Source organism: Symsagittifera roscoffensis, chromosome 7 (genome assembly GCF_963678635.1).
Source record: "Symsagittifera roscoffensis chromosome 7, txSymRosc1.1, whole genome shotgun sequence".
Classification (NCBI taxonomy): domain Eukaryota; kingdom Metazoa; phylum Xenacoelomorpha; order Acoela; family Convolutidae; genus Symsagittifera; species Symsagittifera roscoffensis.
Genome location: NC_087068.1, coordinates 57,054,413 through 57,167,339, shown reverse-complemented (window position 1 = coordinate 57,167,339; position 112,927 = coordinate 57,054,413). Strand labels below are relative to the sequence as shown.

At 39.0% G+C, this 112,927-nt stretch overlaps 3 protein-coding genes and 1 non-coding gene across 5 annotated transcripts; 2 read left to right on the top strand and 2 right to left on the bottom strand.

Moving 5' to 3' along the window:
- Positions 1-38,335: 38,335 nt before the first annotated feature.
- LOC134851829 (meiotic nuclear division protein 1 homolog) lies at positions 38,336-39,171 on the top strand. The gene has a single exon (XM_063868082.1). It carries the CDS (start codon positions 38,545-38,547, stop codon positions 39,169-39,171), a length of 627 nt encoding a protein of 208 aa, XP_063724152.1. The 5' UTR covers positions 38,336-38,544.
- A 6,058-nt stretch (positions 39,172-45,229) lies between these two features.
- Positions 45,230-74,591, top strand: LOC134851244 (uncharacterized). 2 transcript variants are annotated; one of them, XM_063867242.1, is made up of 3 exons: positions 45,230-45,300; positions 54,082-54,617; positions 69,966-74,591. In XM_063867242.1, the coding sequence occupies exons 2-3, from the start codon at positions 54,260-54,262 to the stop codon at positions 74,360-74,362; spliced, it is 4,755 nt and encodes a 1,584-aa protein (XP_063723312.1). In that variant the 5' UTR covers positions 45,230-45,300; positions 54,082-54,259; the 3' UTR covers positions 74,363-74,591. The 2 variants fall into 2 exon arrangements, with proteins under 2 accessions (XP_063723312.1, XP_063723313.1); XM_063867243.1 differs by lacking the exon at positions 54,082-54,617 and having other exon boundaries at positions 45,231-45,300.
- Trnap-agg (transfer RNA proline (anticodon AGG)) lies at positions 53,949-54,020 on the bottom strand. The gene has a single exon. It is a non-coding gene; the product is annotated as a tRNA-Pro (tRNA).
- A 1,774-nt stretch (positions 74,592-76,365) lies between the features above and the next one.
- Positions 76,366-92,420, bottom strand: LOC134851505 (uncharacterized). Its single transcript, XM_063867627.1, has 3 exons — positions 92,125-92,420; positions 91,639-91,791; positions 76,366-76,736 (listed from the first exon to the last, which is right to left on the bottom strand). Exons 1-3 carry the CDS (start codon positions 92,300-92,302, stop codon positions 76,558-76,560), a joined length of 510 nt encoding a protein of 169 aa, XP_063723697.1. The 5' UTR covers positions 92,303-92,420; the 3' UTR covers positions 76,366-76,557.
- Between the last annotated feature and the right edge of the window lie 20,507 nt (positions 92,421-112,927).

Below are 112,927 nucleotides of genomic sequence, written 5' to 3'. Positions count from 1 at the left end.
AATAAAACTGGAGTAATGTTGACAAATGTTATACTCGTGACCTCTTTTCTAGATGCTGATTGATCATTTAATTTTTCATCAGATTTCAATTGTGCAAACTGATAATCAAACCGAATCTAACGAAATGGATAACTTCGACTTGAAAAAATTGATGGACCTAGCGGAGGCGTATGTAGGACCGGTGATAGATGCGATCTATTGCCAGCTGATGAATTGAGACTTCGCTCTGGAGGACCCAGAGGTGGTCATGTTGCTGGTCGCCTTGACAAACATCTTAGGGCATGACAACCGTGGGAACCGCCCCACGGAAGTCTTATTGATGGCCGTATATGGACAACAGGGAGTACTAAACCGCCCAAACATGAGGGTAATGAGGTGGAGAATCCGGACGCTCTCAGGAAGTGACTTGGCGAGCGAGCCTTGATTGGTAAGTTTCAAGACCTACCAACCAGGTGAGATGCCTCTCCCAACCAAGCCTTGACCTGGATTGAGAGCAGCTGTGCCACCAAAGAGGGCGAACGTATAAGAGGAAGTCCAAACAAATGAAACGATGCAAGATCTAAGTGAAACGAAGAAAGAACTGAATCGAGTGACCAAGAATTTGCTCAGTGTTGAAGAAGACAGAGGTATGTGGAAAAGATTGTTTGAGGATTGCAATAAAAAGCAGGACGAGGAAATAGAGCGTTTGAGGCGAGAATATAAGGAGCGATCGGAGGGGCTGGCAATGACTACAGCACTGGAAAGATCAACACCCGAGTAACAACCTAGGTGATCCAGTAGTGGAGCAGACGGTGCAGAAGCTGATAGAAACAACTGGACGTTTTGTAGCCAACGGGAGTGCGCCAGGTTCCGGAGTGACTGCACCCTACAAAACGATAGACGTTACAGGCAGGGTGGAGCTTTCTCATGAAACGACGAAGAGAACGGGAGCTGACACCACAAAGAGACCGACAATGACCTCAAAAGTCCCAGACAGGAAGATAAGGGAAATGCCAATAAAAAAGTGTCCCGAGTGTTTGACGTACAGACGAACAACCAGGTGAAGAACAACTTTACAGGAGTTCCGGACACGGACATGCGAGCATGTTCCAATCGATCGACTTGGAGTTCAGCAGTAAACATGCAGCAACCGCCGCTCGGGATACTGGGTGATAGTCTGGTGAGGGTTCTGCAGAACTTGAGGACCTCATGGATCACTACGGTGATGGCCTATGGAGGCTCCACGATAGCCCAGCTAAATTGAATGGTGGAACTGATGAACCCAGGAAGAATCCCAGATGTAATAATCTTAACAGACACGAATAATGTGTCCAGGAGCTCGGACGAGGAAGAAGCTCAATGGGAATCAAGGATGGTATGACTATTTACCACTATTGGGCAAAAGTTCAAGTGCGCGGTACTGACCGTCTGCAACGTTCCGATGAGCAAGAGAACGTTAACACCGACGGGAAAGAAGCACAACAAAAAGGTCATCAGATGGAGTAACATAGTGAGAAATCTGGCGATTCGCAATGCTGGGCGGATGATCCTGATGAATTTAGAACATGAGCTGAGAGCCATGGATCAGGCCAGATTCACTACAGATGGTGTCTATTTCGACAGTATCGAGAGACAAGGCTGGATGAACCGTGTCATCCAGGAGCAACTAGACGAACTAGAGGTCGAATTCTTTGACACAAGAGTGCTGAAAAGGGAAGAAACCACGAATGAGCCGGCAATTTCGACCTTTGTGCCTCCTAATCTAGAGACATGTCGGGGATCAGTCCCAGCAGTGCCCCAGGTGCTACAGAGCTCCAGCGAGCCGGGGCAACGAACGGACGTAATGGATCGACTGGGCGAAGCGCCAGTGAGAAGGACTATTCATCCGCGAAGAAGATTAGGACCTGTTAACTCAAGAACGGATACGACGTCAGGCACCTCGAGGTCGGAAACAACGAGTACAAGCCGAGCAGAGAAACGACCAGACAGAAGTTCTCTAATGTGTTCGAGACCCATACCTTCCCCCTGGCATGTCTACAAGCAAGACCTGATGAAATTGAATCTTCAAATGATGAAGTTTGCAGCCGACGCGATGAGGATGCTGAATGGAGCTAGGCTCTCTGTGAACGGGCTATACTCGATCGTGGGTTAGCAGCTGGCATCTGGTTGATAGCAGCTGGCATCAGCTTTAGCTCCACGGCGGCCTTACGATTCGCTTATCTTGAGGGAATGCCCTCAAATAACGCCATAGGTCCAGTGAATGCCAGACCTTTGCAGGACGTAAGAATGAACTACAGCAAAAGAAATCGAGAAGAAATGCCAGGAAGGTTTCTGACGACTACAGCACCAATAGGACATCATGTGAAGATGTTCAAACAAGTGCGAGCACCTCCATCTTACGTGAAAAAGGTTTATCCAAAGCAAGTGGCCCAAGAAGGCGATGTTGAGAGATATGAAGAACTGAAGATTCGAAAGGACGAGATAAACTTTGCGGCGTAGGATAAAGTAGAGATCAGGAAGGCCAAGATTTTTGTGGTGGCAAACTCGGACTTTGTGCATACTTCCAAGCCCTTATTTTGGCCTGACGTGATAATGCTGGCGGCAATCGACTTGGACCTGATGCAGTGTGTATCAATGGCAATCGGGGTCCAACGACAAACTGAAATGAACCCGATCACGATCGTGTTTGCCGGCATAAACGACGACTTGCATAGTAGGGATTTTCTGAGCAGACTCAATGCGCGAGATAATGGATACATTAAAAAAAGGAATTTCGTGTACGCAATGGTGGCACTACTCTCAGAAGGGAAGTATGATGTGATCATATCTGCTCCTAACTGCAAAGTGGAAGCGAAAAACTTGAGACCACCTAGGGCAGAATTACCGGCAGTATGGTGGGACATCTCAAAGGCCATGAGAGGGTTCAAAGACCATTCGCTAAACATGCTAGTACTGGATGAGGTGTTGGGGTTCGAACTATCCAACTGCAACAGGCAGCTCAAATTAAAGCCAGGAATCATCGATGATCATCATCGAGTGGCGATGTCCAATGACTTGTGGTTTAGACGAATGGAGATAAAAGAAGAAGGAGAGAAGAGGCAGAACTCCAAAGAGACAAAAACTCACTTGGCTGCACTTGACTCCTCGGTTAGCAGCATTGGGAGCGGACGCTTTCGAGCGAGGCACGGTGATGATTAAGAAGATTCATGCCTACCTGGTGGAACAGTTGAAGAGAATGCAGAGGAAAAGTCATTGGAATTCGTGAATAGGATGTGCTGAGTAACTCTTGAAACTTTCTGGACGCAGAATCTATGGAGAGAAGAAGGCTACGATAGAACTGACAGCATGTTAGAAGGGTTAGGAGCAGGATGGACCGCGTCCGTCCTGGCGAAAGTCTACCCTGGACTCTCTCGATACTTGATAGAAAAGTTCGTCAAAGCAGTAACAGAATTATCGATGGTGATGATCCTAGCGTTGTTCGTGACGTTCGGAGCGGAGAATTTCGTGAAAAGATCAGAGCTACTGATCGCAGACGAAACGATTGAAAAAGAAGAAGTTGTGCGACGTCATGCAGGAGGCATGCCCCTATTGACTGATTTGAGTCTAGCTATGAGGGCCGATCCCTTAGCAATAATCAGAGGAACAACGGAATTTGTGACGGTAATATACGGTCCTGCAGTAACATTCGCATTCCCTGACGTTAAGGTGGAAGCGTATAGAAGGTCGGTGTTTCACGTGAACCTTATTTCAGCAGTGGATGGGAGCGCACTCAATTGGTGTGAGCAAAGTGTATTACGAGAATTGATGAGCGAAGATTTGCTGTTCGCGAAGATATCAGAGCCAGAGATGACAGCAATAAAGTTTGATGATCGTTTCCGTGACCGAATGGGTGAAGTAGGCAGAGGACAAATTGAAGTGTTCCCGAAACTCTGCAACTTGAGGCCTTATAACATGACGAATTGAGAAATAACGAGAATTCCACGTTTGATGGCGTCGTACCACAAAGTGAGAGAGGAAACGAAGGGCTGGGGCGACTACAAGAAGCTGCCAGAAGCAATACCGGAATTCCAGACCTTCCTGGCATACCAAAGTTTCCAGACGGGACCGGGAGTGAAGAGTAAGGCCCTTCGAGTTCAGGGAAGAATCAGAAGCGAGACGACAAGGAGGGAGAAAACCACCGTCGATCGGAAGAACCTATGCAATAGGATACTGGTCAAGCAGGAAAGATGACGATAAGGCTTCGACAGGTGGGATGTCTAGCCTAGATTTCAATTTCTTAGAGGACTTTGAAGTCGAGACAGGAACGTTAGAAGGAAAAATTGAGCCATCAGAGGATGAAACTTCCACAGTGGAACCTCCGTGAGCCCTAATGGATGCAAACCAAAAAATGCCGGAGAGGAGCTCTCCGCGCAATTCCAGAACTATCGAAAAGAATCTTTTAATGGAGTCGCCAAGGAGTAGAAGAATAGAAGGCACTGTCAGAGTACCTTTCTTAGGAACATTACCTGAAGAGGAGTGGGAAATTCACCACAGAGAACACGAGAATAGAATGTAGTGTATTATGGACAACGTTGCCTTCATGGAAGAGGTCTGGAGGGTAGTTCACTGCTACGGACCCACTCAATCTTAAAAACAGGTCTCAACAGACCGTTGATGTGAGAGATTCTCGATAAGTTGGATGAATGCGAAGGGAGATTGAGCGAGTTGTTAATCGATTCGGCCACTGACGAGAGTGAAGTGAATTCTCCCATAAAGGCCGCGCTGCAAGAAGGCAGCAATTAAGTAGTATACCTGTCAAGAACCCGAAACGAAACGATGCGGTCAAAAATGGAAATTGACAAGATCAATGATCTGAAAATACCAAAAGCTAGTCATACCAAAATTTCCAGACGGGACCGGGAGTGAAGAGCAAGGCCCTTCGAGTTCAGGAAGAATCAGAAGCGAGACGACAAGGAGGGAGAAGACCAACGTCGATCGGAAGAACCTATGCAACAGGATCCTGATCAAGCAGGAAAAGATGACGATAAGTTTTCGACAGGTGGAATGTCTAGCCAAGCTTCTAACGTTCCCGTCAAGACGGGAACGTTAGAAGGAACAATTGAGCCATCAGAGGATATTATTAGAGATGAAACTTCCACAATGGTACCTCCGTGAGCCCTAATGGATGCAAACCAAAAAATGCCGGAGAGGAGCTCTCCGCGCAATTCCAGAACTATCGAAAAGAATCTTTTAATGGAGTCGCCAAGGAGTAGAAGAATAGAAGGCACTGTCAGAGTACCTTTCTTAGGAACATTACCTGAAGAGGAGTGGGAAATTCACCACAGAGAACACGAGAATAGAATGTAGTGTATTATGGACAACGTTGCCTTCATGGAAGAGGTCTGGAGGGTAGTTCACTGCTACGGACCCACTCAATCTTAAAAACAGGTCTCAACAGACCGTTGATGTGAGAGATTCTCGATAAGTTGGATGAATGCGAAGGGAGATTGAGCGAGTTGTTAATCGATTCGGCCACTGACGAGAGTGAAGTGAATTCTCCCATAAAGGCCGCGCTGCAAGAAGGCAGCAATTAAGTAGTATACCTGTCAAGAACCCGAAACGAAACGATGCGGTCAAAAATGGAAATTGACAAGATCAATGATCTGAAAATACCAAAAGCTAGTCATACCAAAATTTCCAGACGGGACCGGGAGTGAAGAGCAAGGCCCTTCGAGTTCAGGAAGAATCAGAAGCGAGACGACAAGGAGGGAGAAGACCAACGTCGATCGGAAGAACCTATGCAACAGGATCCTGATCAAGCAGGAAAAGATGACGATAAGTTTTCGACAGGTGGAATGTCTAGCCAAGCTTCTAACGTTCCCGTCAAGACGGGAACGTTAGAAGGAACAATTGAGCCATCAGAGGATATTATTAGAGATGAAACTTCCACAATGGTACCTCCGTGAGCCTTCATGGATGCAAACCGAAAAATGCAGGAGAGGAGCTCTCCTCGCAATTCCAGAACTATCGAAAAGAAACTTTTAATGGAGTTGCCAAGGAGAAGAAGAATAGAAGGCACTGCCAGAGTACCTTTCTTGGGAACATTACCTGAAGAGGAAAGAGAAGTACACCACAGAATAGGATGGGGTGTATTATGGACAGAGTTGCCTTCATGGAAGAGGTCCGGACGGTAGTTCACTTCTATGGACCCAGTCAATCTTTAAAACAGGTCTCAACATACCGTTGATGCGAGAGATTCTCGATAAGTTGGATGAATGCCAAGGGAGATTGAGCGAGTTATTTAACGATTCGGCCACTGACGAGAGTGAAGTGAATTCTCCCATAAAGGCCGCGCTGCAAGAAGGCAGCAATGAAGTAGTATACCTGTCAAGAACCCGAAACGGAACGATGCGGTCGAAAAGGGTAATTGACAAGATCAATGATATGAAAATGAAACTTGGCAGCTAAGTGACATTGAGGAAGGCTGGTAAAACGAAAGTGGACTCTGAAATTTCACTAAATGCTGTCACTTTGGCCAAGAGGAAGCGTGTCAAAGAAATCATGGATATGGGACAACGCGATGATCGATTGCCTGGCAAAGATAGTAAATTGAACGATGTAACGATGGTGCCACCCATCCTCATGGCAGGATTAAGATCAGCCAAATATAAAACCAAGAGGAGTGACCGCACTCTGACTAGAGCGATATTAGAAATGGAAATACTTAGCCAATGTGGAAAAAGTACCTTACGAGATCTTAGACCATCTTGCATGAACCATGGAAAGGGAAGCGTCGTAGGACAGCCAAACCCTGTAGAGTATAACCGATTGACAGTATCAGAAACCGTCTCGGTTGACCAACCCGCTGGTGGATACATGGAGATCGCGGAGTACAGAAACTCGGCTAGAAGACACCTGAATGCTCTGGAAAACAAAGGCGGCGTGGATTGTTACCTGGAGACGATGATACAAGGCACAAACATGAAGCAGAAGACGTCCGTAACATTAGTATCCTCTGAGATACATGCGGAAACGATAGACCAGCTGTTGAATCTATCATAAAGAGCGGTGGTGTTACGACACTTCGAAGAAGAAATGAGAACCACAAGAAAATACACGCTCTGATATCGATACCTTACGTGAGAAAGGAACTACAACCTAGGTTCGCTTGGTGCATCACTGGAGTGACGAGGGAAGAGTATGATTCAGAAGAAAGGAAAAGATCGAAAGAAGTGAAAGTGTTCTTGATGACTAGTGTGAGAGATCAAATGACCCAATAAGGAGCTGCAGTAGAGTGTGCGAAACGGAGTGACGCTCTCTGTTTCATTCGATTCATGTTAGAACAAATATCGGTACCAGCGTTGAACACTTGTGCCAAGATGCTGAGAGAAGGTAATGATCGGGCAAAAATTTTGCCCTTACAGGCACTTCTAGACGTACATCAAAGTAACCGATGCGAGTGAACATGAAGGAGCCCGTAGAACTGGAACCAATGACGAAGGTTGACGAAATACGGAGATTCTTAAACAAGGAGCTGAGGCTCACAAAAGAAACAATGGGAGCAAAGTCTAGTGAATATTGCGGACCGATCAGGAAAAAGTCGTACAGTTACGTATCCGGGATCGTAGGGATGGCATATAACCCTTTCATTCATGAAGACATACGCAACTATTTCCTCGACTACGAACAGGCGGTGTTGCTAAGATTCTGGACATCAAGAATTGCGACGATAAGGAGCGCTGCTAATCAGCAGGCTAAGCTTGAACTTGTGTTGGAAGAAAAAGTGACTGCACCTTCAGTGCCAAAATCTGACAACCGAGTAGAATTTGAATTGGGATTCTCGGACGAATTACTAAGGACGAGTCTAATGGGGGTGTGGGAGCTGATGAAACTATTATGGTGTCCGAGTCCTAATGCCGATTCGATAGTGCGTGCAACACGGGATGTAAAGAGGGAGCTGAATTCAGACTGTAACTAGCGTGACCTGAACATCATTTACAACTTGATGACAACGGCCTCCAAAAGCAACAAAGGAAACAATGTGTAGTTGCCTGGCTTGGGACCAGAGGATTGGGTTGAACCTGGTACCTGTCTGGCGAAAACCTGTAGACTGGAAGGTCACATGGGTGGAGGTCTTGACTGCGTGAATACTCTTGCGAAACAACATAAGCAATTGACGATTTTATTCGGAAACATAGTAATGAAAGCGAAAACGGAAAAGGAACTAATTGCAGATTGCCACGGAGCAACTGAGGTGAATCTAGTGACTGCACTAGGATTCTACAGCATGTTTGGTTCTTTAGAGTCACTATTGAACCTGGAACAAAAGCATGAGATGGTCATGGCCATCAGCGTAGAAGTTTTTCCGGGTGAACAAACTGAACAGAAGTACATTGGAAAGTGAAGAGAAGCAACAGAAGCAGAAATGAACATTAGACAGAGTGAAGCTTATCGCAGACCTTCGAGAGCGCGATACCTAGTGGGATGGACGTTGGCTCCGATGTACAAAAGCCGATACCCAGTGCACTTTGTGGCAGTGGATGTGAAGAGTACAAGGACGATTGTGGACCAAGCCTTCTCAGTGCCGAAATGTGTAAGACTGGCGAGAATGTAGGAGAATTCCTACGAGTTGCTATGTAAGATGTTTGCGGCAGTTTCAGAAAGAACCAAGGAAGAGTTATAACCGATACTGGGAAAGAAGTTCATAGGATACGCTAGTGGGAACTTTAGTGATTTTGAAAGACAGAAGCAGAAAGGATCAACAGCTACAGATTACAACGCAGTAGATGAAAACGATGAAACCCACGGAGTAATGATGGAAATGGAACCACTACTGGAAGCATCGGGGAAACGTAATTGGAAGAGCACCATGTTGAAACATGATGACTTCCTCTGCCATTGCTTGCTACAAACATGGTGGTATCCCGGGCGCAGTAATCTGGTGTTCATCTGGGACTCTGGAGAGCTGCTCTCCATGGGTTTAATAGATTCATCACAGCCCATAACTATTGTGATAGTTGGAGTTATGATGGCAGTTCGCTGGCTGAAAGCTCATGTGAAGGAGAACAATCGACAGGAGATGCCGACGAAAGAACAATTACAGGAACTGGATTGTCTAAAAGATTTAGATCTTTTTGAGACAGTCTGCAAAATCTTGAACATTCCGATGGAAGCGAAGAAGATATAGGCCAGGAGATGACTGATGCCATGGTTTAGAGTCAACATGACTGTATGGTTCTACGAGTATGCCAAGAAGCATAAGTCGAAGCACAGCAGGGTGTACAGTGCGTATCAGCTGGACATTGCAGCAAGAGCTTTCAAGCAAGCTTTTGTGACCCATCGCAATGCAGTGACCACCGCAGTGAAAAAGGCGTCTAGAACAATTGAGTGTGACGGGAGAGAAAGCGAAGAAAAGTTGAAGGAAGACCTAGAGAGAAACGTGACATTGTGCCTCCACAACAGCATCTGCAGAAACAGGGAGACGAGCGTAAATCCTCTACCTTGTTGCAAACAAAGGGTAGAAGAGCAGAAGTGTTGAAGGACTGCTGCCTTCAACAGCGTCAAAATAGCCACCGACATGTTGCAAGACATTGAAACTGAAAGTGCGTCGTCAATATCTCAGGAGGAGGAGATGAAGCATTGACAAATAGCCGTGAAACAAGATGCAAAAAAAAGAGGAAGGTTAGAAAAATTTTAAAGTTTTAGAACTTCTAAACGACGAAAACAAAGAAGAAAACAGAGAAGTGAGCAAAAAAGCAACGAAGGAGAAGATGTTAAAACTCAAAATTGTTTATGTGAGAAAAACTCAAATGAGAAGCTAAGCAACTAAGCTTGATATAGGAACTGAATGAAAGAAAATTTTAGTTAATTTTTGAGGTTAAGGAATTTGTTTTACTTATAAGTTTACCTTGTAATTTTAGTTAGCGGCTTTTGAGACACTTACTATTCATCTAGACAGGCTTGAGTGAAGACTATATCAAATATTCTGGCCTGCATTGTTGTTTTCATTCATTTAACACGACTGATCACTTTGTGGTGATATGAAGGGCTTGGGTAATCTCTTGAAGAGGAGACTATTTCATTGTTCCTTCTAGTCATCAAGTTACTCATTTACACCATTCAGGACCAATAACAACTAGATTTCCGAAGGGAAGAAGCATAGTAGTGTAACATTCGCCCGGAAGATACATATCGACGGAAAATAAAACTAAGTCCTAAGACGACTGGCTAACGTCTAAACAGAGTTTTACATGCTTTTCAACGTCTCTACCAAGCCAGTAATTTCAGTGGTCTTTCTAACATCGGGTCGACAAAAAACGTTACTGCTTTCGGCTTCGGTCAAAACACCCAAATTAACTTAATTACATCCAGAAATAGTGAGCTCATGGCTGGGTCTCAGTATACCCAGACCACGAGGTCACTCCTAAAAACAGGGCTACTACTACTTATTGAATTATTATTGTTTTTGTTCAGTAGATAAAATCATCATCTCCATCGAAGATGGATCAACCCTCTCCTCCAAATCCTAGCTTCTCATCTTAGTAGAATGAATTCAGATGTTAATTAATTTCAAATCAGGACATGACAGGGAAGCTAAAAGTTCATATAAGATGATAAAAGTTTCAGTCCCGAAACTCCTCCGGATTCTCGAATCCACTGAATCAAGCACGTTAAGCTTGATTTCTCTGTAACCCGGAAGGCTGGTATTCACCCCTCACTGTTGTTAGCAACTGCCTTGCAACTATTGTAGCGACACAATAGTTGCAACTTGGAGCGGTCTCTGCTACTTCTGCTTTTCTCTGATTCTGATTCTCAATTTTCTCGTTGTTGTCGTCGTCGCAACTATCGTTTTTGTGTCTTTCTTCAACTTCTTTCCCAAATGGCCGTTTCTGACGTTTCTCAGAAATATGACGTCATAATTCGAATTTTTAAAATTTCAAAATAACAGTATTTTCTAGCCCTCACCGTTTGGCCAATCGTTCCAATAACGCTCTTATTCCTTCAAAATCGCCAATTCGGAAGGTTCACTGCTAAAATTTCGAATATGCTGAATCTGCATTTTGATCCATTCTGGTCGAATGTCACATACTCCCCGGACAGTCCGGTCAATGTCCTCATTGAATCTCGCAATGTTTGTAAAATAATTAGTGTCATCGAACAGAATTTACAAAATGCACGAAATTACTTTTATCCACGTCATATCGACTCACTGCAGAATATAAATGGCATCATACTACATCACTATAGCCTTCAAATTCTTTCATTAATCTGCACATTGAGGATATGCCTTAAGATAAAACATATTTTCTGACTTCCAGTGTCAATGTCCCGATTGAAACTTTTTCTCCTAGATTTAAAAGGTGTTGGCTTGCAGGACAGTCCTGCCAACCAACAAGCTAAAATTATCCTACTATGCTCCTTCCCTTCGGAAATCTTGCTTGTTTATTGTCCTGAATATTAAAACCAAGAGACCTTGTGGTTAGAAAGAACAATGCAACAACCTCCCTCCTCAAGAAGTTACTCAAGTTTTTCATGTCACCACAAAGTGATCAGTCTTCCTAAGTGATTAAAAACAATCATGCAGGCTGGAATATTTAAATATACTCTTCCCTCAAGCCTTTCTAAATAAATAATAAGTGAGTGTCTCTAAAGCCACTTCAACTAAAACCAAAATGCAAATTTATAAATGCAACAATTTCAAAACTCAACTAAATGTTTCAGTTTTCAATTACAACTTGGTTGCTTGGTTTCTCAATTGAGTTTTTTCCCACACATAAAACAATTCTGAGTTTTAACTTTTTCTTCATCACTCCTTTGTTTTCTTCTTTTTTCATCGTTTAGAAGTTCTAAAACTTCTAATTTCTTCTAATTTCGTCTCTTTTTGCATCTCGTTTTTCGGCCATTCGTCAATGTTCCATCTCTTTCTCCTGTAATACTGACTCTGCACTTTCAGTTTCTCTGTCTTGCAACACGTCATTAGCTATCCTGACGCTGTTGGAAGCCGTCCTCCAACACTTCTGCTCTTCTACCCTCTGTTTGCAACAAGGTAGGGGATCCACGTTAGATTCTCTGTTCCTGCAGAAGCTGTTGTGGAGACACAACGTCACATTTCTCTCCAAATCTTCCTTTAACATCTCTGCCTTCTCCTTTCCACTACGTTCACTTGTCCTGGAAATTCTTTTCACAGCGGTAGTCACTGCATTCCGATGAGTCACGGGAGCTCGCTTGAAAGCTCCTGCTCCAATGTCCAGCTGATATTCACTGTACACTCTGCCGTGCTTCGACATATGCTTTTTAGCATATTCGTACAACCATGCAGTCATGTTAGCTCTGAACCATGGCATCAATCGTTTTCTTGCCCATATCTTCTTCACTTCCATCGGAATCTTTAGAATTTTGCTCATTGTCTCAAAAAGATCTAAATCATTTAGACAATCTAATTTCCGCAACTGCTCTCTCGTCGGTGCCTCCTGTCTATTATTTTCTCTCACATGAGCTTCCAGCCATCGTATCGCCATCATAACTCCCACTATCACTATTGTTATGGGCTGTGATGAGTCTGGTAAACCCATGGAGAGCAGCTCTCCAGAGTCCCAGATCAACATCAGATTACTACGCTTGAGATACCACCAGGTCTGCAGCAAGCAGTGGCAAGGAAACTCCTCATGTGTCAACATGATGCTCCTTCAATTACGTTTTCCCGAAGCTTCCAGTAATGGTTCCACTTCCATCATCACTCGGTGGACTTCTTCATTCTCGTCTACTGTATTGTAATCTGTGACAGTTGATCCTCTCTGTTTCTGTCTCTCAAAGTCACTGAAGTTTCCGCTCACGTATCCCATAATTTTCTTTCCTAGTATTGATTCCAACTCTTCCTTGGTTCTCTCTGGAACTGCTGAGAACATCTTACATAGCAACTCGTAAGATTTCTCGGACATTCTCGCCAGTCTCACACACTTCGGCACTGAGAAGGCTTGATCCACGATCGATCTCGTACTCTTTACGTCCACAACTACGAAATGTACCGGGTATCTGCTCTTGCACATTGGAGCCAATGTTGAACCCACCAATTATCGTGCTCCTGATGGTCTACAATATGTCTCACTGTGTCTGATGTTCATTTCCGTCTCGATCGCTTCCCTCCATTTTCCTATGTATTTCTGCTCGGTTTGCAGAACTCCTGGGAACACTTCTACACTGATGGCTGTGACCATCTCATGTTTCTGTTCTAGATTCAATAGTGACTCTAAAGAACCAAACATGCTGTAGAATCCTAGTGCAGTCACTAGATTCACCTCGGTTCCTCCATGGCAATCTGCTATCATTTCCGTTTCTGTTCTTGCTTTCATCACGACGTTTCCAAACAATACCGTCAATTGGTTGTGTTATTTCTCTAGGGTCTTCACACAGTCCAGACCTCCACAAACGTGACCCTCCAGTCCACAGACTTCCACCAGACAGCTACCAGGTTTGACCCAGTCTTCTGGTCCCCAGCCAGGCAACTCAACTTTATCTTCTCCGTTGCTCCTAGAGACCGTTATCATCACATTATATATGATGTTAAGGTCACGCAGGTTACAGTCTGCATTCAGTTCCCTCTGCACGTCTTGTGTCGCCCGTAATATCGAGTCAGCGTTGGGACTAGGACACCATGATGGCCTCATCAATTCCCACACTGCCATCAAGCTCGTTCTCAGTAATTCATCTGAGAATCCCAACCCAAACTCCACACTTTTGTCGGATTTTGGTACGGAAGGTGCAGTCACCTCTTCTTCCAAGACCAGTCCCAATTTGGCCTGTGGATTGTTAACGCTCTTAATCGTTACAATTCTGGACGTCCAGAATCTTAGTAACACCGCCTGCTCGTAATCGAAGAAGCAATCGCAATAGTCTTCACTCAGGAAAGGATTGTACGCTATCCCTATGATTCCGGATACGTAGCTATACGATTTCTTCTTGATCGGTCCACAGTATTCACTGGGTTCGGCAGTGCCCCCATAGACTCTTTAGTGAGTCTCAGCTCCTTGTTTGAAAATCTCCTGATTTCATCTATCTTTCTCATGGGCTCTAACTCCTCGGGCTCTTTCATATTCACCCTCATCGGTTTGCTTTGCTGCATATCTAGCAGTGCTAGCAAAAGTAAGGCTTTCGCTCGCTCATCGCCTTCCCTCAGCATCTTAACACAAGTGTTCAATGCAGGTACTGAAATCTGCTCTATCATGAATCGAATGAAACAGAGAGCGTCTCTCCGCTTCGCACACGCTACTGCTGCTCCCTCTTGGACTATCAGATCCCTCAGGTTCCTCATAAGGGAAACCTTCTCTTCTTTTGAACTCTTCCTTTCTTCTGAATCATACTCTTAGCGAGTTAGTCCCATCAAGCACCAGGCAAACCTCAGTTGTAACTCTGTTCTTATGTAAGGTACTGTCACGAGAGCGTGTATTCTTGGCGTAGTCCTCATCTCTTCTTCGAAGTACCTTAATACCACTGCTTTCCATGGAAGGCTCACCAACTGCTCCATCGTTTCTGCCTGTATCTCAGACGACGCTAAAGTCCCGTACGCCTTCTGCTTGAGGGTGGTGCCTTGCAACATTGTCTCCAGATAACCCTCCATGGCACTCTTGTCTTCCAGAGCCATCACGTACCCTCTAGCCGAGTTTCGGTACTCCAACATTTCCATGTATCCACCGGCCGGTTCATCTATTGACACAGCCTCCGATACCGTCAGTCGGTTGTATTCTACTGGTACTAGTTGTCCTGCGACATTTCCCTTTCCATGATTCATGGGAGATGGCTTAAAGTCTTTCATTTTGCTGTCTCCACATTGGCTGAGTATTTCCATTTCCAAGGTTGCTCCAGTCAGAGTGCGGTCACTCCTTTTGCATTTATAACCTGTTGACTTTATTTCCGCCATGAGAATGGGTGGCACCATCGCTACATCAGTCAACATTTTATCTGTGCCAGGCAATTGATAATCACTTTGTCCCAAATCCATGACCTCTTCGACTCGTTTCCTTTTCGCTGAATTAACAGCTTTCATCGATATCTCCGAATCCACCTTCGTCTTTCCGACTCTCCTCGGTATCACTCTGCTGCCTAACTTCATTTTTATTGCATTGATCTTATCAATCACCAATTTTGATCGCATCGTCCCTCTCCTGGTTCTTGACAGATACACCACCTCTCCTTTATCGTCCTGCGGTGTCGTCTTGATGGGAGAATTCGCTTCACTTTCATCAGTGGCCGAGTCGATCAGCAACTCACTCAGTCTCCCTTCACACTCATCAAGCTTGTCAAGGACTTCCCTCATCAAGGGTTGGTTGAGACCCGTTTTCAGAATGGACTGGGTCCCATAGCTCTGAACCACTGTCCAGACTTCTTCCATGAACGCCACTCTTTCCAATTTGCATCCCGTCCTACTCTCGTGGTCTCGATGATGTACTTCCCATTCTTCTTCGGGCAGCGTTCCCAAGAAAGGTACTCTGGCTGAGGCCTCTATTCTTCTCTCTCCTTCTAGGTGATTCCATGAGGATTCTTTGGTCGTTATTTCTTGAATGGCCAGGAGAGCTGCTCTCCGGCAAATTCCGTTTCATTTCCAAAAAGGCTGACGGAGGCTCCAGTGTCGAGATGCCTTCATCCGCTGGCTCAGTCGTCTCCAACGTATCTGCGTTGTTCTCAAGATCACTGAAGATATTGAAATCCAGGCTGGATGCTCCTCCTGTCGATGCCCTGTCGTCTTCCCCACCAGCTTGACTTGCATCTTGTTGTATGGGTTCTTCGGTTTGACGGCTTCCTCCCTGTCCACCATTTCCTTCTGACATATCCGTCTTTGAGCTCGAGGGTCCTTGCTTATCATTGTCGGTTCCTTCCGGAAACTTCGGTATTATCAATATACCGGCCGATCTATCTTCCTCTTCTCCATGGACCACTTTGATTTCTTCGCAGCCGAAGGGTGCTAGAAGGTTCTCGCCTGCAGTGTTCCTCCCACTTTCAACTCCGGTTTCACACTAGTCAGGATATCAAGGAGGCTTCAGGCAGTTCGGTCCTGCCTCTCATCTTCATCGGAGCTAAGCCTAATCCCGTCCATTCCTCGTCAAATCTTCCAAGCTTGGGAGTCGCGGCGTTGCTTATTCGCCTTCTCGTCGCTTGATCCGTATATGCAAATTGTGTGTATTGTAACACGGCGGCATTTCTCCCTACAAAGTATGGATCCATCGTTCCCACGAAATTCCCTACTCTCCTTTCATTGGCTTCGAATGCTCTCAACCTAGGAGTTTGTACCACGGAGACTGCTCCGAGCAACATCCTTCTTATCAGAGGGAATTCGGGGATTGCCTCCGGCAGCTTCTCGTAATCACCCCAGTCCTTCGTCTCTTCTCTCACTTTATGGTATGCTGCAGTGAGACGAGGCACTCTGGTTATTTCACCATTCGTTTTATCATAGGGTCTCAGATTCCAAAGCTTCGGAAACACTGCGATGTGTCCTCTTTCTGCTTCTCCCATGCGATCACGGAAGTGATCGTCAAAATTGATGACTGTCATCTCTGGCTCCGATATTTTCGCAAATAACAGATCTTCACTCATGAGCTCCCGCAAGGTGTGCTGCTCACACCAGTTCAGTGCACTACCGTCCACTGCTGATATGAGGTTCAGGTGCAGCACCGACCTCCTATACGCCTCCACTTTAACGTCAGGGAACGCAAACGTGACTGCTGGTCCATAGATCACTGTCACAAATTCCGTGACTCCTCCGATCAGCGCTAAGGGATCGGTTCTCATAGCCAAGCTCAGATCGGTTGACAGGGGCATGCCTCCAACATGTCGTCTAACATCTTCTTCTCTTTCAATAGTCTCGTCTTCTCCCGTTCCAAAGCGATTTTGTTGTAAGAGATATTGGATAAGAGTGTGTCTCAGGTCTCTTATCTTATTCCACGAGTCCGTGGATTTCTTCATGTCTAAGTTCCTCACTCTCTCTCTCTCTCTCATCTGCTCTGGACAACGTGTCAATTTCATTATTCCTCCCAAGTTTCCGTGGGTAATCGCAATCAATGTCAGAAGTCCATCTAACCGCCGGTTCTGGATTCCTTCGGTGAGCAGCATCGCCGGTCCTTTCACGAAACTCTCTGCTCCAAATGGCACAAACAAGGCTATTAGTTCCACTATTGACACTTCCACTACTGCTTGGAGGAATTCTTTTATCAAGTAATGCGAGACTTTCGGGTAGTCTTTTGCCAAGAAGGACGCGGTCCATCCGGCTCCCAACCCTTCCAGCATGCTGTCTGTCCGTTCAAAGCCCTCCTGTCCCTTCACTTCCTGGGTCCAGAAGGTTTCCAGAGTAATCAGACACATTCTGTTCACAAATTCAGCGGTCTTTTCTCTGGCATTTTCCGCCAGGTTCACCTCCTTCAACAAGTAGGCATAGATCTTTGTGACCCTAACCCAATGCCGCTACTCTAGGATTCAGGTGTAGCCACTGGTTGGTTTCCGGCTTGGTTCTCAAAACCATCGCCTCCAAATGAGCTCTCGTCTCTAGTGAAATTTTCCTTCTCGTGTTTTCACCTGTCACTTCCATTGCTCGGAACCATAAGTCGTTGGACATCGCCGCGATCACTCGATGGGCGTCGTCTATTCCCGGTTTCAGTTTGAGCTGTCGACTGAAATTGGACAGTTCTAACCCCAGCACCTCAACCAACACTAGCATGTGTAGCCCGTGGTCCTTGAATCCTCTCATCGCGTTTGAGATATCTGACCACACTGCAGGTAGTTCAGCCTTGAGTGGCCTCAGGTTCTCCATCTCTATCATGCGATTCGGGGCTGATATGATCACGTCATATTTTTTTCCGAAAGCAAGGTCACAATCGCATACACAAATTTCAGTCCATCCGGGAGATGTGCATACCCCGGAGACAACGCGAATACTATTCTCGGTGTCACTTTGGTGAACGACCCCTCCTTCGTCGCATCCACCACTTCACCCATCGACTCAAGGATATCTTTTATCGCTGGCCACACAGCATTCTCTGCCGTTGTAGGATCTCTGAGTCTGCTCAGAAAACCTCTACCGTGTAGATGGTCATTGATGCCAGCAAACACGATTGTAATTGGGTTCATGTCCGTCTGCCTTTGTACCCCTATAGCCAGAGATATCGATTGCAATAGGTCCAGGTTGACCGCTGCCAACATTATGACGTCCAGCCAAAACAGAGATTTGGAGGTGCACACGAACTCTGAATTCGCTACTATCATAATCTTGGCCTTCCTCATTTATGCTTTGTCATAGGCGGCGAAGATGGTCTCATCTTTTTTTATCGCTTTCAATCCACCGTATCTTTGGACATCACCATCTTGATTCACTAGTTTTGGGTATATTCTCTCCTTCACATGACCAGGGGGTGAGCTTACTTGCCTGAAAATCTTCACATGTTGTCCGATCGGCGCCCTTGTCACTAGAAATCTTCCAGGTCTCTCTTCTCGATTCCCTTCATCATGATTCAATCTCACGTCTTGCAATGGTCTCGCGTTCACTGGTCCCATTGTGTTGTTAGAGGGCAGTCCCTCTAGGTCAGCAAATCTCAAGACCTTCGTGGAGCTGAAATTTATACTAGCGGCTATCAACCAGTCTACGCCGGTTATCGAGTACAGTCTGCTGACGGATAGCGTCGCTCCATTCAGCATCCTCCTTGCATCTTCGATGAAGCTTACCCTCTGGAGATCCAGCTTCATTAGCTCGTCTTTGTATACATGCCAGGGAGATGGTATGGGTCTTGACCACATCAACGAGCCTCTGCCCGGGCGTCTCTCCTCTCGACTGGTACTTGTCGTCTCCGATCTCGTGTCCGATCTAGACGTGCTGGTTGTCTCTTCGATTGGGCTGACAGGTCCTATTCTTCTCCTAGGATGGATGGTCCTCCTCATCGGCGCTTCTCCCAATCGATCCTGTACGTCTGTCCTCTGACCTGGTTCGCTGGAGCTCTGTTGACTATAATTCGTGACGGCCGGGACCGTCCCCAAGCGTGTTTCCAGGCTAGGAGGCACAAAGGTAGTAATCACCGCGTCACTCGCTGTTCCTTCTTCCTGCAGCACTCCTGTGTCAAAGAGTTCCGCCTCTAGTTTGTCCAACCGCTCTTGGAAGACTCGATTCAACCAAGCCTGTCCTTCGATACTATCGAAGTGGATGCCGTACGTGGTCAGTCTGGCCTGATCCATAGCTCTCAACTCATGTTCGATGTCCATGAGGATCATTCTTCCGGCATTCCGACTTGCTAGATTCCTCAAGATGTTATTCCACCTGACGACTCCTTCGTTGTGCCTTCTCCCTGCTGCTGTCAAGCTCTTCGTGTTCATTGGCACAGTGCAAACAGTCAGTACCGCGCAATTGAATTTCTGCCAGAGGGTAGTAAACAAACACACCATCATTGATTCCCATAGTGCTTCCTGCTCATCTGAACCTCTGGAGATGTCATTCGTTCCAACCAGGATCATCACATTGGGGATCCTCCCTGGATTCATCAGTTGCACCATCCGATATAATTGGGCTATCGTCGCGCCTCCAAAGGCCATCACCGTGGTGACGCACGAGGTCCTCAAATTCGATAGTACTCTGACCAAGCTGTCTCCCAGTATCAGATGAGATGTCCCGAGTGGTGGTTGCTGCAGGTTTACAGCCGGGCTCCAAGTAGCTCGGTTGAAGCAGGCCCTCGGATCTGTCTCCGGAACTCCCGTTAAATTATTTTTCAATTGATTATTCTTTTGCACGTCTATTATGCGAGACACTTTCTTCGCTGGCATCTTCCGTACTTTCCTCTCTGGGATTCTCGAGCTCCCCATGAGTGGTGTCACGTCACTTATCCCCTGTCTGATCACGGTCTGGGAGAGTCGCACTCTGCCCGTGTCGTCAATCGTTCCATAGGGTGCAGTCACCCCGGAACCTGGCGCATTCTTGTTAGCGACCAGTCGTCCAGCTGTCCCTATCAGCTTCCTCACTATCTGTTCGACGACGGGGTCACCCAAGGTGTCACTAGGATCCGGGATTGTTACTCGATTTGTCTCTACTGGGAGTTGTGTTTCCGTTGTTTGACTCATTTCTCGAGGCGTCAAGAGCTCCATCGGGGACTGCCCACGAGGAATATCCCTTGCAGGTATCACTTTCTCCACGGCCGTTGTCAACGCCATCTGCTCCGATTGCTCTTTGTAATCCTGTCTTAAGCGCTCAATCTCTTGACCCTGCTTTTTGTTGCAGTCTTCAAATAACTTTCTCCACATGTCCCGATCTTCCTCCCTCTGGAGCATGCTTCTGGTCATCTCGTCCAGCTCCTTCTTTGTACTTTTCAGTTCATCGTTCATCTCATCTAGATCTTGCATGGTTTGGTTCGTCTGAACTACCTGTCCTACTTTCGCCCTTTTTGGTGGCACAGCTGCTCCCAGTGGTGAACCAGACGAGGTCGCCTCGCTGTTCATCTCCCGATGCATTCTCGTCAACCCAGGTTTGGGCTTGGAGGGCATAGGCATCTCACCTGATTGGTAGGTCCTAGAACTTCCCAATCCAGGCTCATTCGCCAAGTCACTCCCTGAGAGAGCCCCGTTTTTCCACCTCATCACTCTCATGTTCGGGCGGTCTAGTACTCCTCTTTCTCCATATGCTGCCATCAACAGGACTTCCGTGGGGCGGTCCCCACGGTTGTCGTGCCCCAAGATGTTGATCAGGGCGGTCAGCAACATGACTACCTCTGGGTCCTCCAGAGCGAAGTCTCGATCGATCAGCCGAAGATAGATCGCATCTATCATCGGTCCTACATATGCCTCTGCCAGGTCCATCAATTCATCCAAGTTGAAATTGTCCATACTGTTCTTCAGATTTGATTTGATTCGATTCGATTCCAACGTTTTGACTCCAGTGAGTAATTAAATGATCAATCAGGATCTAGAAAAGAAGTCACAAATATCACACTTGTCAGTCTCACCTTAACATATATCGTTAAAATTTGCTTAAAACAGTTCAAATAAAAAGATATTTATCCTAAAATTTATTAAAATCAATCGGTCTCTAAAATTTTGGAATTCGACCTAAGATTGGACAGTCCAAACTTTGGATCTATTCCTAAGATCGTCATTCAGTTGTTCATGGTCACTAACCCCTTCTTACCCACGATCTTAATAACATAACACATAATATAACATAGCACACATATCACACATTACATACAACTTAGTCTTTGGCCTAACACCCTCTCGCACGTCGCTCAGCCTATACTTAAGTAATATTTCTTATGTAAATATACTTGTATATTAGTATCAGAGAACATCACGAGTACAAGCGCGTACAATTCCCGTGGATGCAGTCTTCCTCTGTTTGGATCGTACACTGGAAGCGAGAGTTCCTTCACGTCCATTTCCACGAGGAAGTCCCTCAGCCTCGTCAAGGACAAGACTAGGTTCTCTGGGTCCACGTGCTGCTTCTCCGTCGCCCTCGTTACCAAGAAGCATAGATATTTTCCCGGTATCTGCGACGCCGCCGGAGGTAAGGCCGCTACGCCCCCTATCCCTGGTCTTTGCTTCCAAAGGAATTCCACGTAAAATGATCTATCATGACCAACACCTGACTTATAACCACTGTCTGTCATGCATATCTTCTGGTGATCTATCTGCACCACCTCATTGATTTCAGACGACTCGATCGATTGTAATGGAAATCGCAACTTCCTTGGATCCTTGACCTGTTGGCATGACAGACATGCTGTTACCCACTTCTCACATGCCTTTTTCATTCCAGGCCACTCAAAGCGCTTCAGGATCCTCTGATATACTTTATCGATCCCCTGATGGCTCATCTGATCATGCGACCTGAATAATAGTTCTGTCTGATAGAGTTGCGGTAACACTATTGCGTTATACTTGTACAGGACTCTGTCTTCCTCCCTTCTTTTGCAAGCCACAATCCCGTCCTTGTTCAAATATAACCTCCCTTCCTTCTGCATGAAGTATTGTCTCAGGATGCGATAACTATCTTCCTCGAGGTCCCCTTTATCCGGCGAACCATTCTCGATCCACCTTTTCAGGTTGCTTGTCATGCGATCATTTCTCTGCGCCCTTAGAAGATCCGAGAGTCGGTATCTCGCCTTTAAGTACGTCTTCATGACCATCATCTGACTATTCAGCTCGTTGGGCTGGTGTGTGTGTCTTCTTCCATCTTAACGCACCAAATCTTCGCCAACGGCTGTGTTTCTTGTTTAAACGGCTGAAGATCAGTCCTGACTACCTCTTTCTGCGGCAACAGGCTCATCGAACGTTTCGATACCGCTATCGTCTCCAAGTCATCCGCTGCGTTGTCAAAGACTCTTTCGCTTGGTATTAGGTAGCGATCACTGTCCGGATCCTGGTACACCTCTCTATCCAGAACCCTTGCCCGAGTTTCCACTAGTAGTGTGTGGATTGCTAGTTTGGACAGTTCTGATCCCGAGCTCGAGTTCCTGTCTGAATAGGTGTCCATTCCTGAGTTTCGGGAATTGTCATCCGTTGAAGAGGTTGTGCTGGAGACTGCACGCTCCTCCAGATCATGTCTGTGCCTTCTTCGCATCCATTTGAACTCCCCGGACAAAACCTTGTTCTCTAGGTCCTGTTTCTCATCAGGAATTTTCTCGTCTATCTCATACTCCCCGGACAAACTTTCTTGACCCGGGTGTTGATCTTGTGATCGCTGGTTCTTCTCATCATTCGTCTCCCCGGACAAATAGTCTTGCAGCAGATTTTGTTCTACCTTTTCACCTTCCTTATCCTGGTCCACAAAGGTGACGGTTTTCTTTCGCGTACTGCTTCCCTGTTCTTTCCGTCCGTAAGAAGTACTGGTTAAAATCTCGTGGGGTATTGAGGATACTAGTTGCTGAACTATTGTCCTACAATCCCTCTCGTTCTCTTCGTGTTGTCGTCTGGACGGCATGATCTTCACCTTCTCACTGACTGTTAGCGATGCCACTGCTGGTGTCCACTCGGGGTCATCTCTGGTCACTTCTCTTTCTAACAATCCAACCAGCATCCGCATCACTTGCGGTGTGACCTGCACCGTTTTATCCAATAATGAGAAGCTGTTTATGTTCATGCGAGATAGTTCTTGCTGGACCAGATTCGAGCGCAGCAACAGATCCAAGGGGACCGGGTCCTCCTTGAATAGGATCTTTATATCGGCTGCTTTCTCTACAGGTAACTCAGGATGCCCTGAAATTGGATGTCCAGACTTATCCAACCATCTCGTTAAGGGAAGCGCTTCATAAGTTTCTTTGTCCAGAAAAGAGAATCCCTGCTTTATTTCCGCCTGATTGGCCTGCTTCTGCTCCAATCTTTGATAGAACTCAGTTTTCTTGCTGAGGCTGTCAGCATTCTGGTGTTTATCACGCATCCTATGTTTGATTATCATATGGTAGCCATCCAATCTTACTATCCATCTACCAATATAACTCTGATCCATCGAGTAGGTCTTCAACCAGGATAACGCTCTGTTGTCCACGCGTAACTTGAAGGGAGCGCTCCCCAAGTATGCACGGTACTTTTCCACGAAAGTGACTACTGCAACCATTTCTGCTTTTGGTGCGCCATATTTCATCTCTGTTTCACTCAAGACCTTGCTGCCGTATGCAATGGGACGGAGAACCGTTCTTCCGTTCCATTCTTGCTCTTGATGCAATTTTCCTGAGATGGCCACTACCGATGCGTCTGTGTCAGGAACATACATGCCCTTTTCTGTAGGCATGCCTAGGACTGGCGCTTCGCACAGTTCCCGCTTTATGTTCTCGAAAGCAACCTGTGCCTCATCGTTCCATTCGAACTTTTTCCCCTTGTTGCGCATCAGCTTCTGCATCGGATATACCTTGTCCGCATATCCTTTTATGAATTCTCGGTAGTAATTGGCAAACCCAAGGAAGCTCAGGAGCTGTGTGTCCGTTCTGGGAGCTTTCCATGTCACTACTGCTTCCACTGCTTCCGGGTCCTGCCTCACACCATGCCTGTCCACCATTATTCCCAGGTACTTAATCGAATCCCTAAGGATTTCACATTTCGATGGTTTGCACTTCAATCCTGCTCTTTTCATGCATCCAAAGACCTCATCGAGCCTATCAATGTGGTCTTCCAGGTTCGGTGTCGCTATGACTACGTCATCCAGGTAACACATCACGAGATTCCCGTACTTCTTGGTCACTCTCGTCAAAGCCTGAGCCATCAGTCTTTGAAAAGTGGCCGTTGCATTGCACAAGCCGAAGGGCATCCTCTTCCACTGGTACACCCCCAATTCGCACGCGAATCCGGTTTTCTCTCTATCCTTCTTCCGCAGAGGGACCTGCCAGAAGGCAGAACCCAAGTCCAATGTGGTGAAGAACTTGGCATCACCAAGCTTAGATAGGCTCTCGTCTATTCGCGGTATCGGGTACGCATCTTTTATCGTTACCGCGTTCAAGTAACGAAAGTCACAACAAAATCTAAGCTGGCCCCCTTTCTTTTTCGCCATTACTACCCCGCAAGCCCATAGCGATTTCGAGGGTTCTATCATGTCGTATTCGAGCAACATTTCTATTTCCGCTCGGCACGCTTCCGATTTGTGTGGCGTCATTCGTCTTGCGTCTTCCCTATGGGGAACGGCGCCCTCTTCAAGTTCGATTTCGACGAAATTACAGCAACCGATATCCGCCTTATGTTTTGAATATACATCTGCGTTCCGATTTGAGAGGTCCCGCAATTTTTCGAAATCTCCCTAACCTATTTTCCTTTTTAAATGTTCTATCTCTGGCAAAACCGGTTTGTTAGATTCTAGTTCATATGACGAGGGGCGTTCCGGAAAATTCGAGCAGCTTGATAAGCCGTCGTCCGTTTCGGATTTCATTGAAAACAATTTATGAATAGATTTTAATTCATTAATCCTCTTTAAAATTTTATCCTTATTGGCATGATAAGGACAGTCTTTCACACTATGTTTCTTCAAGTTTTGTGTCTCCTCATAGTCGGTCCTCATCGGCAAAGCGTAGCCAAGCTTCTTTCCACGCTGGATTGAAACCGTGGTGTCCAGTGTGTTCAATAACACACTGACACACAGTCCGTTTCGCGTTACCGAGAAGCTCCGGCCTAAAATCACCGAACTCTGACTATTTGGATTCGGTACTAAGCAAACCTGCTTACTATCACTTAACGAATTCAAATTTTTCATTCTAAAAATTGCCACCACAGCTTGTCCTGGCTGTAGTTTTACTTTTCTATCTAAAAAAATTGGTACCTTGTTTTCGTCTGTTATTATCATATTAACTGGTTTCTTAACATACTTCCGGTCCGCGTTTCTAATCCGTATCAGACCGTTGTTCAAGTCAATCATCACGTCAAAATTCCTGACAAAATCTCTGCCCAAGATGAATTGGTCGGCGTCGTCCAAATTCTCTACTACCAGGAAGCTCATTCAAAGATCCCGTCCTCCCATGTGGAGGACCGTTATTGGTGTTCTTCCGGCTACGTAAATAGCTCCTCGATTGGCGGCGGCCAGTCGGAGATTCGTTGGAATTAGATCTTCCCTCGTGAAGCCCATTCTTTCCCAAGTTTTTATCGGCATCACACTCACTACCGCTCCTGTGTCCAGAAGACCTGTGACTCCGATTTTCGTTCCGTTGGTGTCGAGCAGATGTGCGGTCACATCTGCTGCATACCCAATGTGTACTGCATCTTGTTCCATCATGGCGTGGTGGCCTATCCTGCGGACCTTGAGTTCCTCCTCACCCAAATAGATCTGCCCCATTTGGTCATCATCTATTGTTACATATGTCCTGGTGTAGATACTGATTCCATCCACGTTCAGCATCACTTGATACGGCCCATAGACCTCTAGGTAGCGTCCATGAAGTTTCATCATGCGAGGGCCACCCGTTGTTAGTAGTGCTCGCACAGCTCTCGACTCGGTGCGTGGCTCCACCTGCCTCAGATAATCTGCATATGTGTCCAAATGCATCAAAGTGAACTCGGATGGTTCACTTAAATTTCTGATTACCTGATGTCCAGCCACTGAGATTATCGACTGTATCTTGCTTTCTTGCGGCACCATGCCGAACCTCTGACCGGAGATCACATTAAGTTTCATGCTCAAACTGCTTGGCGCTTTAGTCTCCTCGACCTCCGTTGCTTCGAAGGTATTCAGTTGCTCCTGTAGTTTCTCATTCTCCAGTTTGAGTTTCACTTTTTGTTCGATCTCTTTTGTCACCAGTTCCTGCTGCACTCTATTTAGAGCATCCCTCGCGGCTGCCCTATAATCAATCTTGAATTCATCGGCCGTAGTCACTGGTTCCGGTCCACATGTCTCTTCTGTTACCGCTTGCATTTTCTTTGCCGCCAGCTCTTGAGGTTTATCTTTTCTGTGTGCCTCCGCTTCACTCAACAGGCGAGCCTTGCTGGCTTTCACTACTGACAAAGCTTCTTCATGCCTTGGATGCTTGATGTCTGCCACTGCATCCCAGAATTGCGGACAATCTGATTTAAAATGACCTTCCAAGTTGCAAAAGAAACACCTCGGGCCGAATTTCGCAATTACTCCTCTCATGAAATCCTCATTGTCCAATTCTGACGCATCTTTGTCCTCGAGGCTAAAACCTATTGCTTTCATGCCTTGTTTGTAAGTTGGGCATGCTGACACATGATGGTCCGTTGAACTGAAATTGGCACAAGAGCGTCTCTTGTCCATATCATCCCTTGGTTTGTACCAATTGTTCCCTTGGTTTGCTGGCCCATTGTTAAAATTGCCATAATTGTTCTTAAAGTAACCAGATCTTGAAGGAGGTTTCAACAAAATATACTCTTTTGACTCGAGCCTCAACTCCTCTGGTGTTAACGCATTGGTTGATAGTGGTGTGTAATGCGTTGCTAGCATTGTTCGAAGTTCATCATTCTTCACACCATTGATGAATTTTGAGGCTACGGCCAGGTTCATTCTTCGGTTTGACTCATCCGGTTGGCTGCGTCTTCTCAGCATTTCCAAGTCATCGAGAGACTTGTCTATCGTTTCATCTTCTCGTTGCCTCCGTTTCTCGAAGCGCATCATCGCTTGGTGCCCCTGCACCCCTGATCCGAAACGGTTTAACAAGATTTTGAAGATTTTCTCAACTGTGTCACGCTGATATTGCTTCTTGGCCATGACACAGTTCAGGGATGTCCCTTCCAAGTTGCTGGTGAGCGCACTGCATTCCTGTCTCTCCGACAAGTCCTCTTCCTCGAAATGCAGCTTCATTACCTCTATCCAGGTATCAATACAGCCATCAGATTCATCTTTATTGCATCTTGGTTTCTTAAAGACTCTTCTGGACTTCTCACTGCGTTCATTGGTTCTGGATAGCCTTGTAAGGAATGTCTCCAAAGACCTGTTCAGGGGTTCAAAGGCTGTGGCCATTGCCGTAGCATCCCTTGATTGTCCCGCCTGAGTGTCCTCACACTTTGTCAAAGGCTCTGTATGCGGTGCATCCCTGCAATCCGAATCGCCGTGAGTGTTTCCCCCTTGGCCCACATGACTCCTCCCCGGGCTTGCATGCCCCCTGTTACCGGAATCACTTCTCCCAGTCGCATGTGTGCCTTGCGTTGGTCGTTCATTAGAGGTCTGTCTGTTCCCCGTTGAACTTGCTCTACTGTTCAGGCCCCATGTTCTATTATCCCTTGTGGCATAGCCTGATTAACTGCCCCTGCCTCTAGTGGATCCATACGTCTTCCTCTTTTGATGTTCATTGAAGTTCACCTTCGGCTCGCTGCTGGGACCTCCCGAGTTCGGTTCCCCTTCTTTTGGTCCCATCTTGCTGCTTAGTAGCCCGTCCAACCTATCCATGATAGCCTGAGTTCGCCTCTCCATCATCGCGTCTATCTTTGTGTCAAGAGTCCCAAGAGACTGCTCTTGCTGAATTCTTAACTTCTGCATGTCGTCTCTTAAGCGTAACTCTCGCTGTTCCGCTTCTCTTGTCATTCGCGACAAGTTCTTCGCAATATGCTCGTCCGTTCTTTCTTTCAAGCGTTTTTCGCTCCTACCAACTTCTTGTCTATTGCGGTTTATTTCTTCCCGCAGACTTTCTCTTTCAATGTGAACTGCCCTTTCTAGTTCACTCATTCTTATGGACATCTGTTCATTTTGTTCTCCTAAACTGTCCACTATGTTGTTCAAGGCTTCTTCTAAAGCTGCCCCGTTATCCACGAGTGGCGTCACTAGTGGCGGTGTAACCCTGTCGGTCCCAGGTAGCTTCGTGCTGGTCGAGATTCGGGCCTTGACTCTCTGCCTCGACGTCTTTTCATTATCCACCTCAGGATCCGCCAATGCGTTGCCTAGCCCTCTGTTTCTACTCTCCTCAGTTTGCAGCTCTGAATTTGTCGTAATCGCGAAGTCTCTTGACTGGCCCGGTGTGTTTGCCTCTTTGCTTATCGTTCTCACCACACCAAATTTGTCCATGGTTCCAGTCTCTCTTTCGACGTTTGCCTCATTCTCCTGGGTCGAACTATTGAGGCTGACTTGAGATCCAAAATCCACTTGTTCTTCTTCGTCCTCCTCCTCCTGGGATTCACCTTCATTTCCTGCGCCCCCTCCCATGGTGACTGGAAAGACGTTTTCTAACGTGTTCCTCGTCCTTTCTGAGAACGATGATGACGTTGTTTTTTTCTCAGTTCCGCCTGCCATCATAGTGTTGTCTGTTGGAGATCTTCTAGTTGCCGCTATTTCAGTCGAGATGTCGGACAGTTCCGACATCTCCTCTCGACCCAATGTCCCGGTGGAAGTGGCAAAATCATGGCCTTGTTCTACCGGAGTAGATTCACTCGCCAGCCTTCTTCCTCTCCCTTCCAGTCCATGCACTTCCTGGTTGTCATTCATGACTTGGTCTGTATTGACCTCCACTACCAACAGTTCTTTTCGCTCTTCTGAGGTCTTCTGACTCCTTGTTCCAACCATTCTGCCTGAAACCGTCTCCCCTTTGTCGGTCCGGGCTCGTTTGATCCAATCCACGAAAGGATCGGTCATCGTTTTTCTTTGCTTTTTAGGTATGAATTTCCTAGAGCTATTACCTCGTTTAGGTATCCTTGACTTGTCTAGACTCATACCCAATTTATCACTTGTTAATGCCTATACACTTAATTTGATTGCTAGTGACCTTATAGTTTGACTACCAAGAATAATGACACAACACAATAAATTTCACAAGATTCTTTTAAATAGTGACCACGAATCCCTGTATGTTATCAGAGTACAGTTTGCATATAATTTTTTCACACTAACCGATTATCGGTCGTAAGATTTGAGAACTAGCACAATATGATGTTATCAGTCAATTTAAAAGATAGTGTACTCACTACCCAATCAAACACAGTTTATGTTGATTTAAAATCAAAAACAAAAAAATATATAATGACAGAATATGAATATCTCTATAAAAAAAACGTATGTGAATTGTACTTTTAGTCGGTCGCAGTACAATAGTCGAACTTCTATTTCTAAGAAAAAGCTTTCAATGCTCGGTGCTGCAACAAACAGACAAAACTTTGAAGGCAGTAATTTTCTCAAGTGGGCGTCTATTGCACCCACCGAGTACTGTGTTACCTATCTACCTTTGGACTGCCCGAGCTAGACCTACTACAATCCTCAGGGCAGTCACTTTTCACAAAAACGTTTTGGGTTTCAATCCACACCAATGAATTACGCTCTTTTTAGTTTAGACTTAGTGTCGCGAATATCCGAGTTCGGATATGTTTTGTTTCGGTCTGGTCTTTATTGAAAGGCAAGTTACCAGTGCAGTCACTGATTCCTAGCCTGTCTGCTAATAACATTTTACCTCTCACTTTGGTCTTTCTTCCGTTTACCTAAGTCCTTTAATAAAATAATACCCCTCCGGATTGGCAAAAATAGGACCCTTCCGTACTAGCAAAATTTAGACCCCTCCCGATTGGGAAAAAATATGACCCTTCCGGACTAACAAAATTTAGACCCCTCCGGATTGGGAAAAAGTATGACCCTTCCGGACTAACAAAATTTAGACCCCTCTGGATTGGAACCCCTCCGAATTAGTAAATATAAGACCCTTCCGGATTGAAGTTAAGCCTCTTATTTGACAATTCACGCTAACGGTGAAGGGTCTTATCGCTCGCCAAACTTCGGCTCGATTAAGGTTTTTGTGTGCCTTTAGCCTTCCCTTTTCGTCTAGAACGGCCTAAAGTTACTTTATTCAACCGCTATTACCTTTTGGTAGGAATATAAGGGCTTTTCTGAAAGAAATTTATAAAACGTGAAGGGTCTACCCTCCCAAGTTGGTGAATTTGCTATAAACAATCTCAAAAAAATTTTCACGCTTACTTTTCCGAAAAACTTTTGTCCCTGTTAGTAAGCTCAGCTAATTTCTGATCTATTGGTACCAAGATCAACTGGATATGCCCAGTAGTTCCAAAGTTATTAACCAAAACGTCTTTTTTCTAAAGTCAAGAAATTTCTCTCTTATAGGTTCCGCCTAACTTTTTCCGCAATTCTGTTTTTTTTTCGACTTAAAAATTATTGATCCGAGCTCAAAAGGCCTATACTCTTCTAGTTCAATGCAAAAGACCCGATCTAAAACGCTTTAGTTGAAAAAATTTGCGAAAAACTATGCTACCTGTACCCCTCCGGATTGATGAATCCACCAAACCAAACACGTTAAGTTCGATTTCTCTGCAACCCGGAAGGCTTTCGGTAAGCGGGTTTCAAAACTTGTAGATTCACTAGTGGACGTTGTCCGGACAACTGTTTTTACTGTTCTAACTGAAAAATTTCAAAAAATTTCTGAATTTATAGTGTTTCGTTTTCTCAAAAATCACAAAAATTCGGTTTTTTGTTTCAAAATAGTTCCAACCACTTCCGAACTAAACTTAACCGGTTCTATCTATTATGGTAGTGCAGTTACGATGTAACACACTAATTTAGCGCTTTTTTCCGTTTCAAAAACTATCGATATCTCAAAAACCGCGACTTGTGGGGGGATCAAAATATCGCTATTTTGACCCTAAAAACCGGTCTGCTTTCTGTGTTTTTCACTGAAAAACGGTATAGGAGTATTAATATAGGCTATATAAGTAATAATATTAGTAATACTATACCCCTCCGGGTTTGTTCAATATCCGAATTAAGGTGCTTAACTCGGATATTCGCAGTTCGGTGAAGGGTCACTACAGTGCAGCACTGTCGAGCCCCCCACAGATTACTATCTTACTTTTTGTACCAAAAGGGATACAAAACTTGTTAACGATACCCAACAGTCGATTGTTGTTGTCCTTGAGCCCCTTCTTGTTGCTCCTTGTACTGCTTGCCGGATCAGTCTTCTCCCAAGACCCTTCCGAATTGAGCGCAAATCAGCTGACCCTTCCGGATTGAGCGCAATTTATCATTAACGTGCTTAAATGCTCAAATAACTCTACAGTACAAGCCTCACAAACAAGCTAAAAATTGATCGTAACAATCCTGATTGATATAAATGCCTGTAACAACAATATATCTATCAACAACAAACGGGAGGGTCGGATCACATCTTGTCTGGGGGGATGATTTCTACTGATTTTTTTTAACTTTTTTACTGTTTTTGGTTTTTTCGGTTATTTTTGGAGTTCTAAAATTTTGGAATTCGACCTAAGATTGGACAGTCCAAACTTTCTTGGGTACTATACTACTTTTTGTTTGGTTTTAAATATATATATTTTGAGACACTTACTATTCATCTAGACAGGCTTGAGTGAAGACTATATCAAATATTCTGGCCTGAATTGTTGTTTTCATTCATTTAACACGACTGATCACTTTGTGGTGATATGAAGGGCTTGGGTAATCTCTTGAAGAGGAGACTATTTCATTGTTCCTTCTAGTCATCAAGTTACTCATTTACACCATTCAGGACCAATAACAACTAGATTTCCGAAGGGAAGAAGCATAGTAGTGTAACATTCTCCCGGAAGATACATATCGACGGAAAATAAAACTAAGTCCTAAGACGACTGGCTAACGTCTAAACAGAGTTTTACATGCTTTTCACCGTCTCTACCAAGCCAGTACTTTCGGTGGTCTTTCTAACATCGGGTCGACAAAAAACGTTACTGCTTTCGGCTTCGGTCAAAACACTCAAATTAACTTAATTACATGCAGAAATAGTGAGCTCATGGCTGGGTCTCAGTATCCCCAGACCATGAGGTCACTCCTAAAAACAGGGCTACTACTACTTATTGAATTATTATTGTTTTTGTTCATTAGATAAAATCATCATCTCCATCGAAGATGGATCAACCCTCTCCCCCAACTCCTAGCTTCTCATCTTAGTAGAATGAATTCACATGTTAATTAAATTCAAATCAAGACATGACAGGGAAGCTAAAAGTTCATATAAGATGATAAAAATTTCAGTCCCGAAACCCCTCCGGATTCTCGAATCCACTGAATCAAGCACGTTAAGCTTGATTTCTCTGTAACCCGGAAGGCTGGTTTCCACCCCTCACTGTTGTTAGCAACTGCCTTGCAACTATTGTAGCGACACAATAGTTGCAACTTGGAGCGGTCTCTGCTGCTTCTGCTTTTCTCTGATTCTGATTCTCAATTTTCTCGTTGCTGTCGTCGTCGCAACTATCGTTGTTGTGTCTTTCTTCGACTTCTTTACCAAATTGCCGTTTCTGACGTTTCTCAGAAATATGACGTCATAACTCGAATTTTTAAAATTTCAAAATACCAGAAAATTTTAGCCCTCACCGTTTGGCCAATCGTTCCAATAACGCTCTTATTCCTTCAAAATCGCCAGTTCGGAAGGTTCACTGCTAAAATTTCGAATATGCTGAATCTGCATTTTGATCCATTCTGGTCGAATATCAGATAGGATACTTTTATTTTGTTGGTTGGAAGGACCTAGTTGAAAAAGTCTTAAATCGAGACATTGGCAATAGAAGTAAAAAAAAAGTTTTATCAAGTCGCAGATGAGTGAAAAATTTTGGAAGGCTATACCAGTGTGTAGTATGATGCCCTTTTTATTCTGCAGTGAGTCGACGTGATGTGGATAAAATTGATTTCATGCATTTTGTAAATCTGTTCGATGGCGCTGTATTATTTTGATGAATACTGTGAGACTGAATAAGGACATCGACCGGGCTGTCCGGGGAGTATAATAATAATAATAAAAAACAAGGATTTAGACATAAAGCCATGGGGCTAAAATGCCCCGCGTTGGGAGTTTAAAACTGAGTTTTATAGTTTCTTTGAGTTTACACAGCTATTGCAGCAGTTTATTCTCCATGTGCATGGGACACTTTCCTCATATTTACTGATGAAATATATCCAGAAAACGTTTTTGAGGCTTGATTTGAGTCTTTTGTATTTCATCGCAAACAGGTCTTCTTCTTCCTGAGTCTGTATAATTTTGTTTGCTAGTATAGGTGTTCTGTGCCAGAAATTGCTTTTCGATTTTTCATAATGATAATTTTTATGCGCTAAGTTATTTTTCGTTGATCTTCTTGTTGGGGCTGTAGATTCTTTGAACTGAGCAAATTGTCTCCAATGGAAGTTGTATTGGTCGTTTATTATTTTATGAAGCAAGAGAATGTCGTGCATTTCGTGGTAGAGAGACAGTGGAAGCAGGTTTAATCTAATTAGTCTGTCTTTATAGTTGATGTTGTTACATGACAGTATCCAACGTGTAGCTTTTCTTTGGACATCTTCAATAATTCTTAATTCACACTTATTTGCTTTCCAAATGGGTGAGCCATATGACACAATTGGGGTTACATATCCACAGTAGGAGTTCAGTTTCATTTTTAAGCTCGCTGATTTTGAAATATTTCTTTTAATTAAAAATAAGCAGCCTATTGATTTTTGGGCTCTTATTTTTGCGTGTGCTGACCAGTTTAGGTTGTTGGTTATTTGTATACCAAGGTCTTTTTCTGAATAGGTTTTTTCAAGTATATGGTCACCGAGATACATGGTTAGGTCAAGTTGGGGGTCTTTGAATATTATATTGTGACATTTTTTCAGATTAAGACTCATGGAATTATCTTTGCACCATAAGTTGATCGTGATTAGGTCATGTTGGAGCAGGGAAGGGTTCGTTGCAACAATTTTATAATTGTCTGCGTAACCATAGCACGAGTTGGTGAGTGATGACGGTAAATCGTTGATGAATGTAATGAAGAATACTGGCCCTAACAGTGAGCCTTGAGGTACGCCGCTACTAACTTCAAGATGGCTGGATACTGCCGCACCTATTCGCTGTTTTCTGTTGGTTAAGTAGTTTGCTAATAGTTTAAGAGCGTTTCCTGATATGCCAAATTTATTGAGTTTATATATGCACAAGTCGTGAGGAACTTTGTCGAAAGCCTTTTCGAAGTCTAAGTATATTGCCTGTAGAGACTTGATATTAGGGTTATCAAAGTCATCATAGATTTTGTCGAGGAATTGGAGAATTTGCAGAGTTGTCGATCGTTTAGGACAGAAGCCAAATTGGCTGTCATGGATTTGCGAGAAGATCTTTGGTGAGATTTTAAGGAAGATCAGTTTCTCTAAGACTTTGGATACTGCAGTTAGCAGGCTGATAGGCCTGTAGTTTGTGACCGATTGCTTGTCTCCATTTTTAAAAGTTGGGATGATTTGGCTAAGTTTCCAGATCGTTGGAAATGTTGCTTTGTTGGTGATGGTGTTATAAATCAGTTTTAGAGATGAAGTTATGCTATCTGCTAAATTGGTTAGGACTGTGTTACCGAGTCTATCTGGTCCTCTTGCTTTTTGGAGGTTTAATGTTTTAAGGATGTCGTATATCTCAATTTCAGAGAAATTGAAGCATTTGATTGAGCCAGGTAATTCAGCTATTGGTTAAATGTTTTCATTCTGTTTAATGTTAAAAACGCTTACGAAGTAATTGTTTAGAAGATTAGCTTTACCGTGCTCTGTTGATTCAGTTTTTTCATTCCAGTGCATTGTTTTTGGAGTACTTGAGTTTTTTCGTATGCTTTTAAAGTATTTTTGGACCTTTGAGAAATTTCTGCCCTTGAAAGTTGATTCTTCGAAATTTTTCTGATCTAATTCGGATAAATGATCTACAAGGTTTTCAAGTCTTTCAAGATTGCGGTTATTAGTATGAGTATTTTTAAAGGCTACTTTTTTTGATGCTGTGTTGAGTCTTTTGATAATATTGGAGGTTTCAGCTGTGATCCAAGATGCTAGGTTCATACGGTGTTTGGTCTGTTTTTTCATGTGTTTTTCTAGTGCTATATATAGCCAGAGGTACCATGAGTTGATTAAGTGGTCAATGTTAGAGTAGCAGTACGGTTGAAATGGGTGTTCCAAAATGTATTTGTTTGAAGTAATCCAATCGACGTTGTTTAATGAGAAGACACCAAAATCCAGAAAATTGGATCCGTGCTGTATGGGAGTGGCTTTTTCGTCATTGTGTGTAAGAGATGATATCGTGATTAGAAAAGGGTTGTGGTCTGATAATTCTCTTTCTTGGTGTGAGAAGTGTTTTTTCATATGGTTGTCTATCATGGTGTTTAAAATAATGTCGGGGTTGTTGCAAAGGACAATATCTAATTGGTCATGAGGGGGTTCGATAAACTGTTGAAAGTTCATATCAGTAAAAGTCTGCAGTACTAATTGTTCGTGTTTTTGGGTTGATTGCAAGGTTTGCCAATGCGTATTAGCGAAGTTGATGTCACCAACCAATAAAATATTTCGGCATTGAAATTCATTTGAGTAGTCAGTTAGCATATTCAATAGTTTGTTGAAGTCATCTGTGGATAGATTATATTTGCTTTCGTTCGGGGCACTGTAGATACAGCATAGGATGAGAGGTGTCGGAGTGTTAAGGAGGAGTCCAACGCAGTCCGTAGTGTGTATTTCAAGTTTTGTGAAAGCTAGGGATTGCTTAACAGCAATAAGCACGCCCCCGTGTTTCGATTTTGTTGAGTTGGTAGGTCTATCACATCTAGTTATTATGTGTGCAGGCAGAAAAAGCGCGTTGTCAGGGATATTTTTAGTTATCCAAGTTTCGCTTAAGCAAATGATGTCATAATCGTTCGATAGTATTATATTGCTAAGTTTCATACGTCTATTTATATCCAGTATACTTCGTGTATTGAATGACATAACATTCAGCGATTCTAGTCAGTTGTCATTTCTAGTCTGAATTGTGCTGTTTTCCTCCGGTTTAATTGTAACTTTTGTCCAGGTGTCGTCTACTTTTTCATGCAGTTCTAGGTTTCTGATTCGAAGATTTTTGGGGTTTTTACCACTGCTGATGAGATTTCTACGTTCTCTCAGGATGGCGTTTTCCAGTTTCATTTCTTCGACTGAGAGTTCCTTACTTAAAAAGACATTTTTGTCATAATTTTTGAGGGCCGGTGTTGATGATAGTATCAAGTCTATTTCTCTTGGACAGGTTACTCGTACCAGTATAGTTCTGTGGTTTGCTCGTTCTTCGCTGAACTTTCCCAAACGCTTGAGATCAGTGATATTGCATTCAAGGTTTAAGAATTTCATGATTTTATTTACCTCATCATAGTCATGGTCAAGTCTTTTTCTTCCATCTCTATTGTTGTTGTTGTTGTTGTTGTTGGGGATTCACAGCACTGCTGTTGGGATTCTTGGTCCCGGCGTCTTCTCTAAAACAATGTCCACTTGTTTCTGCACGTGATACAATCACAGAATAATTGCCACGTGAACGTTGTCATTTCTGAAAATCTCTCGTTTACAAATTTCCACATCGTGTTTAAAATTCTCGTCTTGAGGCCGATTCGTTTATCAAAATGAATATATGGTTCTAATCGATTTACAATCCTACTGGTTCTGAAAACAAATTCGTTTCTCGCTTTTTCCGTTCTCACTTTTCGCATCTCAAAAATTTCTGTATTTCTAGCCCGTGTGGTTCGCCTGTTTAACACTATTTCATTTCGTTCATTAGTTCTATCCTTGATCTCGGGGACCCCTCTTATTCTCAATCCTTTGCTCAGGGGTTTGATTGTGTTTTGCGCCGCTACTTGTGACCAGGTTTTACCCTGTTCTGCTATTGGCAGGCTTTGGATGGGATCTTTAATATTTTCCATTTTTGTCGAGACTTCGGCTACTACTTTAATTAATTTTGAAATTTCTTCTTCAATTTTTTTGATGTTTTCACTTTTGTCATGTGATGCTGTGCTTCTGATTACTTGATCTCTTTTTCCGTCGGACAAACAGGTATTGCATATCAGTAGTGCGTTGTTACCAAGTTCCAGTATTCCATTGAGTGCCACGGTCGAGAGGCCAGTGCAGACAACTTCAAGGTGCCTAGAGCAATTACAGGTGATGCAATTGTATATTGGGTCATTTTCGTTTATGGGTTTCTTGCATGTTTTGCAAGGTTTTTTGTCCTTTGACATTCTCAGTTTTATTTATGTTTACGTCCTCTTATCTCTGTGGAAACTGTGTTTGGGGGATGAAGGTTTAGGTAGTGTACTCGAGTCCTCAGGGTGGTACCTAAAGGGCGCCGATTGAGGACTGAAGTATCAGTGTTAGGGTTATGAAAACAGTTGTTTGGGACCTTAAGGGTACTTGATGACTAGCGGGAGAAAACGGTTTTATTTATAGATGTGAATTCACAAAGACATCAAATCGGTGACATTCGACCTGAACGCCGTCAATATGCATATCGGATTCGAAATTTTTTTGTTGCATCTGAGTGAGAAAATTGGCGGTTTTCGCGTATTAGTAGTGTTAATCTGACGATGTGATGATTCGGGAATGTTTATTTTGGCCTGACATGCTGAGTTTTAGAAATTCGATTTGAGCGTGAAAGACACGTAATAATTTGAGATTTAGCGACAACTGAAACTGCGAAAAACACAACAACAATATACGTTGAAAGGGACGAGACGAGAAATACGAATTTTATAGTGATTGACAACCAGTCCGAGTTGTAACGATTGTGCCGCTACAATCGTTACAAACCAACTTCCGAGAACCAGGAAGGGTGTTGGGACGACATGACCAGCCTTCCGGAAAGTAGACAAGACTGTTCTTCGTCCGGATTCAAGAATCCGGAAAGGACTCGGGAGAGAACTGTAACCCTTTATTTTTTTAACTTTTAGCTTCCTGAGTATGTCCTGAGTTGAATATAATTAACATCGAATTTATTTTCAGATAATGAGAAGCTAGGAGTTAAGGGAAAGGTTGATCCATCTCCAATGGGATTGATGATTTTCATCTACCGAATAAAAACAATAGTAATATAATAAATAAGTAGTAGCCCTGTTTTTAGGAGTGACCTCGTGGTCTGGGGATACTGAGACCCAGCCATGAGCTCACTCTTTTCGCATGTAATTAAGTTTATCTGAGCGTTCTGGCCGAAGCCCGAAACAGTAACGTTTTTGTCGACGCGATGTTAAAAGGACCACACAAAGAACTGACTTTGGCAGAGACAGTTAAAAGCATGTAGAGCTGTGTTTAGACGCTAGCCAGTCGTTTAACAACCTAGCTTTATTTTCCGTCGATATGTACTTCCGGGCGAATGTTACAGAATGTTACAGCATTGATTTTGTCCTCTGCTTATTGAAGTGCAGTGTTTTTTTATAGTTACCACCAAAGCAAAAATGTCTAAGAAAAAATCAACTGTTGAAGACAAACGACAAAAATTGATTGAAATTTTTTTCGAACAGTCGGATTTTCTCTCACTGAAAGAAGTTGAAAAATTTGCTATCAAGCAAAAATCGATACCTCCGATGCTGGTCAAACAAATTTTGCAAAGTTTAGTGGATGATGATCTGGTTACATGCGATAAAATTGGCTCTTCTAATTACTACTGGGCTTTTCCAAGTGAAGCAATAAAATCAAGAGACTTTCGATTGCAAGAAATAATCAAAGTTTTGGAAAATCAAAACTGTAAGTTGAACAATATCGAAATCCAACTTTCTCAAATAAAAGATATGCAACCAGGTGAAAGCAAAGAATTTGAAAGAGACCAACTGCTGTCTAAAACAATTGAAAAAGAGCGAGCAGTTAATGAACTTACAAAAGAAATAAAAGCATTACATTCAGTCGATCCGGAGTCCTTGAACAATTATGCACTGGATGCTCAAAAATTCAAGGAGAATGCAAATGCTCTAACTGACAATATTTTTGCAATATTGTCTTGGGCTAAAGAGAAAAACCCTACACTAGAAGATAGAGAGATTATGCAGCACATTGGAGCACCTGAGTGCGTCGATTTCCTCGATTGAAGGATATATAGTCAAACATCGGTTTTGTTGGATTGTTTGTACAATATTGTTTTATGAGTCAAAATAACTTATGTCATATAAATCATGGTTGTCGCTCAAATAGTCCTGCTTTCGAAATATTTTCGACCAAGCACTTTTTTGAGCAGAACTGTTCTTAAATTAATCATGGTCGTCATCTGAAACACGTCGCTGGAACTAAATCACTTATTTAGGCCGTCTGATTTTATCAGCTAGTCTGAAGTTGGATTTAAGTCATGTTTTGATTCCGGTTTCGACCCTTCTCGGTTTTCACGCTTTTGATTTCGAGCATTTTTATCTCATCAGAAGTTTTTATTATTCGTCATTTTTTTTATCATTTAATATTCGTAATCCGTCCTTATTTCAACCAAACATTTTGTTAAAGCTTCGATTCTGAGTTTTAACTTGCTGGAGTTTTGCTGTAATTTTTACAAGTGTTTAAGAGCAAAGCAAAAAATCTAATACAAAGTATGGTAATGTTGGCTAGTTGTGATTTTGTTGCTTTTCGGAAAGCAAGTGTCTTCGATCCTGTAACTTCTCGAAAATCATTCATTACCCTTGCGATAAGCAAGGCTTTTGCAACCGGGTACTAGACTTTTTTTCCCGTAAACAACTCTGTCCACAGAATTCGAACGTATTTTACTGTAGAGGTAAATGTAGTGTGATTGTTATGAACGTGTTTTACTGTAGAGGTAAATGTTCAAACGTGTCTTACTGTAGAGGTAAATGTGCTTGTGTGATTGTTATGAACTCCTTTAATAGTATTTTTGTGCCAAAAAAATGGTATTTTTCTGGCACTTGATTGTCGGCTTTAATTCCGTCGGCTCATTTTCCGAATGTTTTTTTTTCAATTACTTGTTGGTTTTTATATTAATGGTTGAAGTCCCACAAAATGTTTTGGACATATCTAAATCACTTTACCAGATTTTTCTCAATAAAAAAAATTTAAAAAAGAAAAATATATTGAAAATGTTCGAATTTGTTTTGACATTTAAAAATTTTGTTTGTTTTCAGTTTGCAATATAACTTTGCGTCTAACCTTTTATGCTTTTATTTGTTCAATCAGCTGTTTTCGTCATACCGTTTCTGGTGTAGGTATTTGTTTATGTGTTTTCACAAATTTCTCGTTTATTTTTCTGTTAACTTTTTCTACAACAATTGAAAATTTGTTCCCATTGCTTTTTAGCACATATTGTTTTGTCAATTCATGCTGTTTCAATTTAAAAATGAGAACCAAGCAAGCCTGGATTGCTGGCAAATCAGGAGTAATTAAATCCAAAATTTTTGATAATTTAAATTAAAATTGGCAGTCGAGATCATCGTTTTGCAAAGTCAATTTAAGTTGCTGTCAGCTAATTTTTTGTTCCTCCGAGTTTCTTTGTGTTAAAAGGGTACAAACGGGAACCAAACAAGCTTGAAGTGCTATCAAACCAGAAATTTTCATTATCAAAATTTTCGATAATTTTGTTCAGAATTGCTAGATGAATTTATCTTTTTTTTTCCTTTTTTGTTCGCAAATTACAAAATTGTATTAATTTTTTCTCAAGTTTAGTTATTTTGGTCTGTTTTTGGGCTCCATCCTTCTAAAAGTAGTTCAATAGCTTATGTTTTTTTAAATATTTGAATTTTTTTTGTTTGATTTTTTGGTAAATCGTTTTTCAGTCAACTTGTTGCCTTATCTGATCGGATTTTTTTAGAAATGAAAATCGGCGTTTTTTGGCTTCATAACTGTTCAAAATCATTTGATTTTCATAAAAAGTGTCTAGTGCTTGTGTTTTTGTTTCATTTTTTTCTGATCAATATTTTGTTGAACTCATATAAAACAAGTTTTGGATTGTTTTGGAATTTTTTCGAAAGTTTTTGCGAAATTTCTGCTGGTCAGTAGTGTCGTTTTTTTAGAATCATTTTTTTAAGTTCACCTTTGTTGTGTTTCTATCTAATTTGTGTAGGCTTCTGAAAAATTGAATAATGTTCGGTATTTATGTGTCTTTCATTTACTAATTTAACAAGAAAATCAGAGTTAGTGGTTTCTGGTTTTTTCATCAATGCAGTTTACCCATGGTTCGATCGCGTGACTTCGGAATACTTCGATGCATAGCAGGTAGGTTGAAAAAGAATGTTGGAGGTAGGCTGGTTTAAAACAGAAGCTAGAATTTTGCGTTTGTATATGAAAAACAGCAGACAATAATTAAAACAACCAAAGAAACGAAAGATTAAGGAACATGTTGTCACCGCAGAGAACATGTATCCCATAGCTTCACAGCTGGTAACAAAATCTTTTCATTTTTATTCCTTCTGGTTCAAAGGCACATTCTTGGAAATGCATGCAAACAGGTGGTGTAAGACAGACGGGAGTGCTCTGTCTGTCGTGTCTTAAGGTGTCTGCTCGTTTGACCGACGTAGCTGGGCAGGCATCCAGGGCGTTCGTTATATCTCACGGCTTCGATCTTTCCTCAAAATAATAAATCTAGCTTCCTCGTGGTAAAGTTGGTTTTACCACCCGTTGGTGGTTGGGTATTGCAGCAAGTTGGTCCGAGATGTCACTTCTGTTTCATGAACAAATTTTATTTCTAATCTTCTAATAGTCGTTTTTTGTCGTTGATGAGAGTCGATGAAAGTAGTGAAGACTCTGCTATATAACGTGATGGTTTTTGTGTTTTTTTTTAACGAAAAGTCTTTACCCTTGCGATGAGCAAGGGTATTGCAATCGGGTACTAGACTTTCCCCCCTTTAAATAACTTTGTTAACAGCACTCTTCTAGACTCATATCAAACAAGTAGTGGTACTTCGTTTGATAAATATTTCAAATTTCTTAGCGTTCCCGATCGACTTAATATGGAGGTAAAGAATATGCCTGGATGGTGAAGGTCCTCGGTTCGAATCTGACCATGACCTGTTTTTTCAAACGGGAAATTTTCTGTTTCAAATAAAATAGTCGGCCAATTATTTATCTGCTTATCTGTTGTCGGCTTAGTTGTCACATCTTGAAATCGATTTTTTTCGCAGCGCGCATTTTTCAATGTTTTAATGTTGGATTTACTCCTACAAAATTTACCGTGACCTCGTTTTTCCTTCGTTTTTTTAACTCGTTGTTTCGGACTATTTTTTTATCGGCCTAGTGACCATATTTTAAGTCGTATCAGGGGAACACAATTTTAACACTCCCCTTCGCATTTTTACGTTCATTGTATGTTAATCAATCGGTTTGTTGAAATTGTTTTTTTGGTAAATGGGAAATTATTTCCAAATTTATTGGCAAAATCTTAGTTGTTCTCAGAAACTTCTGCTGATTTTCAAAAAGGGGTATCAGTTGAAAGAACGCCTACTCCCATATGACCCTGCATTCTCCCTTAGAGTATCTTTTTATTTCACACTTCTGTCTACAGCCTTCGGAAAAGTCTGTGGGGGAATATTTGACCCATAGTTTTGTGATGGAATATTTGATCCATGTTTTCGAATTTTTTGACAACATCCCATCGCAAATCTGATTTTTTGGTTTCAATGAATAAAAAGATATTGTAAAGCTCCCTGTACAAGCGTTCACGCCCAAGTTTTTGATTTTTGACCATTTTGTGTCTTTTTTTTTCAAAATTTACCTTCTCAAATCTCATATTGTGGGTTCAATGGAGATGACGGGCAGTGGGAATCTCCCCTGCATTAGCTGCCACTCGCAAGTTTTAAATACAAAAGACTATCGCTTTCGGAAAAGTCAAATTGGACCATTTTGAAAATTTTTTGAATGTTATCCAAAACTTCTCTTCCATATCTGAGGTTTTGGGTTCAATTCAAAGAACGGATTGTAAGAATTTCAGTTGCTTCTGCGACTAAGCACAAATTTTGCTGGCACCAAAAGTTATGGCGCTCAGATTTGTTGACCATTCTTTCAAAGTTTTTCTTCTCGAAAACACCATTCAAAATCTGACATTTTGGGCTCAATCGAAATTACGGGTTGCGTGAATTCCTTCTGCATAAGCGTCTATGACCTACTTTTTTAAATTGTCAAATCTCTGATTTGTATCAAATTTTTGATTAGTGGATCGTTTTTTTGGACTTTTCTTGCTAACTATCCTGCCAAATCTGATATCATAGATTTAATCGAAACAACAGGTTGTTGAAAGCCTACGTTAATAACTGGCTATGCCCAGTTTGTTTAAGAAAGTTATGGCCGTTGAAACTTTGACAGTTCTTCAAAAATGTTTGACTTTACGCGAAAATTACAGTGGCAATTCTCAGGTTGTGTTCAATGGAGAAAGCCGGTTTTGGGAATCGTTTCTGCTTATGTGGCGACAACTTGCTTTGTAGACGAAAGTATCAATTTTAGAAAGTCTTTCGACCGTTTCTTAGAACTTTTGACCTTTTTTTAGAAATTTTTTGAGTTTTCTTTAAATTTACTCAATCAAATCTGTGATGAAAAGTTCAATTGACTAAATCGGTTGCGATATTTATTCCTGCAGAATTGCCAGCTTCTTATTTTTGTACAGAATGTTATACTCTTCCAGAGAAGCAACTATTTTAGTAGAGAGAAGTTTTGGGCAAATTCGAGTTAGCAAATTCGTTCAATATCATAGACATGCCATTTAGCTGGGACCTTAGTTGTTTTTTATCAATACATAAGAAAATTTTGTTCTTTTCTCCAGTTTTTTCAACATTTAAATTTTTTTGCAGCTCAAATTTTTTTTTCATGTTTGCTGTATCGCAAGTGATGCATGTATTAACTCATATAAATTTTCGTTTTATCTGATAATAAAATGATGATGAAAATTTCTTGTTATTGTTCTGTCACAAGTGATTCGTTTGTGTTTTTTGCCTAGTGAACTTTTTTGTTTTGAGATATTATTTTTATATCATGTTTTTTTTTAATCCCCGGCATGGCTTCTGTGTTTTCAATGGCGAAAGGAAGCGACTTGTAATCGATAGCTAGTTTTTTCGCGTTATTTTGTTTGGTCGGCTTACTTTTCATAGCATGGGCTTCTCTTCTGATTTAAGCAATTGCATTATAATTAAAAGTCGAGTTGTTATTAGTTGATTTCACAAATGTTTTTTTTTGCTTGAATGGTTTTAGTTTCTTTAATATCGGCTGAAACTCCTATATCGCGTCGGTTGAAACCTCAGCGGTCTCCACTCGATTCCAGTAAATGAGACGTCAAGTGATTCTGGTTGCGGCACCCGTTTCGGCGAATCATCAAGCGGTTCGTGGTGTTTCGCCTATACCGGATCTGCGGAACACCAGAAATGAACGGTTTTGGTTTCATAGCCGAAGCTGTCAGCCAGCGTCGAGTCGTTACTAGTCATCAGGAGCGAGCTCGACTGATTTGCTTCAAGGCTGATCCAACCTGAAGGCCGAAGCGTCGTCAGCATTAGACCAAATTGAAAATGTAGTTAGTGTTGTAAGAATTTCGGGTCTTTGAAAGAGGTGGTTGATATCGTACGGGATGTTGAAGCACTTGGTTAGGGAAGCTTGGCTAGAGTCTGTTGAGGTAGGAGTGAAGTAGGAGGGAGTAGCCGGGAGGTAGTTCAGCTAGGCTGGAATGGGCCTTACGGTTCGCCTACTTAAGTGTTGTCGGCTTACTTGGAGCTCGGTAAATGGTTTCAATTGTCTGTTTAATGCTTTCGATTATATTACTCGACTTCAATTGAACCTCATGCGAGACTAGTATCAAATTTTTGTTAATGTAGTTTTGTTTTCAAATATTTTTGTCTTCCATTTGTCCGAAAAACGGCGTTACCACGGGCAAACATCCGACAGTTTTCAAAAAGCAGGGAAAATATTCAATTTCTAGCTCTAATGACCGAAATAATAGTGAACTGCGCAGTGGCGCCAACGTGCCAACAGAGGATGAGACTCAATGAGTCCGTAATTATTATAAAAGTTTCCCTAGATGTTTGCCCTAGACCTGTATACGTTATATTACAAGTATTGTGAAGCTCGGCTTCGCCTTCGAAAATACTTGAAGGCTAACTTCTGATGGGCTATCATGATTTTCTTGAGCGACTTTATTGTGCGTAAAATTTTGTTATTTGTTCAATCCGTTGTGTTTTTCAGTTTCGCCAATGAATCAGATTGTGGATCTCTAACTGTCGGCGCCTGAAAGGCTTATAACCAGAGACAACGTAAGTTATAAGAGCAATGTTATCAACGGACGACATCTAATGTTCAGAAATTTAACACAACCAAGAAGTTTGAAGCGATGGATTGAATTTCACCATGTAGCTTTCGTTAGCAATTTTTTTTATCAGCTGATAATTTATCAACAATAAATTATTGAAAAAACAATTTTCAATACGAATGTTCAGTTTTCAGAAAATCTAGAATCTCAAGTTTTTTTTTGGATATGTTGAAACTATTGGAGTTGATGAAATAGAGTATGCTTGTTTCTAGGGCAAAGTTTATATTTCATTTATTTCTCATTGAATGGTTGACGACAATTATCCGTTTTTTGACATCAGAAATAAACCAAGTTTGCAGCGGTTTTTTTGAGGTTATGTTTTTGCATTTTAGTGCGTGCTTCGCCAGCTGAACATCGAAGCAAACGAGATATTGTTGGTTGCGTTTACCTCGCTTAGGAAACGCTTCAATTTTTCCTATTTTATTTTCCGTTGCTAATATTACTACAAGAAAAAATGCTTAAATTAATAAAACAACATACGAAAATAAACTGCGGTTAGAGATATTTGAAAATAATTAACGATGTCATCAAACGGGTTGATAGGCACAATCTACTGATTTGATTTCTTAGATTTACTTGGCGAAATAGAAAAGTTACCTATTAATCCAGTTTTTTAAATTGGGATAATTTTTTTATATCAATCATAATTTGCTCTGGAAAGTCAGCTTGAAGGCAATAAATTTTTCTGTGAAAATCGAAAGTCTTTGTATTAGAGTAAAAACAAGTTAAACCTTTTTTCTCGTTTCTCATGCGTTCATTGACCTTTGGGAATTTCTGAATTCGGCATCAATTATCTTTTTTAAAGCTTTTTTTCTGGCGATTAAGAAAAGGAAGAATCAAATTGCTTATTAATTTCAGTACTACTTCTATTTTCTTTCAAATATCGAGTTTTTTTTGAAAAATCAATTTTATTCTTATGAACATTTTCGGATTTTTGGCGGTCATGAAAAAAAACTGAAATCCAGATATCCGATAAGGTCTACAAATTAAATGACTATTTCCAGTCTTACGGCGGATAGAAATAGTTTCGCTCGTTAATTTTTAAAAGATTATTGAGCGAAACTAAAGATCAAGCCAAATAAAAAAAAATCCAATTGCCGACATCAAATTTAAATTATAAATGAGCGATATTAATTGAGAAAAAGTTCGTACAAATTGTTCCTGGATAAAAAATCATTTTTTTTCATAAAATTTTAGTAAGTTTTTTTGTAAATTGAAAGTATGAAGTGTAGAGGTAATGTGATTTTTGCTTGTATTGGTGTTGATGAATTTTTTTTTCATGAAAAAACCTTCAAATGCTCTAATAACTACATATGTGCATTCATACGTGTTGATATATTTATGAATGCACTTAGGTGTATATGCACCTTTTGTGATCAATTGAAGACTATCTGCTAAAAATTCTGCGCTCGAATTATAAAATTGTAATTGGCGCGAAAACACTTGAACGACTTCAGGTTTCGGAATTGGATTTTTTATGATTTACCTGTGGAATAAAAGTTTTACACATATTTAGTTTTGACTGGGGTTAAATTGTTGTTAAATTGTTCTTGAAATTTAAAGAGCCTCATTTTGATTTTTATTGTTCGAAAGTTGAAAAAAAAAATTTTTATTTCTTTTTCTTCACAGTTTTCCAATCTTCTGTTGGACCTTGTTTTAATTTCACTTAAATTGGGTGAAAACGGTTCGAATGATTTTTTTTTGAGTGGTGGATTTTTTTGTATAATTCTAGCTGAATGAAAAGTTAACCTTTTTTTCTCCAATTAGGCAAGTTTTAGCGTATATTTTTCTCCTCTTCCGTTTAAACGATTCAGTTTCGATTTTGAAGTTATGTCGATCATGATGATTTTCTGCTCTGCTGGCTATCTACTTAGTTTGTTCTATTGCTTTTTTGTTCAGTCTAAACATTAATGCTCAAAATAGCTGATGTGCAGATAGTAAATTTTTGAATGAGTTCGAATGTCCTTAAAAAGAAACAGTGAACAAGAAATAAGGAAAGAATAATCACTATAAGAGTTTTTAAACCAATACTATTTAATGGACTTTTAAAAATATTATATGCAAGATTACCAAGGAAAGTCAATCAAGTTGCGAATTTTCAACTAACCTCATATTGCTGATTTTTGTATACCTTTTGAAAGATATTGATGCTCTGTGCAGTAAATAAAGAGAGGGTTTTTCTGCATTTTTTTTTTTCATAAAGTTACATAAAAATTGACGATTTTGTGCAAAAAGGCCGGGCGAAGCTTCCAGTGGGTTGTTTCATGGCGTGATGTATATCATCAAAAAGTATCAAAGGAACAATGATAAAGATACGAATTATTAGCAACAAATCAACAATGCACAGCTCAGCAATTTTAAATTTATTTATTTGACGGGAATTTATATCCTCTGAAGGATATTGATGCTCTGAGCACAAAATTATCAAGAAACTTTTTGAAATTTTGTGAAGCTACGGGTCTTTGAATGGTGCCAATCTCGGATGAAAAATGCGAGCAAAATGTTTTATTTTATTTGAACGTGTAGTGTATATCGTGAACAAGTATCAAAGAAGTATTGAAGAAGAGACAAATTTTAATCTTCAATTGACAGAATTTTCATGCGATTTGAAATGTAGTAAAGGAAAAAACAAATTATGAATTTTAAAAGCATTTTAAACAACTATTTTTATACCATCTGAAATATTGATGCTCCGCACAAAATGATCTTTGAAGATATCTTGTGATATTTAGTAAACTAGAGGGTGTTGGAAATTTTCAATATTGAATGTTTAATGCGCGCAAAGTTTTTAGTTTTGTTATAATGTGTAGCGTATTTAGTACGCGGCGAAAAGAGTGGAATCCTTGGAAAATTTTTGTTAATTACGAAAAAACAATTGAGGCAAATTGATTGATCAGAATTTTTGTTATTTCCAATACTTTTTATCTTTACAAAAAAATTTTCAAACAGAATTAGTGGACTTTGACCCTCCATTCAATCATGTTTATCAGAATCAATTATGAATTGTTTAATTAGCAGAAATTGAACGCGATTTAAACTAACTCGTTTTGATTTTGAAAGTGATTTAAATCGAAAACTTATCGTCAAAATTGAAAAATGCGATTGGACCAAAAGATAAAGATTTTTTCAAGGAAACCACCGATTTATTAATCAGACGCGTCTAGGAGGGATTAAATTTACAAACATTAAACTTAATAATTTGAATTTCACGTTGCACCAATTCTATAATTTTTATAAGATAGATTTTAAAAAAATATGCATTGATAGAAGTAATTCTGAATCCTCCGAGCGATCTTCCAACTGGTAGCGATTCGCTTTTGTGAAACAGTTATTTTTTTCTTGTTAATTTTTAGCGAGATAAAATCAGCCTCATTGCCTTGTGGTAAATTATATTTCTTAATGCAGCCTCTCGCCGCTGATTTTCTGCCTTTTTGTTTGGCCGACTCTGGGGTTTTACCTGCAGAGTTTTTTTTGTTTCTATGCAGCTTTAGTGACACGTAGAATATTTCTTGGTTTTCTTGTTTTTTAAAGCAATCAAAAGATTTCAAAACGACTCATTTTTGTTATCATTAGTTAGTTCTGCTGGAAAGTTTTGTTTTTTTGATGCTCAATCAAGTTTTTATTTTGTCCCAATGTAAAATTTGTAGAAAAATTCTTGGTTTTCTTGTTTTTTAATATATAGGAGAAAGTAGACGTATTTGAGGTGTTATCGGAAGCTTTCCTACACACACATCAAAATTTTACATATCACTGTTCAATTTACCCGTTTCACAAAAGTTATGTTTTCTGATTCTATGATTTATAATGAGTTTATAATAAATAGTTCGATCCGCGTTCGGTTAACATGCTTACTTAGATTTTTTTAGATTTTGATTTGTCGATTATTTCTTTTAATGTGTCAGCATAAAACGAGTTTTTTTACTCCATCCTTCGAAACGGTATCAAATTTAAGCAGTGAACTTATCTTGTTTCTGCAAAAAATTAAGAGTAGCCGGTTGCTGCAAGTTGCACAGAATTTTCCGACCATGCGAAATTTACAGTGAAATACAATGGGAAAAAAACTTATTTTCGTTTACTTTTTTTTCAGTTGAATTCTGAGTTAAAAATTATATAAATTGAATGTGCGGAACTTAAATTTTAAAATGTATCTTTTCCTGTTGAAATTGGGGCAAATGAAAAATGCGTTTTTGTTCGTGCGCAGCTTTTTTCAAGATAGTTTATAAGAATCCATTTGCCTGATATTAGAGTTTTGTTTAAAACTACTTTTTGTGGCAAGCTTAACTTGGCTATAAGTTCAATCTTATTATTTCGGGTTCGATTAATCTTTTGTTTTAGGATATTTTGTCTTTTTTGAGGATTCTGAGCAGCATGGAATTTTGGTGCTCCGTCAGTTTCTAGTAGGGTTCAAAATTCATGGTTCTTTTTCTTCATTAGAAGTCTCCAATTTAAGTGTCAATTCTAGAAACTCGCTACTAATTTAATTTTCGAGTCTCTGATCAAATATTTGGATTCCTTGGTCGCATATTCCGTTCGGTTGCAGGTTTTTAGACATATCGATAATCAAATATAATCTAGATTATCTTGTTAAACAATCTAGGTTATGCATGTCTCTATTTTTCAGCGAAGATAAAATTTTAATCGTTGAAGTTTGTACCCCTCAAAAAAGTTCAAGGAAATACTCAATAGATATGCCAGCTGTCCTTAAACTGATTGAGCTAAATTAAGAGGGTATCTCTTGCTCGTTTCTCTAACGCAATTGGAATTTTGACCTTGAAATCTCATAAAGTGTGGATCGTTAAAAAGCTGATGACATATAATACCATCTTTGGGTGACCTTTTGTAGAAAATACGATTAAGTGACTGCCACTAGAATTCCGAAACCCAATCGGAATTATCTTCAAAATTAAGAGTCGATGAATGGAGTGAAGACTTATCTGGGTCGTGGTGATTTTTTCAGGAAAAGGGTTTTTCACGCTCAAATTTGATTTTTCGGGGCTTGATTTTTGATTAAGTTCAATTCATTTCCTTTGTTAGTGGAACTATCAAAACGCAAAAATGTAAGGGTCACAAAAAACTTGATCGGCTTCTAATTTTGAAATTGGAATTCAATTAGGAAAAGTGAAACAAAAAGTTTACCTATTGATCTAGTTTTCTCAAATTGGGTTAATTTTATCAAAAAAGCACCAATCACAAATTGCTCCTGAAATTCAAAGAACTTTAAAGGCATATTTTTTAATTCAAAGTCGAAAGTTGAACTTTTTACAAAAATTAGTCGGTTTTTTTTTCTGTTTCCTTCGTTCATTACTCGTTTCCAACTGTCTGTTGGCTGGCTACGTTTTAAAATATGAAATTCGAAAGTTGAAATTTTTGAAAACAAATGAGTTTTTTTTTGTTTCCTTGCGTTCATTGGCTCTTTTCCAACTGTCTGTTGTTTGTTTTTATTTGCCTATCATAGGATGTCATAGTCAATTTTCTATAGACTAAATGTCAGAATAGGCAAAATGTCAGTATTAGATCTTATTATATTATTACCTATAAGAAGATAGCTGCAGATCAAAACATATGACTAATAATTTTTCATGTTATAAAACCACATGCAAATAGGTATCAAAATGATTAAGCTACAATATGGCACAGTGGTATTCGAAGGGCTTTCATTCAGCTGACACAATTTGGGGGCGTAATGAGTATGGAACTGGTGTCCACATTGAAAGTCGGAAACTTCACAATGAATGTGAATTGCCTCCTGATTTTTTGAAGGCTACGAAAAGTTGCTGTTCTGACCATTTCCTGTTCATGCCATGTCTGACTTACGACCCAATTTTACGGCTGAAAGTCACCAAAACAGGTGGTCCGTTTTCTCTGATGATTGCGCCACTTGATGATTCGTTCTTTGCTCGCACGACCCGTGACGGATTTTCCATGCCGAGTCTACAACCCCTCACCTGTCGCTCGGAATGCTTTCATTATCAGATCTGAAAATTGTCCAATCTTAAGGATGCTAATGGCGTTCAATAATGCACTTAAAATTGACAAATCCTGCGTCGCAAGCATAAATAAATACAAAATGCGGATTAATTTTCAAAAAGTTTTATAAACAGGATTGAAAAAAATTTAAGGTAAAACTGCTGGCTGTTAATTTCAGAAGTCTAAATTTGCACAAAGAGCGTTTATAAAAAAAAACTTGAAAACGGTGAAATTTTTCCCGATCTTTTAGTAACCAATTGATTATCTGATGTTTTCATGCAATTTTGTTAGCTGTTCTTAACTAAGAGTTAAAAAAAGCCAAGAATCTCACTTTTTGATTCCCATTTTGTTTTAAGATGAACCTAATGTGGCTAGTTAAGTGTGAAATTTTGACCATTAAATATTCGAAAAGAAAAAAATTGTCTTGTTTAATATTTTTTATAGATCTTTGATGGAATCAATGCTGCTGTGAGTTGCGGTGAATATCCTGGTTGTGAATATTAAAATCAAAAATCAAGTTATTAAAAAAATATAACATTTTTAGAAACTATGTTGTCATATTAATTTCATAGAAATCCGATTTTTTTAATATCACTCAAAGCAGTTAATAATTTGAAAAATGGAATATGGCTCTTTTTGGGATTGATCTGAAAATCAGTCTGACGTTAGCTGACTCCTGGTCTCCGAGGTGGTTCTTTGTGCAACAGCAAAACTGACGAGGCAGCCACACCTGATTTTCGACGAGTTCTGATTGCAAACGATTTTTCCGTGTCGTCTGTGATCTCCCTGACCAAATTTCTAAGGGTCACGATATTTGATTAGCAATCTTTAATTTTTACGAAGACCAAGAGAAACAAATGCTTTTAATTGCTAAACAAAAACTACAGCTTTACTAGTACTGTGGTGAAAGTTTAACCGCCAGCTCTTGTTAATCGAACTATTTCAAGATTTTAGTTTGGAATTATCTCAGTAATGCCGTAATCTGAATGATGAGCGTGTTTAGATTTTGCTTCGCAACTTGGCTTTTTAGATTTGAAGTTTGAAGATTTATCAATGAGTTCGGCTTTTTCTTTTTACTTTTAGTTTGTAATTCTGAAACTTCAATTATCTCCATTATTCTTAATAATCTTGCATTTTCTTAATTACCTTGCATTTTCAAGATTGGAAAATGTTGACCATAAAATTGCATTAAGTATTGGGGAAATATCTCATCCTACTAGATACCCATCCCCCTTCAAAATTAATATATATGGCGCCAAAAGTGAACCGAAAATGAATGTCATCAAAAGTACCCTAGGGGGCCCTTTGGGTAGACAAGGGTTGGAATCCCTGATGAGGGGAGGGGAGGATAGAATAAGAAATTTAAAGAAATCCGAATAAAAATGGATAGAACTAGAAATTTGATTTAAAATGATGTACCCTAGAAACAAAATGTATCAATAAAACAATTGCAGTAATGATTTCAATTTATTTCATTGGTATTGGTTAATATTAATTAAACAGCAGAAAAAAGGGAGCCGCAGAAAAAAGTAAATGTCTATATGCAAACCACGATGCGTTTCACCTATCGTTTGGAACCTATTAGGATTAAATATTTCCCCTCTTTGCAAACGGGGTAAAAATAGTTAGAGAGATCGCAATTTACGCATGATGAAAAATGAAAATGAAAGTTTTATTGCAAAACTGGTCGATATTACTGAGAAAGGCTGGGTATTAACACGGAACAGGTCAACGAAGAAGTTCCTATGTAATTTAGCCGCAAACTATGGTTCTTTTATCTGTTTTTTCTTTTAGCATAAATTTCACAAATATCAGACCATCTAGTTTTGAATTGTCGTTTTATTTGAATTATGGCAACCTTCCAAGTTGGGCTCTTTTCTATTTTACCCACTTGATTTTCGTCTGAAATTCAATATAAAAGTCTATTTAAATTGACTTTTCATGTTATTAACTTCATTAAAACGTGTAAGCGTGAACAGGTGAACAAATTTACAACATATCTTACATGCAAAATGCTATGTGAACAATTTTTGAACAGTTTCATTTGGTATTTGTATTTGGACCAAGGGGAGGGGAGGGGGGGGGGGGGTGGTATTGATCATGGTATTTTTATGAGGGGGATGAGACACTTGAAAAGAGCACCATGTTGATTTAAGGCTTGGATTATCAGCACTGCGTTGCTGGGAAATCGATTCAATTTCGTGATAAATTTTTCATTTTTCATCATTCAGGGTTTCAATTTTCTGGTGCACTTACTTGTATTGTATGAGAATGATAGTTAAGCTAGTATAAAAGATTGGCCGATACAAGTAAAATAGTTGTCAAAACCTGTAAAGATAATAAGGTATAATATTTTCTTCAGTTACCTATTTAAGTTTTGGGGGCCCATTCAATCCAACTAACTATCTTATATTTCCTTTTTGTCTTTTACTTTTTAGCCGATAAAAAGGTACTTTAGCGACCCAGTATTTAAATTAAAATGTGATGCGGGATATATTATATAACGAATTTTAATTGTCGGAAAAGTATTTTGAAGCGTGGCGATTTAAATCCGAGTAATAATGGGAAGAAATATTATGTGCCTCTGTGCGTTGATTTTGTATTTAATTGTTGTTTAAAAACGGTGGGGACAGCCGGGAATTGAACCCGGGACCTCTCGCACCCTAAGCGAGAATCATACCACTAGACCACTGTCCCATGAAATCTGCTGTCTGGCGTCTGTATATGAACAGCAATACAACCGCAGAACTGTTTTTAGATATATAAACTGCTTGAAACACAGCGAAGAATTGACAACAGAGCACGTAATTGTAAATACCAGAATAAGCTGTTGAGTTGAACCAAAAGCAAAAGAAAAGATCCTTTTCTGAGCATTATTCGGTGCAAATTCGAAACAATAAGCGATCGATTCTTCCGATTGATCTGAATGAGAAGTGATGCATCGTCCGAATGCTGCTGCAAACCATAAGATGAACATGCATTCCGCTTACCCCCCTCCTGCGTCTTTGGGGGGAATGATGGGGCGAGGTCGAGCTGGGGCTGGGGGCAGGGGCGGTAACCCGAACCCTGCCTTTTTCAATCAGCGTCAAGGCGTGTCTGTTGGCGGTGGTGCAATGGGAATACCCGGCAGTCAGAATCAGCGTCATGGGATGTCGCTGCCTGGCGGCGGCGGCGGAAACACCGGAGCAGTTGGCGGGGGAGGAGGAGGCGGCGGAACTAATTTGGGAGTGACGATCAGACTGCACGGATTGCCCCTGACTGCGAGCTCGGCAGATATCCGCAAGTTTTTCTCAGGTACACGCAAAAGTACAAAAAAAGTCAAATCTTGACTGGTAATTTTCATGCAATTTTTGAAGCGTAAGCTTGTTTTTTCTTATACATTCTGCCCAAAAAGTATTGTGAACATCCCCGCATTAAAGTTAAACGTGAAAGTTTATTTGCTTTAGCAAATTATTTCTTGTTCAACCCATCATATTTGCGAGTATTATTATTTCTGTTCTCAGGTTTCGAGAAAATAAAAATTTGGGCCGTTTAAGTAAAAGAAAAACCGTTCTGTGAAATTTGGGAGAGTTGCCAAGGGTTTCACAAAAAAGTTCGAATCTGCAATTATTTATAACGATCCATAAGCTTTAGCCCTAATTTTTGAGAAAAATAGACAATTTTTATCGAAATTAAACTTGCATAAAACTGGCAGTTATAGTAAAATTTCAAGTTAGTTCAGAATTTTTAAACATTCCAAAAGTTCCGAATGGTCGAGAAAACAATGAAGCTTCCCAATGCATAGGATACAGACGAGGTCTGAGAAGCCGAGAAAACATCTATTGATATTTGCTTCTACCCTGATTAAGATGGAGAAAGCGCATGTAATTTTGTATGAACTCCTAAAAAAACGGAGTTCTTGTAAAAATTAACTTCAGTTTTGAATAAAAACTTAATTTGTTTGCATGAAAATTAGTCAAGTGAAGTCTCAGAATATAAAACATAAAAAAAAGATGATAAAAAAGTTCGACTCATTTTAGGAATTTATTGTGATAAACTCGAGTAAAACTCACTAGTAAAACTCATGTTCTAAAAAGGGAGGTTAGTCGACTACTTAAAACCTACATGTGATAAAAAAAATGGAATCACTCATGCCATTTGGGCCGAATGCCCGAAATTTATGGAAGCCAATCCGAATTCAGTATTTTAAAATCTGAAAGAATTAATCGGATAATTAGTAAGTTTTGAGCAGTTCTTGATTATTTTTCGCACGCGCATAGGTTTTTCTGTCATAAGAATGGCCTCCTAAATACAGCAGTTAAATAAATAAACAGGTTGCTCGGTCGTTTGATGTGTATTAATGAAATAGCAATAACTGCTTCAAATTTAAAGCAATTATTGCTATCTCCTGGGGCAGTACAACAGTGCCAAAAAAATCAATTCAACTGTGCCGAAAATGAAAATTTTGTTGAACAGTGCCGTAAATTTGAACTAACTTCAACATATTAAGTGCGGCAATCAAAAATTAAATGGCGATCGTTTACAATCTTAAGTGACACTTTAAGATTTTGCGCAAGAAAATTTGCAACTTTGGCGCCAAAATAATTGTAAAATTTGCAGTTGCAGACATTATTAGCGTCAGACATTTCTTTGTTTATTAGCGTCAGTAATTTCCCGCTCTTTAGAAAATGCGTTTAAGTTATTCTGAAATTTTCTCGCCGTTTTCGGCACTGTTGAACGCCCCATATACTCATGAAAGGACCGAGCAACCTGTGTATATTTATTTAATTAAACCGAACAATAGATGGAGTAATAATCGATTATAATTGATTAAAATGTATTATATTTGATTATAATTTCAAAAATAGATAATGATCGATTATTAATTGATAACAATAAGCTTTTTCTCAATTTTGGTAAGACTGGTAAAAATCATAACAGAATCGATTGTTGAAACTATAAAACTATCATAAAATAATCAACGCTTGAAAATCGGTGCAGGTACTGTAAGGCGAAAAAATATTTAACTTGAATTTTCATTTTATTTGAAAATCTAATACTTAGGTACCGGAATTACAACTTCAATTTCTCGCCAATTGACTTTAAGGCAGAAGGTAAATTTTTCAAAATTGAAAATTTGAGAAAACTAAACATGAAATAACTAGCAAGTCTACTGCATTCTTTTATACGGACAGAAAAATTGACAATCGATTAGGCCATTTCCAAAATATTTCTCAAATTTAATTGACCAATGGTTGTCGGTTCAATTAGCCAACAATAAACTCAATAATTCTGCTCGGTTGGTATTCACAATTACCAAAATGATAAATCAGTCCCATTTGTACCGAAATAAAAAATCAATCGCGTTAGTACCAAAATATTCAATTGCCCAAAAACAGCCGATTTTTTAAAGCTTTTGGTTTAAGGTCGCCGGTGGGCGCGCTACGCGCGCGTTGCCGCTTTGCGGCGATAACCGGCTTTAATTTTCGTATAGAAACCTACCCTCTGCTGGCAAGCTCGCAACACAATGGCGCGACTGCGGTGGTCACTATTCTGCCTTTTGGTTTTCTTCTGTTTGAACATTAGAAAATTAATGTGATAATTCCTTGGCTCACAATTCGACCTATCAGAAATTGAGTTGAATAAATTTGGTACAAATGGGACCAATCTTTAATTTTGGTACAAATGAACCTTGGTACAAATGGGACTTCACCTTTTGCTCGTATCAGAGCAAAGCCCAAATATTTGTACTGCCCTTTAATTTGTCTCGAGTAGTTTCTGGAAAAAAAACTTTAAGATGAACAAAATTTTTTTATCATTGTTTTTCCTACCCTAACAGCCAAAATCAAATAGAAAGTAAATTCATTTGAACAGTTAAGGTAAATAAAATGTCATTAATAGCTTGCTTTAAAGCATAATGGAATGATTTTGATCGCAGAATAAATAGCCAAGATGAAATAGTTCCCTTCACTTGCCTCATTTTAATAAAAATTGCAAATAAACTAAATTTGTAGGCAAATGGAAGTTCCAAACGCCCAAACTTTTACCAAACGTGATCACTGGTGGTAAATTGTTTCATTAATTTGAACTCAGGGATTTTTTGTTTTTGTTGAAAAATCCTTGCAAACAAAAAACTGGTCTGAATAAAAAACAACGCCAGGCGTATATACTCCGTTAGTTTATTGGCAAAAAGTAAATTTGACGACCTATTTAAAATATTGGACCTTCGGGAGTGACCGGTTTTCCTATATCAGAGTTCTATCTCGATTCTCAGCTTTCGTAAATTTTCTGGTATCCTATTGTTCCGACTTTTTTTTCTGTTTTTCAAGTACAATGCGCTAATTGGCGTGAGAAAATTGCAATAAAAGAATTGAACAATATGTTAAAAACCGGTCCTGAATAATAGTGAGCAGAAAAGTGACAAATGAAACAATCAAATCTAAGTTTTTTGGATCTACTTAACAATCTCCCCCCCTATTGTGTCTACTTAAGAATCTCCCCCCCCCCCCCCCCCATGGTATCTACTAAAAAATATCCCCCCTTTCTTGAAAAGGGGGAGATTGTTAAGTAGATCCAAATTTTTAAAGTTGTTTAATCATTTAGTGGACAAAAAAAACAAAGCTGAAGCTCAATTTCAGATTTTGTTTAGTGCATCTGCATCATCAAATAATAAAAAAATTCAAGTTACAAAAAAGCTATATGCTTCATTCATTTTCGGATAAAGATCGATTGAAATCGAAAATTTCATAAGTAAATCGGGGTTTGCAAACCTGGATCTTAGTTTTTTCGTCAATCTCTATTCACCCACTGTACCTATTTGAGAAGCGACAACCGACGAGTTACAATTTGGTGTTTTTGGTTCTCAAGTCATTGAATATATGTTTTCGTAAGGATTTGAACATTTTTTGGTCAAATAAAAATAATTTTTTAGTTTTGGTAATAGCTAAAAAAATAATTGTTTAATATGGCAAACAACGTGGAGTTGCTGAAGCATTGAAAAGGTTTTTTGTTAAGCATATCGAATGTGTTTAAAATTAAACTGCTGGTCTTTTAATCTGGTACTTGAGCGTTCAAACGAAAAAAAATAGTGTTGCTTGAATATCAAAACGAGTTATGTCAGGACATGACAAAATACGACAAATTTTACGAGAAAACTTTATTTTATAAACATAAACATTGAAATTGACAAACAGTGAAAACTTCGCAATTTAGTTAATTAATGGATTAGCTTAAGCGTATTACAAAGAACAAGTTTGGTAGATATCATGGGTAGAAATCGCAAAAATACCACCTTTTCTAATAGCATCTTTTTTTATCCAAACACAAGATAGGACCAAATATAGGTATAGACAAATAGCTATAGAAAAATCTCTGTAGTTGAGCAGCGATGTTTAACTATCAACACTGCAACGATTAAAAGACTTGAAAATCGTTGTTCGGTCAGGAAGCACACAGCATAATAACCAGCAAGGGCAAAAATGAACAAATGTGACAATTTTTGAGTGTTAGAAAACGATAGCGCCGTTTGGCATTAAAAGAACTAGCAAAAAAACTATTGAGGACTTCTAAGCCAAATTGATCAAATGAAAAGCAAATGTTTACTTAAAAGATAAACTTTTATGCTTTTCAATGCGTACAACTTTTAAGCGAGATACTTTCCAAAAGAAGAGTTATTGGAACCATAACTCTTTTGAGTTAACTGTGTACAATATATCATATTTTCAGAATCATATTGAAATTTTTTTAAATCATCTACCTAATGCCGAACCTCTGAAAGCGTCGAACCTCTCATTTCCTAGTAAGCATTAATATTTTCGAAATTTAAGCTTTTCATACCTTTCGCGTACATTTTAATCAAAATTTTGGCTCAAAATATTTAGTCACAGTAGGAGGGCATAAAAGGCGTGAAGTTTGATGCACTAAGATAGCTTCCAATTGACCATGAAGATTTATGATCATTTTCGCTTTCAACAAAAAATGACCGTTTACTATCTCGAAGAAGATCAAATAATTTTGATGGTTAATAAATTTTAATGCAATCAGGACATAATTGAGTTATTGTAAGAAAAGTATCAATATTTCCATAAGAATTGGACACTACTAAGAAGTTTTTTAGTTGCATTTGAATAAGGACTGATGAAACGACCTTTAGACCATTCATTGAAAAAAAAAGTTTTTCAATTTTGTTCTATTAGTTGAGATAACAGGTGTACATTTAAATATTTTTTAAGCAATCACCAAGTGTACTGAAACAAAATCTACAGAATTGACAGAATGAACTTATTACCCGTACCGAGCATTTTTTTTTTCTGACAAGTTCTAATCTAAATGTCTGACCAGAAAATGTTTTAGAAATGTTTAAATAAAGCAGGGTTTTCCTTAACGAGAAGTTACTAGTTTTAAATGTCGGACTTAATAGCTTTGTCGTATACCTAAAATGAAAGTCCTAATACGATATGGACGCAACGTTTTAACTTTTCTATCAAGCACAACGTTCAAGAATTGTTCAGAGCAACCATCAGAGGAAGATGAACTTGATCCAATTTCAAGGCTAGACAGTAACTGCTTATTTTTGACCAGAAATTGCCTTTATAGATTCATTTCAACTACAAGCAGCAACCTCCACGCTGAGAAACTTTTTGCGAACCGATTCGGTCTATGAAATAAATGGAAGGTTTCAAAGTTTCGTAGTTTGAATAGCTTGCTTAGAAAAACTGAACCTTTTTGCGAACCGATTCCGTTCACAAAAGTAACTTAAAATAATTCAAAGTTTCAAAGCTTGAATAGCTCGCTTAGAAAACTTGAAGCTTTTCGCGAACTGATTCGGTTTTTGAAACAACTTGAAATATTGAAATAACTGTACCTATTGATCCAGTTTTCTCAAGTTGAGTTCATAATATCAAAAAAGCGCCAATCATAAATTGTTCTAGAATCTCAAAGAGCTTAAAGGGCATCCATTTTTTTTTGTTTGAAATCCAAAAGTTGAGATTTTTTCAAAAAAACAGTGTTTTTTTAATGTTCACTTGCGTTCATTACTCTTTTCTAATCTTCAATTGGTTATGTTTTAAAGTTTTGTAGCTTAAAAGCTTGATTAGAAAAATTTAATTTTTTCGCGAACTGTAAACGTGAAGGAATTCACAATATCTCTAGGCCGGTCTTGCTCGCTATTTCACACCGCCGCAATATGTTCCCTTTGGTACTGAGGTCAGCGGGGCAACCGATTCCCAGTACTGTTCACAATCCCAAAAGGGTTGATTTGGTGGTTGGCTGCTCTGTACTGTACTGTGCTGCTCGCCCCGTGATTCGTGCTCCTCCGACTGTATCTCACCCGTCAATCAATAATCGATCGCAACAACAATGCCAATAATAAGAATGAATAAAGATATGAGTATAAGCAAATACAGAGTAACCTATATTGGGCTGAAATATAAATTAATCATTCAATTAAAGAAAGGGGTTCGCGATTACTATTAATTAAACCAACTGCCTCCTGCAGTTCAATCAACACCTCAGTACTAACTAACGTTCTCCTCGAGAACTTCTTTCAATATCAATCGTTCAACAACGATTCCGCTATCCTCTAGATAGCCTAACTAACATTCACTAACTAATCTACATTCACATTAACAAGTCTTCCAACTCGTTCTCACTTTAGTTTGAGAATCAAGCGACTAACTTAGCTTGTAGCCCAAATTGTTCTCTAACTAACTGAGAACCAACTATTCGGTTCGCACGCAATAATTCTTCTCTGACGAGAACCAACTACTCTTAATGGTAGCTAACACTGTTCTGACTCTTAAAGGCTCTCCGGTACCCTCCAATTCCTTATCTTTTTTTTACACTTAGTTGTAGTTAAGTCACGCCATTCCCTATCAGTCCTGACATCCGCCTAAATCACCCGTCCGCGCATGTTTTAAGGCTTTATCCCTCCCCCTGTCAACTCTGCCACCTGCCAACTTCGGTTTCTTTTATCAATCTTTTCACACTTATTAGATACCCGGTATGCGATAGCTGTCACAATTTGACCAAGCAAACAAATGTCATACGATTCTAATCAACCAATTCCTGAACTCTGTGAACTTTAGCCCTCGAGTTCAACTCAACCTCCGAACCATGCTATGTTTACTCAGTCTTTATTCCCAAGGCCTTTATTTTAATTATCCCGTTAACGTTCCGACCTCCCAAGGGTAGGGGGAGGCCATTTTTATGGGTAGCTAATTCATTTCAGGCATCTAAAATTTCTATCTAAACTCTATTCCAATCCCAACCTAGCTATCAGGGGAACGTAGTTCGTCTATTAGGGGTCAAATCAAACCAAAAAGTCACCTCCGGGAAGCCAGTTAATTCCCCGTCCGTTCATATGGTTTAGGAGACCTAACTCTCATGCTACGCCTCTATTACTACCAATTTCCTCTGGGACTACTTTTCTTTTACCCTGATTAATATTCTTTTAATAGCGCATTCGCCAAGCTAAATTGAACCCAATGTTTACCAAGTCCACTTTAAATTAAATCCTCTACTACAAGGTTGCAATGTAAAATCTATATCTCTATCAGCTTCTGCTCTAGTTCCCAATTAATAAGTTTTCCCCTCAATTTTTAGCAAGGTGACTCATCCTCATTTCCAGGGGTTGGCTGGGAAAGACGCCACTTTCCGGTGTTAATATTGGGCTTTCCATGCAATTTTGGGGTCAAAAAGTCCAAAGGTCAACTTAAGGTCAATAGGGGTCAACCGGGGTCAAACTTCTATATTTGGGTTCAGAATCCCATGGGGGTCTTAACTACCAAGTTTCATTCATATCCCATCAATTCTTCACCAGTTTTCCCATTTCTAAGGTCCATTATCACTTTTTCCGGGAAAATGCTTTTAACACCGGAAGGAGTCGCCGGAGGGTTTTCACTCACCAGGGGTCTTTTTTCGGGGTCCGTATCTTATGTCCATTGCAGCAATGAAATCGATGTGCCCTCGCTCATTATTTCGCGTAAATTGCCTATTTCCGGTCTAAGGGGGTGTTTTTCCAAGTGCTAATAGCTTCCGGTCCAACCGCCGGATATGGTTCAAATTATAATACAAGATGTATCTTGCCACTACCTATCATCCCTCCAAGTTTCAGCTCCCTGCGTTCATCGGTGGCCGGGAAACGACTTCCGGAAGTTAGGGGTGGGTTTGTTTACTAAGGGCATAAAACCGGAAGTGGGGGTCCAAACTTAAGCTCCCCTTAACTAGGCCTACAACATACTAGAATTTGAGCCCAATACCGCCGCTAGTTTCCGAATTCTGATAGGGCCATTTACACTTCCGGGGACCGTTATCACTCGCCCCCAAAGGGTCTGAGGGGTCCCGTTTTTTGTATGTCGGGGTCAAATCATCTCTAGTGTCGCTCCTCTGAATTTCATAACATTCGCTTTCTTAGTTCCGATTTGGGGGTGGGGGTTCGCCGATTTTTTCAAATTTTGTTTTCTGGCATAGGAGGGACGATATCTTCGAAGATTGAACTATTTCGAACTTTACCCTTTGTTTGCTGTACTACTTAACTTAATGACGAATCAATCGTACGCTCAGGTTACTATAGCATGTAATACAGTAGAATTCTACACGAACCGATTCAGTCTTTGAAATACCAATACCTTGAAATAAATCAAAGTTTCATAGCTCTAATACATTACTTCGAAAAACCTAAGCTTTTCGCGAACCAAATCAGTCTGTGCAATGACTTGAAAATATTTCAAAGCTTCGTATTGTAAATAGCATGCATTGAAAAGCTTGAACCATTTGCGAACCAGTTACTTCTGTCAAGTAACTGGAAATAATTCATTTCAACTCTTGAATAGCTTACTAAAAAAACTTTAACTTTTCGCCAACTGATTTGCTCTATGAAAAAACGTGAATTTGATCAAAGCTTTCTTGCTTTAATAGCTTGCCTAGAAAAACTTACTGTTTCATCGCTTGATTAGTTTCCACATAAAAACCTTAAGTTTCGCTATCCGGTTTACTTCATAAATATTTTTGAAATATTGCTAAGGTTCAAAGCCTGAATAGCTTGCTTAGAAAAATTTTACTGTTTCATAGCTTGAATAGCTTTCGTATAAAAATCTAGGGTTTCACCATCCGATATGCTTCATAAAAAGTTTGGTATTACTTCAAAGTTTCCTTGCTTGCCTAGAAAAACTTTTTTGTGAACCGATTCGTTCTATGAAACCTAAAGTTTTTCAGTCCGATTTACGATATGGCCTAACTTGAAATTATTCGAAGTTTCCTTAATTGAATAGCTTGATTAGAACAACACTAATTTTTTGCGAGCCAATTGATCATTGGGGACGGGCGTGCTAGTCGTATATTTTATAAAGTCTGAATGCGCTAAGGTCTCAAAGTTTTAAATATTGTATTGAGCGCAAAATTTAAAAAAAGCTAAGCCTAAAACCATGAAAAATCATTCAGTGCAGCTTTGAAAGGCGTTTACACAGGATTTGTCAAACATTCTTTTGATTGTGGATTATTCTAGTATTACTTTGGAAAAAGTCAGGAACTCTTTCAACAAGATGAACTCAGTTCGACTTGAAGGCTAGACAGTACCTGTACTTCTTTTCCTAAATTTTGCATCTACAGTTTCATTTCAGTATGAAACGAATCAATTAAAAACAGCAACCACCATGCTTTGAAAAATATAAATTTTCGCGAAACAATTCGGTTTATGAAATAACTTGAATTTTGTCAAAGTTCTATTACTCATTTAGTTTGCTAAGAAAAACTTAATTAATCGCAAAACAATCTGCTCTATAAAATAAATTGAAGTATTTCAAAATTTTAGTCGCTTGAATAGCATGTTTTGAAAAGTTTAATATTTCGCGAACCAGTTCGTTGTTCGAAATAGATTGAATTATTTCATACTTTCACGGCTTGAAATGCTTCCCTATAATGTGAAATTTCTTGAAATATTTCAAACTTGCGTCGTTTAAATGGCTTAAATAAAAAAAGTAAGGATTTCGCCATCCGATGCGCTTTGTGAAATAACTTTAAATTGTTCACAGTTTCATAGCTTGAATGGACTAAATTAAAAACTTTTTGCAAGCCGACTCTAGCTATAAAAAAGTCTTGAAATATTTCATCGATAGCTTCCTTGGAGAAACGTGAAGTTTACGCGAGCTGATTCGGTGTATGAAATGTAACTGCTTTCATTAATGGACAACGGCCTGCTAGCTAGTAATTATTTACAGCGTTTCATCGAATATGCACACTTGCCTACTTTTTTCTTCAAATCCGCACCTTTACCTCATGGCTTGACGCCATTTGCCGGAAATGTTCTGTTTTTTGATATTTTCTTAAATATTAAAACTTAAGAGAAAACAAAACAAGGATAGTTGGTTGCTGTGCAAGTAGCACAGAATGTTCCGACAATACTTTTAAAAAAACACCCTCATTTTTTTCTAATTAAAGTCGTTTTTTAGTCGTTTGGTGTGATAAAAAGATCTGAATGAAAAACAAAGCTTAGGCATATTCGACAGTCATAATAAAATAAGGAAATTGGAAATGAAATAATGGAGAAACATGACCAAAGTTGGAAATGAAATAATGGAGAAACATGACCAAAAAAACAAAAATTCCAAATTCTCAATTTTTGACGTTTTTGTTTCAAAAAGGCGCTAAAATACTCAAAACAAATAACTTGAGCAGAGAAAAATTGAGTTTTTAGGGCTTAATTTAAGCTATTGTAAGCTTTTAAGCTATTAAAAGAAACTATTGTCAGCCGGCTCGCCCACTCGAAATTAAACGAGAAATCACGACTAAAAAGCTCGAAAATAATATATCATTCAACTCTCTCTGATGTCTACTTGTGGTAGCTAATTTTGCGTGGAAAACAAAAAAAAGAATAAACCAAAACTCAACTAAATATCTAATCTCTCCCCATTTTCAAATGGTCGGAGGAACACTAAATTTTTTGAGTGCGCGCAATTATCAAATAAAATGAAGTCAAGGTAATTTTTATGGAGATATTCTCTAAATTAATAGCTGTAATTTATCCTAATGAAGATTAGTCGTTGATGGTTTTTACCATATTGAAAGAATCAATTTTGAATGTGTTTAGTTAATTGAACAACACATAGATTAAGAGCTACCGTTATCAGCGAAACTTTAAAAGATCTGGTTGTGTTTAAAAGGAGAAAAACTTAAAAAGAATACATGAAAAAAACTCTATATTTACAGCTGGAGTTTTTTAAAACTTTTTAGTAATTATTAAATAAGAAATAGTGAAAAACTTGGGCAAGCTATGAAAAATATTGCTTGCCCAAGTCCTGAATCAGGTATCTCGTAGAAAATATGCATCAATAAGTTTGACTGACTATTTTTATTACGAGCTGAATACAAGCAATCATAGCTTAGAAGAGAAATTTTATGGAAAACAGGTATTATTACTCTTCCAATTAGCAAGCATGATTAAATCGGAATATAGAGCTTTTTGGGTTAGCAACTTGTTTACCAGAATCACTGTATCGTGGTATGTAATAAAATCAAATTTCTACGCATCTCTGGCACACTTCTCCCATTTTGAAAGATTCTCCCAATTTTGAATGAGTTTAGTTAGTTGAACAACACATAGAATAAAAACTGCCATAACACATAGATTAAAAATTGGCGGCAAAAGTCCCGGGTTCTAATCTGACCCAGACCTGTTTTTCTTTCAAACTAGAAATATTCCATTTCCAAAAAGTTGTTGGCTTTTTGTTTGCCTGATAATTGGCGTATCGCATATAAATTGGTCGGATATGTCACTTTTGTGTTTCATGATCAAGTTTGGCCTTAATTTTATGTCTAATCCTCTAACAGAGTATTATTTATGCGTAGCGGGGGCTGTTATACGATTAGTTTTACTTTGTCATGAAGTGTCAAATAAGTTTAAAAGCTTGCGTTTTGCCTGACTACACACTTCTATTTTTTTCTACTAGGTTTCAGTTGTTGTTTTTTTCGTATCAACTTAACATCCTCCCCCGCAGACCAAGTTAAGATCTTTCACCCCAGCATTTAATTTGCATTAAATTTGCTAAGCGCTGCATGTAAAAGCTCGATTCTGATTGGTTGAAAACTTCCAACTTAGAACCAAATTAACATCGTTCCACCAAACAGCTTTTTCTTTTTTTTTCCAGAGAAATTGAAGAAAAATAGGGTTATGCGCAAGTTCAATCGTATACTTCAATTCAATTTTTTTCAATTTAGTTTTCCAGTATTTTTGCTTTCCGCCTATCAAAAGGCCGGCTATCAGATATCTATGAGATCTATGGGAAAAAGCGTAATTCTGTACTCAAAACGTTATCCAGTGTCGACGAAACTACAAAAAATTCATCCTGAAAATACTGAGAATCACGAAGACTAAAATAATGTTTTACACCATTGTAATCAACATTACCAAACACGGTTTCTCCTGTGAAAAAATTTCTTTTTTGTTGACAATAAAGATTTTAATTAATCAACGGAGTTTTTTTTAGCTCCTTTCAAAGCATAACTGGATTGCAATTTTTGGGCTACATTTCCTTTGTATTGGCCTCTCAGATGCCTTCAATTCGTTGGTTCTACTAAATAGGAAAAATATAGACGGAATACAATTAGCGCTGCTTCATGTCCAAATACATGCAATAGTTTACTAAATTTGAAGAAAACGTTTTAGAGAACATTTTGGATAGTATTTCTTTCATTCTTCAAATTCAAGTGAGCTGTTCCTGATGAAGATTGGATGAAGATTTTTGTGTAAATACATCAGAAATTTAGTAAAAGAAACTGAAAAATTGTCAAATTAGACAATTGAATTAATGAGAAAGCAATATGTTTTGATTTAACTGAGAAATATGTATCCAATTTCCGTTCCGATAAATGTAGACTGTAAAACTTAAGTAGTAGATTAATTACACTGATGATTGAGTATTAAGATGAATCGTTGATACCAAAACGTTGATACCTGCGAATATTATCTACTTGGATATTTTTAGCAATACTGATTAATTTTGTCATTTGGATAATATCAGTTTTCGGAGTAACACTTAAATAAATTAGTTTCATTGTTTAAAAGCTAATGTCTTTTTGTATCAACCAAATACAGCTTAAAAAATAAAAGATTTGGAAAATTTCAGCTCTCAAAATACTAATTTAACCCATATGAACAATCTCCCACCTAAACTGATCAAGTGAACAATCTCCTTCCAAACAATAAATGGCAAACTCAAGTAATAAGGACCGCATGTACTATGCTCAAATCTGATTGGCTGAAAAATATTACTTCTGACCAAGTGAATTCTCTCCTTTGATTTAGGGGAGAGACTGTTCAATTGGTCCAAAACGTTTAATAGTTTTCATTGGGCATATCAATTGCTGCATGTCAGCAAATAATTTGCATAAAAATATCACACGATTGTCAGTAATTGGAAAAATATTTAATTTTGAATCATTGAGACGACTTATTTCTTGAAAAACGACAGCCGATTTCAAGTACTTAGTCTCGGTTCTTTCTCGTTAGAAATCGAAAAATAGGCTAAGCGATAAGCATCGAAACTTACATTAAAACGCACAGGAATAAAACCAATTTGATAGTTAATTTCTCGTGACACCCAATTGTCTGCTAGAAAAATAGAAAATACCAGAAGGATATCGAAAACTAGGATTGCAAGTAGCTCAAAATGTCCTGAAAATATTAAAAAACACTATAAAAATATATTTTTCTGTTTCAAATTGCGTCGTTTTTCGTTTTTGGTGTAATAAGAGAAAATCTAAACGAAAACCTTAAAATTTCGAGAGTTAAAAGCTAGAGACGTTTGACACGATTTTTTCTCATACAAAAATATCAATTTGTTGAAAAATAAAAAAAAAAGTTCGACTCTTAAACACTATGTTCGCTATTCAAAAGTTTCGTACTGAAAAACAAAAAACGGCGGAATAGAACCATAAACTTTTATTAAATAGTTAATGAACACACCTAATCCACTAAATCATTCCCCATAAAACCAAAATAAAAAACCAAAACAGGAATACAAACCAAAATGATAGTTAAATTCTCATGACACTCAATGTTCCGTCAAAAATACCAGACGAGGATAAAAAGAATAATGGAATTGTGGTACACTGCTGCTTCTAAGAGTGGGTGATCTGTTCTGACTTCGCTCCTTTTTGAAAAAATCGGAAATCAAATGCGCTCAAGTCAACGAAATTGTTTTTGCAAAAGTTTAACCAAACAAATACTACACAAAAACTCAGTTTAAGTTTTCTGTCGTGAAGTTGAAGAAGAAAAGTTTATCTTAAAAGCAATCACTTTAATAGCAATCAGTGAGTTTGAAAAAAAGTGGGTTAATGCAACCAGTACAAATTTAAAATCAGATAAAAAACTAAGTCACATCCTGGAACCTTTCGGCTTTTTGTAACTTTTTCAAATAATGGTCAAAATGTGAAATCGTAATTAGTTTCAGGTGTTCTTTCTGTGAAAACATCCTCGCCAACAATTCGACGAAAATGAAATTATTGGCTTAAATTATTTTTTTTGGGAAGCGTGTCATACTCTTTATACCGCGGAAAAACGAGAACCAAATAAACTGAAAAAAAAAATACTTGGACCGGCATCAAACAATTGTCGTATCTGTTTTAACGATAAAGACATTAAAATCTCCGGGGCGCTCATACCAAAAATTTGACCAAAGTTTAAAGACATTATAACTGCTTATGAGAACCATAGGCATGTATCAGAGCAGTTGTTTTTTTTCGAAATCTTTGCTGGAACAATTCTTTTGTTACCTTTTTATATCGATCATCGGCGCAAAGTTAATCATACACGTTACGGTGTTTTTTTAATGCTGGTTCAAGTAACTCTTACAATTTTTTTTGTCTGTAATTTTTCTTCGGCATAAAGAGCGAGCCAATCTCATCAACTTCCCAAAGACTTAATTTGAGCCCACACATTCAAATGCATTGTTTTTTCCGAGGACGTTTCTACAGCAAGAACACTTGTGAAGCTAATTGTGATATACTGGCTATTTCACGACTTTACAACATAATTTTTCAAACTTTGAAGGAACTAGCTCAGTCCATATAGTTGCATCTAGCACCCGTCAAAATTTCAGCCCTTAATTTTAAATAGCTGCAGAAAGAAAACGACGAAAAATGTAAGATTAAAATCTTTCATTTGCTTAGTGAAAACTTCTATGTCCATTGACTGTATAAGAGAAACACCAGACAAATTGAAATTGAACCAAATCTGGTGGCACTTAGTTTCATTTAAATTAAGAATGTTAACTTTGATAAGACATGATATATCTTGGAACAATTTAACTTCTAAACTCGCGGTCGTATAATCAACCTAATCTGAAGGTCTCGGTGGATTACCTGTGTGTGTGTGAAGTAAATGATAGTGTGTATGCTTCTAACTTTCAAAATACATGCTACAAGGGCCATAGTGATCTGTGCTTGCTGAAAAACAACGAAATAACTGCATGTAGCTCTTTAGCTAAGATGTGAAAAAAGATACGCCGTAAAAATTGAAAGCCTCGTTGCGCACTGGTCTTTCTCAATGCTGCTAAAAATCGTTTCATAGGTTAAAGGCGAAATTGACTAATTGAAGTTTAAACTGACTATCTCGAAAATTTGTCATTTTTAAAATTCATTCCGTAATGGAGGCGCTATTTAATGATTTAGGCCTAAGTATCCCGGATGGGGGAGTGCACATCATTGGAGGAGACAACGGGGAGGCATTCATCACCTTTGCCTCGGACGAAGACGGACGGATGGCCATGCTTCAAAATGGAAAAGATCTCTCGGGATCGCCTGTTACCCTTTACTTGAGTAGCAAACACGAAATGCAAGCTAAGATTGACGAACTACGAAATGGTGCTGCGATTGTCCAAGCAGCTAGTTTCAACAACGCGTTTACGGCTACGCCTGCGTCCCAATTTATTCCCCAACAACAGCAGCATCAACAAATGCCAGTACAACAACAACAACAAACCCCTCAGGCACAGCAGGTACAACAACAACAAATTGTGCCTCAAAACCGATTTCAGCCTCCATCTTCGGCTCCGAGTGGTTTGCAGCCGAACCAATTGCCGATTCAAATGCAGCCCAATAACTCAGTGATAAATGGGCAGAACCAACAGAATAGACTCTCGGCTCCGCCATCAGCAGCGAATGTGTTCAATCCCCGACAACCGCAGTTTGCCAACCAAAGGTTCCCAGCGCAGCGACCGATGGTTCCGAATCACATGCAAGGCGGGGGAGGCCAGCAGAATACACCAGCTCTGAATCAAATGCAACCGCAAGGAATTCGTCCAGCCAATGCTGGCTTCAGACCTCGAGGGGCGTTTGAGCCAAGGGGTCGATTTCCCGTTGTTAGAAGTCAAATGGATGGTAATGCGGGGTTCAGACCTCAAATCACCACAACGCCTCAAGCTAGACCAGCGAGGCCAGGAGCTTTTGACATAGTGCGGGGATCTGCTAGACCCAATGTGCCCATGCAGCAACAGCCTCAGATGACGCAAGGACCCATGAATGTCCAAAATCAACAGACGCCTGGCCAAAATCAAATCAACATTAATGCAAATTTCCGCCCGCGCTTGCCTTTCCAGAGACCTCCGGTTTCCCAAGCCAGCTCAAATCAAGGAATTGTCCAAGGATTGCCTACCAGCAGTGATGGAAGTACAAACTTTAATATCCAGCTGAAACCAGCGGCTCCAAATGCTCAACCGGCTCCTGGTCAAAACTTTGGAATGTTTGGTCCAATGACTAATCTTGCTCGTATGCCAGCGGTTGCTCCTGGCTTTATAAGGCCACAAAGTGCGGGAACAGTTGCGACTTCTGTAGTGAGTAAAGTTGCAGATCCGCCTCCTGATTTCGCGAGAGATAATGAGCGGAAATTGGGCGATCGGAGTTCATTCGAGCGAATAGATCGGGATCGAAACTCGCGCTCGATGCCTGATGTCGTCGCGGCTGCAGATCGAAACTCTTCTGGATCCAAATGGTCGTCCAGAGATGAGAATTCAAGCAAGTCCAATGACACACGTGACGATGAAGAGAAACCACGAAGGCGAAGGTCGAATTCACGTGACCGAAGTAGTAACAAAAGACCACATACTTCGGATTCAAGGTCATCAGTATCGCCTCCGCCCAGCAAAGTGCAAAAGAGTCACTTTTACTGTGTAATGGAAAAAGTTTCGATCGATGTGACCGATTCAGATATCAGAGATTTCTTGTCTAGCAGTCACTGTAAAACGAATATGAAGCCGATTATTATTGCGAAGAAAAATCACTGTGTTGTTTATCTTCGCTTCGAGGACGAGCGAGGGGCAGATAAGTGTATGCAGCTTCATGGCAAACGGTTTTTAAATGAAACTGTACGAATCTCGACTTCCAGTAAAGACGTTTTCGACGCGGCCTATAAAGAGTTCCAAACTGAAATGAACCGCGAAATCTACGTGTCACTTAAAGGCAACAGCTACAAGGGAGAGTTTATTCGTATTTCTGGCCTGCCTCATAACGTTAACAACGATGATATTATGACTCATGTTCTAAACGGGGAAAAACTACAAGTTGATGATATTTACGTCGAATATTCCGATGATGCGGCATCTTTGGATTCAATTTCCGCGTATGTTAGAGCGCCATGTAGAAAAGACTCTGAGAGATATTGCGCAACACCTTTGCGAAATCTGTTTGGCAGAAAAGTGGAGATTGTAAAATTGACAGACAGTCAAGCTTATCAGAGGATAAAAGATCATCAAAATCGCGTGGCATCTTCGGCGCAAATTTCGAACTCGAAGAGCAATCGATCCCCGAGCAGCGCGCGAGAGCCGAGAGAGAAAAGCGAATCGCGAAGCAGTCGAAGGCGATCAATTCCGAGAAGTATCGACTCGGCCGACGATACGAAACGAGATGGAAAAGACGGCGAATCGAAATCGAAGCAGTGTCCCGAGGATGTATGTATAGAGGTAATGGCTCTACCCGCGGGAAAATTCGACAAACGCGACATTCGAGAGTTCTTCAAGAAACTTAAAGTCATGCACGTAGTATTTGACCCCAATGACGCTACAAAAGCGTATGTTGAGTTTGATAAAGATAAAGAGCAAGTAACAGCTTTGAGAATGAACAATCAGAAGCTGCAAGATCATCCAATGCGGATCCTTGCAATTGAGAGCTCGGAATATTCTAGAATATACAAGCAGTACAAATCACAACCAGAGAAGAAGCCGCCAACTGTTGTAGAAAAAAGTAGCGGATCTGGTCGTGAAGGCGGAGATAGCTTGGGACGCAGCTGCAAAAGATCAGCTTACCCGGTTCAGTTTTATAAATTTTTGTTCAAAAAGCCTCTTTGTATCAGCCTTGAAAGTGTGAGAAACTTTCTGTTTGTTTCTTTTGAGTCTCATATTGTACTAAAGAGGGATCCGGGAGGATTCACTTCGGAGGCGTTCCTCATGACCTGCGAGAACCCGGAGTCTCATTTCTTGGAACTGGAAAAGAAGAAGTTTTGCAACGTTGATGTGATAGTGTGTAAAATAAGTGAAGATGATTTCAAGCAAGGAACCAACAACATCCAGCCTTCGCCTTCGGTCGCAAGTGTTAACAAATCTGCAAGCTCAACTGAGGTCACTGAAAGCGATAATCAGACTGCGAGTGACAAAAACACGTCGGAACCCGAAGCTGAAAGTGCTTCTGAAACAAAACCGAATTGCGAAGAGCGAAATTTGCAAGACTGCATAGTTAAAGTGTCCGATTTGCCGCCTCGTATTTTGGCGACAGATTTGGAAAACTTGCTTGTGGACGTTCACATTCGGAAGAATGGAGTCGCTTTGTTCTCCGACAAGCGGGAGGCAATTGTGATTTTGCAGACGTCTAGTGATCGCGAAAAGGCTCTATGTAAGAATGACAGTTTTTTCATGAGTCAAAAGATTAAAGTGGAGACGTGTCCTATAGTTGACGTCGTTTCTCGATTCCCATTGGCTCAATTGCGTCCAATCGCATTGGCTGACATGGAAGAATTAAGTAATGATTACGTAATCGCAATGGTATCCGGAATCCCAAAGGGATGCGAAGCTAAGCAACTACAAGAACTCCTGCGGCCTTGTAAGATTGTAAGCGTCACTTTCATGCGTGCAGTTTCAACCGCCTTTGTCCAAATGCAGAACTCGATGGATGCGCAGTTTTGTACTTTGAAAACGGGCTTGAAAATTGCGGACAACCAGGTAAAAGTGGAACCCAAGCGAAAAGCGGATATGGAGAAAATGATTGCTGATTTCAAGAAGAAAGGAAGCTCCTCCAATAGTTCGCTGACACCAGCTGCTAAAACTGCAGCTACTCCCAGTCAAAATCAAACCCCTGTACCAGTGCCTGCCGAAGCTACTACTGCTGCAGCTGAAGCAGAGGAAAAGCCGACTGCACCGGCGAAAAAGTCAGGCCCGCCCCTGCCTCCAATTGGCGCTATTACCAAGAAACCCGAGTTTGGGGTTCATATAACTAATCTACCCTTGACTGTGATTAAAAGTGACTTGATACAACTCATGCAGTCACTGTCGGTGCGAGATAACCGAATCACGATTAAAACGAATGAGCAAGGTAGAGTTGCCGAAGCTATTGTTTTGTTAGCAAATGTGATCGAGTGCAAAGCGGCATCTGAGTTCGATCAGACGTTCCTAGGACCCAATAAAATATCTCTTCGAGCTGTAACTGGAGCTCAACTTATTCAACTCATTACGTCATTTGGTCAGATTCAAAGCCCGTTCCAACCACCGACTCCCACACCCAAAACCAACTCAGCAGCTTCATCGTCTAATTCTGCAAACGATTCTAAATCGACTCTCGGGTTCGACCCCATTACTCTTCGGCTTTCGGGACTGCCGATTGACGTTCGTCCAGCTGATATTCTGGATTTTTTCAAGGAGTTCAAACCGAATGGAGATATGTTGAAGATAAGCAATGATTCAATCACACGTGCATGTACCGCGAATCTTTCCTTCAACAACCGGCAACTAGGGCTGGAAGCTTTGAAGCATCGCCAGGGCCAGTTTCTAGGAGGAAGGAAGATTCTGATTACCCCGGTCATGTAAACCATCTGAAGTTGCCTTCCTTAAAAGGACAAGAATTTCAAAGAAGTGGCTTAAATTTGACCTTTGAATAAGTGAATCCTAATAAAACTCTCAAACTCGCTTCATTCGTTTATCGTCCCTATATATCATATTATAAACTCCCCAAAGATTCTTTCTGTCTAATTGTTGTAAGCTTCTTCAAAAAAACTTGGATATATTTTATTTCCATCGCAGATATCTTCATGTACTGTTGAGCATTTGTTTATGTTGAAATTGTTTAATTAAGATTCCTCTGTTATACTTACTTTTCACTAAAATTGGGCTCTTGGAACGATCTTTTCATCAACATTACCAAAAAAATTTCACCGTCAGAAAATTTGAGTTTTATCAGATAATATGTTCGAGAGGACAACATTAATGGTGATCTAATTAATTTTAAAATTAAAAGAAAAACCCGTTGTTTTTGGATTTCTTTTTTAAAAAATCAGATTAATATTAATGTTGGCCTTGAACTAAGTTGCTGAAAAATCTTAGCTTCTCCCCCACGACCCCGCCCTCTTCATGTAAATCGAGTAGGGGGTGGGTTCGACGGTTGATCCTCGCACTTTTCTCCAAAATAGGGCTTCTGAAAATTGTTACTGAGGTGGGGACGATTTCATTCCCAAGAGAACGGAGATGGATTGCTATGAAATGAGTTAATTCAAACTTAATGGTGATTTCGGTAAATATTTCCAGTCAATTTTAATTCTGATACGGTCTAAATGTGATGGAAAATCTAAATTGGGGGCTTAGTTCTGATTCCATTCATATCAACTAGTTAACTAGGTGGATTAGGAGTAGTTAACTGATACCATCATTTTCAGGCTTCCTAATCCCCTCAAAATTAGCAGTAAGAATTGAGTTTGTCAAATAAATCAAATTTCAGATCAAGTCACAACAAAAGCACCTTCCCATTTATTATTTCACAAATTTCACAAAAATCGGCTATCAAATCAAAAACGCTCAAATTTGTCAAAACACACAAAAACTTCTTTCAGTTTCTAAATTAAGAATTAATTCAAGGTTGTTCGCGTTTAAGTTTTAAAATCTGACAGAATGACAGAAAACAATGAAGGGAATATCCTGGCATTTTCTATGCAGAGAATTTTAGCAGACACTCCGACTGATGTTATCTTCAAACCAGGTGAGAAAGTCGATCTTTTATTTTCATATGTCAATTGAGATAAGTCCAAAAAACGAAAAGAACACAAAAACTTTCGAATAAAATCCAAAAAAGTTAATGGCGCTCAATTTGGTTTATTTGCGTTTTAACTTGAGCGTCTTAAGATCACTTCTACAAAAGAGGAGAAAGAAGCAGAGGTCAATTTAAGAATAATAAAACGCAACTGTGGGTGTTCTAAGTGGGTTTCCGATTCGCTGGTACCAAAAACTATCATTCCATGATTTTGGGTAGTAGTTCAAAAATCAATGTGACTGTAAACTGAATTTCAAAATGTAGTCATGGACCGAAGTTTCATCAAAGTTGTGATGTTTCTTAGTGCCAAGTTGAGCACTATCTGTCCATTAATATATTGATAGAGTTTGTAAGGTTCCTTTGAAAATTTGTAATTGAGATCAATTTTTCTATGAATACTTTTCAGATTTTTCCAATAACTCGTTATATTTAAACATCAAAAAATATAACTCTTTTGCAGAAAAAGTAAAATATAGAGCCGGTTTAATGTTAATTTTTTGATTGATTGTTTTTTCTTAATTTTCGGTTGATTGCTACATCTGTTCGCTGCTTCTTCGGCTTATTGCAAGCACACTGTACACGTGAGTCCTGTTCACTTTTGAAAGTAGTTGAATAAGTTTGAAATATCAATTGTGGCAGTTAAATAATATTAATTAAGAAAGAAGAGGCGCTTTGTAATTTTAATACCGTTCTGTACCGAACGCTTTTTTGATATATTTTTAAAAAAGTGTCCGTTCAACGTGCATAAAACTAACTAAGCTAAAACTTTATTTGAACCGAGCATTTTTTCTGCATACATTTTAAAAAAAAATTTCTTTCGAACCAATTTGTCCCCGCTGAACGATTCACTTCAATATATAAAATGCACAATAGATCGATTAAATGCATACAATTACGATGGTTAATAGTAGTTGATTATACAAAAAAAAGTTAGTATAGGAAACAGCTCTATAGTTAGTTATCATTGTCGGTTCGGGTGCAGTTATTTATCCTCGTTGACATCGGTGACCTCTTTTCCGTCCTCGTCTATCTGTGTGCATCCGGCAGGAAGAATGAGACAGGCGAAGATGAAAGCGACCCAGGCCAGAATCTGACTCCACCCCATGTCAGTTCCCAGGGGCAGTCCCGTCATCAGAAACACCGCTATGCCCAGGCAGAACGCTACACAAATCTTTCTTTTAAATACATTTGTGAAAGCAAGTCTTCTTATCGGGAACTAAACTTTTTCCTACTTAGTCTGGAAGTAATGACTTTGCCTTTGCGACCTATTGCATGGGGTTCTGGGGTTCCAGTCCCAGCCGCACTTTTTTTCAGTGTATGAAATTGATTTTTTTGAAGATTGAAAGTTTAAAAAGTCTGACTGATGTTTGCCGACTTATGATTTGTCGGATCAGTTGCCACGCCCTGGTTTGTTTGCGCTGCAAGCAGTTTTTGTTGTATTTTCAAGTTTCGCTGCTGTAGTTTGTAGATTTGCTCACCATGACTGGTATGTTTTTTGTAACTTTTTCGTAATTTTTATTGACGCTTAGAAGTTTTATTCGGCCTAAATGTTTTGCCAATTCAGTGAATTTATTTTGCATCGGCTTAACGGCAAAAACTGATTATTTTTAATTTGAATAAATCAGGTCATTTAAAATATAAAAGTTGAAAAATCGAACAATTTTATCGCTCTATGGCTCAAAATTTTAATGGAAACTTCTTTTCCAATTTTTCTCGGGTAAAACTTGAATTAATTGTCTGTCGGACTTTCGTTTGTCTTATCAAGATTTTTCAGCTTAGTTGCTAAATCGCAAAATTTAAGCGTGCTGTAAGCAACTTTCGTTGTAGTTGTAAGAGCAAGTGTTTTTCAATGCACGATTGTCAACTAAGTTCTCTCATCACAGATTTCTCTCGTTCTGTAAGCACAATTTAATGAACTTACAGGTGCAAGCGTTGCCTAATGTAGTTTCAGGGGAACTTGAAATTTTTAATTTTTTTTTTACAAAATTGTCTTTTTTTTCTACTGAAATTGTGTCTGCTCAAAGTTGTCGGCTTAATTGTGTTATCTTGGCTTTTTCTTATTCTCTAAGCAACCCTCATTGAAGTTATAGGTACATGTGTTCTTCCTTGTAGCTTCAGGGAAGAATTAAAATGTTTAAGATTTTTTTCCAAAACCTTTTTTTTCGGCTCAACTTTTATCTGGTCACAGGTTGTCGGTTTCCATTTTTTTGTTGCTGAAGTATTATTCAAACATTGGAATCTTTGCATTAACTGATTAGCTACAGAGACTTACGAAAACATACATTTTAGTAGACAATTTTTTAACTATTTTTTAAAAAATTGTCTTTTTTTCTGCTGAACTTGTGTCTGCTCAAAATTGTCGGCTTAATTGTGTTATCTTGGCTTTTTCTTATTCTGTAAGCAACTCTCATTGAAGTTATAGGTACATGTGTTCTTCCTTGTAGCTTCAGAGAAGAATTAAAATGTTTACGATTTTTTTCCAAAACCTTTTTTTTCGGCTCAACTTTTATCTGGTCACAGGTTGTCGGTTTCGATTTTTTTGTTGCTGAAGTATAATTCAAACTTTGGAATCTTTGCATTAAATGATTAGGTTCAGAAACTTACGAAAACATAAATTTTAGTAGACATTTTTTTTCAATTTTTCAGACTTCTGTTTTTTAGATTTTTGTTGTAGCGCAAGTGATGCAAGGCTCCGCTTCGTCTCTGTGTAATTAGTCAGCGATACTTTTGTCAAAACAACGAAAACCTACGCCAACAATTCTTATGCCTGAGATTTTTTCATAGACTAGATGTATGAGTTTATATGTTTTGCGTTTTGGAAGTTGAACCTGGTTTTCAGCAGTTTATTATTGACACGTGTTTCATTATCCTTTTTTAAAAATTCAGTTTAAACGCTGTAGAAAGAAAATTTTTTGGGAATTTTAAACATCGTGACAAATCATCGCATTTCGTTGTACACGGGGATCAACAAAATTTACTTTTTTTCCAAATTTTGTTAGACATCTAAAAAAACATTAGTTTTTTTATTCGAAGAACACTTTCCGAAATCTTCTTGTAGAACAAAAAATGGTCAAAATCAGGTTTATTTCAACTATTGTTTTGACCATTAAAAAGGGAGAGGAACTTTGTATTTGGGTGTGTTGCAGCGCAAATGTAAGCGAGAGTATAAATGCATATAAATGCATATAAATGTAAATGCATATAGGGACAGTAGCCGAGCTTATACAGTGTGCATCCCGGCGGGTTCGGCGCCGGTTCGAATCCCGCCTTGGTCATTTCCTTTCTAGAACTCAAATATGCCCCGAACTTGATGGGACGCTCCGTAACCAAGTTCAAATCCCCCTCCTCTAAACCTATTTTAACCGTCTTTTCGCTATAATTTGGTTGAGCCTTGATTAAGGCTGACCTTTAAAAAGAGCATTTTGTCTCAAGGACAAATACTGGCCATTTTAGCAGCTTGCTTTGAGTTATGCAGTTTTTGTGGCCAATGTTACCGATGATGAAATATGTTTTGAAAATTGTTTGAATTATGGATTTCCAGAGTTATGTTTGCTGAGAAAATGCTCTGTAATTCAACGGTTTGAAAGTCGATGTTTTTATGATTCGATTTGTGGAGATTTACGCGCACATTTTGGCGCGCCACAAGGGACACGATTCGGCATTTCAACAGAAGGGACGTTGCGTTGGAACATCCGGGGAAGTTGTGTGCCCTGGTGTGTAATAACATTTCGTGTCTGAAAGTGGACCCCACTTTCACAGAGGAGGAAGAACAACTGAAGAAAGAAAAAGATAAGGAGACTCCAACAGCAGCGTCCACAGGTCAAGACAAGGAGAAATGAGAGAACCAGGAGAGCAGTACCGGAGCTGCAGATTCAAAAGAAGGAGAGAGTGAAGTTGTGCTGTTGGCCGAAAGCCGAAAGAGAGTGATGTTGGCCGAAACAGAGTGAAGTTGTGCTGTTGGCCGAAAGCCGAAAGAGAGTGAAGTTGGCCATAACAGAGTGAAGTTGTGCTAATGGCCGAAAGAGCGTGAAGTTTGCCGATACAAAGTGAAGTAGTGCTGTTGTTCAGACTCGTGAGAGAGAAACTTCCGGTGCCGAAATTCGACAAAATTGTCAAAAACTGTAAGACTAGTCTAGTTTTTTTAAACTATTCTTTGCAATAAAATTACGTACGATGTGTTAATGTGTTTTTGTTTATCCCAACTCAAAGCAGGCTACAGATGAAAACTTTCCCGACACCACAACTTTTTGGGTAATTGTGAACGGATTGAAAATCCAGAAAAAAGGAACATGTCAAAGGTACTAGATCATTTTTCGGATAAACTTCGGACGCGAACCCTCGAACCGTCAATTCTGTAAGAAATTTTTGATAATTGTTACTTTTAGTTAGTTAAAACCACACAAAAAATCAAAAATTGTTAAAAACTGCGACATAAAATTCCCAAGTTCGCTTTTTTATCCGACTCCAACTATGTTAAGTGGTCTGGGCAGGCAGTATCAGGCAAGTTAAGTTGAATTTTTTCATCCTCAGGTTTCTTCTGCGTGGTTATTGGATTTCAACCGATTTGCCTGACTCCCCACCTCGTTGGTTAACTAAAACTTAAGTTGCTTTCTCCAACGCACCTGTTTACCCGCTCACGCATTGATTCTGTTTTGTCACAGTAATGGTAACTGGTCAGCTACGGTGATATTAACTCGGTTAAGGTAAATTTGTTCATACTCAGGTTTCCTCCGCGTGGTTGTTGGAGTTCAACCGACCTACTAAATTCCCATCCCCATTGGTAACTACCGCCGCGATTAAGGGCTCTTAGCGTATGGTGTTCATACTAGGGGCCAGTTGTCTAGACCACGCACTCCGTACACTATCCGCACCGTCGCAAAAGCGCGTGAAAGAGACTTGTTTCACAAAGCCCGGTTTAAGCTTTAACCTTAACGCCAGGGATTCGCAGAAAACTATCCAATACTATCTGCACCACTTTTTGTCGATTCGGAAAATTCTAGTTATTTGGCACGACGCCATAAATAACTCCATTAGTAAGCACCTCAGTAACAACAACCGTAGTTTGAGTACTGACCAACTTAAGAGTCATCTTTTGAGACACAAGAATATTACGGCTATTGTATACTGTCGCCGCAACGGTACGGACAAAATAGAAAAAGAGTTGGAAAAGACAGGTATTCTCGTTCTTAACATAGTTGAGGATTTTATCTCAAAGCGAAAGATCAAAGACCAAAAAATACTTAACGAAAAGTATAAAGAGCTGCACCAGCCCCCTTCTCTTGAGTTGAAGACTCTGTTGTTGCTTAGACGATACAGTGCTGACCTAAGTACACTGAAAGCTAAGAAGAAGCGGAACCGTAGGGCGATTCACAATAGACTTAAAGCGTTAAAACTTCAAGTTACTCCCCCTTGCAAGTTATTGATGTATCAGAGTATTTTGTGGATTTACTTAAGTGAAAATAAGTATTTTCTGAGAGTCGTTTAATTCTGAAATCATTAAGCATGGAAGTTAAGTTTCAGAAGAAAATTCAGAAGTTGTTTGAGAAACGTAGCAATCTCAAAAACGAACTGTATAAATGCCACAAAATAAATTTTGGAAAACATAGAAAATCAGAGTCGTTGCTCAAAAATTGCTACCCATATTGAAAAATGTAGGAACTATATGGAACAAGCGGTCGAGGTAAAAAATTAGCTGATTGATATGGCTGCAAAAAGTGCCAACCCCGATGAATTGATACCGGCACAGGATATGAGGCTTCATAAATTGACACAAAGCAACGATGAAGTTCTGCAGCAAGCAATCACTTATAAAACAAGTTTGGAGACAGTAACAGAGCGAGACAACATAGATAGCAGCTCAAACATTTCTCAGCATTCCGAAAAAAGTGATAAACCACAGCCGCATAAAACAGATACCCGCTCTAATTTGTCACACCGAAGCAGCCGACATCAGCAATCGGGTTCTCAGAAATCTATTCGTTATACCACCGCTCCGTCAAAAACACTTTCTGAGAAAAAGCGTGATTTATTGATTTTAAAGAAACAACAAGAGATACTTGAGAGACAGGCAAAGGTGTCATTAAGACTGAAAGAGCAGCAAAACAAGATGAAACAATTTTTTTTAAAACCACAGAGCTGTTTAGAGTTGGAAGAATTGGCTGAAGAACACAGGAAAAAATTGAGTTGAAAGGGCTTGAGTTGAGGATGAGTTGTCGGAAATCAGCGAGAATGCTGAGGAAATGGTTTAACTTGAATCTCTCCACAAATAACAATAGACCAAAAGGATCGTACGCGTCACTGAGTCGAATCTGTTGACCAAAATCAGCCTGACTCTGTTGTAGTTTCCAATCAAGAGCAGCACGTTCGTTCGACAGCTCCTGAGGAAACTTATCCTGCATCAACACATAACATGGTCTCATCAAGTTATACAAGAGTGAATAATGTCCAGGCAGCTTCTTGTGATCCGGGATTGTATGTCAGTAAACACATTCACGGACAACGACATAATTTGTCGAATTTGGTCCAATCGCAGACTTCCGTTAACATTCCAGTAAGGTTCAACCTGTTTCTAATAATTTGTCTCAGCAAACTTTTTTGTCCACTCATCCAGTGCTAGGCAATCCAAACACAGGGTCAGTAGTCCCGGTAACTTCTGAAAACTATTTTGCACCAATAACATCTGCAGACGTTCCTTCTGTTGTAGCACCGTTCGTTCCTTCATCAACAGCAATTAATCAGGTTTCTTTAAGTCATCACACTACAGAATCAGTAGTAGCTGGCTACCAAGCACCTGTAATCCCATCAGAACAACATATGGGTGTTCCCGTTAGTAGTTATAACTTTTCAAATGACCTCTATAATCCCTATAGTAATTTGTGGAGACCAGCTGTTGGTGCCCCTTCCTTTAATGCCAGCTCGACAACACTACGTTCCTTCGACAACTGTTTTTTCCGCAGTAACTCCGATTGTTCCTCCGAATAATTTTGTTCCTTATACAAGTGGAGGGACTGTGTTCTTTGCACAGCCTGAAAATTTTTTCACATGCTAATCAACCATTCGTTCCTGATTATCACGGTAATTCTTCGAGTTACCCAGCGCCAACTCCCGGTAATTCACCTGGTGCAGACGTCTATCGTCCACTTTCGACACGAGAGTCGGTTAATTTACTCAAGCACAGCCGAAAAGATCATCTCCCTGAGAGGAAGCTGACCAAGTTCGATGGCAACCCACTTAATTGGCATGAGTGGTTTGGGCAGTTCACATCGACGGTCGATTCAGCCATACTCAGTGACGATGAAAAACTTAACTATCTGAAAACGCTCGTAGTTGGTAAAGCAAAATCTGCAATCGCTGAGTATAGATATAACGGAGTACTATATAAAGACGCATTAGCAACTCTTCAAAGAAAATTCGGGCAGCCGCATGCTGTAGTAAGGGCTCATCTAGATAAATTGATTAATTTTCCGGCGCTGAAATTGCATAACTCGGAAAATGTAATTGGCTTTTTCTCTACGATTTCTGGACTTGTTGCCGTATTCAAGTCTCTATCTTTTAACGATGACCTAAAAAGTGTTAATTTACTGAATCAAGCTGTGAGTAAGCTTCCCCTAAACCTTAAGGAAGCATGGTCAATGCAAACCGTATGACGCCAGTGGCATCGACCAACTGCTACATTTCAACGAATGGCTTAGAGAAAAAGCGGAGGTTCATGAGAGTCTAAAAACAATTCATTCTAAGAGTAAGTTTGAAGAACCAGTGAAGCAAAAAGTAGGTACGAAAGTGTTTGCTAGTAACGCAAAGGTAAGTGATAAGACTAAGGAAAAACTAAAGTTCCCTCCATGTTCTGTATGTAAAGGTCAACACGCTCTTTGGAATTGCGCCTTATTCAAAGAGAAAAACGCTATGCAACGGGCGAAACAAGAAGCCGAACAAAAACTTTGCTTTGCATGTTTACAGAGCAATCATAGTTTTCGTAATTCTAGCAAGGCCAGAAAGTTCCCCAAGCCAGATTGTGAAAGCACGCACAACGAGCTCTTACATGGAGCTCAGAAAGTTTTTCCTCCTAAGGATACTAAAAGTTCCCCGGCGTCAGGTACCGCAAACACTAAACATGTATCGACTAACGCTGCCGTCGGCGATATTCATAGCCAGGAGTCACAACTAACAATAGACCAAAAGGATCGTGCGCGTCACTGAGTCAAATCTGTTGACCACAATCAGCCTGACTCTGTTGTAGTTTCCAATCAAGAGCAGCACGTTCGTTCGACAGCTCCTGAGGAAACTTATCCTGCATCAACACATAACATGGTCTCATCAAGTTTTACAAGAGTGAATAATGTCCAGGCATTTTCTTGTGATCCGAGATTGTATGTCAGTAACCACATTCACGGACAACGACATAATTTGTCGAATTCGGTCCAATCGCAGACTTCCGTTAACATTCCAGTAAGGTTCAACCTGTTTCTAATAATTTGCCTCAGCAAACTTTTTTGTCCACTCATCCAGTGCTAGGCAATCCAAACACAGGGTCAGTAGTCCTGGTAACTTCTGAAAACTATTTTGCACCAATAACATTTGCAGACGTTCCTTCTGTTGTAGCACCGTTCGTTCCTTCATCAACAGCACTTAATCAGGTTTCTTTAGGTCATCACACTACAGAATCAGTAGTAGCTGGCTACCAAGCACCTGTAATCCCATCAGAACAACATATGGGTGTTCCCGTTAGTAGTTATAACTTTTCAAATGACCTCTATAATCCTTATAGTAATTTGTGGAGACCAGCTGTTGGTGCCCCTTCGCCAGCTCAAAAACACTACGTTCCTTTGACAACTGTTTTTTCCGCAGTAACTCCGATTGTTCCTCCGAATAATTTTGTTCCTTATACAAGTGGAGGGACTGTGTTCTTTGCGCAGCGTGAAATTTTTTTCACATGCTAATCAACCATTCGTTCCTGATTATCACGGTAATTCTTCGAGTTACCCAGCGCCAACTCCCGGTAATTCACCTGGTACAGACGTCTATCGTCCACTTTCGACACGAGAGTTGGTTAATTTACTCAAGCACAGCCGGAAAAAATCATCTCCCTGAGTGGAAGCTGACCAAGTTCGATGGCAACCCACTTAATAGGCATGAGTGGTTTGGGCAGTTCACATCGACGGTCGATTCAGCCATACTCAGTGACGATGAAAAACTTAACTATCTGAAAACGCTCGTAGTGGGTAAAGCAAAATCTGCAATCGCTGAGTATAGATATAGCGGAGTTTTATATAAAGACGCATTAGCAACTCTTCAAAGAAAATTCGGGCAGCCGCATGCTGTAGTAAGGGCTCTTCTAGATAAATTGATTAATTTTCCGCCGCTGAAATTGCATAACTCGGAAAATGTAATTGGCTTTTTCTCTACGATTTCTGGACTTGTTGCCGTATTCAAGTCTCTATCTTTTAACGATGACCTAAAAAGTGTTAATTTACTGAATCAAGCTGTGAGTAAGCTTCCCCCAAACCTTAAGGAAGCATGGTCAATGCAAACCGTATGACGCCAGTGGCATCGACCAACTGCTAGATTTCAACGAATGGCTTAGAGAAAAAGCGGATGTTCATGAGAGGCTAAAAACAATTCATTCTAAGAGTAAGTTTGAAGAACCAGTGAAGCAAAAGTAGGTACGAAAGTGTTTGCTAGTAACGCAAAGGTAAGTGATAAGACTAAGGAAAAACTAAAGTTCCCTCCATGTTCTGTATGTAAATGTCAACACGCTCTTTGGAATTGCGCCTTATTCAAAGAGAAAAACGCTATTCAACGAGCGAAACAAGAAGCCGAACAAAAACTTTGCTTTGCGTGTTTACAGAGCAATCATAGTTTTCGTAATTCTTGCACGCACATGGAGCTCAGAAAGTTTTTCCTCCTAAGGATACTAAAAGTTCCCCGGCGTCAGGTAACGCAAACACTAAACATGTATCGACTAACGCTGCCGTCGGCAATATTCATAGCCAGGAGTCAACTAAAGGCCTCTTGCCAGTTGCATCACTCGCCGTCGGATGCGACAATTACTAATGCCCTAGCTCTTTGCGATAGTGCTTCCACGCACTCATGGGTATCCGCCGATCTCGTAAAACGTCTCCATTTGGTTGGCACTCCCGTTAACCTCACCATAAATGGATTCAATTCCACGAGATTGATGAAAATTCATCAAGTAAATTTTCAAGTTTCCGCCGAAACGAATAATAGTGAAATTTCGTTTTCTTTTCGAGTTTATGTTAAAGATCATATTCGCATTGGATCGGATAGCATTAGTAGTCCTGAATTACAGGAAAAATACCCGCAGTTGGCTCCGATAGAACCTATAAATTATAAGTATGAGAAAGTCGAAATATTTATTGGACAGGATTTCTACCATGCCATAAGATCCGTTGAGTACCTTCTGGGGTAGGACTCTATTTCACCGAGCGCCCTTCGCCTTCCGATAAGTTGAGTTTTAAGTGGTCCGTTAACGCCGTCCTTTAAGTCGAACTCATCTTGCTTTAAGTGTGTTGTCGAAGACATAACTCTTGCGGACCAAATTAAAACTTGGTATGAGTTGGAGTCATCTGGAGCCTTCAAGCAAGTAGATACCCGTTCCGCCGCCGACAAACGCTCTTTGTCCGTTTTGAAAAATGACACCTTTCGCGATGGTGAGAGGTACATTGTACCAATGCGTTGGAACGATAAAGAAAGTGTTTTACGGAATAACTAATTTTCTTCCTTAGCTCAATTAAATTCTTTGGAAAGGAGGCTAGACAAGGATCCGTCGCTCCGTGAGAAATACGCCCAAACAATTAGAGAAGATATACAAATAGGATATGTCATTACCGTTAAGGCACACGAACCCAAATCACGAGCCGATCGTGAGTGGTATCTGCCGCATCACCCGGTGTTGAACACGAACAAACCCGGTAAAGTGCGCCGAGTCCTCAATGGGGCATCGAAGTGTCATGGCGCTTCCTTGAAAAAACCTCTGTTGGTTGGCCCAGATCTCCTTCAAAACCTCATTTTTGTACTTTTACGATTCTGTCAGCATAAATTCGACGTTTCAGCTGACATTGAAGGGATTTTTTTACAGGTTGGAGTCCGTGAAGAAGATCAACCTTCTCTTCGTTTTTAGTGGCGGGAGGACCCCACATCAAGTGAGGTAGTTCACAATATACGCGTCACATTTTTGGTGCCCGTGACTCACCGACTTGTGCAAATTTTGCTTTGCAGAAAAGTGCATCGAATCTTCAAGCTGAGTACACCGAAGCTGCTTCGGCTGTTGTCCAGTAGTTTTATATGGATGATTATCTGGATTCTTTTCAAAACAGGGATGACGCCTTGAAATTAGGTAGGGATTTAGTCTCGTTGCTTAAACTAGGTGGGTTTCATCTGACAAAATTTTTCAGCAACGTGCCCGACGTAACAACCGCTCTTGATCCGGACAACCGTGAGTCCAATTCCTCTGTTAAAGATATTTGTACGAGTCTAGACCAGTCGTCGCATGTTCTCGGTCTTAAGTGGGATCACGTAAAAGATACCTTAGTCGTTAGTAGAGGGGTTGATTGTCCAGTAGACAAAGCAATCACCCAGCGTACCGTGTTGAGTTTGTTTTTGATCCAATTGGATTAGTGGCTCCGTATACCAAGAACGCTCGCCTTCTATTAAAAGATATCTGGCGAATCAGCGGTCAAAAATGGGACAATGATCTGCCAGAGGAAATCAAAAAGCAGTTCCTTGAGAGGCACTCAGGTCTTCATTTGTTAGGTTCTCTGACAATACCTCGTAGCTATTTCACTGACCCTTTCGACCGAATAGAACTTCACTTGCTCGGTGATAGTCCGCAGGATGTTTTTTGTGCCGTGGCTTTCCTTCGTGCGCGACTTGCTAGCTCGCATCAGACCAAATTAGCCTTTGTGTTTGGCAAAGCCCGTCTTGCGCCTGTGAAAGCGCTATCTATTCGCAAGTTAGAGCTTCAAGTGGCTCTTCTTGCAACCCGCCTAAAAAAAGAAAATTTGAAAGGTCTAACTTTCAATATTACGGATATTTTCATGTGGACAGATAGTACCACTGTTCTTCAGTGGCCTAACTCCTGTAATAAATACCCGTTTTTGTTGGTAATAGCACTGGTGAGATTCTGGAGTCTAACACCACTGATCAGTGGCATCACAGACTTAGCGGTGATAACTCAGCTGATACCGGTACACGAGGGATTTCTTCGGAAGCCCTCAAGGAAAGCAGCTGGGTTAATGGCCCTAGTATACTGAGAACGACTGATTGGCCGTTCAAGCCCGATACAAGGGTTATTGATAAAATAAGATTCAAATGACCATCATGTGAGATCGACATTTGTCTGTAAAGTTTGTCAAATTTCTTCGTCGATGTTTTGACAGAAAAAAATCTTTCCTTCGGAAAATGGGAGAGATTCAACTCAATTGTAAAATACAAACGCATAGTAGCCCTTTTGTTAAGATGGCTGCCATCCCATAAACATTTCCGGTCGACTATATTACAAATTAAAGACCTGTGTGAAATGGATATTGCTGAACAGAAGCTCATTTACCTCTCCCAGGGTGAGACATTCCCTAGTGAGCTAAAACTACTAAGATCCGGTAAAGTTATCACGAGGAATAGTCGGATCGCCAAGTATTCGCGTTCGTTGGACCAACTGACATCCTTCGCTCGACTGGGCGCATCAGCCGCTTGGTTAATTCCGATTTCGATAGCAAGCATCCAAATATTCTTGATGCACGTCACGCGGTTGTTCGGTTATTGGTTAAACACTTGCACGTTAGGAATTTCTATCAAGGCTTGGATTACATGCGTGCGGTGGTTAATTTGAAATACGTTGTGTTAAATTTGCGATGATTGCTGTGAAACATTGAAAATACTTGCATTGCGTGCCGAAAACGCAAATCGCAAACCGTAACTCAAACTAAGGCTGATCTGTCCATTGAAAGGCTGGGTTACAAGCACCCCCTTTCTCTAACACAGGTGTCGACTATTTTGGGCCGTTCCTAGTTCCAATCCGGAGAAGCACGAAAAAAAGGTGGGGTTTTTTGTTCACCTGTCTCACCACTAGAGCGGTGCACATTGAAGTGGTCCCCTCGCTGGACACAAGCTCTTGTGTGATGGGCGTGGAGAGGTTTATTGCACGTCGCGGTACTCCGACGACCATCATGTCCGACAACGATACGAACTTTGTTGGCGCTCAGAAAGAGCTCTTAGCTTGCGTTGAGAGTTGAAACAAGCTCGCACCCGCTGTTTTTGTTCAGAAAAGAATCAAGTGGAAATTCAATCCAACCAGAGCACCGCACCATGGTGGCTCCTGGGAGCGATTAGTTCGTAGTGTCAAGCGCGTTTTGTATGACATCCTAAGCAACAGAAGAGTAACTGAGGAGGTTCTAAGAAAAGCGCTGTGCCTTGTTGAGCAATCACTTAACGCTAGACCGATAACAGCCTTTAGTACCAATCCACTAGGTCTAGAGGCGTTGACCCCGAATCATTTTATCCTTGGTCAACACGCAGCGAGTTTTCCATTGCTAAGTTTCGAAGAAAACTTCGACCATAAGAAGCGGTTTGCCAGAGCGCAATCATACGCTAACGCAATATGGACACGGTGGACGCGGGAATACGTTCCTTCCCTCAATAGGAGGGCAAAGTGCCACAACCAGTCAGAAGTTAAGTTGAAAACCGGCGACTTGGTTTGGGTCATAAAGCCTGACACTTCACGTGGACATTATTCACTCGCACGTATCCTAAGACTGCACTATGGCAAATACGGATGCGCGAGATCCACCGACATAGAGACCGTTACGAGCGAACTGACTCGCCCGACCGTACAGTTCGCTCCCGTTCGTCCTTGTTTAGGGGTGGAGGATGTTGCAGCGCAAATGTAAGCGAGAGTATAAATGCATATAAATGTAAATGCATATATGGACAGTAGCCGAGCCTATACAGGGTGCGTCCCGGCGGGTTCGGCGCCGGTTCGAATCCCGCCTAGGTCATTTCCTTTCTAGAACTCAAATATTCTCCGAACTTGATGGGACGCTCCGGAACCAGGTTCGAACTCCACCCCTCTAAACCTATTTTAACCCTCTCTTCGCTCTTATTTGGTTCAGCTTTGATTAAGGCTGACCTTTAAGAAGAGCAATTTGTCTCAATAACAAATACTGGCCATTTTAGCAGCTTGCTTTGAGTTATGCAGTTTTTGTGGCCATTGTTAACGATGATGAAAAACGTTTTGAAAATTGTTTAAACTATGAATTTCCAGAGTTATATTTGCCGAGAAGTTGCTCTGTAATTCAACTGTTTGAATGTCGATATTTTTACGAATCAATTTGTGGAGATTTACGCGCACAGGGTGTCCTGTAGTTTTTTTCTTTTTCCTTTTTTTTCTTTTTGGTTTCAAGGCAAAATCAGTTACCACAAGTAACCATGGGACAGTGTTGTGTGATATATCATAAAAACGTTTTTTCAATCATAATTTGAAACAATTTTAAAAAATTCCGAACATTTTTATCTAGAGTTGAGAAAAACCGGTTTGAATTTATGATTTTTCGTCTAATTTCGTGCGAGTGAGCAGGCTTACATTAGCTTATTTATGCTAAATTTAAGCCTTAAAAATCAGTTTTCTTAGTCCTTTTCTTTGGAGTTTAAGCTCAATTAGGTTTTGAAAAGATCAAAAATCTGAGAAACGAAGTTTCAAAATTAAAAAAAAAAAACTTTTTTACCATGCTTTTCGTTTTTCTAGTAATTTTCTTCAAATTTTTTTTTTTTCAAATTGCCTGTTTTACTATGGCTGGTCTGCCAAAGATGTCTAAGTTCTAGTTTTTTTTCAGATCCTTTTATCACACCACGGAGAAAAATTGATTCTTTTTGAAAAAAAAAAAACTTTTTTCGTATTTTTTTAAGACTGGTCGGAACATTCTGTGCTACTTGCGCAGTAACCTGCTATCCTTGCTCTAACTTACAAATGCCTTTTCAGATTTCAGAAGCGAAAGTGATCTCTCGACTGAATGAAGTTAAAATATATTTTGAGCAAAGTTGACATATCTGATATTTTTTCTGTTTACACGACTTTTTACATACACAAAACCTATTTGGATTGCACACAATGCTCACATGGCTCTTTTGGTTGGTATAGTTTCTGCCAGATAGTCAAAACACCGTGTTTTTTCAATACAAATAACTTTTTTCTGCAATTAAATTGGATCTGCGTAACAATATCAAGCTACAAAAGAGGGGTGAATAATGTTCAGTAGACAAGTTATTCAGAAGGCACTAAAGTTAGAACTCTCAACAGAAAGCTATAGTGCTAATTTACAGTTTGTATTTATAGGAGTGGAAATTTTTCAGTACATATAATCGGGTGGGGGTGGGGGGGCTGTGATTGTAACTTTTTCGGAGAGGGGCGACGGGCAGAACTGTTCATACTTTTTTCCTTTTTTCAAGTTCAAAAAGTTAGTTTTTTTTCGTATTATTTTTGTTCTGATTGTCATTATTATTTTTCCGACCATTAAAAATGGGTAAACATTTTGTATTTGGGTGTGTTTTGGTACTTTTATTTTTTTCCACGTAAAATCAGGAACCAAAACCAATCAACGGAGTAGGTCTATTGCTATATAATAAGAAAGCTCTTCTAGTCGTCTTTCGAACGACATTGAAAATTTTCGAAAAATTCTCTGAGTATTGGGAAAAACCTGTTTATAATTTTTGAGTTTTTGTCTAATTTCGATTTTTTGGTGTGAAAGTATAAGATATCCTCGCTCACTTTACTTGCTCCAAAACAAACTAAAAATTTCGATTCAAGTAGTGAATAACCTAGTGATAGAAACTTAAAACGATAGGCTCATTTAACGCTTCTTTAGCAAAGAAAGTTTTTTTTCAATCACTTTTTTTGTTTGCTTTTCAAAATTTTGAATTGAACCGCTGTAGATTATGTCCAATCCAATAATATTCTTCGCGATCGTGAGTAACAGGCTACCCTAGTTATAACTATGACTTTTATGGTTTCTCGTTTCTCTTTACAATTGTTACAGTAGGTTTTCATTCTTGTTACCCTGAATAACGCAGGTGACGGAATGTATTGCCACTCTGAGGGTGGCCTTGATCATAGACAGAGTGGCCAGTATCAGCTGCGCCATGACTGCCACGCCCGCAAAGTGAGACAGTATCAAGAAAGCCCTGGCCGCCTGTGTATCCTGCCAGTCTTCTGCAAACACAAAACGAAAATATAATTCAAATAACTACACTTCGCGGGCTGATATCATATGATTTCAAATAAACACGGTCTGGTTTTATTTTGACCTTTTCCATTTTCCCTCTCTTCAAATTCAAAGATATATTTTTCGAATTCAGTTCAAATTATCTGTTGAATCAGTTAAAATGTTCGAGCGGCAAAAAATTCATATCAGAAGCGGTGCTGAAATCTTCATTTGGTTCGTAACAAGAAGTTCGCCGTTCTTTTAAACGGTGTATAATCACAAAATGTAATGAACAAGATTCGGGCCGAGTTCTACTATTGTTTAACTTCCGAACTACTCACTTGAATCAGGGAAGGAAGACTTTTTCACTTCGGAACACGAGTCACCAACACAGACTTTCCACAGGCCCGCGTGCGTGTTTCCGCTTTTCTTGATTTCGTTTCCATGGCCGAGGAGCCCAAACAGCAGAACAATGAATTGCATGGCAATCACGGCCAACAAGTACCAGCGAATCTCCATTTTGCTTTTTGTTCGATTAAGTGAACCACGAATGTGAACAAGAATCAAATACGAACTTACGCTTTTTTTTAACTGAATTTGGCGTGCAAAGTGAAAAAAGTGTGTGTAAATGTTACAACAAACAATTAATCTCTTCAAATTTGATACATTCTTTTTCTCATAAAAAATACAAACGTATTTGAGCAATTGATGCATATAATTTGCACTTATAAATGTTCTTAAACATTTATTAAAGAATCGTCTTAATAAATAGGTATGATAAATATAGTCAAGTTTTACTGTATCTGAAATCAAAACATCAACTCGCTTTGATCAATATATCCATCATTGTGAATATGAAAAACTCCAAGCGGCATAAAAGTTCGAACTTGCCAGAAATTTTTGATAAAGTTCGTTTTACTTTTCAAATAGCAAAAATCACAGCCATATAAAACAAGACTGCTCGTATCAGGGCGAAGCCCTGAATGGTCCGACTGCCTTTTAAGGTTTATGGAGCAGAAGTAAAAACATAAAAAAATTAAATGAAATTAAAAAAAATGAAATTTTTTTTTCAAAAATTTGGAATTTTTTATGAAAATCATCCCCCCACACGCCATATAAAGTACAAAAAGAGAGATTTCGTTCCTTGTAACAAATCAATTATGGCAAATAAGCTTCGTTCAACCAATTTGGAACGATTTATAAGACGGATTAAATCTCCGCTTACGCGTTAATAGCGCGAATTAAATCGCGCGTTAATTGTCCCAAATTGGTCAAACGGCCATCTTTAAACCCTCATAACTTTTCAAAAATTGATCACAGGTGAAATATCTTTTCAAATTTAAGCTCAGGACAACAATACCTTCTGAGTGATATAAAAAATTCCGTCAAAAATGGCTAGTTAAAAAGTCGAAATTTGTCTGAAGAAAAAAAAAAACCCACCCCGAGCACAAATATTCCGTTACTTTCGTATCGAAAGTCGGAACAATAATGTTTGAGTTGTTCTTATGATGTTGAAATCATTTTGTCATTTTTTGTCCTAAATCCGCAAATTTTTAAATAGATCTGAATTTGGCAAATGTCAAACATGTTGGTTGATCTCAATTTTAATTCTCAAAAGATAAGTAGAATCTGACAGTGACTAGTATAAAGCTCGACAAGAGTTAAACTATTAAAAATAAAACTCGTATTAATATAAAGATAGATATTAAGAAAAAGTTAACTCCGAAATACATAAAATTAATTTTGATTAAGTGTTAGAAATTATCCTCGTCTTTTTTGTTTTCTGGGATCTCGTCTCGACCAGCTTCAGGGATCGTGCTCGGAGTGGATTAATGTATCAACTAGATTTCTTTGTAAAACTGTATCAATTTTCGCTTTTATGTCAAGACTGCCAAACACCACTGCAGAATCACAGCGATAGCGATGATAGTGCTCCAAAACAGGAGACCAGTTGGACCAATGACGATCAACTCACAGGAGAAGAGACCGAGGACGAGGGGAGTCTCAAATCCCCGACGGGAGTCATTGGGGGAGGAGGCGGGGACGATGAAGAAGGGGTGGGCGGGATAGGTTCCGGGGGTCGGAGGCGTAGTCGGACTGCATTCACTTATGAACAGCTGGTTGCTCTGGAGAATAAGTTCAGATGTTCCAGATATCTCTCTGTCTGTGAGAGGCTGAACATCGCCCTGGCTCTCAACCTCACTGAAACTCAGGTGAAATGAATCAAAAGTTTCAAATTATACGACATTGTAGTCCAACTTTTGGCCCATACTCATTAATCGTTAATATTTGTCACTACTTTGGTTACTTTTGGTTATTTTACGTCATTCATTTTTGGTCCTTCGATCTTAAAGGTTTTCTAAGGTGCATTTGGCGCCAATATTTACTAATTTTCAATTTTTGGTCAAAACGTTCTAAAAAGGAGAGCCAAAACGGCATTTTGGCTTGTTTTTGTAACACTCGCGTGTTGTCCAAAAGCAGGGCCTTTGTAGTGTTTTGGGAGAGCACGGTAGCTTAGTTTCGTCGACCTTAGAAAGTCCAAAAAAGTTTCGAGAAAAATTCAGACCACCACCTGAATTGAACCTCGTGAACTGAAACTGATTGACTTCTTTTTAGGTGAAGATCTGGTTCCAAAATCGACGGACTAAATTCAAAAAACAGAACCCTAATGCACCCTTGATCGACCAAGAGCTCCTGGGAAGTAGCGGGGCTTCTGGAAAACGAGGAGGTTGTCACAGATCAACAACCCACCATCAAAACCACCATATTAATAATTGCCACCACATTCAACAACACCTCCATATGACGTCAGCAGTCGTATTAGCCAATCAGTGGGCTGCGTCGGGGGCTTTCAAACTCGCTCAAGCTACCAACGGCCTCGGCTCGATTCCGACATCGGCCGCATTTTTTGCATGTAAGACATCGGGTCTCGGAAAAGCAGAGTCATTGATAGGAGAAAATGCTAGCGCTTCAATCAGAGATTTTCCACAATTCTAAACCACAGAAACGAATTGTCATCAAAAGCTTAAAAATGGACGATTTGTTGATAAATGTTTTTTTTATATTTCAATGTTTAATTAAATGCTTGACTATCTACGTCTAAATTAGCACTTAGCAATGGTACATTCTGTTATATTTATAACTATCGAATGTATTAAATATACATTTATTAATTTATGTTTTATGTTTTTGCAATATAAATTTTGTTTTTAGAGAGAATTTTGAATGGAGCTCAAATAAAACATTCCGTCAAGCTATTTTTGAGAAAGAAAAAGCAGAAATAAACATTTTAATTACAAAACAAAGTGACCATTGCATTAGAAAATGTTTAAAAAAAGTGTAGCATTGATATTAATGAGTAATCAAAAAATAAAAAATTATCACATGAGTTCAAGAATTCATTGGAAACTGAAGAAACTTGAAGCTCTCAGTGTTTTGTTTCTTTAGGTAGATTAGATTTTAATTCAGTCTATTTTGAAATTTAAAATCCGATATTCGAATTATTATCTGTCGTTGGAACTAGGGAAATAAAACCTAGAAAGTTATCAAAACTGAAATGCTTCTGCGGAATGCTTCGTTTTTGGCGAAACTGAACTTTTCTTTTCGGTGGTTTTTTTGCTAAATTTTTAGAGGAATCACAGAGCAGAAAAATCTCATCTGTTTTTCCGATCATTATCGATGATTGCAAAAGAATTATGGTGGGATTTTAAGGGTCCCCCTTCAAGCACTTCAAAGATCATTCGTAAGGGTTCAACTCTGCCATCCTATTACGTCAAAAAAGAGAAAAGAGCCAATTTGAGGTTAAATTAATTTAATAGTGCTTCGTTTTGACCAGCTTCATTTTAATATTTTGAATTTTGTAGTAATATCGATCCAATTTTGCCACAAAAGTTTTCCATTTCAGAGTTCATCATTTATGGGCTGGGTTATAACCGAAAAGACCCCGAAATCTCCAGTTTTTTTCAGTTTCTTTTCCTTGTTCTTATTTTTGAAATTAGTGGCGGAATATGTGTGCAATGTGAGAGACGGAACATTTAGGGCTTCGCTTAAAGTAGAAAATCACATTGAAATGATTTTGTTTTTTCACTCTTCTTGCTTCGCTTTGTTCTTGAAGACTCTTTAGAAAAATTGAATTGATAATAAAACACGTTCTAAAGTAAAATGAGGTTCATGGACCACAGAGTTTTTCAAAGTAGTTCGGATTTTGTTGGTGTGCATATTTATCTTATATTCAATTACGCACCGCGAGACGACACAACGAAGAAGAAGGGCAAGTAGATTAGACGGTAATTGTTGAGACAAACGACAAACTAATAATGGACTAAATTATGACGTCAATAGCACCACGAGCACAAACATTCCGTTAACCCACCACGAGCACAAACATTCCGTTATTTTCGTTACGAAAGTCGGAACATCAAAACATCTCGTATCAGGGCAAAACCCTGAATGTTCCGACTGCCTTTCAAGTTCAATAGAGCAGTAATAACATTTAAAAAACAGTAATAAAATAAAAAAAACTAAAAGTTAAATAAAAAAACGGACTAAATATCCGCTTACGCGTTATTAGCGCGCAATACATCACGCGTTATTGTTCCCAAATTGGCCGAAAGGGTAATCTTTACGCCCTCATCACCTTACAAAATGATTACAGGTCAGAACAACAACATCTTTTGAATGATATCAAAAAAGGCTAGTTAAAAAATCGAAATTTTTCTGAAGAAAAAAAACCACACGAGCACAAATGTTCCGTTACTTCGTTGCGAAAGTCGGAACAACAAGCGAGCTTCAAAACAAACAAGATTAGCCGGTCGCTGTGCATATGGCACACAAAGTTCCGCCACAATTCATTCCGTTTTTTCATTTTTTTTTTCAAATTAGAAGTTGTTTTCTGGGCGGTGCTATAAAAAAAATATGCGAACGCGTAGAAAGTAACTGATTTGGAACTTTGATTCAACAATTTGTTTGTGAAAAAAGACTAACAAAGGAATTTCAGAGAGGTTGTTTTAAAATACTTTTTAACATTTTTGCGATTTTTCTTTTGAATATAAGAAACATTGCCAAAACCGTGCTAAACTTTCTTGAAACAAGTTAATTTTCTCACAGCGTGAAAAAATTTTTCTCGTTTATCTGTTTGTCGATGATATAAAAAACAATCATCAACAGAATGTTTCTATCACCAGACTGAGGTTTTCAAAATATGTATTTGAAAGAAAATTGTCTAAAAATGAACGGTGGATTCAAAGCGAAAGCATTTGATGTGATTATTGGAAGCGAGCATTTATGATTAGTTTTACTAGGTTATAACATCAATTGCAGTTCATTGTTTTTATGCTTCAAGGAAAAAAACGAAGAAAAAAAATCTAACTGAGACTTCGTAGGTTCAAAGATCACCGTTCGCAAAAATATTTTCTTCAAGGATACCAATTAATTATCTTATAATACTGAAGATAACGATTTGAGCATATTCAGTTCAGGCATGGTCATGTATCATTGGACCAAAAGAAAAGATTTACGAGTTAACTACAAGGGAACGGTTCAATGCTTGGTACACGTTTTTATATATTAAGTTGTTTTTTATTTCTTGGTACCCGTACCGAACTTTTTGGCCATAATCATATCTGATCATTGTAAAATCATGCAAAATTCATGTCTGTAACAGATATGCAGCATGTCTATATTCGGCATGCACATACCTGCATCAGACCTGCATCAGGTGTGCTAACTGAAGATATGCTCACACCTGCAGCATGCATGATCATGCCTGAACTGAACATGCTCACACCTGCAGGATGCATGATCATACCTGAACTAAACATGCTCACACCTGCAGGATACATGATCATACCTGAACTAAACATGCTCACACCTGCAGGATACATGACCATGCCTGAACTGAATATGCTCAAATCGTTATCTTCAGTATTATAAGATAATTAAAGAAATGGTTAAATTGTAAGAACATCATAAACTCAGCTTGATAATGTGACACTTTACTTCAAATTTTAAGTTTTTTTTCAGATTTTTTTTGACATTGGTGAAGTTTTTTGTTGAAAATTTACTGTAGCGGTTAGATGCATCTTTCTTTAATTGCCAGCAGGGAGTCGTTGGTAGCGGGGCGTGTGGATACTTTTCTCTGTTTCCTGTCAACATAAGCTAATTGTTAGTCAAAAATTCATCACTTTAAATAAATGCTTAACAAATAAAACCAGACAAAAATCATGCGTTAAAAAGTAGTCGCATATTTGTTGTTAATTTATTCAATGAGATCATCAGTATCAACCAATCAAATCTTTTTAATTTATTCGCAATTATTGCGGCTACTGGTTCGCGAAAATTGAAGGGTTATTGGCCAAAAAATTTTGTGACGAATTGCTTCAATTCAATGCTTTATAGTTCAAACCGGGGATTCTTAGTTTTTTCGACTATCCCTCCCGTTGCCCCCTGAAACTAACCTGAAGTCCTTTTTTTTTGGGATGTAGATGCGACATAATTTTCTTCATTTGAAGATATTTGACTCGAGGAGGTAAATTTGGATAAGCTCATTTCAAACAAAATCTGAAAAAGTGAAATTTTTAACAAGAAAGACCAATTAGTCAAGATAAGAAGTAATGTATAAATAAATATGAATTTGTCAAGTTTTCAGTCAGTCGTTATCATGTCTGCGACAGGCATGAACATGTTTCACTCAGGTCTGATCATGTAAGATCCAGGTATGACCACGTCTGTAGAAAAATACGCATGCTCACTTGTGAACAGCCCTGCATAATGGGGGAACAGTCCTGAGAATATTCTCTCCCCTGCTAAATGGATGATCAGCCGTGAAATGGCACAAAAAGTTCAGTACGGGTATTCACTTATTAAATGTTTGCAGAAAATTTGCTGCTGGAGTGTGTGTACATCTCTTGATATAATTTTTTAGATGAGTCGGATCTTATGTACTAAATGCACTAAAATCCTTGCTGCTAACTTAGGGCAATCAAATTTAAGCAACACAGTCAAGCAATTTAATGAATTTTTTTTCAGATAAAAAAGCTGAAATTACCAAAAATGCGAACTTTGCCAAATGCTCTAACAAAATTTAAATCACTTTGACCTGGCAAAAAAATTGAGTTAAATGGCTTTGAGTAAATTTTCTTTTTTTGGTCATTTCGGTCAAAAACTTCATTTGCAGAAAATTTGAAACAAAATACCGGACCCGTTTGTGTGAAATTGATTGGATAAGCCAATTTTATTTGACCTCATTAATTTCAGTATTAAATTAGAAATATTGATTTTGCCCGTTAAAGACCCAACGTTTTTATGATTGGGGCTGTAAGTATTTAGATTTTATAGTTTTCATATGTTTGTACATTTCATGAAATAACTTTCTTTCAAGTTTTCAAAATGAAGGTTTGTGTTTTCTTGTATACTTATTTCATATATTTAGATATTTATAAACTCCTTGATTAGCGTGTTTGTGTTTGTTATACTAAACAGCCTAAAAAACTCAACTTATTTCAATAAGCAAAAAATCAACATTGACTACCATTACAAAATCTCGTAGACATTGAAAATAATATTTTAGTTATGACTAATTATAGCAGAAAATCATAATGCAACGGCAAAAAATGAGAAAAAATTTATTGGTCGAAAGGCGTTTGTAAACAAAAAAGTTTTAAGACTTTTCATTTTATCTCTGAAACACTAATTGAAGTGCCTGAACGTGTTTCCTGAATTTTATCGGCTTATTGTTGCAAACTATAATCAATTGATGAATTTTTTTATTCAAGGTGATAAAATGTTGAATTAAGGCCGTTAATTACAAAAAAAACGTACTTTTTAGATATTAATGTGTTTTTACTTTGTTGGCATTCGCTTAAACTTTTTGGTATCGCTTTAAACTCAGAAACAAAAACTTGAAGTTATAGAACCATAGAGCGGCAAATTCCAGATTTGCAAATCCAAAGAAACTAATCGGTTTTGACAAAAAACCTTATTACGCAACGAAAAAAGCATCGTACAAATTCCTTGCTGCTAATTGAAGCTTTTTTGCCCCTAAACGATACATAAATACTTATTTTGCCTTAATAATGTAAATTTGGAATAAAATTGATAGAAATGGACTTTGAGTTTTTTTTTAATAGTGGCTGGGAAACTGAGTGAAAAATCAGACTAAACGGGAAAATCAGGCTGTATTATGTTTTATATCAAAACACTTAAACATTGAGACAAAAATCCTTGAATTAAGTGAGAAAAGTGAGCTACAATAAACCAAAATTCCTTGAGCCAATAAACCTAAGAGGTGGTCAGTGAACGGTCGAAGTCAATACAGTTCGGAGTGTGGCTGATCACAAATTCTGTGCTCAGGATAAAAATTGCATTAACTTTTTCGTTGAATTATATTTAATTTTAATTATCACGTTTTGTTTTCAAATAAGTTTAGTCTAAATATCCCAGTTTTCAATTTTAGACGCAATTATCTATGCTTTCAGTTTCCGAAATTTCCAAAAAAAAAATTCCAAAAAAAAATAGCTACAAGGCTTCAATATTTCCGACAACTAAGTGATTAAAAATGAAAACTACCAGAAATAATAAAATTTTGTTAAAGCTCGCTCATTTTAAGTTTTAGCGACACTTTGAAATCATCATCCAGTTGAGGTTCTTGTTCATTCCCCCATCTTTTAGTTTTGTTTTGAATAACTAATTTAACTTTGTCAAAATGCAATGAAATTTGGCACGCTGAAAAACCACTTGTGAACATATTTGTTCTTCATACCTTACAGCGCAACAATACGCGTTTAGCCATAATAAAACATAAAACAACAAAAAAAAATCAGAAATTTTGAAAGGTGAAGGGAGTGGAAAAGAGACCAAGTTTCGGATATTTTGTTCAATCAAATTACAAATCAATTTTGTTTGAATTTCAAAATTGAGCGTGAATTTCCAAAAAATCTATGATAATTTATGAAGTAATTTAAAAGAGGTCAAATTTCTATTCAATCACGTGCCTTTTTTCAACTCAGCCAGATGCCGATGGAGCTGTTCTCTTGAATGAAAGAAGGAGAGGATAATTATCAAACTCAACCACAGTTACCTGGGTCCACTTTCGAAACAGACCAACATAACTTATTCTTTCATCCAAGAGTTTGGGAGTATAGGCTCTTTTCCAGTTTTTGCAGCAATATGAAATTGCTGTTTTTATGTACGCGAACGACCGATCAAAGACTTTTGACTTTAATTAAACTACATTTCGGTTGAATTTAAATTACAGACTAACCGAATTTTTTCATGCATGAAAATATGAAAACTTTCAGACGAAGTAAATTAATTAGCTCGTTTTTTTTTATTTTTCGGCAATTAAAAGTTAAAATTTCTGGAAGTTTTTAAACAAAACTGTTTTTCGTTTTGCTAAACTACAAAAGAGCCATCTGAAAAAAGTCGACAACAGATTCACTTGAACCAATCATGAACTACCAAGGGGGTCTCAACTGCAACACTTATCAAGGTCTCATGGAACTGGGGGGCAGTGCTCTGAACAAAACCTACGGATGCTGTGGGGGAGGGGGAGGGGGTCAACCGAACATATCTATGAGTGGCACAAGCAGCTGTTGCAGTGGAGGGGGAGCGGGTAGTTTGGGGGGCATTTGTGGAATGGATTGTGGCAACCCGAACGTGACCATTTGTCATTGCTGTCGACTGATTTTTGCGACCAATCAAAGCCACCTTATTGACGAACATCTTTCATCAAAAGGTATTATATGTTTTTGAGCTCTTTTCAATTCCCCCTATAAGGAAACTTGGCATGGAGAACAAATTAACAATTGTGAACAGATTTATTCGTCTGACCTTGCATCTTAACATTACGCATTTAGCTATAACAAGTAACACAACTAGAATAAGAAATATTTCACTCCCCCCACCTTTCAAAATATCGATTTTTATGTTTTTTACGTGTTATTATGGCTAGATTTGTGATGCTACGATGTGAAGTATGAAGACAAATGTGTTCACAATTGTCAGTTTGTTCATCATGCCAAATTTCATTGCATTAAGACAACGTTAAATAAGCTTTTCAAAATTAAATCTGAAAGGAGGAAAATGGGAAAGAGCCGCTTTTTTATTCAGAGGCGGATTTAAGACATTTAAACAGCTGAGGGGCTCTTTTCCAGTCCCCCTCTGACCTTTTCTGAAATTTAATGTACGAAAACTTTTTAAATTTAAATTATGACCGTGATTATGTTCTTGATTGCAATAAAAGGTGTCAGCATGAAGAAAAGAAAAAAAAATTCCAGAAAAAGAGTAGATAAACTGATCATTCGGTGTGAAACATTTTAAACAAAAAAAATGCTTTTTTCATCGTGATAACTTTTGTCAGTTTTTTGTTTCTTATTTTTTCACACCATTGGACAAATGCAATACAAATGGAGAGAACTGGATTTTTCAGACCCAATTTAAAGTAAAATTGCTTCAAAATAAAACTGAAAATTTCATAGAAGCTAATTCAGATCAGTCAGACGATGTAAGAATTTGTGCTTTTTCCCATTGCTCCTTTTGATTTTTCTGAAAATCAAATCAAGAAGGTCTATTTAAAATAGATTTTCATGTTAAAAACTGCATTAAAACGTGTCTACTAAAACACTTTTTACAACCTTGTTTTCATGCAACACGCCGTGTGACCAATTTTTGAACAGTTTTTGGAAAAGGCCACATTTTGTTAAAATTAAAGTGAATGTTGTCCAAACGGTCTTTGAAATTAGGCATTTTGGATAGTCAAATTTTGTCTAATAGTGAGTGTATCAAGCCAATTTGGCTCTTTTCCAGTTTCCCCCCACCTTTCAAAATACCGAGTTTTATGTTTGTTTTACGTGTTATTACGGCTAAATGCGTGATGTTACGCTGTAAAGTATGAAGAACAAATCTGTTCACAGTTGTTGATTTGTTCACCACGCCAAATCTCATTGCATTATGACAAGGTTAAAAAAGCTTTTTAAAGTTAAATTTGAAAGGGGGGGGGGGAAACTGGAAAAGAGCCGCCAATTTTTCCGAAACGATTTTTTTTTATTAAAAAAGGCTGAGCTCCTTTTCACTTGTCCTTCATTATAAAGTTTTTCCAAAGTCTTTGTTTTGACTTCGTTGTTTTTGACTGAGTTTTTGTTTTGATTTGACATTTACATCACTCATTAGACCTTGACTAAAAATTGAATGCTAAGTAAATTTCCAAAATTGACTGACCTTCATCAAACTTTTTTTGCCAGCCCTAAATTTTTATAATTCCATAATTTTTAAATTGTTTCCAAATTTAGTCGAAAACATTGAATAACCAATTTTTAGTTCTTGTACTTGGCTTTCTTTTACAGTTTTTTTCAAAATTTATCTGCAGTTTCTTCAATGATACTTTAAAAAATCAGTATTTTTTGTGTTTTGTAAACATCAAAATTAGTGTATACAGGGTTTTGTGGGTATTGAAGACCATTTTTCTATCATCTTTTTGGTTTTTTTGATAATCATTTACAATCATTTATTTTTTTTGTTACTACTTTAGATATCAAATTTTATGAAATGTGACGTTTTTTAAAGAAGTTATTTGTGTCATAATTGACATTATGCTTTTGCAATTTTTAATTAATTTTTAGTTTATTTGAATAAAATTTCAAGCGCAAGTGGTGTGAAAGGAGCTTCATTTCGCCTCTGTGTCATATTTTGTAGTAGCTGTAGAAAAATGACACAACGTGAGCAGGGAAACCAAATTCTGCTTTGAAAAGTGCTAATTGCGTAAAACAAGTTCGTTATCCAAAATACAACAAGATACAGTGAAACTATGAAACGTTTTGAACATCAACTGTACGAAGTCGGTCTACCCAACTCAAAATAAGGGCGAGATAGTTCAATTGCTTAAAAGTAATATCTTTCAACGAACCAGATTAGAGCATGGTGCAAGCATACCTTAATGCATGAACTTGATATTTAATTTTGATTGGTGGATTGCTTGCTTGGTCTATTTAAGGGAGAGATTGTTCACATGGGCTCATCTTGTTTTTCGAACACGAAGATCAAAGCAATGGGCAAGTAGCCTCAAATATCACGGAACCCAACACTCTGATTTCACCATTCTAAAGGGTTCTAATTTGTTTGCGAGTCTAAAATGTGAAGACCCATTTTTTTACGAAGGTGAGCTTATGAGCATCTCTCAAGTGTGTGCGAGTGCTTCAAAGTTTTACATTAAATTTTGATTTTGAAAATACAGAACTCGATTATAGAAAATTTACAGCTCTATTAAATAGTCTCGAGACGTTAGACGAGTGCGCATAGTATATGAGCCAGTCGAAAAAAGTTACGTGCTATCAATGAATATTGAAAGACTTGAAAAGAAAATTAAAATATATAGATTTAACTATCCAACTACGAATCTGTATTGGCAACGTAAATGGGCGGTGCCAAACGCTCGGGCATGGGAGTGAGGCAAAAATTCGTAACAGGCGACAATTCGTAACAAGCGACAATTTGTAACAGTAGATTCAGCGGGGAACACTGATTCACGCGCAGTACTCCTCTCGTCCCGGATGTAAGCCCATCGGAGCGAAGCGGAGCAAGCGCATTCTACTTGTCAATGCCTTGATATGAATTGCCGCTTGTTAAGAATTGTCACCCTGCCGTGCATCGCCACATCTAAAATTTTAGCTTTTATTAGGTTCATTGGACCCATTGGAACAAAACTTTATTTGAAAAATTAAAACCGGCCAAAAGTTAGTTTATAGACACTTTGTGGTGTGGAAAGATCGAACCTAAAAATTGGGTGCCAAAGGTTTGAACCAAGGTTTAAGGTCATTTGGCCAAAAATCGACAAAAAATGACTTTTGAGGCGGTGAGCGGGACTAGTCGATTCCTTGAGGAGAGGAGTGTTTTACGAGTGGTTTTACAAGGTTGATTATGAAGACCAAATATGTTTGTCATGGCCTACTTAGTTCGTATGCCCATTTTTTTATCATTCGGATAACGTGAATAAGTTTTCACTTGTAAAATTTTGCAGTTGGGGAAAAGGAAAAAGAGCCACAAACTGATCGAGTTAATGGATTTATCCATTTAATGACGATGATCCATCAATTTTTTATGCCTGGTCGAACCTTCATATTTCGTGTTGAATGACGGATGCTCGGTCAAGGCATAAGGAGGTCCAAGTCAAGCTCGGCTCTTTTCCCTTTTCTCCCCACCTGCAATATTTTATAAATAAAATTACTGTTCACGTTGTCCGATTGTCATGAAAATTGACATGCAGACTAATTAAGCTATGAAATCATAGTTAACCTTGTAAAACCACTCGTTAGACCATAAAATTGATGCTTGTGTGAGGTGGGGGGAGGGAGCCGGGAGGAGGAAGAGCCTCAAACTATGTTCACCACCAAAACATTTCCGTTATTTTGATGTAGTGCACAAGAAGAACATGTTGCTGTACTTGTTGGGGGAGTTGCAGAGGACGGCGGCGGAGGTGCAGCGACTGAAGAGTCTGCTGGAGGAACTGCAGACAGACGAGGACCTCATCGGTGCCCACACCAATCACACTTTCACACATCATAATACTTAATTTTGTTTTCAAGCTATGCGCATAAGAAAATATGCGTCAAACATTGGCTGTTTTCCCTTTCCACGCACCTGCGAAAATTTAAAAATAAATTTTTGTTTGCATTGTCCGATTGTTACTAAAATTGGCATGCCGACTAATCATGTCCTTACAAAATATTTGGTCTTCATATTTACACATGCGAAGCGTAGTGTATTACTATGAAGAAATTTGTTTCTAACGTAAGTCGCAAATAAAAGTGCTTGTATAAGTCGCTACTTTTTTGTATATTTCAATTTAATCCAATTTTGCCTTATTTAAGCATAAGCAAATAAATTCCATATGTTGCTGCTTCATATTTGGCTAGTTTTAACTCCTGTGTAAGAAAACAAAGTATTATGAAAATGTATGAGAATTGTTGTTTTTCGTTTTTTTTGCGACGCTTTGGAAAAAACTACAGTACCAATTTTCAATAAAATGGTACAAATGGGAAAACCGGCTGTGCCTGAATACTTTGCTAGTCTTTTTTCATTTTACCTCACGTTCTAATCACGTTCTACAGCCTTCAAAATTTTAGTAGGAGGATTTTTGGCCTATTTATTTTGAATTTTTTCATTTTCCCAAAAATGAAATGCACAAATCTCAGATGAAGGTTTCAATCAAAAGAACTCCTCCTCTCAGCTATTCCTTAAATTCGGTAGAAAAAGTTATGGCCTCAAAAAAGCCCGTTTTTTGACTTTTTGGTTAATTCTTAAAACTTTTGAGTTTTCTCAAAAACTACCATGCCAAATCGGAGATTAGACATTTAACCAAAAGAAAAAATCAATTATGCGAATCTTGTCTGCGTAAGCAGCTATGCACTGCGTTTTAAAAAAAATATGGCCTTAGAATATTTCCAATTATTGAAATATTGCCCGTTTTTGGAAAAAGTACGTTTTTTTTTCAAATTCTAACAATTGATTCTGAAGTTGATAGTTCATTAAAATTAACAAGATACTTCAATTTTCCCTGCGTTATCTGTTTCAACCTGTTTTTGTTGAAAAGCTGATTAGGACTTCGGAAAATCTCCTTTTATAGATTTTTACCGTTTTATAGATTTTTACGAAAACTACTAGCTAAATCTGATATTAAGGATTCAATCTAAAATATTTGTAAACACATATCAGCCTTCGAAAGTTTTGAATTGTTTTCGACAAAATTGGGTCAATTTTACCTATTTATCTAAATTGGGTGGATCATTACTGTTGTGTCTATGTCCATCTATGTTATGATCTTGATCAAAGAAATGACAAAAAAAAAGAGAGAGAGGATAGAGAGAGAGAGAGAGAGAGAGAAGATAGAGAGAGAGAGAGAGGAGAGGATAGAGAGAGAGAGAAGAGAGAGAGAGAGAGAGAGAGAGAGAGAGGAGAGAGAGAGAGCGGAGAACTTTGGATTATTTCTACTCATGTTAATGTTCGTGTCGTTGACCTGGAGGATGTATCTATGGGTGTGCGGAGAACCGAGTGAAACTCGAGGTCTAGTTTAAGCGAACTGTTGTTAGTTAGTCGGTAGAATGGAAGAAAATTTTCATAATGTGATGTATTAGGAACAGCTGAAGATGTTGAGTACTACTGTTGATTGGACTTGAAAGAGTATACAATTAGTTTCAGATCAATTTTTCCATTTTTTTTGCCAAGTAGCAATTCTGCCAAGTATCAATTGTTCGTTTTCATGCGTAAAGTTTTCCAAGAGTGGTTTAATATTCATTTGCACCTATTTTATTTAACATTGTGATTGTAGGCTCTGTGATTGTACAAGAAAAATCAAACTGTTTAGCAAGTATCATTTATCATTTTATGTTCTCTTGCTGGAAGGATTTCGTTTCGTCCAAAAATGTGTAGCCCAATTGAAACGAGGTATCTCCCATTTTGGGCCTATAAACGCATTCCTTCACCCAAACTTTAATTTCAAAAAATTTGAACTCGAATTTGCAAGAAAAGAAGTTCAATGAAAAATTTTTTTTTAAATTTAGTTAACTTGATACGGAAACATTAATATAAGTTTCCGTTTGTGTCGTATTTTTTCCTATTTAACTGCATACCATCAGGCTACATTGCTATAAAGCTGCAAGAGCAAATTGACATATCGAGGCTCAACAGGACTGCGTGTTGGTGAAATAACAATTCTCAGCCCAGCAAAGCAACGAAAAAGAATTTTCTTGCAGTTTTAAAAGAGCAGGGCTCAATTGCGTACAGAGCTGAACAGCTCTTATGCTAGTAAGTTTCCTCATAGATAAATTTTCTTAAGAACATGAGCTTTCAATCATAAAGATCTCAAACTCTTGGTGACTAAAACGATTCAAAATTTTTGTGGCAAAATTTGAACGTTTTTTTTTTTTGAGAAAATCTTGAGCGACTTTTTTTTATTTACGCGAAACAAAATCAACGTTGACAGTTCTTTTTTTGGAACCTTAAAAAGGTTTGAAATCAATTTTCGCGTTACATTTCGCACTTGTGGAAGTTATGAAACTCAGATATTTATACAGTTGGCTTCATTTTAAACTCTAAACACAACATTATCATAGTTTTTACCCTGTGCTGTAGTATTTTAAGATAGGGAGGGAGTGATTGTGCGCGAAGAGATTAAACCCCAGCAGCAAGTGGTGTTCGAGCAGCAGCAGCCTGTGATGCAGTCGCCAGACAACTCGTGCGGATGTTGCTGCAAATGCGGATCCTCCATCGTACGCACTTCCAGCTACTTTTTCAGTTTTTCCAACCCTGAAGTTTTTTTGAATTTATCTTAGCAAAGGGTATTAGCGGGATCAAGTGAATTGATTTGAACGTCATTTTTTATGGAACGAGGGCGGGAGACAAAAATAGTCAATTTTCTTTATTCATTTATTATTCGTTTATTTTCTTTATTCCTTATATGATAATATAGCTTCAAAAAAATAAAACGCGGCGTTTTATTTTTTGGAAATTGTTTTATCATAACTGTCAAAAGATACCTACTATTAACGTAATTCCATGTTGCAATTCAATGAGATTTTGCAGATAAACATGTTGCGAGTGTTGGCCAACTTATCGATTTTGTCATAGTTAGATAAAAAAGAAGTAATTCATTTTTTTTGATGAAACAACCGCAGTAAAAACAAATTTCAGTTAAATTAAGATATCAAATTATTTCTTTTCACGGTTTGAAATGACAGAATGAATGAGGAAAAAACTGTTTTCGCTCTGCAACTTACTGAGTTGCTTTGATTTGCTTCATGAAAAGCTGAAAACATAAAATCAGTTCTTAAGACAAGCTAGGAATCTATTAACCTTGCTATTAAAGTAATAACTCTTAATTATAACTATTAAAGTAAAATGATAAATAACTTAATATTGATTTCCAGTCTTACCAGCCCCCGGAAGAGGAGGAAGAGGAGGAATACGAGGAGCCCCCTCCCCCTCCCCGAAAAGTGATGAAAACTGCAAGGTGTCCCCCCAAAAAGCGGCCCCCCTGGGTGTGTCTGTGTGATGAGCCCACTTCCTGCTGCTGCTGACTCAGAACAAAAACATGCTAATATCACTGTCCAAAAAGCAACCAAGTTAACATGAATATGAATTTTGGAGATGTTTAGATTTTTCCTAAGCCTTTGAAAAAATCAAAATCAATTTATTTCAGTGGCGGATTTTTTCGAGTGGGAGAGGCGGTTTTTAAAAACATTTCAATTCGAAAATTTTGTCTACCTTTTTTTTGTCGACCAAATTGATTTTCCGAGCTCTCCCAAGTCTCTAAAAAGGCCCCTGTTTGAAAAACAAAACTTTGAAAAACAGGCCAAAAAAAGCGTGTTTAGGCACTTTTTGGAAATGTTTGACCAAAAAATCGCGTTTTTTTTTGGCGAGCGCTCTCCCCCTCAAAATTAGTATACATTGGCGCCAAAGGCGCCTTTAGAAAAATTTTAGTGTCCGTCACCAAATATGGATATCTCAAAATAGTACAAAGGGGGGACATATCAAACTTTGGTCGAGAATGTCGAAGCATATCTGTACTGAGTCGAAAAGTATTTCCCGAACTGAGTCACCACTTTTGTTGGGTCGAGAAAAACGAAACATACCAAAATTTGGTCGAGAAAATCGAAACATATCAAAGTTTGGTCGAGAAAGTCAAAACATGCCAAAGTTTGGTCCAGAAAGTCGAAACATGCCAAAAGTTGATCCAGGCGGTCGAAAAATGCCAATTTTTGGTCAAGAAAGTCGAAATATAAACCAAGTAACTCGACCCGGTTTACGATGCTGGTATTGGCAGCAAGCAGACACAGGTTTTTCGGGTAATTTTTGGCACTTTTTAATTGTAGATTTGGTGATACAGCAGCTCAGCATCTTCCTCCAGACATCTTGTAATGGCTATGCCCCTGTGAGGGGGTCTGTCTCATCTTTTGGTCGCATCTGTGATTGTAAGTTCCCAGTTTTGACTCATGGACTGCATGAATGGTAACAAAGAAGAAGTTGTATTACGCTTCGATGTTCTAACTGATTATCTTGATAACCTTAATGGAAGCAGCGCTTGCCGTAGCTACATTAGTAGGATGTCATCGTTATTAATACTTTTTCCTTAAAATGAAGCGACCTGTACCTGATTGGTGGGTTTGAAGTTTAATATCGAGTGTCTTCTAGAGGGAATAAACTTTGCAAAGCTCTTGGAAAATTAATTAGAAGATGAGGGTACACATTGTCCCTTACTGGTTGCATTGTAATAGTGGCGTTAACTTTATTATAAACTGTTTTCAAACAAATTGTGTACACAAAACTAAGTTCGGTAATTATTGATTAATATAGCTTTGAAACAGCAGCTTAAAAAGTTGTAACCAATCATGCCGATGGACACCTCAAAAAACAGAACAGCTTTGAAGCTTATCTCATTTCTTTATAATTAAAACATTAGTTTTTACGATAACTTTAGAAGTTTCTTTTGTAAAACAAGAATAGCCGATGCCACGTGAAAACAATATTACAATGAGTATAAAAACCTTAATTTAACTCCACAAACTTTATCAAAAAAAATCGAACCACCCAGAATATAACTGTCATCTAAATACTAAAGAAAATGGCTCAAACTGCCCTTGGAAAAACTCCAATAAAAACCGGATAGTTTTCAGAAATGAAGTTCAGTTTTTCAAGGACAGATCTAATCCGTAAACTGAAGGTTGATCAATTGTCAAAGCGTTTTACCTCGAGCATAACTTTTGTGAACAAGTCCAATTATTTGCAAGCTTATCCAGATCTTCTTTGTTCAGAAAAGGTTTCATGTATTTCCAATTTTATCATCAAATTGTATTTTGCTTGAAAGTTTAAAATTTCAGATTGATAAAATTTCTGTATTGAATATAATGTATGTTGAATAATAATGTTCCCAATATTTGAAAATTTGTCTTAGGAGACTTTACCCGAACTAAGCTACGAGGTGTTTTTTCGAACTCATTTAACTTATTCTTAAACCTTGTTCCGTAAACTAGAACACAAAATGGAATTTTTTGTCCGACGCAACTTTTGTATGCCCTCACTAATTGTTTGGAATTCAAAAATCTCCTCAGATGGTAAAAAATTCAGAGAAACGACGAAGTTTTTTCTTGAGTATTTTGATGTGCTCAAAAAAGTTCAATTTGCGATCTAGGTTCACTCCTAAATATTTAAGATTTGAAACGTTTTCTATATATATTCCCCTCACTTTAGACTTTTATACAGGTTTTTGTGTTAATTGATTTTGTGAAATTAACCAGTTTAGTTTTGGCAGTGTTATGGGATAGTTTGTTTTCAATTAACCAATTGCTTACGTCATTCATTTCAGCGCTCAGCGTATAACTGTCTTGTTTGTTTATCAGAGTATCGTCCGCGTAATGATTGTGTATCGTCCGCGTATTTAAAAGTGTGCAGATGGTTGTAACGCGTATCAATATCTTTCAAGTAAATGATGAAGAGTACATGACCAAGGGTAGGGCATGGGGGACTGCGAACGCAATGTTTTCAATTTCCGAAGTGAACAGCTCTATAAAAAAAACTGACTGCTTTTCTTCAAATAATTTTTAATTAAGTCATTCACAATCTCTCAAACTTCGCTACTGTATAGTTTTTCCAACAAAATAGAATGCTCAACCCTATCGAACTATTTGTAAACGCAAAAAATCATATCATGATTTTTAGATTTGTTTTGTAGATGTCCCAAGTGTTTTGAGTAAGTTCGATTAGTGCTTCGATATTTCCCGTTTTTTGTTATAAACCAATATGATTTTACGTAATGAGATTGAGTTTTTCAAGAATATACTTAGGAAACTATGAAGCAAATGCTCACAAACTTCATTTAGACTGTGAATTAATGAAATGGATCTAAATTTTCACGTTCGTGAGAGACCAGCAATTTTGTGGATTGGTTTTATTTTAGCCTGTTTCAACATATTGGACACAGTGGAGTGCGTTCTGCAATAATTGAGGAAATCTGTTAGTGCTAGTACAATTACAAAAGTTGACTTTTTTCCCGAACAAACACTTTAAAATTAAAAGCGTCTGTAAAAACTTTGTTGGGAAAACAGTTTATAATGTTTGACACTTCAATTTCGCCAGTCTTGAAGAAAAAACTTGTTTTCTGTACTAGAGCTAATCTATTTGTTACCATGATTTTGATTGAGAACAAACTGTTGCAGAATGATGATATGTCACATAAAACCTTGAAAGCTTTGCAGAAATTGATTTTTTTGCCAGCAACTTCAAAAAAAAAAAACACAAAAGAACTGCTGGCGTTAATTTTTTGACCGATTTATTTATTTTAAAAATTCTCTCAAGATTCTTGATTCTTAGTACGCAAGTGTTCAAGGTGGAGCGTGTTCCCTTTAACATTTTTTCTTTCGGTTACTTCCAAGTTTTATATGGCTTTTCAGTGTTTCTTTTTTTTTGAATGGAACGTGAAATTTTGCGATTCAACAGATATCATCAGATGTCAAGTGGCAAATAATAAATCTCCAGTTTTCGTTCTTGATTTCTGTGTTTTTGTTGTAGAATTGATTTTAAAAAAAGCTTAAAAAAGTCCATGATCTACCTGAACACAACATCAACTGCAAAACTAATTTCACATTGAACAGTGATGTGATCACTTATTGTGATTTTTAGTATTTCAACTGCACAGTTTTTGTTATAATTGCGTTTAAAAAGTTCCGTCAGTGATTTTGAAGTTTTTGTTCTTTTGAAGCAGTAGATGGTTGAACCAAATGAAGATTGAGTTTGCAAAACAGCTTTTGAAGGACTGTCCTAAGGGATTAGATCTCAACTGGTCGATATTTGAATGCACGCATAAAATGAGTTGTGTCATTTCATGAACATTTTTGTCATTCAGATGATCCTTTGAAAATGCGGTTTCAATGGTTACATGAGGCACAATGTAAAATTAGGTTAATAACGTTCTCGACTTAGCCGAGGACAATTTGATTGTAATATGTTGTACTTCGCTACTGTGAGACTTTTTGACAATCGAAAATTTTATGTCCTTTCTTTCACAAGCACCAATTACACCTCAACTTTTTTTCGGACAGCAATGTTCAAATATGTGAAAACCCCATAAATTGAGAAGTCCAGAATCCGAACTGATTTTAAGCC

Excerpts from the sequence above, each read along its gene's own strand:
- LOC134851829 (XM_063868082.1), top strand. The coding sequence starts at position 38,545 with ATGTCTAAGAAAAAATCAACTGTTGAAGACAAACGACAAAAATTGATT.
- LOC134851244 (XM_063867242.1), top strand. The coding sequence starts at position 54,260 with ATGCATCGTCCGAATGCTGCTGCAAACCATAAGATGAACATGCATTCC. Across the intron at positions 54,618-69,965 it reads TATCCGCAAGTTTTTCTCAG|GCCTAAGTATCCCGGATGGG; the intron begins GTACACGCAAAA and ends TTAATGATTTAG.
- LOC134851505 (XM_063867627.1), bottom strand. The coding sequence starts at position 92,302 with ATGGAGATTCGCTGGTACTTGTTGGCCGTGATTGCCATGCAATTCATT. Across the intron at positions 91,792-92,124 it reads GTCTTCCTTCCCTGATTCAA|AAGACTGGCAGGATACACAG; the intron begins GTGAGTAGTTCG and ends TTGTGTTTGCAG. Across the intron at positions 76,737-91,638 it reads CGTCACCTGCGTTATTCAGG|CGTTCTGCCTGGGCATAGCG; the intron begins GTAACAAGAATG and ends AGATTTGTGTAG.